General features: G+C 40.6%; 2 protein-coding genes across 3 annotated transcripts; both read left to right on the top strand.

The window, feature by feature from the left end:
* Positions 1 to 11,580: 11,580 nt before the first annotated feature.
* CARD6 (caspase recruitment domain family member 6) lies at positions 11,581 to 26,444 on the top strand. Of its 2 annotated transcripts, none has more exons than XM_061393643.1 (3): positions 11,581 to 11,903; positions 13,500 to 14,045; positions 23,245 to 26,444. In XM_061393643.1, the coding sequence occupies exons 1-3, from the start codon at positions 11,621 to 11,623 to the stop codon at positions 25,518 to 25,520; spliced, it is 3,105 nt and encodes a 1,034-aa protein (XP_061249627.1). In that variant the 5' UTR covers positions 11,581 to 11,620; the 3' UTR covers positions 25,521 to 26,444. The 2 variants fall into 2 exon arrangements, with proteins under 2 accessions (XP_061249627.1, XP_061249626.1); XM_061393642.1 differs by having other exon boundaries at positions 13,497 to 14,045.
* A 31,978-nt stretch (positions 26,445 to 58,422) lies between these two features.
* Positions 58,423 to 117,209, top strand: C7 (complement C7). The gene is made up of 18 exons (XM_061393641.1): positions 58,423 to 58,620; positions 64,603 to 64,658; positions 66,216 to 66,291; positions 69,027 to 69,168; positions 73,332 to 73,479; positions 74,464 to 74,602; positions 84,235 to 84,405; positions 85,672 to 85,915; positions 88,023 to 88,133; positions 91,720 to 91,886; positions 93,075 to 93,303; positions 96,152 to 96,323; positions 99,204 to 99,291; positions 101,337 to 101,469; positions 105,501 to 105,692; positions 110,539 to 110,629; positions 113,831 to 114,015; positions 116,019 to 117,209. Exons 1-18 carry the CDS (start codon positions 58,615 to 58,617, stop codon positions 116,198 to 116,200), a joined length of 2,532 nt encoding a protein of 843 aa, XP_061249625.1. The 5' UTR covers positions 58,423 to 58,614; the 3' UTR covers positions 116,201 to 117,209.
* The last annotated feature ends 7,062 nt before the right edge of the window (positions 117,210 to 124,271 follow it).

Here is a 124,271-nt window from a genome sequence, read left to right as displayed (position 1 = left end):
GTCCTTTGGTGTAAACTAGTATTTTCACAGGTTGTGGAGATTAGAACATAGTCATCTTTCGGGGAGAGCATTATTTTCCTTAGCACAGGTATTAAATGAGATCAGTTGAGACACACTGTTGAGCCCAAGTTAGTGTGCCAGAGGCATAGTGAGGCCAAAGGAACTGAAACTGGAGTTTAGAGCAGACAAAGGTTTTGCAAACACCAACCAAGGAGGTCAGCATAGCTCCTGCTCAGAAAACTGAACTGTCCGATGGTTTTCAGGGAAGAGGTTTTGTTACGTTTTGTTATGTTTTGGTTTTTAATTAATTTTTTGGCTGTTCCATGGGGCTTGTAGGATCTTAGTTTTTGGACCAGGATTGAATTGAACCTGGGCCTTCACCAGTGCAAGGACAGAGTCCCAGCCACTGGACCCTCGAGGAATTCCTTTAGGGAAGTCTTTAAAAACCAAGTAAGGGCTGTGGGGGCATGTGACTTCATTCTAGTTGGTGGTAAGGTAAAAGGGTGATGTTCCAAGAAACTTGTGCTCAGCCATCCTCCACCTGAGTGGAGGTGGGGGTTGGGTGGCAGGGAAGGAGCTTAGTTCCTATCAGTTAAGTTCAGTTCAGTCATTCAGTTGTGTCCGACTCTTTCCAACCCCATGAATCGCAGCACGCCAAGCCTCCCTATCCATCACCGACTCCCGGAGTTCACCCAAACTCATGTCCATCGAGTCAGTGATGCCATCCAGCCATCTCATCCTCTGTCATCCCCTTCTCCTGCCTCCAATCCCTCCCAGCATCAGGGTCTTTTCCAGTGAGTCAGCTCTTCACACGAGATGGCCAAAGTGTTGGAGTTTCAGCTTCAGCATCAGTCCTTCCAATGAACACCCAGGACTGATCTCCTTTAGGATGGACTGGTTGGATCTCCTTGCAGTCCAAGGGACTCTCAAGAGTCTTCTCCAACACCACAGTTCAAAAGCATCAATTCTTCGGCACTCAGCTTTCTTCACAGTCCAACTTACATCCATACATGACCACTGGAAAAGCCATAGCCTTGACTAGACTGACCTTTGTTGGCAAAGTAATATCTCTGCTTTTTAATATGCTGTCTAGCTTGGTCATAACTTTCCTTCCAAGTAGTAAGCGTCTCTTAATTTCATGGCTGCAATCACCGTCTGCAGTGATTTTGGAGCCCAAAAAATAAAGTCTGACACTGTTTCCACTGTTTCCCCATCTATTTCCCATGAAGTGATGGGACCAGATGCCATGATCTTCATTTTCTGAATGTTGAGCTTTAAGCCAACTTTTTCACTCTCCTCTTTCACTTTCATCAAGAGGCTCTTTAGTTCCTCTTCACTTTCTGCCATAAGGGTGGTGTCATCTGCATATCTGAGGTTATTGATATTTCTCCTGGCAATCTTGATTCCAGCTTGTGCTTCTTCCAGCCCAGCGTTTCTCATGATGTACTCAGCATACAAGTTAAATAAACAGGGTGACAATATACAGCCTTGACGTCCTCCTTTTCCTATTTGGAACCAGTCTGTTCCATGTCCAGTTCTAATTGTTGCTTCCTGACCTGCATATAGGTTTCTGAAGAGGCAGATCAGGTGGTCTGGTATTCCCATTTCTTTCAGAATTTTCCAGTTTCTTGTGATCCACACAAAGGCTTTGGCATAGTCAATAAAGCAGAAATAGATGTTTTTCTGGAACTCTCTTGCTTTTTTGATAACCAAACTCAAAGATTTGTATCAGATTATTATGTATACCCATTGGGGAGGAACTGGAGAGTTCCTTTATTGCTGTACTGTTGTTTCCTAACTTCTTTTCTTTTAAAACATTTTTTTTAAATTATTTTTGGCTATGCTGGGTCTTCGTTGCTGTGCGGGCTCTTCTCCAGTTTTGGCTCGCAGAGACTACTCACTGGTTGCTGTGTGCAGGCTTCTTATTGCAGTGGCTTCTCGTTGCAGAGCACGGCACATAGACTTCAGTAGTTGCAGCTCTTGGGCTCTAGAGAACAGGCTCAATAGTTGTGGAGCATGGGCTTAGTTGCTCCTTGGCATGTCGGATCTTCCAGGACCAGGGGAGATCTGTGTCTTCTGCACTGGCAGGCGGATTCTTTACCACTGAGCCACCAGGGAAGTCCCTTTACTGCCTTTCTTGTGTTTATGCCTTCCCTCACTTCCTTAACAAGTAACAGTTTGAACAGCTAACTGTTTCAATTGTCTGCCCTTTGGAACACAAGAAAGATCTTGAAGGCTGAAACCTTTTTCTTAAAAACAAGAGGGACGTGGATAGGCTTTTGTACCCGGGGGGCCCTACAGGGTCCTACTCAGTTTCAGAAATGGGACAGGTAGCAACCAGGGAGGAGTCGAACCGCGCAGCAGGCACTAGGTGACGGTCTCTTTTACCCCAGACGTTCCCCAAATTGTCAGGGTGAAAAATTTCTCCTCTCCCTTTTTGGTATGCTTGAAATCACACCATTCTAACCCTGGTCAGGGAGGCCCTTGGCCCTTTAGAGGTCTGTCAAGCCAATTTAGTACCCCCAGATTTTTATCCAGATGCCAAGTTCAGGTCAGGAGTAGACTGACTTCTGAAACAGATGACCTCTGCTGTTACCTGGGTATTTGCCCTACGGCATTTTGCCTTTTAGTAGAGAGTGATAGAGACATCAGAAGTCTTGCATCTGGTGTTCTGATGCAATTCAATTCTCTTAATTTGACCTGCTTTTTCCCCCTACAATAGGTGAAATTACTTTTGACTTTTATCTTTAAGAGTTCTTTGATGGCTCAGAAGGTAAAAAATCTGCCTGCAAAGCAGGAGACCTAGGTTCAATCCCTGGGTCGGGAAGATCCCCTGGAGAAGGAAATCGCAACCCACTCTAGTATTCTTGCCTGGAGAATTCCATGGACAGAGGAGCCAGGTGGGCTACAGTCCATGGGGTTGCAAAGAGGCAGACACAACTGAGCAACTAACTTCATCTTCAAAAAAAATCACATAACTTAAACTTCTAGCTGCAAACAAAAATTTTACTCCTGTTTCATTGTATTTAATTTGATGAATGTATTTTCAAATACGTCAAATACATACCCTTCCCCCAACTCACTTCCGTTCTCATTCTAAGCTTGTGCAGTGCACATTTCCTGTTACCAAGGAACTGAATTTAAACTGCCTTCCTTAAATAAATTTTACTGTGAAATATCCAACTTCAAAGAAACACTTTTTTTCCCATCATCTTTGAGAACTGGAGCAGGTTATTGTGGGAGAGGATGGTATTGGGGGACGAGTGAAGAGGAGATCCAGTTTGAGAAGCTGGTTATTAGAATACCTTACCAACCAACTTGAATAAAAAAGAAAAGGTGACAAATTTACTAAAATGGACAATCAGATTGTTAATATTTAGTAGGGTACATCTCTCGAAACCTATACTTTTGTGACACATTGTAAAATTCTTAACCTAAAGTTAATTTTTAATGTCATATAAGGCTTTTCTTATTCTTTTTCAACCTTAGGGTCCCTAAAATTTAATGATTCATTATCCTTGGTTTCTAATATTGAAACCGAGTGGAGCTCTGTGGGACTTCCAAGCATGGGATCTTTCTATCCCCTGTTTCTTGTAGGCAAGACTCCAGCCATTATTTTCCCTGAGTTCCAAAGGGCAGATTTGAACAATTCTAATCAAGGGCTTCTCTGGTGTCTCAGTTGGTAAAGAATCTGCCTACAATGCAGGAGACCTGGGTTCAATCCCTGAGTTGGAAAGATCCCCTGGAGAAGGAAATGGCAAGCCACTCCCACTTGCTTGCCTGGAAAATCAGATGGACAGAGGAGCCTGCTGGGCTACAGTCCATGGGTTCGAAAGGAGTAAAACACAACTTAGCTACTAAACCTCCACAATCAAAGGAGAGGCAGCCAAGAAACCACAGGAAGCAAGATTAAAGGGACCAGAGAAGCTCATCAAGATTAGGAGACTGACCATCTGAGATGAAATTAAGGTGGTGTAAACCCTACTTACACCCTACTCTTGTCAGAGACCCCACCTTTGAAACCCTCTCTTATAAAAACCCCTCATCAAGTTCTCTTGGGTAGAGACACACAGTTTTTTGATGCAGAAGTCCTCCTTTGCCTGGCAAAGTAATTCACCCAAAACTTTGTCTTGGGGATTTGAGGGATTTGAGTCGGCACTGGTGTCCAGAGAGGTGGCACTTTCAGTAAAACTACATGCTCAGCATTAGTCCAAGTGTTTGGAAGGAAGAGCCAGTTCTGACTCCATGATAGATCTGTTTCTTTGATTTTAACCTTTGTCTTTTTGTTGCTTTTGTTATTATTGTTCAGTCACTCAATCGTGTCCAACTCTTTGTGACCCTATGGACTACAGCACACCAGGCCTCCCTGTCCTTCACCATCTCCCGGAGTTTGCTCAAACTCATGTCTATTGATTCAGTGATGCCATCCAACCATCTCATCCTCTGTCATCCCCTTCTCCATGCCTTCAATCTTTCCCAGCATCAGGGTCTTTTCCAGTGAGTCAGTTCTTTGCATCAGATGGCCAAAGTATTGGAGCTTCAGCTTCAGCATCAGTCCTTACAATAAATATTCAGGGTTGACTTCCTCTAGGATTGACTGGCTTGTTATTATAACTATACATAATGGTCTGCCTCAGGGAACCCTGCCCCTTGTTCAGCTCACAGGGAGATAATCTGACCCTGCTTACCTGTGAATGGCTGCAAGAATGAAGAGATGAACAGATCCCCTCCCTGAGGTTGGCCATTCAAGAGAATTCAAGATAAAGGATTTTTTACTTCCTCAACTCCTAACCGTCTCTGGTCTATAAAAGAACCTGGCATCCAGACTCCAACAAGATCATTATTTTGAGACATTAGTCTGCCATCTTCTCTGTCAGCTGGCTTTCCAAATAAAGTTGTGTTCCTTGCCTCAACACTTCGTCTCTCAGATTCATTGGCCTGTCATGTGGCGAGCAGAGCAAGCTTGGACTCAGTAACACAAACATGGTATACTTTCAGTTATATGTTTAACTATTTATCTTTAATAATATAATAAACACCTATACACTCATCCCCAGATGATACCATATATCTAACTCAATAATTTCCCTGTCCCTCAATCCCATCCCATCCTCACCCAGCCTCCCCCAACTAAGGTAGCCATCCTTCTGAATTTCATTTCCTTCTCATTTCTTGTAATTATATCGATTCAGGTCAGTTCAGTTGCTCAGTCATGTCCAACTCTTTGTGACCCCATGGACTGCAGCACACGGCTTCCCTGTCCATCACCAACTCCTGGAGCTTACTCAAACCCATGTCGATTGAGTTAGTGATGCCATCCAACCATCTCATCCTCTCTCATTCCCTTCTCCTCATGCCTTCAATCTTTCCCAGCATCAGGGTCTTTTCAAATGAGTCAGTACTTTGCATCAGATGGCCAAAGTATTGGAGTTTCAGCTTCAGCATCAGTCCTTCCAATGAATATTCAAGACTGATTTCCTTTAGGATGGACTGGTTGGATCTCCTTGCAGTCCAAGGGACTCTCAAGAGTCTTCTCATATACCACAGTTCAAAAGCATCAAATTCTTCTGCGCTCAGCTTTCTTTATGGTCCAACTCTCACATCCACACATTACTACTGGAAAAACCATAGTTTTGACTAGACGGACCTTTGTTGTCAAACTAACGTCTCTTCTTTTTAATATGCTCTCTAGGTTGGTCATAGCTTTTCTTCCAAGGAGCAAGCGTCTTTTAATTTCATGGCTGCAGTCACCATCTGCAGTGATTTTGCTGCTGCTGCTGCTAAGTCGCTTCAGTCGTGTCCGACTCTGTGCAACCCCATAGACGGCAGCCCACCAGGCTCCCCCATCCCTGGGATTCTCCAGGCAAGAACACTGGAATGGGTTGCCATTTCCCTCTCCAATGCATGAAAGTGAAAAGTGAAAGTGAAGTTGCTCAGTCGCGTCTGACTCTTAGCAACCCCATAGACTGCAACCCACCAGGCTCCTCTGTCCATGAGACTTTCCAGGCAAGAGTACTGGTTTGGGGTGCAGTGATTTTGGAGCCCCCCAAATAAAGTCTGTCACTGTTTTCCTTGTTTCCCCATCTATTTGCCATGAAGTGATGGGACCAAATGCCATGATCTTAGTTTTCTGAATATTGAGTTTTAAGCCAACTTTTTCACTCTGCTCTTTCACTTTCATCAAGAGGCTTTTTAGTTCTTCACTTTCTGCCATAAGGGTGGTGTCATTTGCATATCTGAGGTTATTGATATTTCTCCCACTGATCTTGATCTCCAAGGAGCAAGTGTCTTTTAATTTCAAGGCTGCAGTCACCATCTGCAGTGATTTTGGAGCCCAAGAAAATAAAGTCTCTCACTGTTCCCATTGATTCCATGTGTATTCCTAAAATCTCTATGTGTCTGTATTTCCATTATTTTGAGCCTTTTAGGAGAGTGCTATGCTGCATATAATATTTGGGGACTTAAAATTTCCCCTTAATGCTATTATTATTTACCTATACTGTGGGTCACTGAAATTCATTCTTTTTGAATGCTGTCTTTTACATTATGTGAAATACTACAGTTTGCTCATCCAGTATTCTGTTGATATTTATACTGTTTTAAGGTTCTTGTGAACTATAACCGAAAATAAAAACCAACCAGATAACTTTTTAGAAAATTAAATTCTGTTGATAACAAAAAAGTGTTAAATAGAAATGTTTAAAGTAGAAGTTTGAATACTGCTGTTATATCACCAGGAGGCAGGAGACAGATAGGCCCCAGGCTAGGCATTTACAACTGGCCTCCCGTTTACATATCTCTGGGCAGGAAAAAAGTGGGCTTCAGGCTAGACACTTGCAGCTAGCCTCCTGTTTGCATTTCCTGAAACAGGACAGGTGGGCTCCAGGTTAGTTACTTACAGCCATCCTCCTGTGTGCCCTCCAAAAATGAAAGTAACAACAGATTCAGGGCAAGCAGTCAGGCTTTGTGTCCAGTGGACACCTTAAGACAACAATCATGGCAGCGACAGAGAAGGGCTAAACCTTGCTTAAGCAAAGAATCAGGAAGTCATATATTTCCCATCCTTGGGGCAAGGGAGACATTTCATGTGGCCAGAAAGGCTCCTTGGGGGTCAAAAAGGAGGGGATGCCAGCCCATAATATGTGATGCAAACATGATCCCATAGGCCTCTGGACTGGAATCCATCTTGGAAACAAGTTGCACATGCATGTCTGAGAGGGTCCAAGGGTGGGTCAGGGGTGGAAAAAGAAAAAGAACAATTGGCCAAGGGTGAAAAAAAGACCTGGAAGAAATGGCCTACATAAATGACTTAACTGCATCTTTATGAGCTCCTCCTCACTGGTGGGGAAGCTCACAAGCTTTCTCTCCAGGTATATCTCTTCCTTGCTTCTGTCTTAACAAACTGTTTCTCTGTGTGCTCTCCCATATGTTGTTGTGCTATGTATGTCTCTAATAATAAACTTTGTACCTGCATTTATAGTTTTTGCCTGCATGAGAAATGCTTTTTCACTGGGGCAAAAGCCAGGGAAAAATAGCTTCTAGCCTCTAGTCCTTGCTGGTCTGGTGGCTAGGAATCCTGATTTTCATCCAGGCTACCCAGGTTCAATTCCTGGGCGGGGAATTACGATCTCATTTTATACCACCACTCACTGCTGCCTCTCTGAGATCAACCAGAAATAACAGAGGTACATTTGTGTTATCTCTTTCCTGGCTGTCTTAAATATAATGTGTATCTATATATACAAAATAGTATACATACACTATACATATTAACTTTTTAAACAAAAAGGGGATCTATAACTTGCTATTTTCCTTAATAATATATCATTTCTATCACTACTTGTCAATATGTGTAGATTTACTTCATCCTTTTTAACTTCATTTTGATATTCCATTGGAACTGAGCAAAACTCAGCTTGGCCCATCCCATCCCAATCACCAAGGCCCCTCCATGTCTCCTGCCTCTTGTTTATAGGAAAACTGAAGTCTTCCAGGCTTCCCTGAGTCACAAAGGAGCAAACTCAAGCCATTAATGATTAGGACAGCAGAGTCACAGACTCAGTGTCTGATGCACATTCCTGAGTTGTTTTACAGATACTATAACTGCCACCAGTAGGAAAAAGCCATCTGCATGATGAGCTGACTGTAGCCATAACATAAACTGTTCCGTCTTGAGCAATACTGAACCTATGGCCAGTACAATTCCAAGAACTGGCCTTAAGAGAATGGGATTAACTCTATGGCTCATAATGAGGTAGAAGTTGTTAGGCAGTCAGTATAGAGTCAGAGCCTTGGTTCTTTTTAAAATTTCAGTTTTAATTCTCTCACATAAGCATTTTTCTCTGTTAGCCCAAAGCTGTATTTACTGCTCCAGTTTCTAGGCATTCCAAGGAATGCCTCCCTCATCCGGAGGGTCATAAAACATTCAGACCCAGGACAAGACAATCGTTAACTGCTGTCCAGTTTATCAAGGAGAAAAACTGCAGGTGGACCATTAGCTCCTAAACATACATCTGGTCTCTAAGTAATGGTCTGGGGTCTTGAGAAAGGGTCAAGAGATGGTGTCACAATGTCTAGAGAAACTGGAAACCAAAAAAAAAAAAAAAAAAAAACCCCATAAAAATGGCAAATTGGACACTGTAACATTTAAACTGATTGGTCAGAAATTACATGCTTTTGGCCCAGAGCCAACCAAAAACAAACAGATCAATTCTAATAAAGATATAAAAACTGCTGTTATTCCTGTCTTTGGGGTCTCTTCACCCCTTCTCAGTGTCTATGCTGAAGGCTTTGTATCTCTGTCCTTTAAAATAAACTTTGCCTGCATGAGTGTTTGCCAGTTTGTGAATTCCACTGTTTGTCTCTGTGAACAGAATTCGGTTCCCCGTTTCAATAATAATCTATATCTTGGTGGACATGAAATAATTGTAGGATGAAGTAAATCTACACATATTGACGAGTAGTGATATCCATGATATATTATTATGGAAAACAGCAAGTTATAGATCCCAGTTTTGTTTAAAATGTTAATATGTATAGTGTATGTATGTAATATGTATATGTAGATATACATTATATTTAAAAGAAAAATAATTGTAGCTTGTTCTGTCTGCATATGTAAGTGGGCAACTAAAACTGTAGGCAAAGAGATGCTACTAACCCATCTGACATCTTCCACTCTAAAAATACAGCACCCTCTGTCAGTATCAAGAAGTTACAAAAGACAGCCTTTGGCCCATAATCCCATAGAAACAGAATTGATAGGGACAGAGTTAATCCCACTAGAGGACTGTATGTAAAGAAACAAGTATGGGAGACCTCCATAAGTTAATGATCACTTAAGAAAACAGGTCAGCTTAACCACAAACCCAAGTGGATTGCTTAGCAACAAAATCATGCAGAAGCATGGGTCATGCCCTAAAACAATAAAACAATGCTGTTCTGCCCAGTGACGGCATATTCTCTACTTGCATGAAGAACAATAATTTATGAAAAGGTGACATTTCAAAGTAAAGACCCTCATTGTACTGAGACCCAAAATAATATTTCCATAGTGTCATGACAGTTCTGGTTTGACCATGTAGGGACAAGAAAACTGCCCAACCTAGAGGAGTTGATGATGGAAGCATGATGTCTACTCAAAAATGAGGAGGAAATTGGTCTTTTCCCCTTCCCCACTTTTCCTTTGATTATAAAACTATAGGATTTCCCTGGTGGTATAGTGGATAAGAATCTACCTACCAATGCAGGGGACATGGGTTCAATCCCTTGTCTGGAAAGATTCCACATACCTTGGAGCAACTAAGTCCATATGCCACAGCTACTGAGTCCCCACTCTAGAGCCTGTGAGCCGCAGCTACTAAACCAGTGTGCTTAGAGCCTGTGCTCTGCAACAAGAGAAGCCACCATAATGAGAAGCCCATGCACAACAACTAGGGAGTTGCCCCTCGTTCCTGCAACTAGAGAAAACCCGAATGCAGCAACAGAGACCCAAAGATAAACAAATAAATAAAACTATAGCCCACTAAGTCCTCAGAGCATGCAACCGCTGTCCTTTCCACTTGTAAGCCTCACAGGCATCCTTACCTAATAAGTCACTTGTTACCTATCACTTTGGTTCTCTCTGAATTCTTTCTCTGCTGGGACACCAAGGACTCCGGTACCAGAGCTCGTCAGAGCCCTCCAAAATGGTACCAAACAGATTCAGAATGATGTTCTGACAAGTGGAGATGTGTAAGCACCTTTTGGCAGGAAAGGGCTCTTTTTAGGAAAGAGCTCTCTGCAGGAGACCCCTTTTGCCTTGTCACTAGCCTTAAACCTGGCACCCCATGCTCTACATGTCTCTGGCCCTAGCATGCCTTTCAAATCCTGATCACCCCATACCTTGCCTAATCTATTGGTTCTTTCCATTCATCAAAGATGTTGAAATGAAGAATAAGTAGTTAACAGATGACCAGATCTCTTCGCTAGCTTCCTCTTTAGTATAACCTTGCAAATACACTGTGTGAACAAGATAGCCTCTAAAGAAAAATCTAAGAAGTTGACTGGTCTGCCCACACGTCTGCACACAGAGGGAGATGGCTACAACTCTGACGCCCTATTTCAATGGTTAACTGAGATTACTTCCCCTTTTCCTTATAAAAGTTTCGTGGCCAACCAGAATCCTCTGAGCTGTTTTTGGGAGGACACTGAGTCCACCATCTCCCCAGATTGCTGGCATTCTGATTAAAACAACTTTCCTTTCTATCAATATTTGTCTCTCCAACATTTGTCTCTCCAGTGCTCCCCTGGTGGCTCAGCTGGTAAAGAATCCTCCTTCAATGCTGGAGACCTGGGTTCAATCCCTGGGTTGAGAAGATACCCTGGAGAAGGGAACGGCTACCCACTCCAGTGTTCTGGCCTGGAAAATTCCATGAACTGTATAGTCCATGGAGTCGCAAAGAGTCAGACATGACTGAGCGACTTTCACTGAGTGATGAGCAGCCAGACCTTACTTGGTAACACCATTGTTGATGTATCAAATCTGTTCCATAAATCCTAATTTGTGGAAATTTGAGTTACTTTCATTTTTATGCTATTATAAAAATATGAAAGTGCAGATTCTTGCACATCCATCTTTGGTCATTTGTCTCATTATTTTTTAAGATAATTTCCTAGAAGTGGAATTGCTGCATTGAATGGTTTAATTTTTATTTTTATCTGTCACATTTATTTATTTATTGCTGCATATTGACAGATTTCTCTCCAAAAGGGTTAATCAATTCATAATCTTGATATTGCAGATAAGAGTTCAGAGCAAGGAATCTGAAGTTCAAGAGGCTCTTCTCAGAGAAAGAGTTCTTGGAGGCTAAACCATATGAGACTGAGACAAGTCATCAAAAAAAAAAAAAAAAAGGTAAATAATCTATAAGGATCTGTGGGGGCTCATGGCTGGATTCCCCCAAACTGTTTGGCTAGTTTTTATCCACTCTCTCCAACACTAAGGGTCACTGACATGGTTAATCTTTGCCAAAACGCATTACTCTGCCTTTAAAAAAAAAAAAAAAAGCAAAACCAAACTTGTGTTTCTGCATTGAAACAGTTTCATAGTTCATTTCCTGGTCTGCAGAAAACAGGAACAATGGCTGCTGGGAGTGTTCCGTCCCAGATCATAGAAAAAGAAAGAAAAAAGTTATTAGAAATCCTACAACAGGATCCTGATTGTATCTTAGATACGTTAACCTCTCGGAAGCTGATTTCTGAGGAAGAGTATGAGATTCTGGAGAATATTACAGATCCCCTGAAGAAAAGTCGGAAGCTGTTGATTTTGGTACAGAAAAAAGGAGAAGTGAGCTGTCAGCTTTTCCTCAACTGTTTGTTTAATACTTTTTCCCAGTCAGCTACCATTTGCAACTTAAATCAAGGTAGGTTAAATTTCTACACTTTTTGGGCTGAGAGGGAGGAGGCAGTTTTCCTGAAAAAAAAGAAAATGACTACCCTTTATTTTCATTTGTCATTCTCCTGGAGATAATTTTCAGTGAAATATGATAAAAGGGAAAAGTGTCCAAGATTTAAAAAGCAGGGAATGATGTATGTTATTGTTCTGGAGGATTTATAACTTTTTTGTTCAAACACAATCCAAAACCAGCAGTTGTTTTCTTGCTGGTATAAATGTCTTACTGTTCTGACAGTGACATCCAGAAATACTTATAATTGGAAAGAGACTACTGTTAGTGATACATTGGGACTTCTTTATCAAGTAAGTGAATTCATAGGTATTAACAACCTTAAGACCAAAAGCTGCATCTTTCACTTAGTATGGCCATTTTGAAAATAGAGGGAAAATAATTTTTGACACACATATGTGGTGTATTAGCAATTTCATTTTCTCTGTAAGAAGAATGTCAGCAGAATCCTCAATTTTTGGAGCAAGTCAAATGCTAATTTTTCAATGTTCAATGATAATTAGTGGCAAATAGGGAGCATTTAGGGCTTCCGTGGTAGCTCAGCTGGTAAAGAATCCGCCTGCAATGCAGGAGACCCTGGTTGATTCCTGGGTTGGAAAGATCCCCTGGAGAATGGATAGGCTACCCACTCCAGTATTCTTGGGTTTCCCTGGTGACTCAGATGATAAAGAATCTGCCTGCAGAGCAGGAGACCTGGGTTCTATCCCTGGGTTGAAAAGATCCCCTGGAGGACGGCATGGCAACCCACTCCAGTATTCTTAACCTGGAGGACCTCCATGGACAGAGGAGCCTGGTGGGCTACAGTCCATGTGGTTGCAAAAAGTCAGACACAACTGAGCAACTAAGCACAGCACAGAGAGGCAGAGGCTAAGATAAAAATATTAATGCTAATGGTTTTTAATGTAGTACAGGACCCATATGCTTAGAGATATAGGTCTTAGCATTTCCAGGATTTATTCTAAATAGGAGCTACTCACTTCTTCATTAGAAATTATTAGGGTCAAATTTCATTAGCAATGACCCTAGAAAGTCTGAGCTGGTGTTGAAAGTGTTATTCACTCAGTCATTTCCAGCTCTTTGCAACCTCATGGACTGCAGCACACCAGGCTCCTCTGTCCATGGGACTTTCCAGGCAGGAATACTGGAGTGGATTGCTGTTTCCTTCTCTAAAGGAACCTTGTAACCCAGGCTCGAGCTCAAATCTCCTGCATTGCAGGCAGATTCTTTACCATTTGAGCTACCAGGGAAGCCTGATTTTGGATTACAGTAAATCCACAAGTAAACAAAGGATTCAGGTTTTCTATTTCATCCACTTACCCTTTGAGTTTGCTGTGAAAGACTCAAACTTTTGAGCTTGGCAGGAGTGTGATCTGATATTTTTCAGTGGGAGAAAGAAAGTTCTGAGCTGACTTATTGCCATTTATGTATGTATTCCTATCATCTAATGAAATAGAGAGATGATGCTTTGAGGTCATGGAAACTCCCTAATATAACATCTGTTAATTTCGAGAGAGAAAATAAATATCTCTCAAACTTTCTTATTCTTTCCAGAAGTTTTGAAACATGAGTATATAGAGCCACCTCTACCGATAGGCGCAAGCAAAGAAGATGTTTTCCTTTCTGGAGAGAAACAGCCTGAGAACCCTGAGATCACCACGTCCTTTAAAGAGAAAGAATGCATGGATTTAGAAACCTCTGAGTCTTTCACAGACAAGAAAACTAGTTATCAGGAAACTGCTTGGTCCTCAAAGGAAAATGAGAAGGAAGATAACACATCAAAATTCACATCGCCACAGTCAGTTGAGATCGTTGAGTACGAATTTCCAGCAACAATTGAGTATTTACAGGATGGACAGAGATATGAGGATCCAGACGATTCTTTATACTTAGAACAAGAGGACTATCTAGAATCTGTGGGGTACTCTGAAGAGGCAAACATCACCTTGGAAGAGGAGGCTTACAGTGACCCAGGAGGCCTCTATGATGACAGAGAGGATTCTGTGTACCTTGAAACCACGGAGTTCTCTGATGAAGAACAGCATTATGAGGATCCAGAAACTGGCATGTCATTGGAGGAGGAAGAGGAGAAAAGTATGGAAGGTATGGGAATCGTGTGTGTAGAGTTACTTAGGCAAAAACTTAAATCTTGATTGCAGTATCATAACAAGGAGGGGACTGAGGAAGGGCACCACATGAAAGCAGAAAAGCAGCTCCTCAGAAATTCCTTGGACTTCTCTAACTTGGAGTTTCCTCAGAGGTGGGTGTTGACAGGGAGGAAAACCCAGGACCTAGAAATAGTGGACAGTATGTGCATATGTGTGAAGTTCCTTCAATCGTGTCCAGCTCTTTGCAACCCCATGGACTGTAGCCTGCCAGGCTCCTCTATCCATGGGGATTCTCCAGGTAAGAGTACTGGAGTGGGTTGCCATGCCCTTCTCCAAGTGGACAGTATAGATAAAGTAAGTATTGACTATGAACTTTTAGGCTTCTGCAGTCACCTCCATCACACATATAACAAGTTGCTAACCACTAATTTTAGCTGTTGCCTTCTGTACCTCAGATTAAGTCTGTTAAATTATTTTAGAACCTTTGTGACCAATAGAATATGGGGATTATAGACCTAAATATTAAAGCAGAAACAGGAGAGGAATTTGTGGTAAATGGATAAGGTCCCAAAATAATGCTTGTCTTGAGCTATCCAAATATTGCCATTTCAATGAGGAAGATTATACCAGTACCTTGAATTTGAATATTTCTTAATGAAAATTAAAAATAGGAGAAATGCTTAATTCAGAGAGATATTGTCTGGGAAAATAAACACCACCAAGTTCTGAATATAGAAGGGGAAGGTAACTACCAACTCACATTCAGCCCAAATCCATAATCCAATTATGGGTCAGAAAAGAGTAATTTCCTCCTCTGCACACCTTGACCTGGTTACTAGGATGCTGTAACAGAGTGGCACCACAAACTTGGTAGCTTAAACAATCAGTTCAGTTCAGTCATTCAGTCGTGTCTGACTCTTTGCAACCCCATGTACTGCTTCCTATCAGGCTTCCCTGTCCATCACCAACTCCCAGAGCTTGCTCAAACTCATGTCCATGATGCCATCCAACCATCTCATCCTCTGTTGTCCCTTTCTCCTCCTGCCTTTAATCTTTGCCAGCATCAGGGTCTTTTCCAGTGAGTCAGTTCTTCGCATCAGGTAGCCAAAGTATTGGAGCTTCAGCTTCAGCATCAGTCCTTCCAATGAATATTCAGGACTGATTTCCTTTTGGATTGACTGGTTGTTATTTCCTTGCAGTCCAAGGGACTCTCAAGAGTCTTCTCCAACACCACAGTTTAAAAGCATCAGTTCTTCAGCTCTCAGCTTTCTTTATGGTCCAACTGTCACATCCATACATGACCACTGGAAAAACCATAGCCTTGACTAGATGGACCTTTTTTGGCAAAGTAATGTCTCTGCTTTTTAATATGCTGTCTAGGTTGGTCATAACTTTTCTTCCAAGGAGCAAGCATCTTTTAATTTCATGGCTGCAAGAAAAAAAAACAATAGAAATATGTTGTCTCACAGTTTGCAGGCTGGAAGTCTGGAGGTGTATATAGTGTTGGTTCCTTCCGAAGGCTGTAGAAAGAATCTGTTCCTAGCTTCTGGTAGTTTGCTGGAAATCTTTAGAATTCTCTGGCTTGAGGAAGCACTCTACCTCCCATCCCCTACAATCTGCCTTTATCTTCACGTGGTTGTCTTCCTGGGTTCATGTCTCTGTGTTCACATTTCCCCTTTTTCTTTTGTTTTTTGGCCACAGCATGCAGTTTGCCGGGTCCTATTAATAGTTCCCTGTGCTGCAGTCCATGGGATCGCAAAGAGTTGGACATGACTGAATGACTGAACTGAACTGAACTGACCAGGGATGGAACCCAAGCCCCCTGCAGGAGAAACTCAAAATCCCAACCACTGGAACACCAAGGAATTCCCAAATTTTCTTATTTTATAAGGGTAACAGTCACAGGACCAGGGCTCACTGTAATGACCTCATCTTAACCAACTATATATCTACAATGACTCCATTTCTAAATACCACTACATTCTGAGATACTGGGTCTTAGAATTTCAACCTATGAATTTGAGGGGTATATAATTCAACCTATAACACAACTCTTGTCCTACTCCCTATACCTTCCCGATTCATAGTTGCTTTTAGACCTCATTCTTAATTTTTTAAATATATTACAATAGTTACATAGGGTTGAATTACTTTTTCATTGCATACCATCAGCATTATTTTGCAACCGCCTCCTTTTTTTAATCTATTTGACTTTTTTCTCTATTCCTTATGCACCTTCTTCCATAGGTAACATTCCAATATTATATGTTTCTTGCATGATACTGTTTTGTTTTTTGTTTTGCATGTTTTTTTCTGTATTATTTATTTGCCATAATAAATTAATAGGCACCTCAAAATTAGGGTCACTTAAATCAGTAAGAGTGTATAATTTTTATATGTCTATAGTTGGCAGGCATTCTTCTGGTCTTCTCTGGGTTTACTTCTGTATCGGTGGTCAGCAAGCTATTGGCTCATTTCTCATCTTCTAGCAAGCTGTGCATGCATGGTCAGTTGATTCAGTTGACTTTCTGCAACCCCATGGACTGTAGACCACCAGGCTCCTCTACCCATGGGGTTCTCCAGGCAAGAATATTGGAGTGGATTGCCATGCCCTCTAACAAGCTAGTCTGAGCTAACTCTCAGACTATGTCAGGCATATTCTTATAGTGAGACCAGAGGAGTCAGAGAGACAGAGACAGAGTCCTGAAGGCATTTTGAGGCTTAGACTCAGAACTATCATGCCATCTGTATGATAGGTTTCCTAGGGCCGCCACAGTAAGATAATACAAAAAGGTGGCTTAGAACAATGGGAAATATATTGTTTTACAGACATGGAGGTGGAGACTGAAACCAAGGTGTTGGCAGGGTTATACTCTTTTTGAAGACATTAGGGGAAGGACCTGTTCCAGTTCTCTCTCCCAGCTTCCAGTAGCCTCTGGAATTCTCTGCCTTGAAGACCATCTTCTCTCTGGTGTCTTCAAGTCATTTCCTTTGGTGCATGTGTATGTTTTCAAATTTCTTCTTTTAATTAGGACACTGATCAAATTGCATTAGGGCCCACCTTAATAACCTCATTTTAAGTTGATGACCTCTGTAATGACCCTATTCACAAGTAAGGCCACATTCTGAAGTACTGGGAGGATTAGCATCTTTTTGTAGGGGATACAATTCAATCCATAACACTGTTTGACTTCTGCCACATTCTGTTGGCAAAAGCAAGTCTCAAAGCTTTAAGGGTTGGGGAAGAATAGGCTGCATCTCTTGCAAAGTAATATTACAAAAGGTGTGGATACCAGAAAGTCATTGTGTCTTAGTCGCTCAGTCGTGTCCGACTCTTTGCAACCCCATGGACTGTAGCCTGCCAGGCTCCTCTGTCCATAGAATTCTCCAGGCAAGAATACTGGACTGGATTACCGTGCCCTCCTCCAGGGGGTATTCCTGACCCAGGGATCAAACCTGGTTTTCCTGCTTTGCAGGCAGATTCTTTACCATCTGAGCCACCAGGGAAACCCAGGAAAGCCATTACTTGGGGCTAGTTTTGCAACCAATCTAACACTTGTTGACTAAAGAAAGATGTGCAACATGAGAGTTGCAAGTTAAGTTTTATTTGAGTTAAAATGAGGACTGCAGTAGGGTAGACAGCACTTCAGATAGCTCTGAGAAACTGCTCCAAAGGAGTAGTGGGGGAAGGTCAATATATATGATTTTTGGTGAAGGAGGATATCACACAATCAAGCATTTATTTTACAAAAGGTTTTCTGCTAGCCACCAGGAGCTGATGTCACCATGAAGGGACTGAGTGCTTTTCTGGATATGAGAAAGTGTTAGGATTGGGATCATGAAATCAGTTCCTGAAAATATCTAACCATCTCAAGGCCTGTTCCACCAGTTTTCCTGCAGCAACAAAATGCCACATTCTCCACCCTGAACCGCCTTCAGGGCATGTTGAAGGTCAATAGCTGCAGCAGCACAGGACTCAGTCTCCAAAGAGGCAGATGGAAAATGCCCTTGGCAAGTGCCAATTTGTATTTGACATAGCCTTAGGAAAACAGGTCAAGAAAAGTTTCAATAATAATGCAGTTATGACTGTATATAATTCTAACAGTTTCCAATCCACTCTAGTTGACTGCAGGATAAAAAAAAATTTTTAATAAAAATTTATGGCTATGCTCTCTTTCCTCTGTAACATTTGTCTATGCAGCTGAGACCTGGACCGGGGGGAGGGGTGGGGTGGTGGAAATCAAATACATCTGATTCAAAAGAGAAGGATCGTAATGCTTTTTGTCATGTTAAATTTTAGGCCACTTTCTTCCCACCCCTCCCCACCCCATCACTGCATCTCAAATTGAAGTCTTAGGAAGACTTAAGGCAATGCCTGTGTACTCTGCAATGTATAGAGTCAATTCGGATATAGGTTATATAATCAACTCTCTTCCTGGTAGGCTACAGTCCATGGGGTCGCAAAGAGTCAGACACGACTGAGCAACTGCACTTTCACTTTCCCTTCTAGTTTATACTATTTGGGATCAGTCAATGATCAAACCCAGGTCTCTAATGTCTCCTGCATTGGCAGGTGGGTGCTTTACCACTAGCACCACCAGCGGAAGTCCAGGAACCCATAAATTTATCATTTTCTCTGCTCTTTCTTCTTCCTGAAGATTCAAGTTTTTGTTTGCTGTTATTCCCTGTTAGCCTGAAGAATTTTATTTATTTTTTGTTTATTGAAACATGTCTTCATTTTGCCTTCAATCCAGAAGAATACGTTTCCTGTAAGGAATTTTAGACTGGTGCCTTTTTGCCTTCAGAAATGATCGATTATCATTTCTGTCATTTGGCTTCCATTCTTTCTGATGCTCAGTTTCCTTCAATTCAGTTGCTCAGTTGTGTCTGAATCTTTGTGACCCAATGAACCGCAGTACGCCAGGCTTCCCTGTCCGTCACCAACTCCCGGAGTCCACCCAAACCCATGTCCATCGTGTTGGTGATGCCATCCAACCATCTCATCCTCTGTTGTCCCCTTCTCCTCCTGCCCTCAATCTTTCCCAGCATCAGGGTCTTTTCAAATGAGTCAGCTCTCCACATTAGGTGGCCAAAGTATCAGACTTTTGGCTTCAACATCAGTCCCTCCAATGAACACCCAGGACTGATCTCATTTAGGATGGACTGGTTGGATCTCCTTGCAGTCCAAGGGACTCTCAAGAGTCTTCTCCAACACCACGGTTCAAAGCATCAATTATTCTGCACTCAGCTTTCTTTATAGTCCAACTCTCACATCCGTACATGACTACTGGGAAAACCATAGCCTTGAGTAGACGGACTTTTGTTGGCAAAGTAATGTCTCTGCTTTTTAATATGCTGTCTAGATTGGTCATAACATTCCTTCCAAGGAGCAAATGTCTTTTAATTTCATGGCTGCAATCACCATCCACAGTGATTTTGGAGCTCCCAAAAATAAAGTCTGACACTGTTTCCACTGTTTCCCTATCTATTTCCCATGAAGTGATGGGACCAGATGCCATGATCTTCGTTTTCTGAATGTTGAACTTTAAGCCAACTTTTTCACTCTCTTCTTTCACTTTCATCAAGAGGCTCTTTAGTTCTTCTTCACTTTCTGCCATTAGGGTAGTGTCATCTGCATATCTGAGGTTATTGATATTTCTCCTGGCAATCTTGATTCCAGCTTGTGCTTCCTCCAGCCCAGCATTTCTCATGATGTACTCTGCATATAAGTTAAATAAGCAGGGTGACAAAATACAGCCTTGACGTACTCCTTTTCCTATTTGGAACCAGTCTGTTGTTCCATGTCCAGTTCTGTTGCTTCCTGACCTGTATACAGGTTTATCAAGAGGCAGATCAGGTGGTCTGGTATTCCCATCTCTTTCAGAATTTCCCATAGTTTATTGTGATGCATGCAGTCAAAGGCTTTGGCATAGTCAGTAAAGCAGAAATAGATGTTTTTCTGGAACTCTCTTTCTTTTTCGATGATCCAGCGGATGTTGGCAATTTGATCTCTGGTTCCTCTGCCTTTTCTAAAACCAGCTTGAACATCTGGAAGTTCATGGTTCATATATTGTTGAAGCCTGGCTTGGAGAATTTTGAGCATTACTTTACTAGCATGTGAGATGAGTGCAATTGTTGTCATTTTATCATTGTTCCCTCTTGCGTTGTGCTATTTTTCTTCTGGTTGATTTCAAGATGTTTTCCTTAAAATGTTTTCTGTGATTAACTCTGATGTGTCTAGGTGCGATTCTCTTTGTTTTCATCTTATGTAGGATTTATGTATCTCTAAATTTGGAATTTCCCCTCCCCCAAATTTGGAAAATTTTAAGCTGTTATTTATCCAAATATTTTTTGTCCCACTTGTTCCCCTTCTCTTTTTGAGATTCCAAGTACATGTATGTTAGAGTTTCTGACGTTTTTTCCAAGGTCCCTGAGGCTCTGTTCATTTTTTAAAAAGTATTTTTTATCCTTATTCTTTAGACTGGATCATTTCTATTACTATATCTCTAAGTACACTGAATTTTTCTTCTGTCATTTCCAGTCTTTTTAAAAGTCCATATACTTATTTTTGAAAAAATTCAGATATTACGCTTTTTAGTTCAAGAATTTAAATTTTTAAATGCTTTCTTCTTTTTTCCTGGTAATTTCTACTAAATTATTCATTATGGGTTTATATTATTGTAAATTCTTGAAAATAGTTAAGATAGCTACTTTTAAAATTCTTATTTTCTATGTCCAATATTTGGGTCATCTTGGAGTGGGTCTCCATTGATCAACTGGCAGCTAAAATCTCCAATCATTTCTTTTTGCCTTACCTGGGCTATTTTCATGAATTTTTAATTTGCAAAAATGGTACTGGGTTCTAGAAATGATTGCTTCTTAATTTTTCATTCATCTCTGTGCTTGTTAGACATGTCACTGTACTATTCCACAGTAGCCTGATATTACCTTGTCAAGATTTGGCATCTGGCTTGGGCTGTGTGGGTACCAATTTCTGTGCTGAAGAAACAGAGGATGGTTGTCCTAAGGAAAAGCAGGGGGTAGGCAGGGGAGAGGCAAGAGCAGAACTTATATGTTTTCTGCAATCCCTCTTCTTACTTCTCTCTGCCTCCTCTGGGGATCCTTCATGCTGGCCTCAACTCCTCCCTTACCTTCTTACCCATCAGATGCACCAGTTCAAGCAACTTTCAGACTGTTGAAGGATTTCTTAGAGTTCCTTTTGTTAATTCTTGAAACCTACACTTTCTCTCATGTCTACTGTTTCTTCTAGGCTATTTTTACAAGGGATCCAAGAAGCTTATGCTACGTTACTATCCATCAGGAGCAGAAAATGCTCTCTGATTTTCTTTCTCTACTTAGCACTATCTCTGTCCTCTCAATAAGCGGCTAGAATATAAATTGGAAAAGGACATCAGGAAAAATTATATAGAACATGTAAATTCTGAGAAGACAAAATCTTCCATTTCTCCAAAGTTTAGCAAAAGTTAACATTTAATAAATAAATCAGTATCTACCTGGTGAGTTCCTTATACATATGTATAAAGAAGAATTAACAGGTTTTTTCATTACTGCATATGAACGTAGCCAAAAATTTCGAAAACCTGAATGATCATCAGTAGACAATGGTTAAATAAATAGTGGTTCTTCCAAACCATTAAGTACAATGGATTCATAAAATGAATTAAGTAGTTCTCTGTATATACTTACTTGGAAGAATTTGCAAGGAATACCACTGAGTGAAAAGAAGTTGAAAAATCATTTGGTATAATATCATTTATAGAATAAAATAGCATCCATTATACCAAACTGTGTACTTCTACATATGCAAGTACATATACATATGTACGTCTACATATGTACTTCTGCATATGTATTGAAAAAGGAAGAGAAGGAAACATACCACACCATATAGACATATCTCTTGGAAAGTAGACTTGGCAGGGTGATGAAACAGTACTTTCACTTTACTTGTTTCATCTTTTTAAAAAATTCAAGTTGGAGGATAATTGCTTTACCATATTGTGTTGGTTTCTACCATACATCTACAGGAATGAGCCATACATGTACATATGTCCCCTCCCTTTTGAACCACCCTTCCATCTCCCACACCATTCCATCCCTCCTCCATCAACAGATTAATGAATAAAGAAGTTGTGGAACATATATATAATGGAATATTCAGTTTAGTTCAGTTCAGTCACTCAGTCGTGTCTGACTCTTTGCAACCCCATGAATCGCAGCATGCCAGGCCTCCCTGTCCATCACCAACTCCCGGAGTTTACCCAAACTCATGTCCATTGAGTCGGTGATGCCATCCAGCCATCTCATCCTCTGTCATCCCCTTCTCCTCCTGCCCCCAATCACTCCCAGCATCAGGGTCTTTTCCAATGAGTCAACTCTTTGCATGAGGTTGCCAAAATATTGGAGTTTCAGCTTCAGCATCAGTCCTTCCAATGAACACCCAGGACGGATCTCCTTTAGGATGGACTGGTTAGATCTCTTTGCAGTCCTAGGGACTCTCAAGAGTCTTCTCCAACACCACAGTTTAAAAGCATCAATTCTTTGGTGCTCAGCTTTCTTCACAGTCCAACTCTCACATCCACACATGACCATTGGAAAGACCACAGACTTGACTAGACAGACCTTTGTTGGCAAAGTAATGTCTCTGCTTTTGAATATGCTATCTAGGTTGGTCATGACTTTCCTTCCAAGGAGTAAGCGTCTTTTAATTTCATGGCTGCAATCACCATCTGCAGTGATTTTGGAGCCCCCCAAAATAAAGTCTGACACTGTTTCCACTGTTTCCCCATCTATTTCCCATGAAGTGATGGGACCAGATGCCATGATCTTAGTTTTCTGAATGTTGAGCTTTAAGCCAACTTTTTCACTCTCCTCTTTCACTTTCATCAAGAGGCTCTTTAGTTCTTCACTTTCTGGCATTAGAGTAGTGTCATCTTCATATTTGAGGTTATTGATATTTCTCCTGGCAATCTTGATTCCAGCTTGTGCTTCCTCCAGCCCAGCGTTTCTCATGATGTACTTTGCATATTACTCAACCACAAAAAGAACAGAAAGATGGTGGACCATCTTTTCTTTTTTCCAAAGAAAATATCAATTACTTAATTTTAAAAGTCAGTGAAGGAAGCTTAGATGCTGAGCATGACATTCACTGACTATATCTTTTCTTCCTACAGAAAGAAAAAATGTGTTTAAAGATGTCCTGTCCTGTTTGAACCTGGACACAAGCAGAAAGATTCTGCCAGACTTTGTGAAACAATTCTCCTTAGACCGAGGATGTACGTGGGTGCCTGAGACGCCAAGTGACTTGGCTTGGAACTTCCTGATGAAAGTTCAAGCACTGGATGTGACAGCCAGAGATTCAGTCCTCAGACCCAAGGTTCTGGGTGAAGAGAGCAAAGGGGAATTGCTGACTGGAGTAGAGAACTTGGAAATTAAAGAAACAGAAACCATTAATCCCCTGGATGTCCTTTGCGCCTCTTTGCTGTCTTCAGACAGCTCTTTGCAACGTGAAGTCATGTCAAACATGTATCATTGCCGGTTTGCTCTTCCCCTGCTACTGCCAGATGCAGAAAACAACAGAAGCATTTTAATGCTAGGGGCCATGAAGGACATTGTGAAGGAGCAGTCGACACAGTCTTCAGGAGGGCCTACAGGGGATACAGAAAAGTTTCTGACTCTCATGAAGATGCCTGTCATCTCTTTTGTGCGTCTAGGATACTGTAGCTTTTCCAAGTCCAGAATCCTCAATGCCCTGCTCAGCCCTGCCCATCTGAAGTCACACAAAATCTTTCTTCATCAGGACTTACCTGTTCAGGTGCTTCCCCGGCAGATCTCTGATGGCCTGGTTGAGATAACATGGTGTTTTCCTGATAGCAGCAGTTTAAGTGAAAGCCCCAGTTTCCCCCAGAAGCCTGTTGCTGTGGCCAACCTTCGTGGAGATCTAGAAAGTTTTTGGACACAGTTTGGTTTCTTAATGGAGGTTTCCTCAGCTGTGTTTTTTTTAACTGACTGCCTAGGTGAGAAGGAATGGGACTTGCTAATGTTTTTAGGAGAAGCTGCCATTGAAAGATGCTACTTTGTGCTCAGTCCCCAGGCCAGGGAGAGTGAAGAGGCTCAGGTTTTCCAGAGGGTCCTGAAGTTGAAGCCATCACAACTACTGTTTTGGGAGGAGGAGGAAGTAGGGCAGAGAGGAGGGAACATGGAGGGTCTTCAAGCTGCCCTCCAAGAAGTGATGTCCTCTTCACTCAAATGTGTGTCTGTGGAAGACATGGCCCCCCTGGCCAGAGAGTTAGGGATACAGGTAGACCAAGACTTTGAGAACATTCAGGGGATTCAAGTTTCCCCTAGTGAAAACTTGGCTGGAGCAGCTGAAGATGAGGGATCACAAAGACACAGTCAGCGAAAAAACTCATCTGAAAGCCCTGCTAAGATGTCTGAGACTAGTTGTCAGATCAACCAAAATCGTCAGAATTTCCATCTCACCCCAGTATTCATGCCTCCTCTGAGAAACTTCCATCCTTTACCAGCCAGAATTGGAGGTAACTTTAACCATGTTTCTTTGAAAGCCCCTTGGGCTATGGGCTCCCGCTTCTGGTTACAGCAGAGGCCTAAGAGGTTCCATCCTTTGCCCTTTCAGAATACAAGGGCACATAGTCCAGGCAAACGTTTTGGAATTCAATATTTCCAGCCCCAGAGATTTTATTCAGGTGAAACATTTATGAGATTTTCAGGAACTCCTTGGAGACATCACATGGGTAGAACTTTTGGGAGACCACCAAGACCCATGTCTCAGCATATACCGGCCTGGCCTCAGAGACCACAGACAATAGGAACCCTTGAAAGGTCTGGGAAAGAGGACTCCCAGGTAGGTCACCTCCATTCCCTGGGTTCATGGCCAGGAGGAGCAGTTGGGAAGCCTGGGCAAGTCAGTGCCAGGGGAACAAAGCCAACAGAGACAGTGAGAACATCCATGAGAACAAAACCCCATATTGAAAATCCTCATCATCAAGCCTTTCAAGCAGCAGGAGCCACACAAAAACCAAGAAGGACTGCCCCTCAGCAAGGAGCTAAGCTGAAGACACAAGGTGGGCCTTCAAATCCATCTTTCCAAATGGGATTCCATCCTATGTCCTACAGCATGTATTTGCCCAGCTCTCAATTCAGACCTAATCAGCACAAGTCACCCCAGGTCAAACAGTCCCAGCACAAACCCTCCCAACCTGTGCCCTTTCAACCCAAACCCACTCAAACCAAGCCCACTCAGCACCAGGCCCCCCGAGCTGAAAGTTCGCCATCCAAATCCACTCAGCCCAAGCCATGCCAGCCCCAGTCCTCCCAATCTAAACCTTTTCAGCCCAAACCCACTCAACCCAAGTCATCTCATACTGGTCCTTCACAGGCTAAGGCATATTGCCCAAGACCAGGGCCCAAGAGGGGAGGGAAGCATTAAAATGTTTACACTAGGGACCTATGCAATGTATCCTTTGCCCAGGCCTTTCCTATTGTATATAGGGTAGCCTGGAGGAGAGTGGCAGTGATGGTAAAAATGTACTATCATTAGCATGACACAGGAAACAAGATATACACAGCACAACTGGATATTATAAAAATATCTGTGAGAATTATGGCCCTACAGAAAAGGGAAAAATATGAAAAGAATAAAAAATAGAATCAAGCAGTAAATAATAAATTGAATACAATCTTGAATATTTGGTAATATATAACTTGAACCCCTGGTAGCTTAGCTGGTAAAGAATTCAGACCCTGGTTCAATTTCTGGGTCAGGAAGAGCCCCTGGAGAAGGGATAGGTACCTACTCTAGTATTCTTGGGCTTCCCTGGTGGCTTAGACGGTAAAGAATCTGCCTACAATGCAGGAGACCTGTGTTCAATCCCTGGGTTGGGAAGACCCCCTCGAGGACAGCATGGCAACCCACTCCAGAATTCCTGCCTGGAGAATCCCCATGGACAGAGGAGCCTGGCAGACTACAGTCCATGGGGTTGCAAAGAGTCAGACATGACTAAGCGATTAAGCACGCACAACTTAATCTAGGGCATAGAGGCTATAAAACTATTTCACTTGTTTTCACAAGTAAGGATGAAGCCTTTAATTTCAAGGTGATCATAAAATAGGGCTCAAATAGCCTCAGTGTTGCAGGAAAAATTTTCCTAGATGTTGGCTGCTCTAGGGATGTTTTGGTCAAAAATTTTATGTTTGATATCAGTCACTAAGCAGATAACCCTGTTTGTTTGGAATTTTTAAATCAACTTGCTTGCAGTAATAGCCCCAGATTGCTTGGATGATAAAGCTTATTTGCCCCTTATGTATAGAAATAACGAACTGACAACCAATAAAGTTAATTATTTTGCCTAAACTTTTGGAGTGATTGTGTATGTTTCATATTTTAAATATTTAATATCTGTCATAGTTAAGATAATTTGACTAATTTGAGGATCTGATATATTAGCCTCATGACTCCAACTTAAAATGTAAAACTGAATTTTTAATTTTAGAGTTGTGATTTTATTAAATTGAAAAGCTTAAGATAGGTTTACAAAGTCTGTAAAAAGCACTGAAATGTATAAGAGAACTTAAGAGTTGCAGAATTTTCAACTTTAATTTATTAGATTCATCATTGTCTAAACATTAAACATTGTCTTAACCTAAACATTAGGTTAAGTTCTACTAGTTAGAAGCATTAAGTAGAAGGAATATTAAATTTAAAATATTTAATTGCAGTGCCATGGATTGACCTAGAGATTGTCATACTGAGTGAAGTAAGGGCACAGAAAGACAAATATATGATTCCTGTTATATGTGAAATCTAAAAAAAGAGTACAAATGAACTTAGTTACAAAACAGTAAGAGTCACAGATGTAGAAAACAAAGTTAGTTATCAGGGGATGAGGGGGGAATAAATTGGGAAATTGGGATTGACATATACATATTACTATGTGTAAAATAAATAACTAACAAGAACCTGTTGTATAGTACAAGGAACTCTCAATACGCTGTAATAGTCTATATGGGAAAATAATCTAAAATAAGTGAATATATGTATATGTGTAACTGATCCACTTTGCTGCATGCCTGAAACTAACACAGCACTGTGGATTAACTATATCCTAATTAAAAATAAAATCTAAGCGAAGTTTAATTAACTTTATGAGTGACCCTAAATATTAATAAAATGCCACGTTAAAGGAAAATATTGAAATTCAGGAAATTAATTTTAAATCTTCAGTTCAGTTCAGTCGCTCAGTCGTGTCCGACTCTTTGCGACCCCATGAATCGCAGCACGCCAGGCCTCCCTGTCCATTACCAACTCCCGGAGTTCACCCAGACTCACGTCCATCGAGTCAGTGATGCCATCCAGCCATCTCATCCTCTGCTGTGCCCTTCTCCTTCTGCCCCCAATCCTTCCCAGCATCAGAGTCTTTTCCAACAAGTCAACTCTTCACATGAGGTGGCCAAAGTACTGGAGTTTCAGCTTTAGCATCATTCCTTCCAAAGAAATCCCAGGGCTGATCTTCAGAATGGACTGGTTGGATCTCCTGCAGTCCAAGGGACTGTCAAGAGTCTTCTCCAACACCACAGTTCAAAAGCATCAATTCTTCGGTGCTCAGCCTTCTTCACAGTCCAATTCTCACATCCATACATGACCACTGGAAAAACCATAGCCTTGACTAGATGGACCTTTGTCAGCAAAGTAATGTCTCTGCTTTTCAATATGCTATCTAGGTTGGACATAACTTTCCTTCCAAGGAGTAAGCGTCTTTTAATTTCATGGCTGCAGTCACCATCTGCAGTGATTTTGGAGCCCAGAAAAATAAAGTCTGCCACTGTTTCCACTGTTTCCCCATCTATTTCCTATGAAGTGATGGGACCGGATGCCATGATCTTCATTTTCTGAATGTTGAGCTTTAAGCCAACTTTTTCACTCTCCACTTTCACTTTCATCAAGAGGCTTTTTAACCTCTTCACTTTCTGCCATAAGGGTGGTGTCATCTTCATATCTGAGGTTATTGATATTTCTCCCGGCAATCTTGATTCCAGCTTGTGTTTCTTCCAGTGCAGCTTTTCTCATGATGTACTCTGCATATAAGTTAAATAAACAGGGTGGCAATATACAGCCTTGACGAACTCCTTTTCCTATTTGGAACCAGTCTGTTGTTCCATGTCCAGTTCTAACTGTTGCTTCCTGACCTGCATACAGATTTCTCAAAAGGCAGGTCAGGTGGTCTGGTATTCCCATCTCTTTCAGAATTTCCCATAGTTTATTGTGATCCACATAGTCAAAGGCTTTGGCATAGTCAATAAAACAGAAATAGATGTTTTTCTGGAACTCTCTTGCTTTTTCCGATCCAGTGGATGTTGGCAATTTGATCTCTGGTTCCTCTGCCTTTTCTAAATCCAGCTTGAACATCTGGAAGTTCACGGTTCATATATTGCTGAAGCCTGGCTTGGAGAATTTTGAGCATTACTTTACTAGCGTGTGAGATGAGTACAATTGTGCGGTAGTTTGAGCATTCTTTGGCATTGCCTTTCTTTGGGACTGGAATGAAAACTGACCTTTTCCAGTCTTGTGGCCACTGCTGAGTTTTCCAAATTTGCTGGCATATTGAGTGCAGCACTTTCACAGCATCATCTTTCAGGATCTGAAATAGCTCAACTGGAATTCCATCACCTCCACTAGCTTTGTTCGTAGTGATGCTTTCTAAGGCCCACTTGACTTCACATTCCAGGATGTCTGGCTCTAGGTCAGTGATCACACCATTGTGATTATCTGGGTCGTGAAGATCTTTTTGTACAGTTTTTCTGTGTATTCTTGCCACCTCTTCTGGATATCTTCTGCTTCTGTTAGGTCCATACCATTTCTGTCCTTTATCGAGCCCATCTTTGCATGAAATGTTCCCTTGGTATCTCTAATTTTCTTGAAGAGATCTCTAGTCTTTCCCATTCTGTTGTTTTCCTCTATTTCTTTGCATTGGTCGCTGAAGAAAGCTTTCGTATCTCTTTTTGCTATTCTTTGGAACTCTGCATTCAGATGCTTATATCTTTCCTTTTCTCCTTTGCTTTTCGCTTCTCTTCTTTTCACAGCTAGTTGTGAGGCCTCCTCAGACAGCCACTTTGCTTTTTTGCATTTCTTTTCCATGGGGATGGTCTTGATCCCTGTCTCCTGTACAATGTCACAAACCTCATTCCATAGTTCATCAGGCACTCTATCTATCAGATCTAGGCCCTTAAATCTATTTCTCACTTCCACTGTATAATCATAAGGGATTTGATTTAATTTTAATTTAATTTAATTTTAAATTTAATTTTAATTTAACTTAATTTAAATTTAATTTTAAATCTACTTAAATATAAATTATTTTTAAATCTACTTAATTAAACTTAGAAATAAAATAATGAGTTTTATAAGTTGAATTAAGAGCCCTGATTTTTGAATTTGTAACTTTTATAAAATTAATATTGGTTGTAAGTATTAAAATAGCCTCTTGTCTTTTCTGGGGGAAAAAACCCCAAAATTGTCTTCAAAGACACCTACAAAGAAATCCCACTAACAAACAGGTGAGAAATGATCTTTTGAAAGAAATAATCCCTGAGAACATTCTCATACTGCAATAGGCATCCTTCATTTGTTTGCACATGTATTAAATAATCAACATGGAGCATTTAGAGTGTGTTCAACCTCTCTCAAGATTTCTGCAAAGGTGAAGAAAGAAATAGAGGACAGTGCATATGAATTTTGGCAGGCAAAAAAGCGTAACTAGTTCATAACTACAAAATATTTGGTGTAAAAGTGAAGTTTCTCACTGAAAATAAATTTTTTGTTGTTTAAACATCTAAAATGAGCAGAAAAGTACTGTTTTTAAAAGCTTTTCTCCATATCCTTCAAGATTAATTCCTGTAGAATACAACTTGTTGGGTAATTGTCACCAACAGACTGTATCTATCTGGGGTTAATGATACGTATAGGGTACATTCAAACTGGACAATCTGAGGAGAGTTTAATAAAGGGACTATTTATAAAGGGTTAGGCCAGATGTAAAAACAGCGCAAAGGACTGGATCTAGTAAAAGCAAGACACATCATTACTCCAAGGTCTGAAGGGAAATGGGAGGGTGTGCTTTCCCCAGCAGAAGAGCTGTGTGGGAAGGGTCTTGGGTCTGGGTGGTTGCAGTGATCCATGGGGAGGTGTCTCAGGTGATGAGTATCTATTCCTACTTCTGATGTGCCAGTGTTCTCCCCCTTGACTGGCCTAACCAAAAAACAGAACAAGGAGCTCACCTAGGCTATTCATATAGGTCAGTCTTTTAGGGTTCAGAGCAGGGTGGAAGATGGATCAGATCAGATCAGTCGCTCAGTCGTGTCCAACTCTTTGCAACCCCATGAATCGCAGCACGCCAGGCCTCCCTGTCCATCAACAACTCCCGGAGTTCACTCAGACTCACGTCCATCGAGTCAGTGATGCCATCCAGCCATCTCATCCTCTGTCGTCCCCTTCTCCTCTTGCCTCCAATCCCTCCCAGCATCAGAGTCTTTTCCAATGAGTCAACTCTTTGCATGAGGTGGCCAAAGTACTGGAGTTTCAGCTTTAGCATCATTCCTTCCAAAGAAATGCCAGGGATGATCTCCTTCAGAATGGACTGGTTGGATCTCCTTGCAGTCCAAGGGACTCTCAAGAGTCTTCTCCAACACCACAGTTTAAAAGCATCAATTCTTCAGCACTCAGCCTTCTTCACAGTCCAACTCTCACATCCATACATGACCACAGGAAAAACCATAGCCTTGACTAGATGAACCTTTGTCGGCAAAGTAATGTCTCTGCTTTTGAAAATGTTATCTAGGTTGGTCATAACTTTCCTTCCAAGGAGTAAGCATCTATTAATTTGATGGCTGCAGTCACCATCTGTAGTGATTTTGGAGCCCAGAAAAATAAAGTCTGACATTGTTTCCACTGTTTCCCCATCTATTTCCCATTAAGTGATGGGACTGGATGCCATGATCTTCGTTTTCTGAATGTTGAGCTTTAAGCCAACTTCTTCACTCTCCACGTTCACTTTCATCAAGAGGCTTTTGAGTTCCTCTTCACTTTCTGCCATAAGGGTGGTATCATCTGCATATCTGAGGTTATTGATATTTCTCCTGGCAATCTTGATTCCAGCTTGTGTTTCTTCCAGTCCAGCGTTTCTCATGATGTACTCTGCATATAAGTTAAATAAACTGGGTGACAATATACAGCCTTGACGAACTCCTTTTCCTATTTGGAACCAGTCTGTTGTTCCATGTCTAATTCTAACTGTTGCTTCCTGACCTGCATACAGATTTCTCAAAAGGCAGGTCGGGTGGTCTGGTATTCCCATGTCTTTCAGAATTTTCCAGTTTATTGTGATCCACACAGTCAAAGGCTTTGGCATACAGAGGGGCAAATAGAAGGTACTCAAAAGATACCTTTCTCATTGCATTCTTCCTTTTTTCCTCTTGTTTACATTCTTCTATTTATTTATCAAAAATCTATTATCTGTGAGTCATTGGACTCAGAGCTGAGAAGACAGAAAACAGAATGAGAATTCTGCTATAGTTGTGAAATCCCATACATCTGTGTTTCCTCCCTATTGTGAAACGGTAAGTTCATTATACATGATTTTGAAACTTCAAAAACAAAGAAGAAAGGAACATAAAAGTAACCTGTAACCTCATGACTCAGAATAACTACTAGAACAGTCCTTTAACTCACTAATAATATTTTCATGTACTTTTCCTATGTCTGTGTATTTACAGGCAGCATTCTATTTCATTTTTGAGTCTGCACCAGGGTTGAGGTGGCAAAGTCAAACACAGTGTTAGGGGCAGGCAATGTAAACAGCATGAAATACTGGTTTTCCAGATGTCTTAAGAAAGTCTGCATTCAGGACATATAATATAGTTGAAGGGTATTATTGTATAATGCACAAGTCTGTTTTCAGTCAAACGCCAAAATTCAGAACCATTTGTTAATATGTGTAAAGTCAAGGGCCAGCAGCCCTCTGTGGGGACCCACTGTAGTGGTCCAGAAACCCCATTCTGGGCAGGTTGCTTGGAGCCAGGGACTCAGCACGTTAGGGGTTCAGAGCTGGGCCAGTCTTTCCCATGTGTGGGAGCCTCTGCCCTGCAATTGGCCTGGCTGAGACTTTCTCCCAGTTGCACTCTCGTCTGATGCTCTTCCTCCTCCGTCCCCCTTCCTTCTCTCTTTCCTCGAAGTGTGAGGCTCTCCCCGCCCCTTCCTGATCCCTTCTCCCTTTCTGTGTCACAGACTTCTCATGGACTTGAATTTCATCTTAGCATCTGCTTCCTGGACCTGAACTGACACAAGCTATGAAATATTTGTAAAAAAATATTTCCTTTTTTCCCCCAATGTTCAAGCTCTCTTGGACACCCCTCCTTCCCCCCTCTCCTTTTGTGAGGGAGCAGACCCAGGGAAACTTCTCTACAGTGCTTGAGAGTCTGCTTCAAAAGGGAAAAATGTTTTGACTCTTTTATCTCCTTTAGGACTTTACTGGACATTAATTTTGGATATGGAGAGATTTTAAAATATTTATTTTTTGAGAGATTTTTTAAAACAAGAACTTTGCATGCATATATGTTTCATCTGTTGCGAGGTGTCAGTAAGCACTCTTCCTAGCTTGATGACAAAACAGAATGGTTCATAATTTACTATTCTCCTTTGTAGTCAACAAGAAAGAAGAAAAAAAAAATTAAAGATATGTTGCATGCTGCAAAATTGCTTTAGTTTCCCAAGACCTCTTGCAACATCGGTCAAAGATCAGTAAGGTAAGAACTGAGACATGGCCCCTTGCATCGTGTGGTTATTGTCAGTACAGCTTTAGGGAGAAAAAGGCACAGAAGCCAGGCTGGGGAGGGTCAGATGTGAATGGAAAGCGAGGAAGTGGACTCTTCAAGAAATTTGATTGATAAGGAAAGTGCGGCATCTACAAGGTCAAGAAAATGTTTTCTTCCTCTATTCTTTCTCCCCTCCCCCCTTTCTTCTCTTCTCCCTTCTTTTCCCTTCTCCTCCTCATTCTTCTTCTAATTCACTTTTTTTTTAAGTCCAGGGTAATATAATATTTGGGCTTCCCTGATGGCTCAGTGTTAAAATAAACCTGTCTGCCAAAGCAGGAGACATGGGTTTGATCCTTGGGTCGGGAAGATCCCCTGGAGAAGGAAGTGGCAGCCACCCCAGTATTCTTGCCTGGGAAATCCCATGAACAGAGGAGCCTGGCAAGCTACATACAGTCCATAGGGTTGCAAAAGACTTAGTGACTAAACAACAGCAACGATGTAATATTTGGCAAAAAGTTCAAACATGTAGAAATGTATGATGTAGAAAGTCCCTTGTAATTCCACCCCCTGGATAGTAAGAGTTCTTAATATTGTCTGCACATTAGAATCACCAGGGGAGGTTTTAAAAACTTCTAATGCTGAGCCCATGTACATGTGTGCGCTTAGTCGCTCAGTCAAGTCAGACTCTTTGTGATCCCATGTATTACAGCCCGCCAGGCTCCTCTTTCCATGCATTGCCGGGGGATTCTTTACCAATTGAGCCACCAGGGAAGCCCAATGTTGAGCCCATATTCTGTGTCAAGGGTACCGAGATTTCTGGGAGTGGCACCCAGATACTAGCATTCTTTAAAGCTCTCTAGGTAACACTCTCAAGGTTGAGAACCACTGCTACAAGTGTGGTCTGTGAACTTGTGGCATCAGCCTTAGCATTCAGGAGAACCTCAGCTCTGCAGCCTCTCTACCTACTGAATGCTAATCTACATGCTAGCAATATCCCTTTATATTTCACATGCACAATTTTTTTTTTTTACATTATGGTAAATGTAAACAATATAGTTAATTTTTAAAAATTGAAGTTTAGTTGATTTACAATGTTGTGTCAGTTTTTGGTATACAGCAAAGTGATTCATATATATATGTGTGTGTGTGTGTGTGTGTGTGTGTGTGTGTGTATATATATATGTATATATATATATATATTCTTTTCCATTATAAGTTATTACAGAACATTGAGTATAGTTCCCTGTACTGTAAGAAGGTCCCTGTTGTTTATCTATTTTATATATAGCAGTGTGTGCATGTGTTAATCCCAACCTAATTTATCCCTTCCTCCCCTTTCCCCTTTGGTAACCATAAGTTTGTTTTCTATGCCTGCATATCTATTTCTGTTCTGTAAATACATTTATTTGTCTTTCATATGCACAATAAAAACTGAGCAGCACTTTTGAGAGAAAGATCACTAAAGGAAGACTTTTTTTTTAAAGGTGGTATGAACTCATGCTTACAGACTGAGAGGAAGAATCTGTGCAAGGGAAGAATAGAAGGTGCAAGACAAAATGTCGTAATTGGTAGGGCAATGTCCCAGAAGCAGAGAGAGAGAATTGGCAGGCTGTGGGTGAACAATGAACTTTGAAAAGGGAGTTTGTCTTCTTGGGATGCTGGAAGGAAGAGGGAATGGATGGCAGCGGTAGGTTTGAGTTGGGAGGGAAGCAGGAAGTTGTTACGTGTTGGCTCCCGAGGCCTTTGTTTCTGCTTTCCCCAGGGAAGTGAGAGGAGAGGCCATCTGTGAGAAACAAATGGGGCAAAAAGGGATAACGACTGTTGAAGCCCTGCTATGTGCCACAAGGGGTTGTTGTGGTTTAGTTGCTAAGTGGTTTACATACCAAAGCATATTTAGCCTGCCCTATGCCAGTCCTGTTGTTCCGTGTCCAGGCATCTCGTCCCATCACTTCATGGGAAACAGATGGGGAAACAGTGTCAGACTTTATTTTTCTGGGCTCCAAAATCACTGCAGATGGTGATTGCAGCCATGAAATTAAAAGACATTTACTCCTTGGAAGGAAAGTTATGACCAACCTAGATAGCATATTCAAAAGCAGAGACATTATTTTGCTAACAAAGGTCCATCTAGTCAAGTCTGGTTTTTCCAGTGGTCATGTATGGATGTGAAAGTTGAACTGTGAAGAAAGCTGAGCACCAAAGATTTACTGCTTTTGAACTGTGGTGTTGGAGAAGACTCTTGAGAGTCCCTTGGACTGCAAGGAGGTCCAACCAGTCCATTCTAAAGAAGATCAGTCCTGGGTGTTCTTTGGAAGGACTGATGCTAAAGCTGAAACTCCAATACTTTGGCCACCTCATGTGAAGAGTTGACTCATTGGAAAAGACCCTGATGCTGGGAGGGATTGGGGGCAGGAGGAGAAGGGGACGACAGAGGATGAGATGGCTGGATGGCATCACTGACTCGATGGATGTGAGTCTGAGTGAACTCCGGGAGTTGGTGATGGACAGGGAGGCCTGGCGTGCTGCGATTCATGGGGTCGCAAAGAGTCGGACACGACTGAGCAACGGAACTAAACTGATGCCAGTCCTGTTCTACAGAGGGCCCAACACTACTCTGCTGGCTTCTCCTTTGTTCAGTCTCTATACATCTATCCTGAGGTTACCTCTCTATTTCTTCACTCCTTTGTTGACATCACTTAGTCCCCTGACAGTAGATGATATCTAACAACTCTGTCTGTACACCCCACCACCTTTCTAGTCCTAACCTATATTGTGAACTACATCCAGTTGTTTATTCAACATTTCTATAACATGCCTGATAGAAATCTCAAACTTAGAACTCTTTCCAAATTGGCAGCCCCCACAGTCCCATCGCCCAATTGTAATAATGCCAAAACCTAGAACTTGTGGTACTTCATCTTCCCTCCACCCCAAATCACCCCTCCCCTCTCAAATCATCACCATAGTATTCTGAGCCCATCCAGTTTTCTAAGATCGCCATTCCCACCAGTCCTATCTAAGCCACCATCACCTCTATGTGGACTACTGCAGTATCATTCTGCCTGCCCTCTCTGCTTCTACTGCTGCTGCCCTGCAACCCAGTCTCTGCATTTCATCCAGAGTGATGCATGTGTGTATATACATGGCAATTTAAAACATATGCACAAACAGAGTAGCATCACCAACCCCCTTAATCTTACAGCAACTCCAAGAATTATCAATAACTTGCCAATTTGGCTTTATCTATCTCTCTACCTCAGTTTTTCTTTTTTAAATGAAGCATTTAAAAGTAAATTTAAGATGCCACATTATTTCAGGCATGCATATTTCAGTAGATATCTCTAACAGAGGAGGATTTTAAAAACTAAAACCAGAATGTTCATGATATTCTCAGGGCTGCACACATTTATACATTTTATTTTATTTAATCTTCATAACAGTCTTGCAGGGACGGCATTATTCATGATTTCACCTACAGATAAATGTAGATTTAGAGTATACTGGCCCAAAGGGCTGAAATCTGAAGCAAGAGTTCTCAAATTCCCTGTCCATCCACCACAACTTCTCTTTCCTAAGAGTGAGGGCCCCTCTACTGATTCCTTATTGCCTTACATCTCATGATCTTGCACCATTTTAAGAAAAAAGAAAACAGAAATGCGAACAACCTGCAGCTTCAGATTTTACCAGCTTAAATTTTTCTCTGGAATTTAAGAAAAACATCATTATACTGCCATCTTCTGGATCTTTTGAATGCTAACACATCTACGACAATACAGATACTTAAAACCAGGTCTGCCCAACTCTTTGTATTCTAGGGCTGACGTATTAAACTTTATATTATTAAAATTATTTCTTTAGCTAATTGGAAACTTTTTTAAAAAACTTAATACATAGTGAATATAGAAGCTAAAAAGCAGGTGTAGTAGAAGTAAGTTATTTTTGCTTGTAGAGGATGGAGGCAAAAGTACATAGTTAAAATTTACAAGTTACTCGACCTCCACCTTTGGGCATTAATTTCAACCTTTTCCAATAACAGTTTTTAAAATTAACATTAATAGAGGTATTGGATAGAAAAGCAACTCTGTTGCTGGTGACAGTATAAATTATCAGTCTTTCGGGAAGGCAATTTGATTGCATAGGTAAAAATGTCCATAACTTAAAAAAAAATTTGTTCATTTACTTTGACTTTGATTTTATTTATTTTTTAATTGAAGGATAATTTCTTTACGGAATTTTATCGTTCTATGCCAAATATCAACATTAAATTTATTTTAATTGAAGGATACTTGCTTTACAGTACTGTGTGGGTTTCTACCAAACATTAACATGAATCAGCCATAGGTTTACCCATGTCCCCTCCCACTTGAACATCTCTCCCACCTCCCTCTATCTGTAACTTTTGAACCAGTAAATTTACTTTGGGAGTTCATCCTAAAGCATATTCTTGTTAATATATGCAAAGATGTATACATCAGATCAGATCAGTCGCTCAGTCGTGTCCAACTCTTTGTGACCCCATGAATCGCAGCACACCAGGCCTCCCTGTCCATCACCAACTCCTGGAGTTCACTCAGACTCACATCCATCGAGTCAGTGATGCCATCCAGCCATCTCATCCTCTGTCGTCCCCTTCTCCTCTTGCCCCCAATCCCTCCCAGCATCAGAGTCTTTTCCAATGAGTCAACTCTTCGCATGAGGTGGCCAAAGTACTGGAGTTTCAGCTTTAGCATCATTCCTTCCAGAGGAATCCCAGGGCTGATCTCCTTCAGAATGGACTGGTTGGATCTCCTTGCAGTTCAAGGGACTCTCAAGAGTCTTCTCCAACACCACAGTTCAAAAGCATCAATTCTTTGGCCCGCAGCCTTCTTCACAGTCCAACTCTCACATCCATACATGACCACAGGAAAAACCATAGCCTTGACTAGACGAACCTTTGTTGGCAAAGTAATGTCTCTGCTTTTGAATATGCTATCTAGGTTGGACATAACTTTCCTTCCAAGGAGTAAGTGTCTTTTAATTTTATGGCTGCAGTCACCATCTGTAGTGATTTTGGAGCCCAGAAAAATAAAGTCTGCCACTGTTTCCACTGTTTCTCCATCTATTTCCCATGAAGTGATGGGACCAGATGCCATGATCTTCGTTTTCTGAATGTTGAGCTTTAAGCCAACTTTTTCACTCTCCGCCTTCACTTTCATCAAGAGGCTTTTGAGTTCCTCTTCACTTTCTGCCATAAGGGTGGTGTCATCTGCATATCTGAGGTTATTGATATTTCTCCCGGCAATCTTGATTCCAGCTTGTGTTTCTTCCAGTCCAGCATTTCTCATGATGTACTCTGAATATAAGTTAAATAAACTGGGTGACAATATACAGCCTTGACGTCCTCCTTTTCCTATTTGGAACCAGTCTGTTGTTCCATGTCCAGTTCTAACTGTTGCTTCCTGACCTGCATACAGATTTCTCAAAAGGCAGGTCAGGTGGTCTGGTATTCCCATCTCTTTCAGAATTTTCCACAGTTTATTGTGATCCACATAGTCAAAGGCTTTGGCATAGTCAATAAAACAGAAATAGATGTTTTTCTGGAACTCTCTTGCTTTTTCCATGATCCAGTGGATGTTGGCAATTTGATCTCTGGTTCCTCTGCCTTTTCTAAAACCAGCTTGAACATCAGGAAGTTCACGGTTCACATATTGCTGAAGCCTGGCTTGGAGAATTTTGAGCATTACTTTACTAGCGTGTGAGATGAGTACAATTGTGCGGTAGTTTGAGCATTCTTTGGCATTGCCTTTCTTTGGGACTGGAATGAAAACTGACCTTTTCCAGTCTTGTGGCCACTGCTGAGTTTTCCAAATTTGCTGGCATATTGAGTGCAGCACTTTCACAGCATCATCTTTCGGGATTTGGAATAGCTCAACTGGAATTCCATCACCTCCACTAGCTTTGTTAGTGATGCTTTCTAAGGCCCACTTGACTTCACATTCCAGGATGTCTGGCTCTAGGTCAGTGATCACACCATTGTGATTATCTGGGTCATGAAGATCTTTTTTGTACAGTTCTTCTGTGTATTCTTGCCATCTCTTCTTAATATCTTCTGCTTCTGTTAGGTCCATACCATTTCTGTCCTTTATCGAGCTCATCTTTGCATGAAATGTTCCTTTGGTGTCTCTCATTTTCTCGAAGAGATCCCTAGTCTTTCCCATTTTCTTGTTTTCCTCTATTTCTTTGCATTGATCGCTGAAGAAAGCTTTCTTATCTCTTCTTGCTATTCTTTGGAACTCTGCATTCAGATGTTTATATCTTTCCTTTTCTCCTTTGCTTTTCGCTTCTCTTCTTTTCACAGCTATTTGTAAGGCCTCCCCAGACAGCCATTTTGCTTTTTTGCATTTCTTTTCCATGGGAATGGTCTTGATCCCTGTCTCCTGTACAATGTCACGAACCTCATTCCATAGTTCATCAGGCACTCTATCTATCAGATCTAGGCCCTTAAATCTATTTCTCACTTCCATTGTATAATCATAAGGGATTTGATTTAGGTCATACCTGAATGGTCTAGTGGTTTTCCCTACTTTCTTCAATTTAAGTCTGAATTTGGCAATAAGGAGTTCATGGTCTGAGCCACAGTCAGCTCCTGGTCTTGTTTTTGCTGACTGTATAGAGCTTCTCCATCTTTGGCTGCAAAGAATATAATCAATCTGATTTTGGTGTTGATCATCTGGTGATGTCCATGTATAGAGTCTTCTCTTGTGTTGTGGGAAGAGGGTGTGGGTTATGACCAGTGCATTTTCTTGGCAAAACTCTATTAGTCTTTGCCCTGCTTCATTCCGTATTCCAAGGCCAAATTTGCCTGTTACTCCAGGTGTTTCTTGACTTCCTACTTTTGCATTCCAGTCTCCTATAATGAAAAGGACATCTTTTTTGGGTGTTAGTTCTAAAAGGTCTTGTAGGTCTTCATAGAACCGTTCAACTTCAGCTTCTTCAGCATTACTGGTTGGGGCATAGACTTGGATTACTGTGATACTGAATGGTTTGCCTTGGAAACAAACAGAGATCATTCTGTCATTTTTGAGATTGCATCCAAGTACTGCATTTCGGATTCTTTTGTTGACCATGATGCCCACTCCATTTCTTCTGAGGGATTCCTGCCCACAGTAGTAGATATAATGGTCATCTGAGTTAAATTCACCCATTCCAGTCCATTTCAGTTCGCTGATTCCTAGAATGTCGACATTCACTCTGCCATCTCTTGTTTGACCACTTCCAATTTGCCTTGATTCATGGACCTGACATTCCAGGTTCCTATGGAATATTGCTCTTTACAGCATCGGACCTTGCTTCTATCACCAGTCACATCCACAGCTGGGTATTCTTTTTGCTTTGGTTCCATCCCTTCATTCTTTCTGGAGTTATTTCTCCACTGATCTCTGGGCACCTACTGACCTAGGGAGTTTCTCTTTCAGTATCCTATCATTTTGCCTTTTCATACTGTTCATGGGGTTCTCAAGGCAAGAATACTGAAGTGGTTTGCCATTCCCTTCTCCAGTGGACCACATTCTGTCAAATCTCTCCACCATGACCTGCCCGTCTTGGGTTGCCCCACAGACATGGCTTAGTTTCACTGAGTTAGACAAGGCTGTGGTCCTAGTGTGATTAGATTGACTAGTTTTCTGTGAGTATGGTTTCAGTGCGTTTGCCCTCTGCTGCCCTCTTGCAACACCTACTGTCTTACTTGGGTTTCTCTTACTTTGGGTGTGGGGTATCTCTTCAGGGCTGCTCCAGCAAAGCGCAGCCATTGCTCCTTACCTTGGACGAGGGTTATCTCCTCACCGACGCCCTTCCTGACCTTAAATGTGGGATAGCTCCTCTAGGCCCTCCAGCGCCCGCTCGGCCACGGCTCCTTGGACGGCTCCCTGGCCTCGGTCTGCGGTTGCTCCTCCCCGCCGCCGCCCCTGGCCTCGGGCGTCGGGGCGTGGGGTAGCTCCTCCCAGCCGCCGCCCCTGACCTCCGACGTGGGGTAACTCCTCTCGTCGCCGCCCCTGTATACATCAGATGTATAAAATCTTGTTTATAAAGTACTAAAAAAAAAATAGTCTTTAAATGATTCTACTACACCTAGGCAATGTGGTTCTATGAAAGTGTTTAAAAATAATGGGGTAGCAGGACTTTCCTGGTGGTTCAGTGATTAAGACTCTTTGTTGCCAATGCAGGGGATGTGAGTTTGATCCCTGATGGGAGAACTAAGTTCCCATGTGCTGAGTGGTGTGGCCAAAAAGTAAAAACTAAAGAATAAACAATGGTGTCGTTCTAAATATACCAGTTATAATAACTGATATTATAAGAGGCTTGTAAAAAATATTTTGGCCTAGAACTGGAAGATTCAATGCAAATTTAGTACTCTTTTTTTAAACAGATGTGTATGTAGCAAACCAAACCAAAAATTACGTTTGGATTTCTGACCCTAGAAGAGTGATACACTCACCTTTTAAAAAATGGAACATGAAGCAATAAAGTCCTCAATATTAGTTTCATAATCTAGGGTACAATAAATAAGATAAAGATAATTTGAGTGTAAGTTATACTTTTGTGGTTTCTACCCCAAAATTTAAAGCAACAGAAAGGAAAACTTAGTGCTCTGTGAAGTCCATACCGTGAAGCTAAGTTTACAGGGTAATGTCTTTTTACTTATCTTTATTATTTAATAATAAAATATTCTCTAAGCATAGTACTCATGACTGGGATTTATCAAGTCTCTTCTATGTGCTAAGTGTCCTAAATGTTACCATGTGAGAAGTCAGTTTATTTTCTTCATGACTCTGGAAAGACAGTATACAGATAATATTTCTATTTAATGAAATCCAGAGTGAAGAAAGTTAAGTGAGTTAAGTTAAGCACTTGGTCAAATCAGGAATTGAGTCCAAATATTCTCAGTTGGCGGAGAAGGCAAAGGCAACCCACTCCAGGACTCTTGCCTGGAGAACCCCAAGGATGGAGGAGCCTGGTAGGCTATAGTCCATGGGGTCGCTAAGAGTCAGACAGGACTAAGCGACTTCACTTTCACTTTTCACTTTCATGCACTGGAGAAGGAAATGGCAACCCACTCCAGTGTTCTTGCCTGGAGAATCCCAGGGACCGGGGAGCCTCGTGGGCTGCTATCTATGGGATCGCACAGAGTCGGACACGACTGAAGCGACTTAGCAGCAGCAGCATTCTCAATTGGGCTGCAGTGTGCTCTGGGAAAACCTGATGAGTGGATGAAGAGTGAAGTGGCTACTGCTGTTTGACCAAGGACCACTTTGCTAGCAAAATGCCTCTGGTGCTGTGTGTACTTGTGTTCCTGCTAAGAAAACCCCTGCTTGCAGTTATCCCTAGGCAAGGTAAAGGGCTCAAGCATGGAAATATCTGTTGACACTTGTCATGCTGTCCTTGCAGAAGGAACGTATCTCCTTGAGAAGATAGAATATACAATCCCCTCTGCCTTTGTACAAGGAGTCAGCAGTAATCTGTCTGCTCGTGTGTTGTAGCTTCATTCACTTGATTGAACCACACTGCAGTCTTGAAGATCAGATGTGATGCTGCAGTCAAGAAAGTCCTGGTTTGTTTGTTTTAAAATATTTATTCATTTATTTGGCTGCACCAGGTCTTAGTTAATAGCATGTGGGATCTTAGATCTCTGTTAGGGCATGCAGGATCTTTGAGCATGTGAGGTCTAGTTCCCTGACTAGGGATTCAACCCGGGCCCCCTGCATTGGAAACATGGAGTCTTAATCTTTTTTTTTTTTTTTTGCCACACCACACATCACGCATGATCTTATTTCCCCCACCAGGGATTGAACCCTCACCCCCTGCAGTGGAAGCTTGAAGTCTTAACCACTGGACTGCCAGGGAAGTTCCAATTTTTAACCGTTTTTATTCAGACATAATTGATATAAGTTACTGTATAAATTTAAGATGTGAAGCATAATTGTTTGACTTATACCCATTATGAAATGATTATCACAAAAAATATAGTGAACACCATCATCTCCTACAGATACAAAATAAAATAATAAGAAAAAACATTTTCTTCTTGTAACCAAAACTCTTAAAATTTACTCTTTTAACAACCTTCATATATAATATACTGCTGCTACTGCTGCTAAGTCGCTTCAGTCGTGTCCAACTCTGTGCGACCCCATAGACGGCAGCCCACCAGGCTCCCCGTCCCTGGGATTCTCCAGGCAAGAACACTGGAGTGGGTTGCCATTTCCTTCTCCAATGCATGAAAGTGAAAAGTGAAAGGGAAGTCGCTCAGTCGTGTCCGACTCTAAGCGACCCCATGGACTGCAGCCTACCAGGCTCCTCTGTCCATGGGATTTTCCAGGCAAGAGTACTGGAGTGGGGTGCCATTGCCTTCTCCATCCCCTAACTCTGGTAACTACAAATTTGATCTCTTTTTCTATGAGTTCTCTTGTTGTTTGTTCTTGAAGTGTAATTTACCTTTGTTAGTTCCTGGTGTACAGCACGTGATCTGATATTCTATACATTTCAAAATCAATACCATGACAAGTTTAATTCCCATCTGTCCAACTGTCACTATACGAAGATAGTGAATGACCTGTTTAATCATGGCATCAGGGTGGGATGGAGGAGGAGGTAATGCCATAGTGGGAGCTTTGAGACACAGGATTGTTGGTATCACTGGCTCAATCCTGGCACAAACTGAAAGGCTAATATGCTGCTTCATTTCTTTTCCATATCTTTTTCTTTCCCTTCTTTTCTCTTGCCTTTAATATAGTCAGTATTCTTTTCAAGTAGGACTTTTAAATTGCCCAGATTAGGGGTGGATGGTTTGAAGCAAAGAATGGGTTGTTAAAGCCATAATTTCAGGTGTCATGAGAGATGAATATTGGGATTAAGGGTATATGGAAAATATGCCTGAAAATTGACATGGGGGAATTTTTTTTTGTTGAAAGAGAAGTGAAAAACAAAAAGGCAGAAGACAGAGGCTGGGGCACATGGAAAAGTCTAGGCAGTGACCTGCTGTTGCCACTAATTCACAAAAACACTGCTTTAATGCATTGAATCTATCTTTGAAGAATCAGGCTTAATAGCTCCTTTCAATGCCTGGGAGCTTACATCATCAGTGGCATTTTTTCCCATATATTTTTGAAAGATGCTCTCATATGGAATATAAAATGGTTTAGAAATTCAGTTTTATTTATGAGCAGCGTCATATTTTCTATACTCTTGCTGAAGAAACTTAGGGTAAATGGAGGGTCGAGTTAATCATTTTTTTTTTTTTAACCAAAAGTGCACATCACTCAGCAGAGCACTTAGTTGTTATGAGATTGAAAAAAAGTTCCTCCAGCATGAGGTGTGGGGAACTTGTTGGATTAGAAAGGATAGTAAGCTTTCTTCTTGAAATAGGCTTTATCAATCTACTTTATTATACTTTATTGGGGTCATTCATCAATAATGAATCAAACACTAGGCAAAACTTTTCCTGAGAGAGTTAGAAACTCTCTGGTTGGAGCTGAACCCTGGGATCTGGGGTTGTGTCTATGAATGCTATTTATTCTGCAAAATTCTCTGAGCACCTTCCATGGGCCCAAATGCAAAGCACTGCTGGGTCCTGAAAATGTACTTGTTTGGGGCCCATGTAAATATCTCTGCTGGAACAAGGGCCACATAATCACTCCACTATGCAGCACTTTATTGTAGAGGGAGTGGGGATGCGCTTTCACGGATTGCAGGATTTTTTCTAAGCAGAGTTTTTAAGACTAATGAAGGTTGGCTCCTCAGGTTCTAGCTGTGAGTGAACAAGTTGGAGTGTGGTTGACAGTTGGTGAAGGTGGCTTGGTTAGAAGCTTGCAGAGCTCACCTGTGGTAACAAAGGATCTCGAGACTATTTGGGCATGGATGCTGGTAAGTATGTGGATGCACAGTGGGAGTGTGTAGAAGTCCTTTTAAATGGTTTTTTTTTTTTTTCCAATGAAATAAGGAGGCCATTGATTAAGAACAGATGTGAGATAAGTATGAGGGTGAAAGTAAGGATGAAATACTTATCCATAAGTCTTCCAGTGGAAGAATTCTTGGATTCTTTCAGCCTAAGGCAATGGCACCCCACTCCAGTACTTTGCCTGGAAAATCCCATGGACCGAGGAGCCCGGTAGGCTGCAGTCCATGGGGTTGCTCAGAGTTGGACACGACTGAGCGACTTCACTTTCACTTTTCACCTTCATGCATTGGAGAAGGAAATGGCACCCACTCCAGTATTCTTGCCTGGAGAATCCCAGGGACGGGGGAGCCTGGTGGGCTGCCGTCTATGGGGTCACACAGAGTCGGACACGACTGAAGCGACTTAGCAGCAGCAGCAGCAGCAGCAGCAAGTTACACTTATCAGTTTTCCCCATTGTACCTCGTATCTATCTCTAGCATCCCAATGATCAATATTAGATAGAAATCAGTATAGAAGATTCAAGATAAGATGAACAAGAGATGAATGTCATAGGGAACTGACATGCAAGACAAACACTGGTCAAGCTCGGTATTGATTCTGCTAAGCTCTATGAAGCTAAGAGAGAGCTCTGTTTCTGCCACTTAAAATCTTGTTAGCATCAACTCACCAATCTTTACATCCATCCCAGTGCCCCTAGTTTCAGGGCTGAGGGTTGAGACAGAGGCTCTGTTCTTGTCTAGAATGCCTGCCTGAGAGTATTCTGAACTAATTTACTGTGATAGGCATCCAGGGATTCTGGAGATCAAAAAGACTCAGTATGGGTCCGAAGTTATTTTCTTTCTCTTCAGGGCTTCTAGTAGAGACATGTGAGGTAGAATTTCTAGGTACTGAATTAGGAGTATAAAGAAGCAGTATAGTATAACCAGAGAGAAAGCAGAGTACTTTGGTTCAGTGAGGGCATGTGGAAGTTTCTCTCGTGATTCAGTTGTCTCAGTGAGGTAAAGAAGAAAGATATGACCAGATACTGAGTTTGTGAAAAAAAAAAGTTTAGAAAAAGAAGTGTGAAATAGGGTGAATAGGACTAGGCAAAGTAGTGTGACTACCATTTAGCCCTGGAGGTTCATGGTCATCAATTTAAAGTAAGACCAGTCACAGGGTACAGGGGGAAAACAGGCAGAGTGAATTTAACAAGGGTTGTGATCTTGACGTATATTTCAGGGATAACTGATGGGGTGGGATGGCGGAGAATTGGCAAGGGTAGTTTTGATTGTAGGAATCCAAGAATTCTTACAGTGAAAGGTGGATAACTGTTCCTTCCGTCCAATCCTAAGAACATATAATTGTATTTCTTATATTTGCATAAAAGAAACATTGAAAGGACAGCCCAAGCAAATAGAAATTGTTACTTATACAAATGCTTACTAATAGGAGGGTAAGGAGACAGAGATGGAGTCTTTCCAATCCTTCACAAACTTTTCCCAAAAATAGAAAAGGAGGGAACATGTTCCTCTGTCTAGGAGGCCAGCATTACTCTGATATGAAAAACAGAGAGAGATATAATAAGAAAAGAAAGCTGCAGAGCTGTATCCCTTATCAGTATAGACACAAGTTTCCTCAAGAAAATACTAGTAACTGAATCTACCAAATATAAAAAGGATTATATACCATGGCCAAATGCGGGTTTATTCAGGAATGCAAGGTTAGTTCAACATATGAACATCAATCAAGGTAATAGATCATATTAAATGAATAAAGGACAGATAACCCACAATCTTCTCAACAGATGCAGAAAAAGCTTTTGAGGATGTGGAGAAATTAAAACTTTCATACATTGTTTGTGGGAATGTAAAATGACGCAGCTGTTTTTAAAAACCGTTTGGTAGTTCTTCAAAATGTTAAGCAAAGAGTTACCATATGACCCAGTAATTCTATACTTAGGAGTAGTCTCAAAAGACTTAGAGACATGTGTCCATATAAAACCTTCTATTGGAGTGTTCACAGCAGCATTATTTATAACAGCCTGAAAGTAAAACAACTCAAATGTCCATCAACTGATGAATGGATAAACAAAATACATCACAGCCATAGAATATTACTCATCCATAAAAAGGAATAAAGTACTGATACATACCATAACATGGGTGAATATTAAAAACATTATGCTAAGTGAAAAAGTGAGACACAAAAGCCACATATTGTATGATTCTATTTATGTAAAATATCAGAAAAGCAAATCCATGGAGGCAGAAAATATATTAGTGGTTTCCAGGAGCTAAAGGTTGTGGAAAATGGGAAGTGAATGCTAATGGTTACAGAACTTCTAAAACAGTGGTGATGGTTTCACACACAAGTGAATATTTTTTAAACCACTGAATTATACACTTTGAAAGGGTGAGTTGTAGTTCAGATGGTAAAGAATCTGCCTGCACCGCGGAGACTCGAGTTTGATCCTTGGTTCAGGAAGATCCCCTGGAGAAGGGAATGGCTACCCACTCCAGTATTTTTGCCTGGAGAATCCCATGTACAGAGGAGCCTGATGGGCTGCAGTCCATGGGGTCACAATGAGTCAGACATGACTAAGTGACTAACACTTTTAAGTAAGAATACTAGACAAGAATATGGAGTAAGAGAAATGGAGGGCTTAGCTATACATTAACAGTAGAAAAGAATGAAGGAATGTATAACTCAGAAGTACATTCTATAGAACTTGTTGACTAATTGGATGCGGGAGACAGAAGGAAGAGAAGAAAGTCTAGAATTATTCAGGGGTGCCTTATCACCTTGAATTGCACTGATATACTTATGTATTTCTCAAACTACTCTGCAGCTGCTAAGTCACTTCAGTTGTGTCCGACTCTGTGTGACCCCAGAGACGGCAGCCCACCAGGCTCCCCCGTCCCTGGGATTCTCCAGGCAAGAACACTGGAGTGGGTTGCCATTTCCTTCTCCACAAACTACTCTGGCACCCATTAAAATATGTGTTTCTCAAACTACTCTGGCCAAAAACACAGGGCCTATTCTGGGGAAGGAGAAGTAAAGGACACACTTTAGATAAAAATCAACTGTATGCCCATTTTCATGAGTCTGTTTTATACAGTTGAAGAGTGTTGCACAATTTCCCCAGTGAACTGAGAGGTTACTTTCTGTGTTGGCACAGTGTTGAAAGGCTACTTCTCAATTTGAGATTTCCCCACTTTAGTCTTTGGGCTTCCCTGGTAGCTCAGATGGTAAAGAATCTGCCTGAAATGCAGGAGACCTGGGTTTGATCCCTGGGTTGGGAAGATCCCCTGGAGGAGGGAATGGCAACCCACTCCAGCATTCTCACCTGGAGAATCCCTCGTACAAAGGAGCAGGCTATAGTCCATGGGGTTGCAAAGAGTTGGACACGACTGAGTAACACACACACACACACACACTTTATAGGCTTGATGGGAGAAGCCACTAACCTTTACTGACTTTATGTTAAGTGCTAAATGTTCTGTTGAGTTTTTCCTGATGTTTTCACATATGAGGTGCTCTCTTCATTTTGCCCTGCATTGAGCCACGTGTTTTGAAAATTCTTCTGGACAATAAAAACACTTACTAAAAGCACTTACTAACATAATTGGTTTCACTTTTTGCCTCATCAAAGTTATAATAATGCAACTGTCAGCTGGACTTTCTCGTTGGGTGAGCTGTGCCATCACTATCACAATGCTTGTTGCTTTAATTTCAACCTAAAGGAAAGGATCTCGATACTTGGTTAAGCCTGTACATTCTTATTTTAAATCATATCAACTTAGACCTGTAAAATAGCACTAGGTTCCCCAATGACTATTTTCACAGACCCATAAGAATCTAATGTCAGATAGCTGGTAGTCTCCCTGGAAATTGTTAGTCAGGTTCCTCTTGAACTGAGTTGATTTGATTGTTCTCAGGAAGTTTGGCACCCAAACTTAATATTATTGGAGGAATATCTTTGGATCAACTGTTTTGCTAAAATTTCTTTGGCTCACATGTGCTTATGCACATATTTAAGAAAAGAAAGTGTTAGTCCTGCAGTCATGTCCAACTCTTTGTGACTCCATCAACTGCAGTCCACCAGGCTCCTCTGTCCATGGAATTCTCCAGGTAAGAATTCTGGAGTAGGTTGCCATTTCCTTCTCCAGGGGATTTTCCCTACCCAGGGATCAAACCTGGGCCTCCTGCGCTGCAGGTGGATTCGTTACTATCTGAGCCACGAGGGAAGCCCCATATATATTTTAAAAAACTCACTTATTGCTCATCGCCTATGTGTGTTCAAGATGCTGCAGTGTGTATTTTATACATCCTGAATTTCATCGACCCTGCACTATCCTTTAAGTAAGAAAATTGAGGCTTAATAGAATAACACAGATAGCAAAGATAAAGCCTACATTTGAGACAAAATTTGACTGATACTCTTTCTGGCGAGCCACATTTTCTCCCAAGAAGCAGGCCCATACCAGTAGCTGAAAAACCAGCAGGAAGAGAGTGTAACTGATTTCTTTATGAATATGAGTAACTTATTATATATATATATGTGTGTGTGTGTGTGTGTGTGTGTGTGTGTGTGTGTAAGTGTATTTGTTTATCTGGCTGTGTTGGGTTTTAGTTGCAACCTGCAAACTCTTGGTTGTGGCTCTAGTTCCCAGAGCAAGGATTGAATCTGGGGCCCCTGCATTTCGAGCTCTTAGCCATTGGATCACCAGGAAAGTCCCTATATGTATATTTAAATACATACAATCATTGCCCTTCATGCATGTGCTCCCTGTTAAAGAGCATACACTGGAAACATGGTCACATAAATATCAAGGAAATATACCAGCAGTGCACTAAAGTGAAGATCTAGAAATCACTAGATCTGCCTTGGATCCAGATCATCCTTTTGGCCCTGGTGCCTGTGAACCATTTCAGTAAGATTCTTGTTTCTATCATGGCTGTGTGTATCCCCACCACATACCCCAGTTCCTTCAACCAAATGAATGAAGAAACAACCGTGGCACTGGTGATAAAGAACTTGCCTACCAATGCAGGAGACTTAAGAGACACGGCTTCAGTCTCTGGGTCAAGAAAGATCCCCTGAATGAGGGTGTGGCAACCCACTTCTGTGTTCTTCCCTGAAGAATCCCATGGACAAAGGAACTGGCGGGCTATGGTCCACGGGGATGCAAAGAGTTGGACACAACTGAAGTGACTTAGCATGCATGCATGATGAAAAAGTAATAGAAGCTAACAAAATAAAATGAAATAATTTAAAATTTCTTTTGTGAATAGGTAATGCATTCATCAACATATTAAAAATATATACTAATGTAAGGTATAAAGCCTTAGTCCCATCTCTTTTTCAGTGTAACCTGTTTCCATCTTTTTACTTTGTGGATGAAAAACGTTGCCTGCCGTATCAGTAAAACAAGATTCTGCAGCGAGAGGCCAGCAGCCCCTGCAGTCACCCCCAGCTGTGTACCCTGAGGGATTCAGGATGGAGAAAAGCAAGATACTGGCTCTAGATAGCTAGGTGTATATCAAAGGAATGATTTCAGTGAGCCCAGACTCTTGAATCTTCCCATACACAGAACAGTGCTAAATTCAATAACTTGAGATGTCTGGTTTTCTTTAACAGTAATCTTTTGATGTTCTAGCTACCTGGTTTATGTTGCAGAACTCCTGTATATCCTCCCCTACCTCTTTGGAGCAGTTCCTCAGAGCCATCTGAGAGGCTGCCTTCCAGGCTTAAGTCCTTAGAAAATCCTCTGAATAAAACATCATTCTCAAATTTTAGGTTTTGTATTTTTTTTTTCAGTTGACAACTCAGTCCCTGTTTCTATGCATCCCCGGTTAGATGATAATTTTTATTAGTTTCTTGTATATCCTTTCAGAGTTTCTTCATGCAAATACAAACATGTATGTAAATATATTCTTTTTTTTTAAAGAAAATATATTCTTTTAAAATTAATTAGTTGTTTAAAATGTCTTCTTTTTCTTCTGTTTTATCAAGAAATAATTGATATAAAGCACTATATAAGTTTAGGGCTTCCAGGTGGTAAAGAATGCTCAGTGGTAAAGAATCCGCCTGCCAATGCAAGGAGACACGGGTTCCATCTCTGGGTAGAGAAGATCCCCTGGAGGAGGAAATGGCAATCCACTCCAGTATTCTTGCCTGGAGAATGCCATGGACAGAGGAGCCTGGTGGGCTACAGTCCACGGGGTCGCAAAGAGTTGGACACGACTGAGCGACTGAGTGCACACACACAGTACAGGTTTAAGGAGTATAGCACATGATTTGATTTACATACATCATGAAATGATTATCACAATACATTTAGTGAACATCCCTCATCTCATATAGATAAAAAGTAAAGAAGTAGAAAATATATTTTTTTCCTAGTGGTGAGAACTCTTAGGATTTACTTTCTTAACAACTTTCACATATAGCAAGCAGCAGTGTTGATGATCGAAGGGGGTAACCACCCAAGGTGGATAAAAATCATCTGGGTATGCAGACTAAACTGAAGCACAGTCCACTTCCACAGTGGTGCAGAGCTCTGCTCCTGCCTCTCCCTGAGCACTCAGTGAGCCTCACACACCCAGAGAACAGCAGTGCCCTGGGGATGTGCAGAGACCCCCCCTTCCCAATATATTCTTATTCTCCTTCCTCCTTTTCACCCCAAAGTAACTTATTGTTCTGTATTGTTCTTTTTCTTCTTGTGCATTTTGTAGATCTTTCCATATCATTGCATAGGAAACTTCTTTAATAGCTCCAAATATTTCATTTAATATGTATGCTACGAGATATTTAACAAATCCACTGCTGGTGAACATTTGGCTTGTTTCTAATATTTTGTATACTAGCTTACGTTTATTTGGACTCAGTTTACTATATTCCAGATGCAGTGCTGATTGCTTTACTTGGATTCATTTAATATAGCAACCCTTTGAGTTAGATGATATTGTTTCCACTTTTTGGATAAGGAAGCAAGAGGATCAAGGAGGCTAAACAACTTGCTCAAGATTTGAACATAGACCGTCAGCACATACTTGTAGTGCTGCTGCTGAGTCACTTCAGTCGTGTCCGACTCTGTGCGACCCCATAGACGGCAGCCCACCAAGCTCCCCCGTCCCTGGGATTCTCCAGGCAAGAACACTGGAGTGGGTTGCCATTTCCTTCTCCAATGCATGAAAGTGAAAAGTGAAAGTGAAGACGCTCAGTCGTGTTCGACTCTTAGCGACCCCATGGACTGCAGCCCACCAGGCTCCTCCATCCATGGGATTTTCCAGGCAAGAGTACTGGAGTGGGGTGCCATTGCATTCTCCGATACTTGTACTAGTGAAACACAAATTAGTACCTTTTATTGCTTTCAGGAAAATTCCTACTTTTTGAGTCTCTAGTTATATGTTTATAACTGTTTTCCATTGGTTTCTAAGATTTTACTGCAAACATTTGAAAAATTTGTACAATTCAGGATTTTATTCCTTTTCATCACTCATCCTTTTATTCTTTCTTAATCTGTGGAGTATGTAATGATGACTCTGATATAAAATTATATCTTTTTAAAGACTATTTAAAGACCGTTTAAAGGACTTGCCTGATGGTCCAGTGGTTAAGACTCCATGCTTCCAATGTTTGATCCCTGGTCAGGGAACTAGATCCCACATCCAGCAGGCCACAACTAAGACTCATTCTATCCAGATAAATGAATAAATATTAAGAAAATAAAGACAGTTTAAGGAAGTAATGTTTAAAATTATGGGATAGACTGACATTTTCTGAAAGTGATTGACTTTCACTTTAGGGCATAATATGCTGAACTCTTGGTCTGAAAAAAAAAATCACCTTTTTTACTTGGGCACCACAAGTTTAAAGTGAAGATCAGAAAATGACCTTGCCTTTGATATTCACCCTTCCTCTGCAGGATTTTACATAGTAGAGCCATGGAAATCTTTTTCTTTTCTTTAAAAAAAATTTTTTTTGAAATTACTTTTATTGTTAAATGAAACGCATGTACAGAAAATCAACATATGACATAATACATTTTATGAGTTGTTACCCTATAACCTCCATCCAGGCAAAAAAACTCAGTCATCCAGTAGCCACTCCCTGTGTCCATCTCAGTCTTACCCGCCTCATCCTCCAATGCTACCTCCAACTGATTTCATGACAATCTCACCCGCATTTCTCTATAGCTTTATCACTTAAAGGGCATCCCTGGACGTTATGATTTAGTCTCATTCTTCCTGCATTGTATGATTAACAATCTATTAAAGGCCCTGGGTGTTTTTTTTTTAATTAATTAATTTTTTTATTGAAGGATAATTGCTTTACAGAATTTTGCTGTTTTCTGTCAAACCTCAACATGATTGAAACTCCCTCCCATCTCCCTTTTCTAGGTTGATATAACTTAGGTTGACACACCTCCCTAGGTTGATACAGTGGTTGTATGGCTCAGGAAACTCAAACAATCTCTGGGTCCTGGGTGTTTGACTTGTAGTTTTTCCTAGTCTGCATGTTGCTGTTTGCATACTGCGGTGCTGTTTTGCCTGCTTCTCTGTCCTCAGAGCTTTCTGCAAACTCATTGAGAGGCTTGATCAGATTCAGGTTTGGTCCCTCCGGCAGGAACGTGGATGGTGGTGGTATGTTCCTTCATTCAGAGGCACCTCATGCCTAATTTGTCATTCGTGATATTAGCATCTGTTGATTAGCTGTTGATCATGGAGATCTTTGCATTTCATATCATCTTTCTTAGCGCTGTTTGATTTAATTCAAATTTAAACCGAATGAAATGTTTTTTAGACTTACAGGCTCCTGCCACTTACTGCAGAGAACTGAAAACCCCAGGTGACTACTAGAAGTCAGAGAAATACAGGTCCTCTTCTAAATTCAGCAAGCGCTGAAAACCATCGTGACAAAATGTCTTATCACCTCCTGCAGTCATTGGGATCACCAGAGCAAAGATGTGTCCAGGGCTGTAGGGTCAGAACCTCTCTTCCAAAAGGGAGGTGTGAAGCCCTGTTCATACTCTTAATCTACTTAAACCTTAACATCCTTATGAAGGACTTGATACCAACAGAGGATATTTTCTAGCGACCTCACTTTTATGAACAAATCACAGTATCTAGGTGTAAGGATAAAGCATTTAACAGTAAATATTTTGCTGAAATCCTCCTCTAGCTAGGGCATTGACCAGCAATCATTTTCCATTCTCAAAGTATTCACATAGTGAAACTGTAATGGAAAAAGAGATTTTATTAGGCTTTATTAGATTTTATTAGGCTCCTATTAGGAGTACTTATTAGGCTTCACAAGCCCTTGACCTAGAGCCTAAGAAGATTCAGTTTCTCTTTCCCTCTGAATGGTTTAACTCCCAAGCCAAATGCTATTGTTCGATTCCAGGGACTGGAGCATGCTTGCCACTAGGGGGTGCTGTTGCTTCTTTATGCCCACTTCTGGCAGTTTCCATTCTGACCTTATCAGGCTTAACCAGAAGAAAAGGAGGCTTTTTTCTTCCCCAGTGAGTTTGTTCCCCAGAGTAAGTGGAATCTGTTGGAACAATTTAGAACAAAACAAAATGGCTAGTAAATGAAACACGCTTGTTAAAATGTTTTCCAGTTATCTCTCTGAGATGGAGCAGAACCGCTTCTTGATATCATCAATGGTCTAATAATTGTTTCATGAGGGTTTGGGGATAGTAACAGATTTTAAAGTGCCACCTCAGAAACTGGGGGCTAGTGGGGAACAGAACACAAGCTAACTCTTGTGTCTGGCAGGAGAAGAGGAGAGAAGTCTGCAAGTGTGGCTTTCAGTCTCTTCCACAGACTGGCAAAAATCTGCTTTGCCTTCTATCAATTCAGTGTTGGCTCAGACACAATTTTGCCAAAGCCTGTCACATTTACCAGCTTTGAGCATTGTTAGAAATACATGTTCTGTGGTCACATGAATTTGGGAAATTCTAGTTTGAAAAAGTTTTACTTGGTGTCAGACTTTCAGAACACTTAATTGACATTGCCCTGTGCCTGGCACTTATGAATCTAGGGCTGAGCATTCGCTAGGGGTAGACACTAACAGTGGTTCTCAGTAGAGGGTCGTGGTTTTGCCTCCTGGGGACATCTGACACTGTCTAGAGACATTTTTGATTGTCATAAATGGGGAAGGGTGTTATGGCCACTGAGTGGGAAGAGACCAGGTTAGCTGTTGTCTTCCAATGCACAAGACAGATCCCTCACCTCCCTCCACCAACAAAGAATGATCAAGCTCCAAAGGTTAGCAATTTAGAGATTGAGAAGCCATGCTCCATAATAGACACGTGAGTGACAAGTTGTGTTAGTCGTGTCTGACTCTGTGTGACTCTATGGACTGCAGACTGCCAGGCTCCTCTGCCCATGAAATTCTTCAGGCAAGAATACTGGAGTGGGTTGCCATTCCCTACTCCAGGCGATCTTCCCCACCCAGGGATGAAACCCATGTCTCTTACATTTAACTTGCGTTGGCAGGTGGTTTCTTTACCACTAGCGCCACCCGGGAAGCCCATAATATACACGGCTTGTTACATTCAGCTGCAAAATTACTTTTTCTGAATATGTTTTGTAGCACTAGAGTGGAAAATGTGTGGGGAAACTCTGCCTTCAGTTTATCCACAATGTTTACATTATGTTTTAATTGCTGGGCGGTGTGGTCTTCCCTTAATATTCCCTCTCTTTCGCCTCCATATGGCACTTGTCTTCATTGGCTGTCCTGGCCTTGAAATCTCCCTCAGCTGGCTTGACAATGAATTGTTTGGTTTTCCTTCTCCTTCTGTAACCTCGCTCCCTCTGTTTTTGGCTTTTCCCCTCTTCCTGCTCCAGAATAGGGGCATTTCTTGTGCTTTTAGACTTCATTGTGATGAGCATCCTATGACTTTAGTTATGTATCCTCTGCCAAGATACTTTTTTCCCCGAAGACATCTACATTTCCAGTTCTGTGTTGGATACTTTCTCCAAAATAAAAAATGTCCCTTTTCTAAAACCACTGTTTTCTCTTCAGTTTCCTATTTCCTTCCTTCATTAATTTGTTCTTAAATTCTTCCAATTTTCTCAGTCAATCAGACACGAGATTACTTTCAATCACTAAACCCTATGAAACCTCTGATCCTTTGTCTTTCTCTTCTCAAAAGAGGCCTCGATTACCCCTTGTCTGATTACTGAAATAAATTCCAAATCACACTTTCTGATTCCCCTCCTTATTCTTTCCATTTAGCCTGCACACTACCAGTGTTTAAATCATCCTAAAACATCACTTTGATTCTTTCCTTAAAACTTGCAAAGGGTGAGTTCCCATTATCCTTTGAATAAAGTCCACACAGCTTTTGCTGGTAATCAAATCTCCCACAGTGTGGCTTCCACCTATACTTGAAAATTTTGTTCCAATGGCTCTCCATTGAAATTCTAGAAAGAAAAAACACTGTTCATAAGACCGCAAAGCTGTGGAAATGGGTGAGTGCAAAGCCCTTGGTGAAAGGAAGTTTTTGTAAAGTTTTTAGATTTAATTTCTGCAGTATGGTCTCTGGAAGCTGAACAATGCAAATTCTAAATTATTGCAGTTGCATTTGTATTTATGACTCATCCTCTGTACTAAGGATATGCTATGAAGATAAAGAAGGATGTTACTCAAGGCTTCCATCTGTCAAAGCCCCCAGCCTATCATATTATGCACCCTTTGTAAATATTTGTTGAATTTAGAATAAACAAATGAATGAATGCATGAGCGAATGAATGGAAACACTACTTTGGCAGGTGCTGTTGATATTCTGCAAATACCAGAAAATACTGAAAATACCTGAAATTTTCTACTGGAAGTCTTTTTTTTTTTTTTCCTGGCTATAGATGTATGTTCAACCTACACTTAGTTCAAACTGGAAGTGTCAGAGATTCAGTGAGTCCAGGAGCCACCCTTAACCATTGATGAACAGGGTGTTGGTACATATAGCCTAACCCCTTCGTTGGAATAACTTAAATGAGCTCTTCAGTGTTTCCCGGATTTCCTCACTGGAACTGAGCTGTAACTGTCTCAGGATCTTGCATGCTGGGCTTCCCAGTTGGCACTAGTGATAAAGAACCCGCCTGCCAATACGGGAGACAGAAGAGATGTGGATTCAATCCCTGGGGAGGGAAGACCCCTGCATGGCAACCCACTCCAGTACACGTGCCTGGAGAATCCCATGGACAGAGGAACTTGGTGGCTATAGTTCATAGGGTCACACAGAGTTGGACATGACTGACGTGACTTAGCACACACATTCATCTTGCATGCTAAAATACCTTTTATTGACTTCCTTTCCTTCTCAGTCTCACTTCCTCATCCTTCAGCAGTGCTTTCTAGGATCGCTTCATTTCATAAAACAAAACAACTCCCCCAAACACAACAAAACCCCCAAAGCAGAAAAACCCCCAAGTCCCTTGCAATTGAATTCTTGTCTCAGAATCTGCTTCTGGGGAAACTCAAACTAAGATAGCCACTGAACTTGGAAATGCACACTGCGTGCTTAAGGAGAGTCTACAACATTTGGAATTCGTGCACTTGGAGCTGAACTAAAAAAAGATCTTTCAGGAATCAGCATCCGGTTCTCAGTGGCAAAAATTTGTTTCCACACAAATCACTAATGGCTTGAACAAAAGATGGGAAAGTTTTGTCTCTGGAAGATCACCATTAATTTATAAAGGGAGAGTGTGTGTGTGGGGGTCATTCTTTATTATTCAGACATTTTAGATATAAAAAGAAAAAATATTAAAACTGGAAAATAGTCACTAATGGAATGTTTAGTTATAAAATTACTCTAAATTCAATTTTCCTTTCCCACTTCATGCTTATGTCTCTAACAGCAAGTATCAGAATATTTGGCCAAATCATGCAAATAAAACTGTAGTTCAACTTCAATAGAAAATCTGAAATCTTGCAAAAGTGCAGCCTTTCGTGAAATCTGTGAAAATGATGTTGGAGAACTGCTCGAATCAATGCAAAGCCATGGAAAGTGAGGATCTGGCACAATAAGACAAGGCAGCTGAAGAAGACAAAGTAGACATAAATGATGATTGTGACAAGAACTTTCCAAAGGAGTGATCTGAATATCATAGGGTTAAGGGAGATTCTTGGGGGTAATTAGTGATGCCTTTAAATATGTTTGCAAAACACAATGCTCTTTTTGATCATTCTTCACATGAAGAAATGTATATTATATTGTGTTAGGCCACACACACACACATGATTCCATTCCAGAATTTCCATTTCCATTTTGAGTGACCGAATGGCATGTAAGTTTTTTCTTCCACAGCGCCTAATCTCAAAGTCTGCTGTATAACCCCCTTTTAGAGAATCATGAACACATCTGCTTTGTGTGATAAATTGAAACAGGAAGGACGCTTATGCTCGTCTCACACAGAGTCTCCTTTGGTTGAAAACCACTTAAACATTTAAGTGAGAATATTTTCTGCTTTTCTTGATTTACAGATGTTTCCTCAGAGCTATGCTTCCAAACAGTCCCAGCTGACTGTAGCTAAGGCCTGTGCAAATTGATAAGATGCATCTGGTTTCAAGACACAGACTAAGTACAGGGCAGGTTCTCAGTGTCCCCAGAGAACCCAGCTGGGGTCGGAGCAAAGTCTCGGAACTGCTTGCTCTATATATGAATGCCAAGTGAATCCCCAGCAGAGAGAGACAGGCGGGGAGTAGACTGCTGGCCTCTTCCCGCTGTTGAAAATTCACTGGGCACTGGAGGAGGACATTTTCCTTCTCTCTGCTGCCCTGAATGTTTTCCCAAACATGAAGGTAAGATAATAACTTCATTACTTTTGTGAACAGAGCTAACTCTAAAGGGAGTAAGGTTTACTTAGGTAACAAATAAATTAAAAAAAAAAAAAAGAAAATACATGGGAAAATAGAAAAGAGAAAGTTCTGAGGGTGACTTATAAGAAATCCTTAATTAAATATATTTAACAATTCAGCTGAAGTGAATTTCTTTTTCTTTTCTTGTAGTTTATTTTATTGGTTTAGAGGTCTGGGAATCAGAGATTGGAAGCAGTGTTTATGAAAGTCCCAAGAAAGCTGTTAAGAAATACAATAACACAACTGTTATTTCTTAGGGAAAAATTCTCTCCAATGTATTTTGTTTGTTTGATTTGGAGTCATGCAATGAATCCCTGTGATTTGACTTATAACTCCAGGAGATGGTGATGGACAGGGAGGCCTGGCGTGCTGCGATTCATGGGGTTGCAAAGAGTCAGACACAACTGAGCAACTGAACTGAACTGAACAGCTTTATAGAAGAGTGAATTTGGAAATTTGGAACTTTAGAATTTGGAATCTGGATGAAAGGATCAGGATTGTAAAAGCAGAAGATACAGATAAATGGAATGAAGCTAAAGAGTTACCAAAAACACATATTGGCCTAATGCAAATGGCTGAATGTTAAGAAAAAAAAAATTTAGGACCAAAGATAGATATAACTATCATAAACTATATTTCTGGGATGTAAACATAAGCTGAACCTACTACTGCAATTTTATTATTGCAAAGTTTTGTATTTAAACTTTTAAAATTTTACATTCTAATGCTGGAGCAGTAATTTCTCAGCCCTGTCAGCTGCTAGATTGCTTTTGCTGTCACTATGCTGCCTAACTACAATACTGAATCTGTGCTCACTTTCCAGGGGGATGGAGGAGGATGGAAACATGGGTCTTGAGTATTTATGTGCAAAATTGCATTTAATTAAGTCATTGAAAATTAAACACAAATCACAAAGTTGATTTGTCTAATGTTAGAATGCCAAGTAACCATACAAAGTTAGAATTATGATATAATCTAATCTCTATCAGTCTGTTTTGTATTTTTATTTAAAAATTTAGAACATTTGATAACTTAGAACAGGATGCCTTTCCTAGAGTCATCTAGCTAGTATACTTTCTCCTAATATTTGTATTAACTATCAGTCAATTTCCTTATTTATTTTATGATGAGATATTGTTTTGTATAATAATTGTTTTGTATTTTGTATTTTGTATAAATAATTGTTTTGTATTTAAAGATGGGTTCATAGTCATTGATTATTATGATATTTTTCTACCGGGTTAATATATTTACTTTTATCTTTCAGTTCGTTGATAAAATATCAACAAATAAATGATTTCTTTGTGAACTGCATTCAGAGTTCTCACCTATATTTGAGAGTAGAGACTCATATTTTTACAGTAAATCTGAAGGGTATGCTTTTGTGATACACTATGGTTTCCAAGTCTGGCCTTTAAGAAGGACTATTCTTTTGTCTTTTCCCCAATTCATGTGAACTGAATTCAGAGAGGTGGTCCCAGGTGGTACTCTTTGTATCCCTTGGATAGGATATAATTGGTTCTGAAGTGTTTCAGGACTTTAGAGCAAAAAGGGCTTCGCTTTGATCTAACTGTGGTCCAGACCTTCACTCTCTCATCCCTGGACTGAGATGGACCTGGGGTTTGTAAACCTGAAGCATGATTCTCACGCGGCTGGGATGAAGTCAAGCACAATGACGTCTCAGATGATGGTCTCTCTGCTTCCTCGCCACACCCAGAGCTGACCTGACGTCATCACCCATCTTATACCAATTATACTGTGATGGCCTTTGTGTCTTTTAAAAATGTCCCTTGCCAGATTATAGCACTACCATCTTGGTAATTAAGTTCAAAAAGAAGATAATATCTATTATTTCTCCACTTGGAGATAGCCACTGTCAACATTTTAATCTATTTCTTTTCAGACTTTAAAATGAATATGTATAAGATATATTTTATGACATTTTTATCAATCTAGATCTGAATCTTTTTACTCATTATATCATAAGCATGTTCTTCTGTCATTGATAAAGCTATAACATGCTTCGAATGGCTACTAAGTACTCAATCATATTATTATGTCATTTTGCATTTCTTTATTGCTAGTGTTACAAATTGATGTTAATTTCTAACAAAGATGAAATAAGATTTATTTAAGAATCTAACCCCTTCTTCTTCTATATGGTACCCTATGTTCTAAATTTACTGATCAACATATTAATTAGGGTATGCTAAGAAATTAGATTGAATTTTTCCATAGTTTTTTTCCTCTGGAATTTGGACATTTGGAACCCAGTGCATGCTACAGAAATTAGTGTTTTATTTTTACCCTGAATGGGCTCATGGTTTGACAGACAAATGTAAAAGGCCAGATGTGGAGAAATTAGAAGCATAGAGACAGTGGTGTAGCTGGAAAATGTTAGAGGAAGGAAGCAGACCTAATGCTTATTCAGTCATAAAGAAGAAGAGAAGAGAATTCTGGGAAATGTGGCCCCAGCTTAGCTACATTACACACTGCCAAGATACCATATCTTTTTTGTTTTTTTCAAATTTTATTTATTTATTTATGGCTGTGCTGGGTCTTCGTTGTTGTGTGAGGGCTTTCTCTAATTGCGGTGCACCGGCTTAACTGCCCGTTAGCATGTGGGATCCTTCCCAGAGCAGGGATCGAACTCATGTCCCCTGCTTTGGCAGGCGGATTCTTAACCACTGGACCACCAGGGAAGTCCTCTATCTTTTCAACTAAGGGATTCTTTTATAGAGTTAACTCAGATGTATGTCTATTTCTGTCATTAATTTGTTTATTAATTTGTAATTGTTTTGTCATTTGATGAGATACTCCTTCCAAAGGCAAGGAATGGTAACGGCTTCATTTTCAGGTGCCCAGCTAGCCAATTTTCAAGAAATTCTTTTGGATAAAGATTCAGCTTGTATAACTCATGAACTAGTGATAAGCAGATCTTCATGGGTTATAATATGTATACGAGGAAATGAGTTTCCGTGGTGGTTCAGTTGGTAAAGAATCTGTCTTCAGTGTGGGAGAACTGGGTTTGATCCCTGGGCTGGGAAGATCCCCCGGAGGAGGGCATGGCAACCCACTCCAGTATTCTTGCCTGGAGAATCCCCGTGGACAGAAGAGCCTGGCAGGCTGCAGACCATGGGGTCACAAAGAGTCAGACATGCCAGAGCACATAGCACATGTGGAAAATAGTGGCAAAATTAGTTCTGGTGAAAGTGAATACCCTAAAACTTCGTTGACATTAAAAAAAAATACATGGTAGAATGTAAAGATGGATTTTTTTCATGACGCCTGTTTTGGCTGAGAGTCAAAGGCCAAGAATAAGAGATGCTCAGTAGCCTCACATTTTAAAGTGAAATATTGCACATTCAATGCAGTGTTACCAAAAAGTAGCCCTAAATTTGTTTGGTGACCCTTTGGCCATCTCCATCCTCAAGAGTAGGCAAGTTTATGTTCATTGGAGGAGGGGGATGTACACCCTACTCGCATTTGAGAAAATCTAAAAGAACAGACTGGTTGACTGCCCTGCGTTTAGCAAAATCAACATAGCAGTATCAGTTACATCCTGACAGGACAAGAAGATATGCAGGTATCCCATGGATCAGATGTGGACTTTTGGAGAAGGGCTTGGCTTGGGTTGTCAGGGACTCCCTGAGAGACACTTGCAGGATGAAGCAACCCCAATAGGTAGCATCAGTAAGCAGACAATGGTGAGAGTCAAGAGAGATGAACAAAGGGATGAATCATTTGTGGCAGAGGGCAGTGGTTGTAGATGTCCAAAGGAGTGATATTCAAAGAATGATGAAAACACTGTGAGGGACAGACAGCTGGCATTCAAACATCCAGGACAGTCTGATTTACCGTCAGCAGACTCCGGCTGCATCGATCGAGCAAGAGCCTTTTTGCTCTTGCCCTCTTACTCCTGCTGCTCTGACTCTGAAGAAGACAGAGGCATCCTGGGGAGGTGGGGAAGGGAAGCAGGAGAATAAAAGGGAGGGATTTTTTGAAGTGGACGCCACCCTTCCCACAAGAACTGGGGAATAGGAGAGATATTTAAAATTGGATGATAAATTGAAATTGTACTATTAGATTGTTTCAGAATTTTTATTTTCTGAAAATGTGATAACATTAAAGACTGAAAGTGTTAGTTGCTTGGTTGTGTCTGACTCTTTGCTACCCCACCAGGCTCCTCTGTCCATGGAATTCTCCAGGCAACAATACTGGAGTGTGTAGCCATTCCCTTCTCCAGAGGACCTTCCTGACTCAGGGATCAAACTCGGGTCTCCTGCATTGCAGGCAGATTCTTTGCTGTCTGAACCACCAGGGAAGCCCCTATTAGGGACTGGGAGTGACTAATAAAGTTGTGAGATAGACTCGCCCAAGGGCAGGAAAAATGAGTTGACACAGCACAAGTAAAGACATAGTGTTGAAAAATAAAAAAAAGGTATAGTTTAAAATTAAGAACAAAAGAACCTTTTAAAGTTGTTGCTTTACATTATGTGCTTCACATATCTGTTGAAAAATCAGAAAATATCTGTAGCCTCTCCCACCGTTGTTCGCATTTCTGGGGTGCTCACGGCTATGTTACTTCTCAGCCCTTATGGTTAAGCTAATCAGAATATAAGCTAAAATGTTTGTAGGACTATAAAAGGCAGAATAGGCAACTAGGATTTTATAACTGAAAGGAAGAGACCTACTAAGAGGATGAGTGATTTAAGAAGGTGAGTGGAAGGGTCTGGAAGAAAAGATGAGAAGCCATTCCACAACTACTGAGAGAAAAGAGGTTTGGAGAGGTCAAGAGAAGAGAAAGAATACTGGTCTGTTAAAATGTGGGGTGAGATGATTTAAGGACTGTTATCCCAGGATATGGACCTCCCCAGTGGCTCAAGGGTAAAGAATCCGCCTGCAATGCAGGAGACGTGGGTTTGATCCTTGGGTTGGGAAGATCCCTTGGAGGAGGGTGTGGCAACCCACTCCAGTATTATTGCTTGGAGAATTCCATGGACAGAGGAGCCTGGCGGGCTACAGTTCGTTGGGTCGCAAAGAGTTAGACACAACAGAAGCAACTGAGCACAGCACAGCACATATTAGGTTATGAACTGAAGGCATTTAATATTCTTAGAGTCTCTAGTACAAATTTGAATTGTATTCCCTTACCCTTTCAGTTGTCAAAGTAGGAATATACATAAAAGTAAAAATAAGGTAATGAAAGTCACCTATAATTTCACAACCAGAAATAAACTATTTTCCTTTATTATGTTTCTTTCTAGATTTGTTTTTAAGACACATTTGATTTTCGAATGAAATATAAATTACATTTTGCATACAATTTTGTAGCCTGTCAGATGCTCAGTGTTTAGGCTGCCCTATCACATAAAGATGATTATAAAAGGCCTCTGTTGTGTTTGGGTACCACCTATAGAACTAGGGATTGTGATGAGTATCTTGGTTCCTCTGGCTAGCTATGCACCTCCACTTTTGATTTTTCCATTTAGGAAACTGGTTCCTTTTTACCTCCTCAACCCTTGGGACTGCTGTTTCTAGGCTTTCTCTATTCCGGCGTTCTCATGGTACCAAAGTTAGAAAGGAGTGTGGATTAAGGAATAAAAGATGATTGGACCCTAGAAAAATGTTTGTGAATATTTAACTTTTAGGGAGTCTTTCCAATTTATTTGTCTATAATATCATCTAGTGCCTAGTAGTCTTTACAGAAATGAACAGTGGGAGGTGAGCTCAAGATAATTGTATTAAACTTTTATTTAAAATGAAAAATTGTTAAGATGAGCAGAATCATCAAGCTTCTCCATGATTCTTTCACTCTTTTTATTCCCAACTCACAACTATTGATTTGTACAAATGTATTCACTTTTGACTCATTAAAGCAATGCAAGCTCAAATATTGCTTTATTGTTTTTTTTTCCCTCCTAGGCAATAACTTTATTCTTCTTGGTGGGATTTATAGGAGAGTTTCAAGTTTTTTCAAGGTGAGAATTTTTTTGGATTGTGTGTGGAAATCATTAAGAGTTATTTCATTTATTTTGAGGAAACTATGGTCTGATTTTTACATTGCAGTGTGAGCATGTTTTTCCCTCACACACTTTGTTTCTTTCCACATTTTCAGAAAAGACAATGATAGAATAAGCATGTTTTATTCTTATTCTTACTTTACTTTATTTTATTCCTTGTGAGGAAGAAACCTAAAGATTAAAAACACCACAAGATTTTCTGCATTGTAAGCATTGTGAGTCAGCTCACCATTTTCCACGTGTATTTTATCTGAGTGGAATTATTTGAGTTCAACTTGCCCCTATTGTACTTGGGTGTGCGCTTGAGAAAGTGGCCTCAATAAACAGGGGGAGCGTGTAGCTACGTTCTCATCCATTTAGCCTTTGCCAGATTTTGGTTTCCTACCTCTCATGTGGTCATTTTACAGCTTACTGTCTCTCAGTTAAATTTCTGTATAACTCTTCATCATCCAGAATCACTTAAAGGCTGTAACACCTTCCTTCCCTATGTTCTCACTTATACCCCTCCTCTGGACATTCTCTTATCTGTATTTCCACAACACATCATAATGTACACAATTCTGTTAGTAAATTTATCTAATTAGCTATATTGCATTGTGATCATGGGGCTTCCCTGGTGGCTCTGTGGTAAAGAGTCCATCTGTCAAGGCAGGAGACCCGGGTTCGATCCCTGGGTTGGGGAGATTCCCTGGAGAAGGAAATGGTAACCCACTCAGGTATTCCTGACTGAGAAATCCCATGGACAGAGAAGCCTGGCAGGCTGTAGTCCATGAGGTGGCAAAGAGTGGGACATGACTTAGTGACTGAGAATGTGCTGGTCACAGTCACATTGTGATCATATTATTGTGTTATAATTATTTGTTTATACATCTACATCTTCTTCCTTTCCTCAATCAATGATCAGTATACTATTTCACTGTAAAACATTATTTATTTATTTATTTTATTTTTGTCTGCTCTGGGTCTTCATTGCTGCACACAGGCTTTCTCTAGGGGTGAGCAGGAGCTACTCTTTGTTGGCGTGCTTAGGCTTCTCATTTTGGTGGCTTCTCTTGTTTCTGAGCACAGGCTCTAGGCGCTCGGGCTTTGGTAGTTGCAACACTTGGGCTCAGTTAGTTGTGGCCTGTGGGCTCAGCAGTTACCTCTTGCAGGCTTAGTTGCTCAGAGGCAAATGGAATCTTCCCGGACCAGCGGTGGAAGCTGCTTCCCCTGCATGAGCAGGTGGGTTCTTATCCACTGTACCATCAGGGATGTCCTAGCCTATCTCTTTTATGTCTGTAGCTCTAGGATCTAAATAGTGCCTGGAACATTCTAGATATCTTATAAATGATATTTAATAAATCTCGGAAAAAGTGAGCCCTTCCTAGATATTTTTAAATGTATTTTGAGATCCTTTTGGTGAAGCAAAAATTGCTTCACAATTTTTGACTGCTTTTGACTATTCTTGACTATTGTTTATGTCTTCTCTCTTACCTTTCTATCGGCTTTATAATGGACAATTCAACACTATGACAGTGCCTCCTCGCCAATCAACTGCCAATGGGGTTCTTATGCTCCTTGGTCAGAATGCAATGGTTGTACCAAGACTCAGGTAGGACCATGTGAAAACTTTGTATTTTTTATTCATATGCCAAAATAGCTTAGGTATGAACAAAATGACATTAACTTTTGAATATTACTTTGTATGGTTTTTGAAAATGTAATTAGTAATTCTGAAGGGGAAAAGTATGATTTATTTAATAATTAATGTTATCGTAAAATTTTTTTGCATTCTCATTTTTCTTGAAGAACTTTTCTAAATCTTACATTTGAGCCTAGAAATATACACGGGAGAAAAGCTAAAAGCTACTCACTTATTCTTTCATTATCAGAGAAATAGAATAGCTTGAAATGAAGTCAGTAAATAATTCAAAATTTCGTATTTCCTGGATTCAACTTTTCATTTGAAACAAACACTAAGAGTAGCAAAATCGTTGCTTCATTTTATCTAACAAATAGTGAATGACCATGAAAAGTCAAACATTTTTTAATGTTTTAAAGTTTAGTACAAAAGTAATATAAATAAAAAACCTGACTTGACTTGGAGCTTATAGAGCACCCTTAAAATGTCTACTTTTTCCTTATTATAAATTATTCATTGGAGAGAACATAGAAGAGTATAAAGAAAATGCTACTCATAATTCTACCATTTAGAAGAAATCAATATACTAGCATTTTAGTATTTATTCTTTCTGTGTGCTAATGATTTTTAAAATAGGGTCATTTGTTCATGATTTTGTATTCTACTATTTTAACTTAATATTATGCTATCAGTATGCATTCAGCTGTATTATATTCCATTATATGAATATACCAATCTTCTTTATCCATTTTCTTATTGTTTGAGATTTAGTTTACTTACATGTTTTGTAATTATGAATGAAACTTTAATGAACATTTTTGTATATAGATATGTCTTTTTTCTGATAATCATCTTAGGACAATTTAAAAAATATAATGCTGTTTCAAAGGTTCTGAACATTTGAATGACTAAATTTTTTTTACTGAGATACAGTGACATGTAACATTAATTTCAGGTATACAACATGATTTGATATTTGTAAAGCATTTTAAAAGTGGTTCAGTTTAGATAAAAATGTGTGTTTAAAAATCATTTAGAAGTACTAAAAGAACCATATTATGGAAGATAATTTATGTTTGGAAGCATCATCATTATCACAATTTTCAAGCATTTATTTAGTATCTACATGATAGGTATTTACAAAATAAATTACACAAGTGTAGAATTTGGTTTCTGGCAAATATAATAGATGACAACTCTGATTACAGGCAAATAGGTACATGAATAACAAGACAAAATTCAAACAAACACCAACCTCAGGAAACACTTTTAGAATTTAAAAACAAGTTAAGAAAGAACATTAAATAGAGGTAGATAGAAGGTACTTTTCATATGAGTAATTGTTTTGAGGGAAGGTCATCATGCTCAGATTATAAAAACAGAATTTTCACCCAGGAGACAAGTGAAAATGAAAATGAGGTCATGAGATCAGAATTTGACAGGTGAGAATGAGACGCTGAGAGTAGGCAGCCATCAAGGTCATGCTGCTGTCTGTGGAGCAGGAAAACATTGCTTGCACACCAACACAATCTGTGCTCTGGAACTTCAGAAAAGCACACAGTTCTAAGCCACGTATAAGAGATGTCTTCTACTAAATACAGAAACTAAAAACGTAGCTGAGAAACTGTACTGAGCTCCATTCCTCACTCATTCCTCCATGACTTCTCTGCTTAGGTGCAATGAAATGGGCCAGAACCAGGCCCAGGCTGACGCAGACCTGCTCAAAGTTCAAATTACATGTCATCTCAATTTAGGATGAATGAATAGGTGCAACCTTGGTTTATATACATATAGTCTTCCCTATTGGTCTTTGCTCAAGGTTTAAACTTCCTGAAATCTCAGATTTTGCCCATTTTTATTAATGGGTAAGATTAATAAATGGATAAGAGGCTTAAAAGATGTGCCTTTGATTGCCTTTGGAGAGGAAAAGGATTTTGTAGATCTTTCTTTTTGTTTAAACACTAGATAAATGTCTTCATATTGAGTAAATGAAGTTTAGGATGAATTAGTTTTCACATTTGGCTTAGTGATTTCCCCTAATTTTTTTTACCCCCACCCCCAGCATGTGCATTTGATATATTTCTAATTTCACAGATCAGTGATTTTGGATTTCCAGTGAAGTTTCATTGTAGATGTACCTTCATCTGTGGACCACTTAGGCTTCTGTTTTGTAAACTTGACTTTCATGGTAGCCTATATCTATCTTTCTCTGGACTGTTTTGCCTTCCTGAAGAAGGCTTAAGGTTCAGCTCAAATCAATTTCCAGCACTTTTCTAAAGGTTTGCCTAACGCCACTTCATCTTAGCCCCCCTTTCCAGTACCCTTACTTTTCCTCTAGCCAAACTCACTTCACCTTCTCTAGCTAACCCTTGGTACATTGCTTTGGTGAAAAATGAATCATTCTGTATTGTGATCTCTTTGCTTATAGTTCTATCCAGAATTTTTTCTTAAAGATTCACTATTTTTTTTCCCACTCAACCCTAAGCATAAATATAAACTGGGAGTGCTCTAGAAATAATAACCCATGTCACCAGACTCAAAGACAAGTGGGTTTCTGGATTCATTGATTTTGGACATTTTACTTCTGTAGTACACCAGAAAAATTTTATAAATGTCATGTCTCCAAATGTATTAATTTATCTCAGATTTTATTTCTCAGATAAAGGAACCTGGAGATAATGGAAATGTGTTTGTTTTGTATTTAGACTCGCAGGCGGTCAATTGCTGTTTATGGACAATACGGCGGCCATTCCTGTGTGGGAAGTGCTTTTGAAACACAACCGTGTCAACCTACTCGAGGATGTCCAACAGAAGAGGGATGTGGAGAACGTTTCAGGTGTTTCTCAGGTATTTGCTTCTCATAGGCTCAGCACGCAGAGGGTAAATTCAAATGTTATTTGTTTAACTTGCTCAGTATATACTTGTTGAGTTGTACTGCATTTATATTAGCCTATACCAGTTTTCCCCCGAATCAGCTGGATTTTTATTGGCATATTATTTGCATACTCAACTATCATTCTTTCAAATGCATGGGTGGCATCCAGTAATAAAGATGGGGATACTCTTTGAAAAGAAACATGGCTGTTGACAGACCCAAACAGTTCCTGACATTGCATTTTTGGTTAAGATGTAGAAGGAGACTGGAATAAAGACAAGTCAGGCAAAAACACTATTACTGCCCAAATTATTTTTATGTTTACAAGAAAAGCAACTCTAATTAGTTAATTAAGGAGTGATACAGGTCATGGCTATGCATAGGGGACTGAACACAGCTTTGGATTAGATATTATTTGGCCTCTTGTCTTGGGCTTCCTAGGTGACACTAGTGGTAAAGAACCGTCCTGCATCTCCTGCAGGAGATGAAGGAGACATGGGTTCCACCCCTGATTTGGAAAGATTCCCTGGAGGAGGGGGCATGGCAACCCACCCCAGTATTCTTGCTTGGAGAATCCTGTTGACAGAGGAGCCTGGTGGACTGCGGTCCATAGAGTCACAGAGAGCTGGACACAACTGAAGCAGCTTAGCAGGCATGCATTGTGTTGCACTTGTGCAGACAGGTTAATTCAACAACTTTTAGCAAGCATTTATTATTCTTGTTATGTTCAGATACAGAAATGAGGGTTACGGATGTAGAATGAAACAGCCTCTTCCCTCAAAAGTCTTAGTTTTATGGGCAGAATAGTACATAAAAACTTCCTGTGTTAGAAGTGTTTCTCAACAATACCTCTCTAACTCCTATTTTAATTTCAAAACCCGAGTCAGACGATGCCTCCTTAGGGAAACCTTCCCTAAACACCCAACTAATAAAGCTACTTAACAAACTACTTTCCGTGTTTTCCATGTGTGTTGTATCATCTGTAATCTGAAGTATATGTTGCCCTGGGTGTCTCTTGGTAGACTGTGAATTCCTTGAAGATGTGGATTTTATTTCTTTTATTTTTTTCATCTGGAGTGTGTACTACATAGTAGACTCTCAACAAATGTTTGTTGCATTGGATCAAAAGCATAGGGGGATGGGCTGGCAGGACAGTTTTGTGCCATGCTTGCTATTAGGACACAAATGAAGGCCATACATCATAGTTTGTGGGGGAGGGGTGGTTTTTGAAAGAAGATAATATACAATCTGATTTTTGAACGACAAGTAGGCGAGAAGTAGAGAAACCCCTTTGAGGTTGAGAAAACTATCTGCAAAGTCTGTGGAGATGGCAAAAAGATTGACCTTTGATTTAGGTAAGTGATCCAGTATGACTAGGGCATAAGCAGCTGGTAAGAGAATGGCTGGAGATGATACTGGGGAGGGAGGCAGGGGCTAGATCATCTGGTACCTCTAGTGTTTCCTCTCTTGCTTCTGGTACTCTCAGCTTGTATCTATCATGACAGTTATGGCTGGATGGCATCACTGACTCGATGGATGTGAGTCTGAGTGAACTCCAGGAGTTGGTGATGGACAGGGAGGCCTGGCGTACTGCGATTCATGGGGTCGCAAAGAGTCGGATACGACTGAGCGACTGAACTGAACTAAACTGATACTGCTGAATTGCAATGATCTATCTTCACACTCTTTCCTATTAGATTGTAAAGTGTATGAAAAGCCTGGTGAATTCCTTTTTACTTGCATCCCAACACCCAGGAGTGTCTAGAACAAAGAAGGTATTAAATAAATGTTGAATTTTATTTTTTTATTATTATTTTTTTTACTTTACAATATTTATTGGTTTGGCCATACATCAACATGCATCCGCCACGGGTGTACACGTGTTCCCCATCCTGAAGCCCCCTCCCACCTCCCTCCCCATACCATCCCTCTGGGTCATCCCAGTGCACCAGCCCCAAGCTTCCTGTATCTTGCATCGAACCTGGACTGGCGATTCGTTTCTTATATGATATTATACATGTTTTAATGCCATTCTCCCAAATCATCCCACCCTCTCCCTCTCCCACAGAGTCCAAAAGACTGTTCTATACATTTGTGTCTCCTTTGCTGTCTCGAATACAGGGTTGTTGTTGCCATCTTTCTAAATTCCATATATATGCATTAGTATACTGTATTGGTGTTTTTCTTTCTGGCTTACTTCACTCTGTATAATAGGCTCCAGATTCATCCACCTCATTAGAACTGATTCAAATGTATTCTTTTTAATGGCTGAGTAATACTCCATTGTGTATATGTACCACAGCTTTCTTATCCATTCATCTGCTGATGGACATCTAGGTTGCTTCCATGTCCTGGCTATTATAAACAGTGCTGTGATGAACACTGGGGTACACGTGTCTCTTTCAATTCTGGTTTCCTCAGTGTGTATGCCCAGCAGTGGGATTGCTGCGTCGTATGGCAGTTCTATTTCCAGTTTTTTAAGGACTCTCCACACTGTTCTCCATAGTGGCTGTACTAGTTTGTATTCCCACTAACAGTGTAAGAGGGTTCCATTTTCTCCACACCCTCTCCAGCATGTATTGCTTGTAGACTTTTGGATCGCAGCCTTTCTGACTGGTGTGAAATGGTACCTCATAGTGGTTTTGATTTGCATTTCTCTGATAATGAGTGATGTTGAGCATCTTTTCATGTGTTTGTTAGCCATCTGTATGTCTTCTTTGGAGGAATGTCTATTTAGTTCTTTGGCCCATTTTTTGATTGGGTTGTTTATTTTTCTGGAGTTGAGCTGTAGGAGTTGCTTGTATATTTTTGAGATTAGTTGTTTGTCAGTTGCTTCATTTGCTATTATTTTCTCCCATTCTGAAGGCTGTCTTTTCACCTTGCTTATAACTGGAGGAATCAACCTGCCTGACTTCAGGCTCTATTACAAAGCCACAGTCATCAAGACAGTATGGTACTGGCACAAAGACAGAAATATAGATCAATGGAACAAAATAGAAAGCAAAGCCCAGAGATAAACCCACGCATCTATGGACACTTTATCTTTGACAAAGGAGGCAAGAATATAGAATGGAGAAAAGACAATCTCTTTAACAAGTGGTGCTGGGAAAACTGGTCAACCACTTGTAAAAGAATGAAACTAGAACACTTTCTAACACCATACACAAAAATAAACTCAAAATGGATTAAAGATCTAAACGTAAGACCAGAAACTATAAAACTCTTAGAGGAGAACATAGGCAAAACACTCTCTGACATACATCACAGCAGGATCCTCTATGACCCACCTCCCAGAATATTGGAAATAAAAGCAAAAATAAACAAATGGGATCTAATTAAAATTTAAAAGCTTCTGCACTGCAAAAGAAAGTATAAGCAAGGTGAAAAGACAGCCTTCAGAATGAATTTTATTTTTTTAATCCAGTCCCCATGCTCTCAAAGCATATATATTTAAAATACCAAGAAAGGCAGGACTTCGGCATCTTCATCAGTGATTTCAGAAAAGAAATCAAAAGTTGAAGAGCAGGAAGTCAATCTGTCTTCCCAATGGTTGACCTTGTATGATTTTGGAGACCAAAATGCTTGATGGTTATGGATAAGAGCCTGGAATTTGAATTTGGGTTCTGTTTTCAATTTTATTGTTCATGCAAGGTCAGAGGCAATGGCACCCCACTCCAGTACTCTTGCCTGGAAAATCCCATGGGCGGAGGAGCCTGGTGGGCTGCAGTCCATGGGGTCGCTAAGAGTCGGACATGACTGAGTGACTTCACTTTCTCTTTTCACCTTCATGCATTGGAGAAGGAAATGGCAACCCACTCCAGTGTTCTTGTCTGGAGAATCCCAGGGACGGGGGAGCCTGGTGGGCTGCCATCTCTGGGGTCGCACAGAGTCGGACACAACTGAAGCGACTTAGCAGCAGCAGCAGCAGCAGCAGCAAGGTCAGAATCAATTTTGCATGTTGCAAAATGAGGACCAAAATAATCAGCGTTCATTCCTTGGGCAGTGAGGGTTTATCTTAAATTCACACTAGAGTATCAGTACTGTGTTGGGAGCCCAGGCTGAAACCTTTTGACCCCACGTAGTGTTTTCCTTTTTTCCTCTAATATTTTTGTGTGGTGGATGGTCTTGTGTTCAGGTCAGTGCATCAGCAAATCTTTAGTTTGCAATGGGGATTCTGACTGTGAAGAGGACGGTGCTGATGAAGACAGATGCGAGGATGCAGAAAGCAGACCTGCCTGTGACAAGGATAAACCTCCTCCAAACATAGAGCTTACCGGACGTGGGTAAGGTGCTGAGTGGCTTCCTGTATACATCTACGAGCTGTAGTTTTCATTTTGTTGTGTTTTAGTCTGTGGTTTGGTAAATCTAAGAGCAAATCAACTAATAGTCAACCTTTACTTAGATCTCTTTGACACATCCTGAAACATTAAAAAAATCCCTACATATACACCTGTAAGCATATGCGGTAAAGCATGGAAGGACCAGTTGTCCCTGCAGCGTCCTGGGTTTAGCGCTGAGAATCCTGCATCCAAGGAAACCCTCAGACCTGGGAAAACCTGGCCAGTCAGTCACCCTATGGGAGAGGGAGATGGGGAGGAGAACTAATTCAATGATGTGGGGCTATTTAAGGGAATTGAGAGACCACAGAAGGAGAGCAGTGGAAGAAAAGAGAAATTGTGTTGGGACCTTCGGGATGAAAAGTAATTGTCTCAGCTAGCTGGGAACTTTCAAGTGAAGTTAGAGTGATCCTCTTTGCCTTTTCAAAAAGAATTCTGAAAAACTTTTAAAGGTCAGGCTCAAGTTAAGGTTTCAAGGTTTTAAGATAATCTCTGAGACTGATAGATGTGAAATGTGTTAACAGAAAAGTGGTAAAATTACTCCAAAGAGTATACCAGTTAGCATGCTAAGGGGCCAATTAGTTGAAATTCATTTGTAGAGAGTTCTATCTCCTCAAGAGTAATCTTAATTGTATTGGTTTTATCTAAAGATGCAATTCAAAACCAGCTGTTGCCATAGATACAAAAGAGCTGTTCTTAGGGCTAAAAAGATCTTGGGTTTCCCCATTCATTAGTGTTAGCCATTATACCAATCAGGGGGAGTTGGTAATGTATGGTGTGCTTTAGGAGGATTTTATTTGAGATCGCCCAGAGATGCTTAACTGTAATATGTTTCAAGAACATCCAGAGTTCACTAATGATGCCTGTTTCAGCAACTGCTATTTCTGGTTTTTAACAGCCTTCTCTTCTTTTTTTTTTTTTTTTTAACAGTTACAATGCACTAACGGGCCAGTTTAGAAACCAAGTCCTCAATACCAAAAGTTTTGGTGGTCAATGCAGAAAGGTGTATAGTGGGGATGGGAGAGATTTCTACAGACTGAGTGGAAATATCCTCTCCTACACATTCCAGGTACTTAATTATGGATTTAATGTCTTTCTAGTCTGTAAACTGTTGCCAGAGATCATTATTTATGATATTGAGCTTTTTGATATTTTGTTGAGTTTACTTGTAGCCTCATGTGCGATCAGTTCTTATAAATGTCTTATATGAGCTTAAAAAGAATACATTTTCTTTTTAAAAATGTTTTATTTATTTGTAAACATTTAAAAAATTTTATTCAGTTTTTAAAGGTTACTTTCCATTTACAGTTGTTAAAAAAATCCTGGCTATATTCCCGGTGTTTTACAATTCATCCTTGAGCCTGTCTTACACCTCCTGCTAGTTAGTGCCTCCTCCTCTCCCCTCCGGTGTTGCCCCCTCTCCCCACCCCCTCCACTGGTAACCCTTTAGTTTGTTTCCCTTATCTGTGAGTCTACTTCTTTTATGTTATATTCTCTAGTTTGTTAAGAACACATATTCTTTAACTCTGGGGTACAGGGCAATAATACTTTTAATTTGTGTCATTCATGCTGAAATATCTATTGTCTCATTTTCAATTCCACGCTCCCAGAACCTAATGGTCTGTCCCTGTGTGGGTGTTAAAACTCAAGACTCTGGTCATAACTGATTGTGATAATTTCCTAACCACTGCCATGGTTAAAAATGCATTTATTTTTAATTTTTTTTTTACACAGATGTTCATAGCAGCTTTATTTGTGATAGCTAAAATCTGACAACAATCCAATTATAGATCAAAAGTGAGTAGATATTACATCCATACAATACAATACTACCCAGCGATGCAAAGGAATGAGCTACTTATACACACTACAACATGGATGAATTGCAAGTTATGCTGAATTAAAGTAGCCCACAAGTACATCCTGTATGATACCACTTATATAACATTACTTAAAAATGAAAAATAAGGAATTCTCTGATGGTCCAGTGGTTGGGACTCCATGCTTTCACTGTGGAGGTTGGGGGGAGATCAATCCTTGGTGGGGGAATTATCTTTAGCTGCAGGGAACTATCTTTAGCTCTGATATGGCAGATTCCAAATTACTTCTGTATCTGCAGCCTCCATTTGGCCACCAGGGTAATGATGTCACCCAGTGGATTCTCTTCCACTGTTCAGAGTGCCAGGAGCACATTCCCTGTAATATTCAGGATATTCCCTCCAAAACAGAGCACACGCTCCAGGATGTCACTAATGTAATAACTCCGGAAGACCATCGGGTCAGGAAGCAGCACTGCCAACGGGGCCTCTGCTGGCCACAGAGTCTCCCCCTGGTGGCAGCAATTATGAAATATTTCATATGTACAGAAGCATGTGAATAACATATACTTGCAGTTTGGAGAAAACTAATAAGATCAAACCAGTCAATACTAAAGGAAATCAATCTTGAATATTCATTGGAAGGACTGATACTGAGGCTCCAATACTTTGGCCACCTAATGCGAGGAGCTGACTCATTGGAAAAGAACCTGATACTGGGAAAGATTGAAGGCAGGAGAAGAAGGGGACAACAGAGGATTAGATGGTTGGATCACCAACTCAACGGACATGAGTTAGAGCAAACTCCAGGAGATAGTGAAGGACAGGGAAGCTTGGCGTGCTGCAGTCCATGGGGTTCCAAAGAGTTGGATAAGATTTAGCAACTGGACAACAAAACAATTACACAAATAGGACTCACGTATGCCTAGCACCCACCTTAAGAAATAGAGTATTGCTGGTGACTTAAAAACTCCCGTCTGCCCCTCTCTGTTGCATCCTCTCCACCTGTACAGCCCGTGTAAATGCTATCTTACATTTTGTGTTGATATTAATCACTTCCTTGTTTTCCTGTATATGTTTATCCCGTATGCTTATTCTTTGCCACTTACACAGATAAATCATATAGTATGTTTTCTTCTGTGAATCGTTCTTTCACTCAAGGTTAGTTTTGAAATTTATTCATGCTGATATAGATGGCATTTTTACTACTATTTCCTTTTTTTTTTTTTCTTATGAAAATGCCTTGAATGTTCTTGTGCATGAGTTGTTCCATGCCAGTGAGCTAGAGTTTCTCTAGGGCAAACACCTGGAACTCGAATGGCTGCCTTGTAGGTTATGTATAGGTTATATTTGTCTAAAGTTTCCAAAATGATATATATATATATATGGTCCATCTATACCCCACCAGCAGTGTGGAAGAGTGACCTGTGCTCCACATCATTGCCAGCATCTGTATTCCAGGCTTTTAAACTTCATTTATGGTCTTGAGGTCTCCTCTGCTTCTTGCGGGCTGTTTCTGTCATACACACTACCTAATCTCATCCTGTTCCTTGATTTCCACACAAAATCTACTCAGACAAAAGCGTAATGGCTTTAGGGTAAATTCCTGAAGATTTAAAGGGAACATAGAGATTGTCTGCTGTAGCAATGCCAACTCATTCAACAAAAACAGTTGCGATCTTCCATCTTAAATTGTCTGTCCTTCCGCAACCTCAACAAAAAGAAGTTTCTGGTCTCATCCTGTTTTAACCTGTTTCTTGCTCTTCTTTTCCAAGGTTTCCTCTCTCATGCCTTTCCTTTCATCTTCCAAGAACTCAAAATTTTCCAGTTCAACCCTCCTTACTGATTACTCCCAAATTTGTAAAGCAAAACTATTAGAATGTTCAGAGGGAAGGGCCTTTAGTTTACCAAAATTAGCCATCTTCAGAAAGCAGTTCTGATTATAAGGAGCAAACCCACAAACCTCCAACTTATAATGGAATTAAGTTACATTTAAAAATTATTGAATCATGAAAATGAAAAGTGGAACAGATCTGAAAAATGATCATGGCTACCAAGTTTTGAATATCTCTGGTGGCATCCGCACTATTTTAAGAAATTTGTATAATTTTAATCACAATATCTTCACAATATCTATGGAAGGTAAGTAATATTTTACTGTTTTGTATAAGTAGAAATCAAGGCTCAGAGGACTTCAACTGACTTGCTCTAAGTCACTAAATTAATAAGTAGTAAGGCTTAGGGCTCAGTTCCAGCACGCCCCAGGTGGTGCTAGTGGTAAAGAATCGGCCTGCTAATACAGGAGATCTAAGGGACATGGGTTTGCTCTCTGGGTTGGGAAGATCCCATGGGGGAGGGTATGGCAACCTACTCCAGTATTCTTGCCTGGAGAATCCCTTGGACAGAGGAGACTGTCGGGCTCCAGCCCATAGGGTCGCACAGAGTTGGACATGGCTGAAGTGATTTAGTACACACGCCAGTATGTCAGACTTCACAGCCCTTCATTTTTCTAGTATATTTTACTCTCCCTGTGCTGTGCTTAGTTGCTCTTTGTGACCTCATGCACTGTAGCCCACGAGGCTCCTCTGTCCATGGGGATTCTCCAGGCAAGAATACTGGAGTGGGGTGCCATGCCCTCCTCCAGGGGATCTTTCCAACCAGGGATCGAACACAGGTCTCCCACACTGCAGATTCGTTACCATCTGAGCCACCAGGGAAGCCCAAGAATACTGGAGTGGGTAGCCTATCCATTCTCCAGAGGATCTTCCCAACCCAGGAATTGAACTGGGGTCTCCTGCATTGCAGGTATATTCTTTACCAGCTGATCTACCAGGGAAGCCCAGTTTACTCTCCCAATGTATTGTATTAAATGCTTTTTCAACTCTAGATTCTAACATGGTGAAAAACATGTATTGTAATTTATCCTTTGGCCTAAAGGGAGAATGTGAGTAGGTATATGCAGAGACATTTTTCTCCTCTTATTCCTAGGTTAATGTGTTGATAATTCTTTCATTATTATAAGGGGGAGAAGTGTGTGTGTGTGTGTGTGTGTGTGTGCGTGTGTGTATACATACACATATAGAACAGAAGAAATAATAAGGGAGAGGACTTTTGACATGGTTGGAAGGAAGACATGTTGGAAGCCTGCCACTTCTGAAGAAGAAAAATAATTTAATAACAGTGTAATCCTGCCATTCATTTTTCACAGCGTGGCTTGGTTTTTGGATTGACATCTGAAATGCCTTTCCAGTCACTGAATTTGAAGGAATGTTTGTCAGAGGTAGAGGGAAATTACAGCCTGTTACTGAGTGAAGAGTAGAGATGTTTTGAGAATCCAGCCCGAGGGAAGTGAGGTGGAAGTAGCAGGCAGTGAGTCAGTCAGGCAAGCGCGAAACCCAGGTGCCAATACAGAGGTGGTCGACGTTCTCCTCAGTTCAGACAGACTGGGGGCCACTGCAGATTCAGCCCTCTTCAGGTAGAACATGACTTTTGGCTTGTTGGAGCATAAACATTAGTAAATAAACAGAAAACAGAATTGGTCAATCTCTCTTCTACGCTCTGTTTTGGAAATCAGCTTGATAGCGTACCCAGGACAAGCCCCGTTTCTTACCGAGGAGTCCACTTAGCGTACCCAGGACAAAGCCCGTTTCTCACCGAGGAGTCCACTTACTTTGAAGCTATGCTTGTTCTCTGTTTGCTCGTGTTTTTCATACTGCAAGGAAGCCTTTGAAATTCAAGCACATTCCTGCTCCATGGTCACTTTGGGAAGGTGCCACCCTGCTTAGTTCAGCTTGGGAGATGCTGAAAGACAGTCTTGTTTATTCTCAGCATGTAATGAGTTGCAGATGGCAGTGAGCAAAGATCAGGGTGGAAAAAACAACTTTCTGGATCCTCCTGCTTTGGTCTTGGATGTACTTCATAATATTAAAATTTTTATTGAAATATAACTGATTTGAAACGTGTTTTTGGTGTATAGCAAAGTGAGTCTTTAAATATATATATATGTATATATATTCTTTTCAGATTCTTTTCCATTATAGTTTATTACAAAATATTGAATATAGTTCTCTCTGCTATACAGTTGGACTTTGATGTTTATCTATCTTAATATTTAGTAGCTGATATCCGCCAATCCCCAATTAATTTATCGTTCCTCTCCTTTCCTTTGGTAGCCATAAGTTTTGTTTTCTATGTCTGTGAGTCTGTTTCTGTCTTGTAAACAAGTTCATTTGCGTCATTTTTTTAGATTTCACATATAAGTGATATGTGATATTTGTCTTTGATTTACCTCACTTTGTTATTTAGAGATCAAATATGTCTGTCAAATTAATAGCGAAAACATATTCTAAAGGAAATTTTAATTAATGCTTAATTATCTGATCCTCTGCATCCTCTGAAGGTATGAGTCTAGTTGTCCAAGATTTCTAAATCTACTTTGTTAACAAAAAAATAATTTGAATAATGATAAAAATAGCTCACATATATTAAGAGCCCTCTGTATACTAAGCACTGTTTCAAGTGCTTTAAATGTACCTTATTTTTTCTTTATAATAACCTAAGTAGGTAGGTTGTATCATCTACTATTTTAGCAGATGACAACTATAGGGTGTGAAGGCCAGGAGTGTGACTTTGGAGTCATTGTAGTGCCTTTTACTTTGGCAGGATTAGAGAGTGTGTGTGTGTGTGCGCGCTAAGTCACTTCAGTTGTGTCCAATTCTTTGCAACCCCACGGACTGTCGTCTGCCAGGCTCCTCTGTACATGGGATTCTCCAGGCAAGAATACCGCAGAGGGTTGCCCTGCCTTCCTCCAGGGGATCTTCCCAACCCAGGGATCTAACTCATGCCTCTTACATCTCCTGTACTGGCAGGCAAGATTTTTACCACTAGCACCACCTGGGAAGCCCCAGAATATGTGTAAGTGTTAATAGAAATGAACCAGTAGAGAAAGAAAACTTGAAGCTGTAAGACAGGGAGTAATCGATTTAATTGGTCCTTTGGAGAGGTGGGAAGAAATGCAGTATAGAAAGAGGTCAGAGAAATTAGCCTTAGATAGGAAGAGGAACACGTGTGCAGAAAGGAAGTGAAGGTGTTCATAAGTTTGTAGATTTGTTAGCCAGAAGTACGAGTAGTCTCTTGTCTGACAGAGGGAATATTTGTAAAGAAAGAGATTAAGGTTATCTTCTAAGAGTGAAAGAAATGGCTGTAAGAGTGAGGGGTTGAGATGGATGCAGAGCTTTTGAAACTGATACTGTAGGGAATGGGAGAAAGAATTGGCTAGAGATTTAGGATTGCTGGCATGTATTGAGGGTTCCCCTGAAATTAGAAATCATGAATGAACTTATCATACCACCAATGGATAGTTGTGTGATTTTTCTGTAGTAGTGCTAAGCTGCTTGGCTGTGAGGATTGAACTAGAATTGAGTTTCTGCCTGGCAAATATGGTGGCAGGACATACCTAGACAAGGCTCACTGGCAAGAGTTAGGTTCATTGGCATGAGAATGGTTGAAGTCATGAACCATGAAGCTTACCCACAACAGGAAGGAAGTGAAAAAATGAAGGTGCTGATAGGGATAGAGAAGGGAAAGTAACTTGCAGAGCTTCTTTCTATGAAGTTGAATAATAAGCCATGGCAATAGTAGAATGAGAGTTGAAAGAGTAAAAAAGTCAGAGTGTAGGATGTTTGAATTGTGATTTCAGAGGAAGACTCAGTCTGGGGGAATTCAGGATCTTAGCCAGAGTGAAGAGGGTATTAATTGAAGCAAATTTAAGATCACACTACAGGGAGGGATGAGGGAGGAGGGTTCAGGATGGGGAACATGTGTATACCTGTGGCGGATTCATGTTGGTATATGGCAAAACCAATACAATATTGTAAAGTTAAAAAATAAAATAAAAAAAAATAAAAAGTTAAAAAAAAAGAAGGAGATTTAAGGGTGTATCAATTAATATTAAGAATTGATATAATTGATATTATATAATTCTTATTATATAATTGATATAATTCTTAATATAATCAGATATAAGGTCTGATTTACCCTTGTTTACAAAAAAGAGGGTGTTTTCTATAAAATAAAATTATGTGTACATTTTAACATATACACAAAATAAAGACAATGAACTAATGAAAAAAAAAAATCACACTACCTTGAGAAAAGATTCCTGTGGCAATGTGGAGAGTTCACAGGAGTGAGGAGATGCTGAATTCATGTTCTGAAGAGGCTTATGTGCATAAATCATGAATCAAGTATTTGAATTGTGCATTTGAAGATAAGAAAAAATAGACTATTTTTTTTTTTTTTTTGCTTTAACAGGAAGGTAGATAACTTTTCTTTCTTAAGAAAGGAAAAACTAACTTCTGTGTCTATCCAAGACCAAATATGACTGAGACACTATCTAATGGCTCAAGAAATCTCTAATACGTTTTTAATAATGTCCTTTTTGAGACTTGCCTGGCGATTCAGTTGTTAAGATTCTGAGTGCTTCCACTTTGGGGGGCTTAGGTTCCATCCCTGGCTGGGGAACTAAGATCTCACATGCCAATGGTGCAGCCAAAAACAATAATGTCCTCTTTGTAGTCAAGAATAAAAATAATAATATCCTCTTTGTAGTCAAGAATAATAGTGTATTCTTCATTTTGACTTGAGCTGAATTTTTGCACTTGAATTTTAAGCAAGTCAATTGCATAATATATTGAAAATAATGCTGAAATAAAAGGTATAGCTAAATCCATTTTTTCTTCTCTTCTGGCATGTTTTTAGAAGGCACGCCTAATTTTTAACTTGGGTAGTGACACCCCACTCCAGTACTCTTGCCTGGAGAATCCCATGGATGGAGGAGCCTGGTGGGCTGCAGTCCATGGGTTTGCTGGGAGTAGGACACGACTGAGCGACTTCCCTTTCACTTTTCACTTTCATGCATTGGAGAAGGAAATGGCAACCCACTCCAGTGTTCTTGCCTGGAGAATCCCAGGGACGGGGGAGCCTGGTGGGCTGCCATCTATGGGGTCGCACAGAGTTGGACACGACTGAAGCGACTTAGCAGCAGCAGCAGTAACAAAAGTATTATAATATTTCCTGGCATTCTGCTGTTGAATTTCTTTCTAGTCTTTTTCTTTTTTTTTGACTGGGCATACACTTGCATATTTGTAGTTAATAGGATTTCAAAATATCACATTTATACTTGCTTTTTCATTTAACATGAATAGTTTGTCCTCACAAGCATCATTTACGATGGCTGCATAATATTGTATTTTGTTTTTAGCTTTATTTTAAAAATGTATCAGGAAAAGTGAAAGTGAAGTAGCTCAGTCGTGTCTGACTCTTTGCGACCCCATGGACCGTAGCCTGCCAGGCTCCTCCATCCATGGGATTTTCCAGGCAAGCATACTGGAGTGGGTTGCCATTTCCTCCTCCAAAAGATGTATCATATTCATCATTTAGGTTTTTTATGTATTTTTTATACCTTGATTTTAAATACAGAGGTATATAAACATATAATAAATGACAAATACTTGTGAAAGGAGAGTTACTGATTTGAATATTCATACAGAACAGACTGACAGTCATATTGCATGTTTTGTTTTATTCTCCTGGTGACTCACATTTTTAGCAAGTTAGTTGCCTATGATTTAAAAAATTAAAGTTTTTCTCATGAAGATTTAGATAGATATATATATATATATTTTTTTTTTTTTCCTGAAACATCAGATATCTGTCAATGCTAGAACTTGTAGTAACATACAAGACTGCCTGATGGGTTTGAATGTTTAGACCCTCTTAGATGGGATGTATGCTCACTTCTTCATTACCTTACCTTCCACTGGATGCTTCCAACATTTATATTACTTGACAGGCCTCATTTGACACTTGATCTAGGACAAAATAAAGGATAAAGAAGTGATAGCCTTCTCCATGAATGCTGGAGCTGTCCCTTCTCAGCCACATGTGACTATCCTGTTGTCTGTTTTAAAATTCTTCTGGGATGGCTTTTTCTTCTACCATCTAGCAAAGGAAAAACAATTCCAACCCTAGCATTTATTTAAGTCTAACAGAATTAGAAATTTAAATCCACTACAGATCATATAGAGTATTTCAAAAACAAAGCCCCAGAGATCTAACTAGTTCATATCACCTGTTTGCATCTCTGTGTCCCTCTACTGGATGAAAAGTCAAGAGCCAGCTGCTTTGTAGGTCTCTGTTAGTGTAACTCTGGTGATTTGCTCACTTCTGGGCTAAATGCTGGCATTAAAGGAAAGTGCAAGATGTTTGTACACAAACATATTTTGTGAATCACATGGGATTGCTGTTATTAGTACTATGTCTCCTGGTTGACAAGGAGTAATTCTAATAATGCACTAATTGTTATAATAATGGACTAAGTAATTATTATAATGAACTCTATTCTTTACAGTCATATAGGCCTGGTCTTAGTAAGAATCACTGTTGTTTTACATTAATGAAGAGCTTTGTCTTTTGGAGAAGATCATGTGAAGAAAGTATCCATGTTAAGGGATCCATGATGAAAGACTCTTGGTTCCATCTAAGGCCTTAATTTGATCATAGCAAAATTTTTCATTTTCTTTATGATACATATTTAAGGTGTGGTGGTTGTAGTTTAGTCACTAAGTCATGTCTGACTTTTACAACCCCAGGAGTGTAGCCTGCCAAGTTCCTCTGTCCATGAAATTTCCTAGGCCAGAGTACTAGAGTGGATTGTCATTTCCTTCTCCAGGGGATCTTCCCAATCCAGGAATCAAACCCAGGTCTCCTGCATTGCAAGAAAATTCTTTACCCTCTGTGCCACCAGGGAAGCCATGACAAATTATTCTTGGTTACATCTAAGACCTTAATTTGCTCACAGCAAAAATTTTCATTTTCTTTATAGGTGAAAATAAATAATGATTTTAATAATGAATTTTATAATAGTACCTGGGCTTATGTAAAAGAGACATCAACAGAACATTCATCATCTAGTAAAGGACGTTTCCTCTTTTTTAGTTCTTCATCTTCTTCACACGGTTACTCTTCAAATATGAATATACTCGCTAAGAAAAAGGTTAGTGTGAAATATTCATTAACTTTTCCATATTTTGCTGGTTTAAGTATTTCTAACATTAACAAAAGTGTATTTACCAAAATAATCAGCCATCATTTTTTAATTAGGGCATAGTATCTTCTTCAAAGAGATAATCCAATATACTTCTTTAAAAGGTATAGCTTTTGTCTTGTTAATTCTCTTTCATATTGTATTTATTTACACTTTTTATTTTCTCATTATTTGTTCTTATTTAAAAATCCAAAAACTACTTATAACTTTAAAATCTTCTAGTTAAAACTAGCCTAAATTTCTAATTCATGATTACTGATGGTACTATAGGTGTTATATACTATTTCAAAAATCCAATGAAGATGTGCTTCTGAAACACTAATACTAGAGTTTTTCAAATAAGCTGTATTACAATAAAAGATGTTAAAATACCTTATTACTTTGGAGAGACCAACATTTTCATCTGAGGAGTTAAAAGACTTAACTTTAGATATTCTGTTGTTTTGAGATACTAAGACTTTCATCACGGGCAACCTGAAGAGTTGGGATGAATTATACTAATTGATACATACTTAGTGGTGAAGTATTTTTCAGGCTGATTATCATTCATTATATGCATAATTCATCTCATTCTTAAAGTCAGTAACTTGATAAATAAATCACATAAGTAAGGTATAAAGGAATATAGATATTATTTGTTTTATGACTAAGTGGAAATATGAGTGTAAAAACATTTATCATATTCATATTATATTATTCATATAAGTGAGAATTTAGTGTAAGTTAACTCTGTCTTGGATATCATGAAAAGATGCCTAGGAAGGGTTTAAAAGATCTCATTATTAAGTGGCTTACCCTGTAAATACCCCAGTATGAAAGATAAATTAGATCACCCTACTGATAAGTCATTGTCAAGATGTGGACTCTAAGGACATTATATCCCTATTTGTGAGATTATTTAGTAGTTAATGATGCTGATTCCTTTTTGCTAGTTGAGGAGGGCATAACAATTTTGTCTTGGGGTTTTAAAAGTTAGCTATAAAACAAGTTATGAAGTCATCACTCAGATGTTATTCCTGTTTGAGATTCCAAAAATTCCTTAGATTGCTTCAAGTGGGTGGGCTCAGAAGAGACCTCGTTATGCATCAAAAAAAAAAATTCATAAAGTCTGCATTAATGTAGGTGACTGTTGATGGAGACATTGGACCAGAAACTATTTCTGTTGTCTTTTAATCTTCAACCTAAAATGCCTTTTACTCTTTCTTATTCCTATAGAGTTATCAATTGTTGGTTCTTCAGAACACTGTTGAAGTGGCTCAGTTTATCAATAACAATCCGGAATTTTTACAACTGGCTGAGTCATTCTGGAAGGAACTCTCTTACCTTCCCTCTCTGTATGACTACAGTGCCTACCGAAGATTGATTGACCAGTATGGGACACATTATCTTCAGTCTGGGTCCTTAGGAGGAGAATACAAAGTTATCTTTCATATGGACTCAGAAAAAGTCAAAAAATTTGGTAATTAAAAACATTGCTATATATAAGCATTGCAAGGATTTTAATGGGGGAATAACCTGTAGTTAAACTTTAGAGCTTTAAAATATGACAAATAGAGGTTAATTGCAAAGGAATCCAAAATTGTATGAATCCATTATACTCTACACAGAATCTTCCAGGCCTTAAGAAAAAGCTTGCCTACTCTTTTGGATAGTATCCTGAAATGAAAGTTAAGTCATTAGAGATAACTAGAGGGTGTTGATTAGATTTTTATAATACTTTTTGATCTCCCCATTTCTCAGATTAAGTAATATTCCTTGAGGAAAACAGATGAGGATTTTACTAATATTGCAGAAATCAAAATGTTTCAATGAAGTATTTTTTTTTATTTGCCTCTGTTCTTTACCACTCCCATGCCTTTAAAAACAAATCTGCTCTGAATATCACGTTTGCTTACTACCTAAGACTTGTAACAGTAGCTTAAATTTATTGATTCCTTCTCAACAGGTGAGTTGTCTATGTCAGCAATGATCCTCACTGTTACCCAGTGATATGCCCATTATGGCTCCTGCCTCACAGACTGAGAAATGCAGACTCAGTGCTGTGAAGAGACCCATCTCAAGGCATACAGATTGTAAGGAGGTCTAGCTGGCTCCAGCATCAGCTTAGCTTTATCCTTATGTTATGTTGCTGCTGGGATTGCCTGATTCTTGTTAGAAACTGGGCACGCTACTGAGTTCATGTTGGTTGATTCCACGGTGAGAGGATGTTCCCCACCAGCTACTGCCATGTTGGAGGAGCATGTGAGTCTTAGGATCCACTCTTCCTCTCCAAAGACCTTTCGGCCCTGGCTTATTTATGGGCCAAGTCCAAACTTCTTCCCAGTTTTGTCCTGAAGCTCACGGCCACCCTTGCTTCTCTATCCCAGTTCACCTCTTCAGTCAAGACTTTCTTACCACTTTGGAGGAGAGTAAGACTTTTCAGATGAGATTCAGAGGAGGAATATAGCCTTCTCTTGTGGGTAAACCACAATATTTTCTGTTTCCATTGACTATTTTCCCCCCTTGGGCTTAATTTTTTTTTTTTTTTTTACCAATTATGGTTCAATTAGAATGTGAACGTTTCCAACCTCAATAGGTTGGAAATGAATGCACAAGTATAGGTTTTTGTAGCAACAACAGAGGCAATATTTCTTTGGGAAATTAATCCAGAAAACGGCTTGATCTAAACTCAGTTTCATGATCATGTTTTTTTTCTTTAAATCTTAAAAGAAATGAAGAGGATTTTTAAAAAAGACTTCTGAGTTCGTAAAAATTTTGAGTAAAAATTTTACTTGAGCAGTTTCTGTTCTTCCCCAAAGTTTTAATTGAAATTAATCAAGGCTCCTGGGATATGATACATACAAGTGTTCTTTAAGAAATATTGAGTTTATTATAATATTGTTAGTAAAATTATATTAAAATGTATTTCTACTCTTTATTATTTTCTATCCTCTTTTTTAAAATTACACTGGCAAAATTCCAATTGATAATGAGTAGAAATTATAACCAACTAAGATGTCATTGGAAGAAAATGTAGAAACCAGAGCTGTTAAAGATGGAGAGACTGAGGCACTAGAACTAGGGTTTTAGGAATTAATTACTATAGAACCAGAACCCAGTTTTTGGTGTCTCCAGTAGGTGGGCTGGAGGCCATTGCATATTAACTTTTACTTATTTGCCTTGTGCCTGAGAAGCTGACTGTGGTTGGGTGAAAGATATCAAACTTTGGGGTGTTCAATTTTAGTTCCCTCCACTGTTTCATATAGAAATCATCCATGTAACCCCACCCTCTGGTTAAAGATATTAGAAGCCAATATCAGCTGAATCATTTGAAAGTGAGACAGACACTTGATGCTTTATCCCTAAATATATGCATGTATCTTATTTTGTTTATAACAAAGATCAAATATTGCTTTTTCTGACCTTTGATCCTTCTAGAGCACTTGAAAATATACACATCATAACATTTTTGATTATATGGCCACAGTGGTAGGAAACAATCTCTTCTCCCACTCTCACACCTGGCATCTCAAAGAAGATTTTCAGCAAATGTGGAAACTAAGCACGTTTAAAATTTTTCCCTCCAGATTTCCATTCAGAGGACAAGAGGAAATGTGCTTCCTCACATTTCCAGTTTTTGTTTACATCATCAAAACAAAAATGCACAACGATGGAAGAGGTCTTAAAATCGGTTTCAGGTAAATGAGAAGGGGGTAATTTTCATTACAAGTTTATCCCCTTATGGTTAATTCGTGGTCTCCAAGGGACTTTGACATTTCAGCAGGCGTTCTATTTTGCGTTTTTCAAATACTTGGCTATTTTACCTGTGATCTCTCCGTCGGATGTCATGGACATCCATCTGCATCCATGCATCCATCCATCGTGCAGAGCAGAAGGTTCACTGGGTATGTCCTGTGCTCTGTAACTATGTCCTCCATGTACACCACCACTGTCTCCTGTGAGGATGGTTGGCAAACCAGTCTAGAAAAAGGACACCAAGAGGGGAAGCTTCAGTTTCACTCTCTAACATGGATGCTCAGTGCAGGCAAAGATTTTGGTGCATGGTGGTGGTGGTGATGGTGATGGTAGAGTAGGGGAGGTGGTGTGTTAGTCTTTGAGTGATTGAGAAAGGAACTGGAAGGGTAAGCTGATTTAGACTGTCTAGACACTGTGTCAGGGAGTTTGGGTTTCATCCTGATGGTGAGGGATGCTGTTAAAGGATTCAGTACAGGGAGCGAATAAATGAAAGATGACAAATATAAAGTTGTAGTGAAACAAGAGGGATTGAAAGGGAATAATCTGACAGGATAAAAACCAGAAGAGACGAGTAAAATGGAAGGTAGAGGAGAAGAAGCTGATAGTGAGAAGTGCTAGAGTGAAGTTAAGTAAGAACGTCTGAAGATTCTTTATTGGATTTGGTGATTAAGACTTAATTGCCTAAGGTGAAGAGATTTTTAGTGTGTAGGGATGTAAATGAGACTGTGCCGTGAAATGTGTAAGGCCATGGAGTGATACTGGGGCTCAAGTTCTCTTGGGATGATGGCAGAAATTGGGATGAAGGAGAAGACTGATGCAGGTGCTAAGGTCCTCATCAGGGAAGTGAGGATTCTTTAGCGGATAAATGCAAGGAGCAGGGAGACACTGTTAAGCCAGGCTTTAATTCTTCATTTACTTACTGTATTCATCAACTATTTATGGAACCTATAGTGTCTGAAGAAATTGTTCGAGGCACTAGTGAGGTAGCAGTGAACACGCTAGAAAAGAGCCTGTCTTCTTAGAGCTGACGGGACAAAGGAGAAGGACAAGTAGTTGAATAATGTGGAAATCCAATGATCTGGAAATAGAAATGGAAGTGGAGCTTTGAAAAGGTGTTGACATCAGCTATCAGCTGGGTTGGTGATTAGAAGTGGCTCATCAATGTTATTTTGTGTTATTTTTTCTTTCGGGCTTAACAAACAGGTAGCATTTACAATGTGCCCAGCACCATTTTAAGTGATTTACAAGAATTAGCCAATATACTCCCACCTAACAGCTGGTTATTATTCCATATTTCCATTTTACCGACAAGGGCACTGAGCCACAGAGAGGGTACCTAAGACTGCAGTTGGTGTCAGGCTTGAGATTCCAATGTCTGGCTTCATAGTCTGGATCCTTCGCTGTTGTCCTGGGCTGTTGTCTAGGGGAAGAGGGCCAGCTGAGCAGAAAGCTTACTGAGGCGTAGAGAGAGAGGCTACAGGCTTAAAAATAAATATGAAAGCTGGTTTCTCAGACTCTGTATTTTGTAAACAAGCTTATCAGTTAAGGTGGTAATTCGCAGACTTTGGTGTGCATGAGGATTACCTGGTTAGCCTGTTCAGCTGCTCAGTCCACGGCTTTTATCCCAGCTATTTTCTTCTAGAAATCCATCTGATATCAGAAATCTGCAGTCGTTCAGGTGATTCTGGGAGTTCAGGGACTGAACTTAGCAATACACTGCTTTAAAAGTGGTTCTATTTGCATATTAAAGATGTAACTAACAAGATGAGGACACACTTGGGTATTTTTATTAAAATTATGAGACTTAATATTTCTTAATATTCTGATTATAAAAATGTAATTTTTAAATTTGTAAAATTGGATGAAATTATAAAATTTGATTAAAAAAAGGAAATGAAAATCAAGCTCTGATTAGCAAGTTAGGAATTTCCAGTCATGATCAGTGTAGAATCAGCTACACATGGAGATGAAAATATTTCTGAAATTATAAGGCACAGATATGAAAAAAAAGGGATTTGATTAGTATTTGAGTTTTTAAAAACACTTTTTATGTGTTAATGTATGCCTGTTAATTAAAAGCATTTTGTTTACTATAGTAGTCCAGATGCAATGAACTTTCCCTCCTGACATTTTCTTGTGAAAAATTTCTAACATACAGAAATGTTGAAAGAAAATAGTAATAAATACCCATGTACCCATCCCTTATATGTAATAATTATTATTTTGATATATTTACATATATATCTACATATAGTATTTATAATGTTGACTGTTTAGCAATACAAAAATATGTATTTAAAATATTTGTAATATTTGCTGAATCACTTGGAAGTTTCAAACAGCATAATGTTTCATCCCTAAGTATATACATGTATTTTCTAAGAAGCAAGACAGTCGCCTGTATAACAAATATTCTTTTTTAAAAAAATATGCTAATTTATTTATTATTTTTTAGAATTTATTTATTTTAATTAGAGGCTAATTACTTTATAATACTGTATTGGTTTTGCCATACATCAACATGAATCCGCCACGGGTGTACACGTGTTCCCAATCCTGAACCCCCTCCCACCTCCCTCTCCATACCATCCCTCTGGGTCATCCCAGTGCACCAGCCCCAAACATCCTGTATCCTGCATCAAACCTGGACTGGCGATTCGTTTCTTATATGATATTATACATGTTTCAATGCCATTCTCCCAAATCATCCCCCACCTCCCTCTCCCAAATATTCTTATTACACTAAGAACATTAAGAATATGAGTAATAATCTCTTAATAATCATCTACTGTTAGGTAATGATTGTGTCTGTTTTATTTTCTCTCTTAATAGATACTGTTTTTAGAGTAATTTTAGGTTCACTAAGTGATTGAGCAAAAAGTACAGAGAATCCCTATATCCCCAACCACGGGCACAGCCTCCTCCACTATCAAGATCCAGGCCACAGTGGTCCATTTGTTACAATTGATGAACCCATACTGACACAGAATAATCACTCAGAGTCCATAGTTTACATGAGGGTTCTGTGTATTCAGTGGGTTCGGACAAATACATAATGACATGTAAACATTATAGTGGGCTTCCCTGATGACTCAGTGGTAAACAATCTGCCGGCCAATGCAGGAGATATAGGTTCCAACCCTGGATTGGGAAGATCCCCTGGAGTAGGAAATGGCAACCCACTTCAGTATATTTGCCTGGGAAATCCCATGAACAGAGGAGACTGACGGGCTGCAGTCCATGGGATCGAAAGAGTCAGACACGACTTAGCAACTCAACAACAATCCATTATAGTTTCATATACAGCAATTTCACTGCTCTAGAAGTCCCTTAAAGATCTTAAAAATCCACTAAAAATCCCTCCTACTTGGCAACCACAGGTATTTTTACTGTCTCCATAGTTTTTCCTTTCCCAGAACGTCATACAATTAAATGGATTGTGTTAAAATACTTGATAGACTTTCAATTTCATTTTCTCATTCTCATTTCATTTGTACATCTGAACTTATTTGATTTTTCCTTGAGTAGAAAATGAGGGCAATTTGTTGCGAGGGGTCCCATTTGTCAGAGGAGGACATTCTGGCTTCTTGGCTGGCCTTAGTTACCTGGAACTGAACAATCCTGCTGGAAACAAACGGCGATATTCTCAGTGGGCAGGATCTGTACCTGATCTTCCTGAAGTCATAAAACAAAAGGTATGTGATGTTCAGCGCTAGGTGGCGGCCTGGATTGGAGGGACTCCAATTGGGGGAGAATGGAAACATGTTTATATATGGCTGAGTCCCTTTGCTGTGCATCTGAAACTGTTACAACATTGTTAATCAGCTGTACTCCAATAAAAAACATTAAAAAAAAAAAAAAAAGGAAGAAGAAAGCACCAGAAAGCAGTCATGTTTATTTGCACTGGGAAAGTGAGATTAAATCAAGGTGCTTAAACAGAGAAGGCTGTAATTAGCATTTTCTGTATCCCAATTATGGTTTGTATAGTGAAATGAATGCATACATAATAGGAAACAGAAGGTTCATTGTCTTGTATGTCCATATTTCAGTTGTAAAGGTTAAATGTCCTGTAAATCCCAAGAGAAATTAATGCTAACATTTGCATTTCTAGCATTTGACCTAAATTGGGTTATGCCTTCCTGGTCCCTGATTCAGAGGAGTTATAGATTCTTTCAATAGGAAGGTACTTAGGCTTGTCTAGTATTACATTTGTCAGATCATTTTTCTTCCTGTGCCCACGGTTTATCGGTTCCTGGAGTCATGCAGGTTAATTCTAAAAAGATAGAATCAATTTGGCTGGCAGAATTTTAGGATGTTTTATTGGTACAGTCAGTTCTTGTATAACACAACATATGTGTTCCTAAAAATCAGAGAGTTAGGCAAAACTGTGCAATAAAGACCACAGGGCTTATGGGGAAAATGGTGTTAGGAACACAACACACAAAAACTTGATCTGTGACACTCATTAAAAAAAAAAAAGACAGGCACCAGTAAAAACAGCTTCAGATTTATGCATGTTAACTTGTTAAGAAATGCATAGTCTACAACATATGTGGCACATTGCCTTGAAGAGAACCTGAATCTTGCAAGGGTGGAAATGTGTGGTCTTCAAAATTATGTTTTAATAACTAGAAAATGAAGGTCCTATTGGTTTTAAAAAATTTTATGCATTCACACAAAATGCAAATAATATTCCTAGTTTTCCCTAGATTTGTCTTGTAAAGAAAGTGGGTTGCTTTCTTTTTTTATTTGAAAAAGAAATAGTTGGAATGAAGATGAGTGGCTTTTGATTTTATTTTAATGGGGTTGAGCCAAAATGCTGAAAGGAAAATATTCTTACTAGAACTCTGATTACTGACCATGTGATGTCTTTATCTGTGTAGCTAACGCCTTTGTATGAACTGGTCAAGGAAGTACCCTGTGCCTCTGTGAAAAAGCTCTACCTGAAACGGGCCATCGAGGAGTACCTGGATGAATTTGACCCCTGCCATTGCCGGCCTTGTCACAATGGTGGCATGGCCACTGTTCAGGGAAGTCAGTGTCAGTGCTACTGCAAACCGAAAACGTCTGGTGTGGCGTGTGAGCAAGGCGTCCTCTTAGGGGACCAAGCAGGTCAGTGTGCTGCATTTATGGTGGCCACTTTCCCTCTGGCCTCTGAGACTGTGCTTCTTCATGTATGGATATAGGGCAAAGTCTCATCAGGCTTTGAATCTGACTCTCCCTCTCTACTCCACCTCCAGACTGTAGCTGCGGGGGTCAGGGCCCTTCGCTGTCTCCCTGATTTCCCCATCTGAACTAACAGAAAGTGTCAGTTGCTTCAGTTGTGTCTGATTCTTTGTGATCCCGTGGACTGTAGCCTGCCGGGCTCCTCTGTCCATGGGATTCTCCAGGCAAGAATACTGGAGTGGCTTGCCAATTCCCTTCTCCAGGGGATCTTCCTGACCCAGGGAATGAACCCGGGTCTTCTGCATTGCAGGCGGATTCTTTACCATCTGAGCCACCAGGGAAGCCACTGAAATAACAGACCTGCCTCCAGTCCTCCACTCTCCATTAGAATAGATTTATTGCCTGAAACATGTTCCATCCTTCCATGGTCATCTCAGTAAAGTTTTGTCTTAACTTAGGTCTACAGAGCTTTAGTCTGCACTGACCAACCTTTCTGGTGGCAAGCCTTTGGAAACACTACTGTTTTTATTTTCCATTATGTCCCATCAATTAATCATTCATTCACAAATATTTGTTGAACAACAGCTGTGTACTCAACAGAGCTTTTGGTGCTTTAAGTATTTAGCACATGAAGTTGACTTTATGAGTAGGCAAAGTATGAGACGATTTGTGTATATTTGTTTTTATATTTATTTATGTGGCTCTTTCATCTCGAAACTCATTTCTTAAGGTCAGAACTGTTTGCTTCCTTTATTCCTGGAGCCTGACATAGGGCTTGATTCATTAAGTGACTTAATAAATAAATGTTTGATAAATGAATGAATAGATGACTAAACTATGGTTGCTTATAGACAAACATCAAGAAAGCATCTTTGCCTCCTAATATCTTCCCAAGTGACCAGTCCTGATAAATTAAAATACCACCTCTGTGATTCATTCCTTTGAAAGGTTGATTTACAGCTGTTTGCTAAACTGGACCACTCCAGTACTCTTGCCTGGAAAATCCCGTGGATGGAGGAGCCTAGAAGGCTGCAGTCCATGGGGTCGCTGAGGGTCGGACACGACTGAGCGACTTCACTTTGACTTTTCACTTTCATGCATTGGAGAAGGAAATGGCAACCCACTCCAGTGTTATTGCCTGGAGAATACCAGGGACGGGGGAGCCTGGTGGGCTGCTGTCCATGGGGTTGCACAGAGTCGGACACGACTGAAGTGACTTAGCAGCAGCAGCAGCTAAACTGGAAGCTCCGCCTGCTGGTGAGGAATGGAGTAGCAATCATAAAACATCAAGCTCTTATTACCTACTATTAATACTGATGGCTCAGATGGTAAACAATCTGCCTGGAATGCGGAAGACTGGGCTCGATCTCTGGGTTGAGAAGATCCCCTGGATGAGGGCATGGCAACCGACTCCAGTATTCTTGCCTGCAGAATCCCCATGGACTGAGGAGACTGGTGGGCTACAGCCCATGGGGTCACAAAGAGTCGGACATGACTGAGTGACTAAGCACACACATACACACAACTCAATTTCTAATTGTGGAAGAAAGAGTAAGGAAGATTGGGTAAAATTATTATACAAATTATTTTAGTTTCGGTGTGCACAATACTGAGGAGTGAGTGTTGGGGAAGAGAGGGGAAGAAGAGGGATGTAGGTCACGCAGCAGAAATAGCTGCTCCTGCTGCTGCTGCACAGTCCAATTCTGTGCGACCCCATAGACGGCAGCCCACCAGGCTCCCCTGTCCCTGGGACTCTCCAGGCAAGAACACTGGAGTGGGTTTCCATCTCCTTCTCCAATGCATGAAAGTGAAAAGTGAAAGTGAAGTCGCTCAGTCGTGTCCGACTCCCAGCGACCCCATGGACTGCAGCCCACCAGGCTCCTCCATCCATGGGATCCTCCAGGCAAAAGAGTTCTGGAGTGGGGTGTCATTGCCTTCTCCAGTAGAAATAGCTAAGGAGCAGTAAACACCCTCTTCTATTAGCAGAAAAAAATGCTTTGAGGGAGTGGTTCCTGAGATTAGTTTCTAACTTGGAAAGCAAATTTCTTAGTATATGTTTCAAATTCTCTCTTACCTGCCCCAAGGAACATGATGGGAAAAATACTAAAAACTATGAGACAGGAACCAGCCCTGAGGTGGAAGGTGGCCAGGGTGAGTGAGGAGGTACCTGCAGTTTAAGAAGGATGCTGACAGGAGGTAGACACATTTCTCCTACTTGCATATTTCCTCATGTTATACAGCTCCAACCCTGGATACCCAATAGACTATGTTCTTCTGAGGCCCAATCACTGTTTTAACAATAGGACCTTGTGTGCCTTTATTGAGAGACTGTGAGGTGATAAAAAAAAAGAGCCTGGATTCAGCTGTAAGACCGAGTTACAGTCAGGATGTGGCACTCGGCTGACAGTACAGCACTGGACATAGCATTTAACCATTTGGTTTTGGGTTCCATGCCTATCAAATGAAAATTTTAACAGACCTCTTGGCCACCTCCATTAATTCTTGTGAGAACTAAATGAATGAAAAAATGCATGTGGAAGTGCTTTGAAAATGTAAAATAATACTCAAATTTAAGATATTTTTGCAAGAAAGTTGTTAATGCAGTCTTAATATGGACAATCCTAGTCAGTGTGCAGGGACAGTCTGGCCATTGTGCAAGACCTCAGTGAACAGAGTGAAGGGAGTGCACTCCGGATTGTCCCCTCCCTCAATCACCACTTAGCAGAAAGCTTAGTATTAAGCACAGAAATCTTTCTCTCCAAGTGCTCTCCAAAAAATCTCTCTGTATTTGCAGGAGGGGTGGATGGAGGGTGGAACTGCTGGTCCTCTTGGGGTCCCTGTGTTCAAGGGAAGAAAACAAGAAGCCGACAATGCAATAACCCATCTCCCAGTGCGGGTGGGAAATCCTGCATTGGCGAAACCTCAGAAACCAGGCAATGCGAAGACGAGGAGCTGGAGCATTTGCGGTAATGGAGTCCAGACCTCCTGGCAATTACATAAAACTCAATGCCCTCTGCAGACGCATGGAATACATTATGGCTGCTATTGAAACATTTAAACCCTATGTAATGATTTTATCAGGGAGTGCTTGGTTTTTAGCACTGGGGTCAGCTGAATGGGAGAGGCATGTGGCAAGTAAGAATCACTGAGAGTGCCTTGACTCTAGATGACATTCCTCTGTTCTTTGATCTAGACGTGCTAAAGTCGCTCAGTTGTGTCTGACTCTTTGCAACCTTATGGACTGTAGCCCTCTGTCCATGGGGATTCTCCAGGAAAAATACTGGAGTGGGTTGTATTTCCTACTCCAGGGGATCGTCCAGACCCAGGGACTGAACCTGTATCTCTTGCTTCTCCTGCATTGGTAGTTGGGCTCTTTACCACTAACATCACCTGGGAAGCCCTCGTGTGTGCTTCAGGTTTTCCTGAAGCAGCTGTTACAAAAGGCTGGGGAACTGGGAGGTGGTCTGGCTCAGTGGATGCGAGCAGCAGCTTTGGCATCAAGCAGATCTGCCACCTGCCTGCTCTGAGACCTTGAGTAAGTTAACTGCACACCCCTAAAATCAGGATAAAAATAGTAGATACAGTGATAACAGAAAGTTGTCAGAATTAAATGAGGTTAAGAACACAAAGTAATGAGTACAGTGCCAGGCACAAAGTAGGCTGTCAATAACAGTTGTATTATTTTCAGATTTACCACCCCTCTTCTTTATTTTCTTTGGACAAAGCATCAGGCACGTATTTGAGATGGTTAACATCTTCACTGATTAACCCAGTTGTCTGATACCGACTTCCTATTGGTCAGGATCTCGCAAAAGCTATCTTTAAAAATACTTCATTGCTGAATTGTTCCCCTGGGTTGGAATTCTTTATGGCACACCCCATTCTTTAACACCGTCCTTATTAACCTTTTCTGATCAGGGATTAGCAAACATTCTACAAAGATAATTTGAAGGTCACGTGAGTTGACGAAATGTAAGATGCTTGGGTGTGTGGTATTAGCATAGGGAGATGGGATGCCTTATTCCTAGGTCTTGGGTGCCTCCAGCAAGAATACTGGAGTGTGTGGCCATGTCCTCCTCCAGGGGATCTTCCCGACCCAGGGATTGAACCTGCACCTCTTACATCTCCTGCATTGGCAGGCGGGTTCTTTACCACTAGTGCCACCTGGGAAGTCAGCTGGCAAACATGAAATCTGGAAGGAGGAGAAAGCTGCATTCAGGGCACAGATTTCTGGGAAGACGAGGGTCTCTGAGGGAGCCTTGGCCCCAGCGGGTGTATTTCCTCACCCGCAGACAGAAAGCTGGATGGACAGGAGCCTCCTAAGGAAGCTCTGAGAGAATTCTCTCTTCTTGGTGCTCAGAAGAGAGAAAATATCCTCTTCCTCCTTAGTACAAAAAGGAAAACTATGCTTACTGAGTCACATTTCTGAGTTTCCTCAGTTGTTGCAAGAATATAAGGAACTCAGCTCAGAAGGAGGTGACATTCAGAGGCTATTTGTAAGGCTTCCCTTCAGATTTCATGTTCCTGGAGTGGAGTTAATATTGGTGAAAGAGTGACCTCAGAGGCACCACTGATAATCATTGCCTAATGATGGATGTCACCGTTACCATGATCATGATGCCGAAAGCTTGGCCTCTCTGTGCCAGTGCTGAATTAAATCTTGCAGACAGTGTTTTGGGTGAAGTAGAAAAGGATAGCTTTATTACTGTGCCAGGCAAAGGAGGACATATCAGGCTCCTGTCTCAAGAAACTATGCGTCCCAAGCCCAGAGGATCTGCTGAGGGGGTTTTATAACAAACCTCCAAGGGTGGGGTCTCTGACAAGATCAGGGTGTGTACTTGGCTTGCACTCTCTTCATCTCAGGTGATGGGTCTCCTTAGTCTTACCTCAGCTGTTTTCTTGGTTGCTTCTCCCTTGATGAGCAACTATTTAAATCTGCCCTTAGGGAAGGTCATGGAGGCTGGAGTCTTGCCTATAAGAATCAGGGGACAAAAATAGGCCTCCCTGCCTGGGAGCCCCACAGGGACCAGCTTGAATTCAATTATTTTGAGCCCCGCTAGAGATTGCCTTGTGAGAGGTAGAAAGAGCATAAGTTTAAGGAGCCTACAGAGGCTGAGGGGGGTGCATGGCATCAATGGGCATGAGTTTGAGCAAACCTCGGGAGATGGTGAAGGACAGGGAAGCCTGGCATGCTACAGTCCGTGGGGTTGCAGAGAGTCTGACATGACTGAGCGATTGAACAACAGCAACTGACTAGATTTGAATCTAGTCCTAGTATTTTTTCCTCTATAACCTTGGACAAGTTACTCAGACTTTCTGAGACTTTTCCCACATATCTCAGGGGGTGACTGTGCATGTGAATTGAGCTGAGGCACATTTGTAGAGCATCTGCCATGGTGCTTAGCACATAGTGAGCGCTCAGTCAAAAGTGCTTATTTTGTGTTATCTCTCTTCCAGGATCACAAACTTGAATTACCTTATTTTCAATACAGAATTAATTCTGTGTGTAAAGCATTTTAGAGACAGACAGTAGGATAAAAAGTAGTATTAGATGGATGTTCTCTAGAAGTCATATAAGGATGTGTGTTATCCAAACACTTTTATTTCTTTTTCTTTTCTTTATGCTTATTTTCTGCACTACTGACCTGGTTGTTATCTTTTGGAAGCTCAAGTTTGTGTTTGTGTCATGGATGTGATCAGATGTTTGGTTCTGAGAATGGCAAAAACATCACATCACATGATGGAGTCCCTTCAGATGCAAATGAAAAATTCACTGTAGTGTAAAATTTTTATTAACAGTAGCAAATCCATCACATTAATTATGTTTTATTTCCTTTTCTTTTCAGATTGCTCGAGCCACATTGTTTTCCCTTGTCTTTGGTTCCAACAAAATTCTGTTCATCACCTCCTGCCTTGAAAGACGGATTTGTTCAAGTTGGTTATGAAAGAGATTTTTTTCTTTACATATCCTCTTTGCTCTGAGTTCTAGCTCTCTACTGATGTTCATAATCTACTTCCTCCTCCTGTGATGAAGCAGTGCTAAAAAGCATTTTATGTGTGCATTTCAGTTTTTAATCAGGTTTTAGTTTGTGATTTTTCTTCTTTGGCCCAAAGTGATTAGAATTCTGCAGAAGGCAATGTATCTCCTATGGTAAGGGAAATCAATATCACCACCCAATGAATTAGAAATGTAATCATGCCAGAGGGCTGCTAAACATTTCCATTCTGAACATGAAAGTAGGAATCTATAAGCAAGGTTTTCAATATAGAGAACGTTCCGTATTTTTTCCATTGAAAGGAGTCACTTAAACTTTTTCATGACTACCAGGGCTGGGGTGAAGCATTCTATTTATTCTAGGAGCCAGTGAGACATTTAGCCAGTGTGACATTTAGCCAGTGTCTGGCGAGATATGGGTCATGGTACTTTGAGCAATTTTCTTGTTCAGGAAGGAACACGAGTCATCTGCCACTGTCATTCGGGAGAACTTTCTTGCCTTTGGGACCATATTAATTCATGCTCTTCTCACTCCTTGTTATGATGAAACTTTGGCTCCAAACCCCAGTAAGTGTCTCTGTGCTCACATAGGAGTTGCTGTTCATCAGGATTTTCTCAACGCCACCAGCCATGGTTGGTCCATGGCAGTTTCTGTCTCTCAAATGCCAGGCCCTTGAACATATACTCACTGAGTGTCTGCTGAAATGTCCCCAGACGTAGGTACTATTCAGAGGTGTGTGCTGTCTTCAGCTGCAGTGCATGGGTGACCTGTAAAGAATTGGAGGTTCTAAACACTGTCCTGTGGACTGGCTACCTCACAGGCACCCAGGGAACTGAACAATAGATTATTACTTGACCTTTCTTCTCCCCCCAACACCCCTCATTTTGTAAGTTCGGGGTAGAGCCTGAGAATCTTTTTTCTTTGTTTTAAAATTGCTGCTAGTGATTCTGACAGAGATGGCCAGGTTTAGACACTGTTGAGTTAGACTTTCTCATACAGAGGTCCCTTCTGCAAGAAAGAGGAAGGGGCTAGAACCAAAGCAGATTAAATATATTTCCCCATTTTCTGCAAATCTCAATGCCAATCTGGGTGCTGTGTTTCCTATCAACTCCCGTAATGGAGCCAGAATGGATCAGGATGAGCAGGACTTTGAGAAGCAGGCTCCATAGAATTTTGTTCTAATGCCCACAGCAGAGCTGTTCCAGCTGCAAGTCCTCTTCCAGGCCGATTTTCTTCACCACCCCCTTGAGTAGCAGAGAACTAAAAGGATAAAGAAAGGCACCAATAGAGAAACCAAACAAGCATGATGACTCCCTCAAGGCTCAGACTTCAGATTCTTCCTTGCTTCACCATGAAATCTTACCTCTTGGCATTATGGGCTAATGACATGTCCTCAAATCTGACTCAGCTCCAGCAACATGACGGGGCACGGGAGGGTGGTGGGCAAAGAGCAACATTATGCTTCTCTTAAAAGTCATCAGTGGGAAACGCAGACTTCCATGAACATGTTGATACGATGTAAACATTTCTCCGTGTTTATAATAGCTTTTGTTGGGTGTGATTGCCAGTGGACAGCCCATAACACCTCACTAGGAAGAGTTGACTGACAAAGACATTTCTGAAATCTGATAACAGACTTTCCTGAAAGTATAAGAGAAGTTACTTGGGCAGTATCCCAAGTAATAATCCCTAAAATAATTTTGATAAAATGCTTAGTACAGTGCTTCATTTGGGGAGCAGTCAATAAATTATAGTACAGTGGCATTAATATCTTTATTTCAATTAATGATGGTATCAGTGTTGTTAATTAGGACTGTACAGGAAAAAATGATTTTATGGACAGTTTTCAAAGTGAGCTATTTGAATGTAGGTTGCCTAATGATTACAGAAGTCATGGTTTTTAGGCTGAATATATCTAAAGAAACAATTTATTAATGCAAAAGAGATGTATTCTTCCTCTCTCCATCTTTTATTTCTATTTAGGATGAAGGTGCCACATTTCCTGTTGGGAAAAACATAATGTATACTTGCAAAGAAGGATACTCTCTGGTTGGAGACCCTGCTGCCAGATGTGGAGAAGATTTGCAGTGGCTTGTTGGGAATATGCATTGTCAGAGTGAGTGGCCTTGGTTGTGGTATTTCATTTAAGATGAGTGGGAGGGAATAAATCAGAATAAATAGCTACTCATCATATGCTCCTGTCTTGATCTCTTTTTTTTTCTGAAAGGCTCATATGATCCCAATCAGGTTTCAGGAGAACCTTGAAAAAATCCTCAGCTTTCTGTAGTTGCTAGTGGTCCTGTTAGACGAGGCACATTTTACTATGTTTTTATTCCTTTTTTTCTTTTTTTTTTTTTTACTCTTTTTTGGCTGCACCACATGGCACGTGGGATCTAATCCAGTATCCCTTGCATTGGCAGCATGTGACTAATGGAATTTTAATTACTGGACCACCAGGGAAATCCTAATTGCAATTTTAAAGTTTCTGGGGTAAATCAGAATAGGTCAGGGAGCTCAGTTCTAGCCAAGTTCTAGCCAGTTCTCAGTTCTAGTCAAGACATTCTTCGGAGTTCAGTTAGCAGGGATGTACTACAGTCTACTTCCTCAAGTGCTTTGGAGCCTAGTCTGTTTAGATCCAGGCCTCTGAGTAAGTGCTTCTGTGTGTCGTATCACCCTATCACTGTTCTCGGGTTTCCCTCTCAGCTGTTCTACAATGTAAGATTCTGCAGCAGATGGATAGACAGCACTACTGGGATGTATTTTTGCTATATTGATTGTTCTGTGCTGTGTGAGGAAAGTCTGCATGCACATACATTTTACTCTCTTGGGTACATACCTATTAGTGAAATATCTGAGTTATCAGGCACACACACGTTTAGATTTGGCATGCTACCGATTTTGGTGAAGAATCCACTTGCAGGGCAGGAGACCACTTGCAATGTAGGCGATGTGGGTTCAATCCCTGGGTCAGAAAGATCCCCTGGAGAAGGAAACAGCAACCCACTCCAGTATTCTTGCCTGGGAAATCCTGTGGATACAGGATCTTGGCGGACTACAGTCCATGGGGTTGCAAGAGTCGGACATTACTTAGGGACTAAACCACCACACCAGTTTTCCAAGTGGTTGTACCAATTTACATCTTGGACAGAATCCAAAAAGTCAAGATTGCTCTGTATCCTCACCTACACTTGATAACATCTATCTTTAAAATTTTTTTTTAGCCATAGTGGTGAGTGTGTAGCAGTATCTTGTTTTTTAATTTGTATTTCTTCTGATGACTAATGTTGTTAAGCCTGTTTTCATATAGTTATTGCCATTTGGATACTTTTTTATGATGAAATGGCTGTCTAGTCTTTTGGGCATTTTTTTCTGGTGGTTTTTTAGTCTTTTTCTCAATGACTTGGAAATTCTCCTGTTTCCTTTGTCTCTGTCTCTCTGTCTCTCCACCCTTGAGTCTTTCAGAAGAAATAGGATATCAATATTACTGAATAGAATGTATTAATAAATATTCCCTAGCTAGGAGTAATAAAGCTAAAAGTCGGTTCTTTGAAAAGATTACTTTGCTTTAAGAGCTTCTTTTTCTTTATTGTGTATCTACTGGTGAGGAATTGTCCCACTCTTTGTTCATCTGAAACATTCTTGTTTTATCTTTACTTTTGAAAGATAATTTTACTGGGTAAGGAATTATTGTCTTTCAGCCCTTTAAAGATTTTTTTACATTGCCTTCTGACTTCATTATTTTCTAGTGAGAAGTCAACTTTTAGGTTTACTGTTTCTCCTTTGGAAATCATATACTGTTTTGATCTAGATGTTTCTAAGAATTTTTTTTTTTTTTTTTAGAAGCAACTCTACTCTGATGTGCCTAAGCGTGATTTTCTTTGTCCTAGTTGATCTTCAAAGCATTTTTTAACCTATCCTTTAATGTCTTTTGTCAATTTAAAAAAATTATTTACCTTTTTCCTTAAATATTGCTCTCTAATTCTTTCCCACCTCTGCTCATGAGACATCGATGAGACATTTTTTACAAAGTGTACACATATACATACGTGTATATATATATGTGTGTGTGTGTGTGTGTGTGTGCTACATTTCTTTCTTTTTATGTTTGTTTTGGGATCTTAGTTACTTGAAAGTGAAAATGTTAGTCACTCAGTTGTGTCTGACTCTTTGCGACCCTATAGACTGTAGCCCGCCAGGCTCCTATGTCCATGGGATTTTCCAGGCAAGAATATTGGAGTGGGTTGCCATTCCCTTCTCCAGGGGATCTTCCTGACCCGTGGATCAAACCTGGATCTCCCGCATTGCAGGCAGATTCTTTACCATCTGAAACATCAGGGAAGCCAAAGCTCCTTAGTTCCTTGACCAGGGATCAAATCCAGGCCCGCAGCAATGAAAGTGCTGAGTCTCAACCACTGGACCACGAGGGAATGCCCTATATTTCTTTGCTTTACATCAATTTTTCTCTTTCTGTTTCATTCTAAGTATGTTCTGTTGATCTATATTCTAGTTTTTTAATTCTCGGTACTCTTGTTATAATCTGCTTTCAAGAACTCTACTGAATTCTTAATTTCATTTTCCAATTCCAGATAAACCATTTGTCCACTTTTCTATACTTTCTAATTCTCTGTGGAAACTCTCCCTCTTCTAATTTAATTTTTTCCAACATACTAATCATAGTTATTTCATGGCTCGTGTCTGTTAGCCCCATCGTCTGGATCTGCTGTAGATCTGTTTCTGTTGTATTTTTGAATATTAGATTAGTTTTGATTGAATGCCAGACTTTATTTGTAAAAAAATAAATAATTTGAGACTTTGCATGATGTTATCCTTCTCTAGAAAAAAGATTAGATTTGTTTCTGGCAAGAACAAAGCTGATTTATATCCAGTTTACCTTTATCCTAGGTCATAACCATTAAAGGATCATAAGGGAAAGTATTGGATTTCTACTGAGGCTGCTTTTTTGTAACAGGACTGGATTTTAATTTTTGATCTCCTAGCCCTGCGAGACTGCTAAAAACTCTCTGTAGCTATTCAGCTTCAGAGCTGCAGCTTTCTCCTTAGTTTAGCAGCCCTTCAGCACATTAAAAAAATTTTTTTTTTTGTTTTAAATTTACAAATAGCCTCAAGGACAAAAACATTATCAAATGTTGTAATCACTGCTTTAGACTTTCCTTTTTCTAGAGTCTTATACCTTGGGATTTCCACTGCTCTGATTGTTCTCTGATGCTCTCTGATCTCTGATGCTCTCAGAAATAGTTTTTCTTATAACATACAGCTTTCCTATATGTCTTAGTGGGAGCATTAGTGTGAAACCAGCAAATATATCATGGCCAGAAATAAACAGTCCTGATGCTAGATTATTAGCTATTTGAAGGCGGAGTATGTGAGCAATATTTTGTGTCCATAGCAGCATTCAACACACTTGGCCAAGTGTAGGCCCTCAGTAAATGCTGGTTTTGAATGAATGAATGGATTTTCTGATAAAAATGGTGCAGAAATAGAGCAGGACTTTGTAGAATATTGTCCAAAATCCCACTAGAAAGATTTTTTTTAAAGTCATTAATTCTGACTTGCTTTCTACCATTATGCATGTTTTTCATTTTTTTTTTTAAGTAGAAGATATGAACTAATGACTGTAATGGAATAAGGAAAGATAGAAATGGGAAACCAAGAAAGATTTAGCACTTTTATGGTTGCAAGGTTAAAGGTGGTTCTTTAAAAATTTCAGATAGCAAAATATCTAATTGGACATATGCAATGATATGCAAATGAATACAGCTCTTGGGAAAATTTTGGTGAAACTTCACCAGATGAGAGAGAGAAGTGGCAGCTGTGAAAAGTCCAGTTTTGACAGCAGACTGGACTTGGGGACCTTATAGTGCTTATTCATTTTAAATTGTCATATGACTGTGAGGACAGGGGTGAGAGGGTGGGAACTGTCTTGGTTTTCAGTCGTTTACATCACTACATGACAAGCATGGTGGGACATGTCTTTCAGGGCCTTCTAAGAGTGAACTCACCTTTTCTACCTTGTCCTCTAATTTGAAAAAGCAGAACAAGTGTATCAGCACCATTCAGGGCTGTCATTTTTAAAAAGATGGTCTAGGAAAGCAAGGAACCTTGTATTCTGCTCTCTTTTCTCTTTAGAAATTGCCTGCGTTCTGCCTGCACTGATGGATGGCATACAGAGTCATCCCCACAAACCTTTCTACACCATTGGCGAGAAGGTGACCATTTCCTGTTCAGGCGGCAGATCCTTAGAAGGTCCCTCGACATTTCTCTGTAGTTCCAGCCTTAAGTGGAGCCCTGAGGTAAAGGATGTCCAGTGTGTGCAGAGAGGTGAGTGGCTCCTGGGTCTGTCCACGGACACATGGACTCTGGGAGTGAGAGTCCCTGTGGCCGTCCTGAACTGCTGTAACGGAATCATTCCCTCCATCCAGACCCCACCATGAGAAGGAGGTCTAGACTGGGTAACTAGATTTTTTTGCACATAACACATAGACGCGCAGAATTCAAGGAAAGGCAAGAATAGCCCAGGTGATTCTCAGATTTTAACTTAAATCCTTCATATCCAAGATTAGTTTTATATTTGTAGGATACCAAAAAAACAAAGAATTTCTAAAAGCTGATTTCTGGCTTCCTCCTGATTTTTTAAAAAGGTACTTTTATGAAATACAGAGTTGAGATCACAATTTATATAAAATCCTGCCTATTTCATTTTTGGATTTATTAGTACTTATTAGTTTATTAGTATTTATTACTTTATTAGTGTTATTGAAATTGAATATTTAAAAGCATTTACATTTAAGCCTACAAAGCAGAAGTTATGAAAGGAAAAGTATTGTGGTTTGTGAAATTATTCTTAATAGTAGAAATCCAAATATCCAGTATTTTGAACACATGGCAAATTTAAATGGCCTTTTAAAATGTTTTCAATTTTTATTGGAGTATAGTTGATTTACAGTGTTGTGTTAGTTTTAGGTGTACAATGAAGTGAATCAGTTATACGTACACATGTATCCACTCTTTTTTAGATTCTTTGCCCATGTTGGCCTTTATAGAGTATTGAGTGGAGTTTCTGTACTATACAGTAAGTCCTTATTAGTACCTATTTTATATATTGTAATGTGTTTATGTCCATCCCAACCTCCCAATTTAACTCTTCCCCTCTTCCCTTCTGGTCACCAAAAGTTTGTTTTCTACAACTGTGATTCCATTTCTGTTTTGTGAATAAGTCCACTTGTATAACATGGTCCAAACTATTTCTGTTCAGAAATACTTAAGATTTGTTTTCAAAATAAACTATTTCTTTTTTGCTTACATTTTTTAATAAATGGACTTCCTTGGTAGCTCAGCTGGTAAAGAATCCGCTTGCAATGCGGGTGACCTGGATTCGATCTCTGGGTTAGAAAAATTCCCTGGAGAAGGAAATGGCTATCCACTCCAATATTCTGGCCTGGAGAATTCCATGGACTGTATTGTCCATGGGGTTGCAAAGAGTCGGACGTGACTGAGTGACTTTCACTTTAATAAATGGAAAATATTATGCTTGCAACAGTTAAAAACAAGGAAGAAGTCATACTTGCATTCTATTTGATATTCTTATTTCTTGAGTATATGATTTAAAAAAATTTTTAATTGGAGGATAATTGCTTTACAATGTTGTATTGGTTTTTGCCGTACATGAGTATATGATTTTTAATTCAGTGTTGAAGTGTGTCTTCTATGGCAAAGATGAAGTAGTTGATTCTATAAGTAATAATAATATTCCCTGGTGACTCAAATGATAAAGAATCCGCCTGGCAATGCAGGAGTCTCTGTTCAATCCCTGGATTGGGAAAATCCCCTGAAGAAGGGAATGGCAATTCACTCCAGTCTTCTTGCTTGGAGAATCCCATGGACAGAAGAGCCTGGTGGGCTACAGTCCATGGGGTTGCAAAGAGTCTGACACGACTGAGCAACTTTCACTTTGAAGTTTGTCATCTACGGTGAAGATGAAGTAGTTGATTCCATGAGTGATAATATTGGGTAGATTAGATGTGCACCACTGAAAAGAGAGTAGGTTGCCTGGAGGGTTCTGTGATGGGAGACCTGGGCTGTGGTATTAAATAGACCATAGAGGACAATGAGAGGGCAGCTTGTTCAATGGAATGGCCTCCGTGCCCATCCCACGTGCTCTGTGGCTGTCAGAGGACCACAGCAGAGATGATAGCTTTGTTTTCCACACGCACCAAAGCATCACTGTGAGTTTATTTGGATTAAAGTAAGGGACCTGTACCAATATTGCTAAAATTAAAGAGAACAATGTACAGTTGATGAGGTTTCTCTTTTCCTCTAAATGAAATTATATACTTTTTTTTTTTCTGAAATGTCTTTTTCAGTCACTTAATAGCACAATTTGGTATGAATTTTCTCCCCCTCAGCAAATTCTATTAAGGCTCTAATTAAGGATGTTTTCCAAACCTGTGTATTTTTTGAAAGACATGGATAACAATAATAACTACCCTTAAAATAAGCCTATAACAAACAAAAAAAGGCCAGGTTTGTTAGCCTCCAGAGTTTTACAATATCTGCTGTTTAAGTAGTCTTTTTGTTTTTTAATTGTAGTAAAATACACACAACATTTATCATTTTAACCATTTAAATATGTGCAATTCAATAGCATTAAATACATTCCCATTATTGTTCAACCCTCACTGTCATCCAACATTCCATCTTCCCAAACTGAAACTCTACCCATTAAACACTTGTCTCTCATTTATCTCCACCCCCAGTGGTATTTAGCCTTGATGTGAAGATATTTGATTTTAAAATAGTGAAGGTACATTCTGTAGGTGGGCTCTAAGAGTGGGTTTACTTGGTTAATTAAGCTATGAAGATGACAAAGCCATGTTCTTTCTACATGCAAGTCTCTTGTCTAGGTAATTCCACAAGCGATTTTTCACAGAGCAATTACGAGAACTTTTAGAAAATATGTAAAATCTAAAATTCTATCCTTAAGAATTATTAGCAAAAAACTGCTAATAATAATGCAGAATTCATTTATACAGCTTAATCATTGAACTTCAGCTTGGGTACATTTAGATCAGACTTTCTCAACCCCGACACTATTGGAATTTTGGAACCTGATAATTCTTTGTTGTGCGAGCCTGTCCTATGTATTGTAACATGCTTGGCAGAATCCTTGGCCCCTGCTATCTCACAGGAGTGACAACTGAAAATGTCCTTTGGCATTGCCTAATGTCCCCTGTGGAGCAAAACTGTCCCTGGTTGAGAAGCATTGATCTAAATAATCCCATTAAAGTATTTTATTTTGGAATCATTTAAGATTTCAGAAAAGTTGCCAAGTATAGTTTCCATATACCCTTTACCCATCTTCCCATACTATTAACACCTCACATACCTCGACATAATTTAGTTGGTCAAAACCAAGGCATTAATATTAATTAGTACAACACTGTCAACTAAACTACAGACTCTTCATTCATCACGTTTTTCCACGGATGTCGTGTTCATGGTCTAGGATCCAATTCAGGATACTACATCGCATTTAAGATAACACCATCTTAAAGAAAAATGCTTGAAGAATAAATACTTGCTACAGACAATGCTGGACACGACAGACACACTTCACCTTGCCACCATTTTTACAAGTTTATGCCTTCCTTGTTCATGAGATTTTCCTGTCATGTCTAAAGCTCTTAAGTTTTCCAAAAGGAAGGAAGCATTCTACAGTTTGTGCATCCATAAAAACATGACCTTCAGACAAATGACCTTTATAGGTATATCTAACAGGTAACTCAGAGAAGGCAATGGCACCCCACTCCAGTACTCTTGCCTGGAATATCCCATGGACGGAGGAGCCTGGTAGGCTGCAGTCCATGGGGTCACGAAGAGTCGGACACTCACTGAGCGACTTCACTTTCACTTTTCACTTTCACGCATTGGAGAAGGAAATGGCAACCCACTCCAGTGTTCTTGCCAGGAGAATCCCAGGGACGGTGGAGCCTGGTGGGCTGCCGTCTATGGTGTTGCACAGAGTCAGACACGACTGAAGCGTCTTAGCAGCAGCAGCAACAGGTAACTGGTTTGATGATGAAAAAGTATATGCCACGGAATTCCATTGTAATGAAGCTGCCAGGAAGTGGAAATGGCAAGGCAAGTGGAAATGGCAAAATGAACACTGTTCACTTTGTAGTCAGGTCCAGCTGTGGCCATGGCAAATTAAGCTCTTTGCAAGTCGGACCAAGGTGTTTCCCTGACAAAACTGGAATGATAATTGGCTTTCTATCAGTTTGTAGAAAACATGAAGGAAAGGATTTTATCTATGTAAATACCTCCAGACATTTACTCACTGTTGAGGGGAGACCACTTGGACATTTACATGTAAGAGATTATTATAGTTGTCCTTGAGATACTAAGAGTTCTCCTTCTATAGGTCAGCTTATGGTATGCTTTCTGTCTCGTGATAGGTGTAGTGAGCAAAATGTACCCAAATAACACATGGTTTTTAAACCCCACCTTCTTTTTAAAAATTTTTAATTGGAGGGTAATTGCTTTACAATGTGTTGGTTTCTGCCATACAAAAATGTGAATCAGCCATAAGTATGTATGTGTCCCCTCCTCTTGAACCTCCCTCCCATTCCCCACACCATCCCATACCTCTGGGTTGTCGCAGCGCACCGGGTTGAGCTCCCTGCATCAATCGTCCAATTCCCACTAGCTATCTCTTTTACATGTGTAATGTTTATGTTTCAGTGCTACTCTCTTAATATGATATTTTAAACTCCACCTTTTTGAAGAAAGGGAGCCTACACCACGCGGCTTCAATTCAGACAAACATAGACTTAAATCCTGGCTTGGACAATTTGTTAACTAGCATGAATTTCTTGACTTTTCTGACTCTTAGTTTCCTCATCTCTTAAATGGCTATTTATTAAGAAGAATTAAATATCATATAAAAAGGGCAGGATCAAGAGTCCATGCTCAAGAAATGGTGGCTATTATGACCAAAGACGTTATTTGTTGGGTCTGTGACGCTGTACCTCCTATAAAATGCTTTATAGCTTTATTAATTTATTGATTATAAGAATTTATTGCCTGGTTCAACAATTGAAATAATCCTTGTTTACTACAAAGAAGCTCTTCTCCTAATGGTCACATCTCCATTATTCTTTTCTTTTAGAAGCACCTTTGACACCGAAAGTGCTTAAATGTCAGCCCTGGGAGAAACTGCAGAATTCAAGATGTGTTTGTAAAATGCCCTATGAATGTGGGTAAGCTCTGTTTTATTCTCTGTTTTGTTTTATTCTCTGTTTTATTTTATTCAAAATAGATTGAATGATTTCTTAGATGCTAGTCTCTGTTGGATCAAAGGTGTTACTGACCAAGGATCAAGGTCCTTCACATTTCAATCCAGTCCATCTGCTGCCTGTTTTTGCCTGGATCACCAGGGCTGACCATTGGTGGTGTTGGGCAGTGTTCTAGTCTGGCTGGTGAGAAAGGCTGAAGGATTACTTAAGGCTGCTTGTTTTCTGTATAAAATGGGACAAAATAACAAAACCTGAGGATTTAGAGTTTGAGGAGATTAGGGCTGAAATTCCCTTGAGACATAAACTTTTTTTTTTAATCGTTTGTTTATTTTGGGCTGTGCTGGGTCTTCGTTGCTGCAAGCAGAGGCTACTCTCTGTCGTGGTGTACGCATTTCTCTTTGCCATGGCTTCTCTTGTCGCAGAGCACGACCTTTAGGGCACGCAGGCTCAGTAGTGTCGGCTCCCAGGCTCTAGAGCACAAGCTCAGTAGTTGTGGCGCATGGGCTTAGTTATGCATAGCATGTGGGATCTTCCTGGATTGGAGATTGAACCAGTCTCTCTTGCATTGGCAGGCTGATTCTTTACCACTGAGCTACCAGGGAAGCCCCAGAGACATAAACTCTTAAAGCAATACCGACAGAGAAAAAAGCAGCTGTTTTTCTAATTCTTGAAATATGTTTCTAGATTTGCATTCCAAGAACACCATCCCAGTTGAAATCACTCCTTTGTAGAAATATAGCTGAAGTAATTACTTCAGTGTTGGGTACAGATGGCATGATTAAATTAGGACCAGAGGAGCTTTATTGGTGGGACTATTTACAGAAATGTGGGTCGAGTAAAGAAAACTGCACACGACAGAGCAGTATTCCTGAATTGGTAGAAGCTGAACTGAACTGGTTTACATTTTTTTCCATGCCTAAGTCAGAAGTTGTGAGAGAGGAGCATTTATGAAAACCTTGTTGACAGAGGGTTAGTTGAGGAGGAGTTGAGTCTCTCATTCTAGGGGCTTCAGAGATGCCTAGGAGTGAGCCAGGGGAATAAACACCCCAACTGTACTCTCTTTCCTCCCTCCTTTTCTGCCAGAACCCCACAATGATCAAACACTCCTGAAGCTAGAGGACAAGGAAGTCTATTGATGTGGTCCGTATGCTTCAGCTTCCCAGGCAGGGTGAAGAAGAGAGGAGGGTGAATCTGGAGAGGCAAATAGGAAACATCCAGTCCCTAGGACTTACTGACCACCTCTAAGGTTAACAATCAAAACACAAATTTATTGGCCAGTTACTTGGCTTTCAGTTAGTATGGTCATCAAAACACATATCCAACTCCTTGAATACCTACATTGTGTAGTGATGACTAAGGGGTATCCTATAAGAAGTAAATTTTTGTGTGAAGGAGAATATATAGCTGAATAACATAAATGGAAATTGTAAAAAAAAAAAAAAAAAAAAAAAGGAAAGAAAAGATAAAGGAGAAAAAGGAAACAAACACACAAAAAAGTTCAGCCCAGAATCTTCTGACTGTGCTGTTATTCTCTGTTAATCATTGTTTACTTTGATTCACCTTCATCTTCCTTTCAACTTCTTTGTTTCATTGAGCTGATCTGCAGCCTGTTGTTTATACACATGGGAAGAGTTTTAATGTCTGATATGGGCTTCCCAGATGGCCCAAGTGGTAATGAATCCACCTGCCAATGCAGGAGACGCAAGAGACATGGGTTTGGTCCCTGGGTGGGGAAGATCGCCTGCAGTAGGAAATGGCAATCTGCTCAAGTATTCTTGCCTGGAAAATTCCATGGACAGATGAGCCTGTCCTCTGGGCTCCTCCATGGAGCCACAGTTCATGGGGTTGCAAAGAGTCATGTTTAAGCTGTTCTAAGTACTTCTATTTAAAGTTTAAATAAACAGATTAAAAAAAAGATACAAGGATTTGTTTCCATTATGTATTTCTGTATTTCTTTGTCCAAACAAATTTAGCTCTTGGTTAGCGAAGAAAACATTAGAGCTAAATATATGTAAGTAAATATAGATTCTGTCTGTTATTCAAAAATGCCTTTTGTTGTCTAAGGTTTCACTACGGTAATGGCATCCTTACCCATCAGTATTCAGATAAGTGGTTGTTTTTATTAGTGACATTTCAAATACTGGCACTTTTTTAGCACCAATGCATAAGGAAAAAAATTAACACATTTCATGGAAATATTTCTAAACTATTTTGTAAACATAGATACTCTAAAAATAGCATTGAAAGATAGAGTTTATCTTTCCTTGAGAATTCAGTCATCAGCTGTGGATAATGCTATCATGTGGACATGAACTCTCAGGGTTGCTGGGCTGGGAAGAGCTGCTTTCTTCTACAGTTAGTGGTCCCATTTTTTCAAAATTTATCTATTTTTTAATTGAAGGATAATTGCTTTACAGAATTTAGTTGTTTTCTGTCAAACCTCAACATGAATCAGCCATAGGTATCAGTTTAGTTCAGTTCAGTCGCTTAGTTGTGTCCGACTCTTTGTGACCCCATGAACCACAGCATGCCAGGCCTACCTGTCCATCACCAACTCCTGGAGTCCACCCAGACCCATGTCCATTGAGTCGGTGATGCCATCCAGCCATCTCATCCTCTGTCGTCCTCTTCTCCTGCCCTCAATCACATGGTCGTATTTGACTTTGGTCCCTCCGAGTGCGTGTGTGTGTGCTAAGTCACTTCAGTTGTGTCTGACTCTTTGCAACCCTATGGACTGCAGCCCACCAGGTTCCTCTGCCTATGGAATTCTCCAGGCAAGAATACTGGAGTGGGTTGCCATGCCCTCCTCCGGTGATCTCTGGTAATTTTCTGTCTCCTCCTTTGTCATCAATCTACCTGTTGCTAACAGACCATTGCCTTCTCTTTTAATTTGCTGTATCTGATCTGTTCTAAATGAAACTAGACCGACACCAGATATCTAAGATTATAAAACTTGTGAACAAATAAAGAGCAAAATATGTTCATTTTGAAGACTGGAGGGGATTGGGCCCTAGAAATGTGGGGGATTTGAGTTTCTGTCCCCTCATTTGGCTGTGGGAGACAACATCTGAGGCACTGAGCCCAGAGCTTCACCTTTCACTTTTCATTCTCAGCTTTGAGGAAAGAAAATTTTGTAAAGGAAGTAATTTAAAAATGTTGTTTCAGGTCCTCATTGGGTGTATGTGCTCGAGATGAGAGAAGCAAAAGGATACTGCCTCTGACCGTTTGCAAGATGCACGTTCTCCAGTGCCAGGGTAGAAATTACACCGTGGCTGGTAGGGAGAGTTGCACTCTGCCTGCCTTGGCTGAAAAAGCTTGCGGTGTGTGTCCACTATGGGAAAAATGTGATGGTAAGGGACATTTCATATTTGTGACTATAAAAATACTTCAGTAGTAGGAGTGAAGTTTTCAAACATGTAGTGTGCTATTTTAGCAACAGATGAAAGCACATCCCTAAGTATGTCAAAGACTCAGACTGGTCTGAGTTTGAAGCCTGGCATCAGGCTCAGAACATGCTTACTCTGGAGTGAAATGCCTCCCTTGCCTGGTCCTGTATACTGGAGCAGGTAGACATTCCTTTCTCCAGGGCATCTTCCTGACCCAGAGATTGAACCCCAGTCTCCTGCTATCCCCACTATCCTCCCCCATTGCCTTCCCTGGGGAGGCGAAGTGGTGGATGAAGAATCCTCCCTGGTGGTCTGAACTTGTTGGGTCACTCAGTCGTGTCTGACTCTTTGAGACCCAGTGGATAGTAGCCTGACAGGTTTCTCTGTCCATGGAATTCTCCAGGCAAGAATGCTGGAGTGGGTTGCCATTTCCTTCTCCAGGGGATCTTCCTGACCCAGAGATTGGACCCAGGTTGACTGCATTGCAGGTGGATTTGTTACTGTCTGAGCCAGCAGGGAAGATCTGATGGCCTGAATGTCCTCCCAAATATCACATTCCACCTTCATGATTTTTGCTCTGTTCTTGTATTATCCATATTATGTATTCATTAAAAAAGAAACAGCCTCACATAAAAATAACAAATTTTAAAAGAGGAAACTTTATAGCACATCTTTAATAGGAAATATCCCTTACCATAAATATTAGGTAACCATAAAAATGTCTTCCCAGGTGGCTCAGTGGTAAAGAATCTGCCTGCCAAGCAGGAGACAAGGGTTTGATCCCTGGGTTGGGGAGATCCCCCGGAAGAGGGCATGGCACCTCACTCCAGTATTCTTGCCTGGAGAATCCCATGGACAGAGGACCCTGGTGGGTTACGGTCCATGGGGTCACAAAGAGTCAGACACGACCTAGCGACTTAGCAACAACAAAGGGGGCATGTTGGAAGCACACCAGTGCCAGGCTGACACTTTCTCCTAGAAGCAATCAGAAGGATGTGATGGAAAAGGAGGTACTACTTGCTGGTCTCCTGTCCTGGCGTCCTGGTGGCACTTAACAGTGATCTTGACAACCACACCAGGGGCCCCACCTCTGAGGGGGAAGAGCTGAGTTGTCCAAGCCAGGCCTCGGTCCTCAATTTCCCCATCTATAAATCTGGGAGCCTGATGGTGCTTTCTGGATCTGTAAGGTCTCTACCAGCTCCTCAGGGCCTCCCGCTCCTGGCTGGTACCCCCTGGGCATCTTTCCCCTCACCCCTGTCCCATTTGTAGCAGAGGCAGTGACACATAAAACTCTATGGCCATCCGTGTCTGCGACACTTTCGGTTTGGCAGTCATCACAGTCTGCTGGCTGATCTGGTTACCCTCCTTCAGGGGATGCCTGGCCGGTGTATTCCAGCATCACCCCTTCAGCGCCCACACAGCTTTCCTTCCCACTCGTTTCTGTTTGGTCTTTATGCAGTATGAGGCCTTTTGGGTTTCACGTCCTCTCTCTCAAAGCAAGTTAATTCTCCTTTACTTTGTCTCCCTCTGAGGCTTGCCGCCCGGCTCTTTGCTGAGGTCTCCGCCTTCGGTCTGGGCGTTGAGGGATCACATCATGTTTGGGGCGCCCCTGGGCAGCACCTGAAGGAGAGAACCGCCCCATGGGCGTCCAGTCGACAGGAAGCCTGGCACCAGCCTCAGAACTTGCTTACTCTGGAGCAAAATGCCTCCCTTTACTGGAGCAGGTTGCCATTCCCTGCACCAGGGGATCTTCCTGACCCAGGGATTGAACCCGGGTCTCCTGCATTACAGGCAGATTATTTACCGTCTGAACCACCAGGGAAGCCCACACTTAGGGTGGGGCAGGTAATGGGTGACAGGGACACCGGTAGCTCTCCAGTCACCACTTGCATAACTTTGGATGGGATGCGCCTGGCCTCCCTCATCTCCACCAGGTGCCGTTAAGCCTCTCTCGTTTCTTTTTCCAGCCGAGGGCAGCGAATGTGTCTGCAGAGCCGCCTCGGAGTGCGAGGAAGCAGGATTTAGCGTCTGCGTAGAGGTGAACGGCAGGGAGCAGACGATGACCGAGTGCGAGGCCGGCGTCCTGAGATGCAGAGGACTGAGCATCTCCGTCACAGGCATCCGGCCCTGCGCCGCCGAGGCCGCGTAGTTGCCGGCGCCTAAGGTCCGGCTCGCGTTCCCGCAGGCGCTGTGGCTGAACTAAAGCTCTGCACAGCCAGCCCTGTAGACGGCTTCCCAGCACGCAGGCCCATTCTTTCTCCTTCCCCTCCGTGTCCCCTTCCCCTAACTCGAACCCCTGCATAATCCCACAGCTCTTTGTCCTCCCAAACCCGAATTCAGATCTTCTTTCTCTTCTCTTTCTAAAAAATGTCAGTCTGAAGGATATTGGTGAACCTTTGCAGATGTTTTGTACTTCTCTGGACCTTGCCTTTTTTTTTTAATCTGAAAATTAGAGGGTTAGACTAGAGAAATTTCAATGCTCTATGATTGTTTTAAGTATGATTGACTCCACTCATGAGCCAGAATACATTCTACAAATTGATTAGGAAAACAGAAAGATTAGAGAGGCTGGCTTCACTCAGTGAAACCGAATACAAGGGGACCTGGAATGGAGGAAGACAGATAAAATTATTCCATTCCAAATGGTAATCCTTCACCCTGTTGACCCAGGCAGGACACCTGGAGATCCCTAATCTTATCAGGAGGTTGAATCACCCGTCATCAAAGTGGAATCCGTTATGTGATGGCTACCTTCTTGTCTGAGAACAAATACAATTCAGGCTTCTCTCTGGAGCTTTTCTTTAGTATGTGCCAAATTCAAGACCTGTAATTTGCCTTCCTCTTCTCTCTCTCTCTCTCTTTTTTTTTTTTTTTGGTAGGAAGCATCATTTATGCTTGAGCTATTGAGTGATTGCATATTTGGGTGAAGAGTGTTCTTTAATACGGATACACACCTAGATTTTTCCGGGGACTCTACAGGTAGATCCGTTTGAAGCATTAGCTTTCTATTTATCCCCTATTCATCTTTCATCAAAACAAAATAGCAGCTGTAGGAGGTTAAATGAGTGGGCTTCAATGGGATTTAAAATGTGTGTTTATATATGAATAATATCTGTATTTTCTGATTCATTTTAATAAAACTTTAGTTTAAATCACAATGATTTTAAAACTCATTAAAGATACCATTCTTTGACATTAAAAAAAAATCTGTGTTATGTTTAATTTTAAAGAATCTTGCCATGAAGGATGGCTAATGTGCTTTTTTTTACATTTAAAGCATTTTAAATTACTTTGTTGAGATATGATTGACATGTAAAGAGCTGTACATGCGTCTGGGGATAAGTATACATCTGTGAGAAACTTCCCAGGTGGTGCTAGTGGTAAAGAACCAACCTGCCAATGCAGGGGACATAAGAGATGTGGGTTCGATCCCTGGGTAGGGAAGATCCCTGGGAGGAGGGCATGGCAACCCACTCCAGTATTCTTGCCTGGAGAATCCCATGGACAGAGGAGCCTGGTGGGCTACAGTCCAAAGAGTCAGACATGACTGAAGTGACCTAGCATGCACACATGCATACATGTGTGAAAATATCACCACCATCAAGACCACAAATGTATCTATCACCTCCCAAAGTTCCCTCCTACCCCCATTGTAATTATTATTATTATCATAAGAACAGAAAGAACACTTAACATAAGATCTTTCCTCTTAGAAAAATTTAAATATACATTACAGCATTGTTAGCTATACACACCGTGTTGTATAGGAGATCTCTAGAACTCCTTTATCTTGTATAACTGAAACTTGATATCCTTTGACCATCACCTCCCCATTTTCCCTGCCCTTAGCCCTAGGCAACCACCATTGTACTCTCTGCTTCCATGAGTTTGACTGTTTTAGATACCTTGTATAAGTGAGATCATGCTGTATTTATATTTTTGTGTCTGGCTTATTTCATTTAGCATAATATCCTCCAGGTTCTATCCTGGATGAGTGAATAATTGGTGGCTAAACAGGGACCAGTGAATGAGATTGGACAGAGATGCTGTCTTGAAATACTAAATTTCATGCCTTTTTTTTTTTTCTTTCTTTTCTGAACATCCTTATCCTTGGCTTTTTCTCAGCCCACCAGGCTCCCCGTCCCTGAGATTCTCCAGGCAAGAACACTGCAGTGGGTTGCCATTTCCTTCTCCAATGCATGAAAGTGAAAAGTGAAAGTGAAGTCGCTCAGTTGTGTCCAACTCTTAGCGACCCCATGGATTGCAGCCTAACAGGCTCCTCCGTCCACGGGATTTTCCAAGCAAGAGTACTGGAGTGGGGTGCCATTGCCTCCTCCGCTAGTTGGACAGAGACATTCACAATTCTCTATGAGAGAATTAGGATCATGGCAGCAGGGCTACAGAAAGATAGTAACTTACAACATTAAAAATCTTTTGAGATTTCTAAAATGAGTTCCTGAACATCTAAGGAGAAGGTTTTAGGAAAGCTGGAAGGACTGTTTATGTCATGAAAACTGACGCAATGAGAACAGAGGCAATGGGAGAATACCCTCGTCTGCCCCTCCCTCTGCCTCAGACCAGGCGAGGGGCACCTGGCTGGGATCTAGCCTTGGAGGAGAAGGCAGAAAATGCTCAAGTGAAAGTTGTCTGGACCTACTGGGGGACAGAGGGAGAGGAGGGAATTGGCTCAGGCATTAACTAGCTGCAGGGAGCTCCATGGGAGCCCAGTCATGTCCTACCAGCCATCACTCACAATTTCAGTGGACCCTGTGAGTCACCTGGGCAGAGAAGCTGCTTTGGAAGTTTTCCTAATTGCACTGGACTGTGTCTTCTTGCGACACTCCACACATTTCCTAACAATTGACCAACAGAAGTGCTGTTTATCAATGCCCTGAGATTTAATGAGCCCCACCCTAACTGCTCTGTTTGGAACTTCCCTCCCAGCAGCAACAGTCCAGGATGGTTGTAATCCCCCTGAAACAGAGGGAAGGTTCTTGGTATTCAGGTGGGGTATGGTGGGGATGTAGAATGGCAAGGGGGATGTCTGACAAATGTCCCCTGGAACTCTGAGTTTCCTAACAACAAGCCAGGTGACTGGCTCATTTGATTGAGGGCACCCCCTTTCAGCTGAGCAGGTCATGGCTAATCTCAGCTTCACATGGGACTTGCAAGACCACCTGTTGGTGAGTACCTGTTCAGAGCTGCAGGTGCTGAGCAGCTGGTTTTCTCAGTGTTCCCTGAAACAGCTGCACCATAGGCTGTTAATTACTTTTGCTTTTGGTTAAGGTATGTATATTTATCAATATTTTTTGACCAACCCCACAGTTTATCATTTGCTCTATATTTTTTTCTGTACTACCAATATTTCTTACACCCTCATACCTGCACATATACTGACCTACCACAGGCATCTGGATTATTTGTAAGATGGGTGTAATAGCTAGTGAAGGTGGTCATCATAAACTTGAAGATAAATGAAGGTCCTATATACTTAGGGCATTCAAGTGTATCTATGACTCTTTCTTTGTCTTAGATAGGATAGGAGGAGGAGATACAAGAGGAGAGAAGAGAAATGAAAAGGAGAGGGAGAGAAAGAGGGAGGGAGAGATGGGGGAGAGAGAGAGAGAGAGAGAGAGAAAAAAAGATTGGAGCATCCTTAGCACAGGAGTAGCAGAACTGAGGCGCAACATTAACCCTGCTACCTACCAGTGTACCAGGACTTTTCTTCCTTGATGGACTAAAGTGGATTCAATACTTTAGCTAGAAACGGAATGACCTGTTCTCTTTCAGAACACTGAGCCAGAAAGCAACTGCAGTAGGAGGCAATTTCCTCCTAATATCTGAGAAACCCGAGGTATATGCATGCTTTTCAATTACCTTGGTCTTTCAGGCAGTTCACACATTTGGGGACAAGAAAGCTGATGGCATGATAGGAGTCCCTGCTGTGACAACCAAAGCACTTGCAATTTGTCTTTTTATTTATTCCTGTCATGCAAAGCTCCAGATTGATTCTCAAAACATCAATCACGTAAAAAAAAAATTTGCTTTTTTAGCCAAGGGTTAACAAGACTAGATGAGAAGACTGTTGTTTCAGAGAGGGAGGGCTGAAGGTGAAAGAGTGGGCAGGAGAAAGAACAATAAAGTGCTTTTTGATTTACAGGCTGAGGACAATTTCCTGAGAAAGGACAAACATTAAGTACTTTTCTGTTATCACTATTATTTCTGTGCATCCCTACAAGAGGGGGCTGGTACTGAATCCCAGGGGAGGGGCCTCAGGTACACAACAGATCAATGATGCTCACAACAGAGAAGCACTGACCAAATAAATCAGATGTGCTGTTGAATAACTGTGTGTTATGCAAGAATCTGCTGACCAAGTGGGCTGGGAATACAGACAGGTCAAAGGACTTTTCTATAATGGTGGAGAGAATTTTCTTATTAAGGGAAAGTTTTACCAGACATTCTCAGGAGAAAGTGATTAAGGTGGAGGTCCCAGGATTGGTGTATTACTAGACCACTTGCAACCCAAGTGTGAACCAAGATGGTGGTTCATAAAGGGCTCCCATTGAACTCCAGAAACTTCTCTGTACAGATACTGAGCACCATGGGGCGGGGGGAGGGGGAGGTGGCATGAGTCTTGAAGTCAGGTGTGGTGTAAACATGGACACGCTCACCAAGGGGATCACTGTGGCCCATAGGATTAAATACTTCGGTAGGAAGATGAGAAGCTTTCCAGAGTATCTCGAGCCTCTTACAAATGCAATGATTGGCTGTTTACCAAGGACATGGTGCACAGATTCATTAGATGTGAGGGGAAGTCACATTTGGAGAGATCTTATCTCCAAGTCTCCTCTGGACTGGTGAGAGTAGGAACTTGACGATATGGTTCTGTGCCCCCTGTGGCTCAGGACCCTGGCTGTATATGCTCAATAACACTGCCATTTTACAGTTACTTTCCATTGTCACATAGCTAGTCAGCAGACCTAGTCTGGAAATGGCTCTTATGCTTCCCAGAGTGGTACTCATCCATTTCTATATAGTGCTGGTGCCTTGACTGTCCTGTGAACCCATGTTTGAGTTGGGTCTTGCCAGGCAGGGGAGGTTCATGTGCTATGTGAGAGTGTTCTCTTATGATACCCACAGGGCAGGCATTCTGAATACTTGGATTTAAGTAGATACGCTTTGTCTTTTTGTGCTGTGAAAGTGTGGGCCTCCTAATTCTCTCCCTTCTTTTTTTGGAATATTGTTAGGAAATTTTGAATTATGTCCCCTGTTGGAGGACTGACTGAGGGTGAGGATGTTTGCACTTGAGAACGGCGGTACAGAATGAGGCAGAGAATTTAAGGAGGAAGCAGAAATTCCTGAGATCTAAATGATATTGACAGGACCTCTCTGGTGGTCAGTGGTTAAGAGTCCACCTCGCAATGCGAGGGACACGGATTTGATCTCTGGTCGAGGAACTAAAGATGCCACGTGCCCCTTGCACCATGACTGAGCCAGTGTGTGGCAAGGAAAGATCCCGCATGACAAAATGAAGATCCTGCATGCTGTAAGAAAGACCTGACACAGTCAAATAAATGCATATTAAAAAAAAGTTATTGACAAAAAGCCTAAGTTCTGGAAAAGTTGATCTTGGGATGCTGGCTTATTAGGAGACTGTTGATCCTGCTTCTGAGAGTGGAAGTGGCTGCAGCTGACAGTCCCCTGGGATGCAGACTGGGACTTCTAATCTGTGATGAACAGTCCTTTTTTCCCATTTTAGTGGGTAAAAGAGCAAGATGTCTTAGTTCTGGCTGCTGTAACATACTACCATAGACTGGAAGGCTTAAACAGTCCTGGAGGCTGGACAGTCCAAGATCAAGTTCCCAGCAGATTGGGCCTCCGGTGAGGGCCCTCCTCCTGGTTTGCAGACAACTGCTTTCTTATTGTGTCCTCACATGGTGGACGGGGAGCTCTGGTCTCCTCCTCTTCTTATAAAGTCACCAAACCCCCATGGGGTTCTGCCCTTATGACTTCTGACCTCATTTAAACCTAATTACTCCCAAAGGTTCCATCTCCAAATACCATCACCTTGGGGATTAAGGCTTCAACATATGGATTTTGATGAGACACATTTAGTCCATAGAAGAGACCATAAACTGCTATGATTTATTGGTCAAACCTGATGCTTCTTCCAGTGGGTTGGTGAGGAATCTTATCTTACGAGCTTGCCCTTTGGCAATCTTGGCAAACAATGTAAATAGCGCAGAGCAAATTTATGGAAACTGACACATCCTCTCTGCATATTCTTGGAGACATTTTTCTCTCACATTATAAAGCCAGTGTTTTGAATGTCTAATACAGGTCCCAAGGAACTCAGGCTGGGATATACCATCTCTTCTGAAAAGCAACACTGGAACTCAGTCTTGGGCTGTGGAATATAAAAACCTGAATGCAGGAAAGGAGCAACATTAATATTAAAACCTAAACCTGCTGGGAGCACTTTATATATATTAGCTCATTTAATCAGTTTAATGACACTGTGAATAACTACTATTATTATTCTCATTTTACAAATGAGGAAATGGAGGCATAGAGAAACTAAGTGATTTACCCAACTTACACAGATAACAATTAGAGGAAACAGAATTCAAATTCAAGCCCTTTTGTTTGGTAGATTACACTCTTAACCACTATTTTGATATATTGTAGGTAGGCAGTAGTTATCGCAATAGGTAGCAATAGCATGAGAATAGCATTTCTTGTTGATTCAAGGGCTTCCCTGTTGGCTCAGTGGTAAAGAATCCACCTGCCAATGCAGAAGACATGGGTTCAATCCCTGTGTTGGGAAGATCCCCTGGAGAAGGAAACGGCAACCCTCTCCTGTATTCTTGCCTGGGAAATTCTATGAACAGAGGAGCCTGGCAGGCTACAGTCTATGGGGTTGCAAAGAGTCAGACATGACTTGGCAACTAAACAACAACAACTGGTTCTAAAATTTTTGTTATACTTGGTCTTATTAAAAAAATAAACCAACATTCAAGATAAGATTTGGTCACTGGAATGAAAACACAGGAATTTCCATAGCGCTTTTAAAAAGATTCAGCTGTGTAAATATGATGACTTCCTCAAACTGATCTTTTAAAATGGATTGAAATAAATGTTTTTCTAATGCTCCATGAATCTGCTGTGTGTGTTTGAATGCATCTATGGTTATACCTGGCTTCCCAAGTGGTACAGTGGTAAGTAATATGCCTCCCAAATGCAGGAGATGCACGAGACAGGTTCTATGCCTGGGTTGGGAAGATCTCCTGAAATAGGGAATAGGAACCCACTCCAGTATTCTTTCCTGGAAAATTCCATAGACAGAGGAGCCTGGTTGAGTCCATGGGGTTGTTCCAGGAAAGGGGGACCCTTTCCAGGGCCCAAAACTAGGCTCTTATCTAACACTCGGAAATGAATTGTCTGAGGAGACGTGTGCTGTCAAAGCAAGAGATTTTATGGGGAAAGGTCACCCAGGCAGAGAGCAGTAGGGTAAGGAAACCCAGGAGAACTGCTGTGCCACATGGCCACAGTCTTGGGTCTTATGGTGATGGGATTAGTTTCTGGGTTGTCTTTAGCCAATCATTCTGACTCAGAGTCCTTCCTGGTGGTGCACACCTTGTTCAGCCAAGATGCATGCCAGCGAGGATTCTGGGAGGTGGTCAGACATGTGGTGTCTCCTTTTGACCTTTCCCAAACTCTTCCAGTTGGTGGTGGCTTATTAGCTCCATGTTCCTTACCAGGACCTCCTGTCCCTGCCCCACCCCAAATGAAGCTGTGACTTCAAACCAATACACAGTTCCATTTGATTTCATCTTGAATACGTGTATGCATACCTGAAATATTTAAGAGGCAAGTTTTGATTAATGAAAATTTGATATTTCTGAAGGTTTTAGATAAACAGCAATAAAAAATATTGTGCATAGAATGCCAAAAAAAAGGATAAGAACATTCATTCAGTCTCCTGACCTTCCCTGAGTCCCAAAGACCAGATTCAAATGATTTCTATTCAGGGAAGGGAGGGGATACAGAAACAGAGGAGGAACAATCAAATGGTGGTACAGCCTTGAGACAGGGTCCTGGTTCCTACTCAAGAAATATGCATAACAAAGTCTTTGAGTTCTTCTGCAGAACTGGGGCCCCCACCGAGGTGGAGGATGGTAACTTCAGGCTGAACAGAAGAGTCTTGGAGCACCACT

This window comes from Bos javanicus, chromosome 20 (assembly GCF_032452875.1).
Source record: "Bos javanicus breed banteng chromosome 20, ARS-OSU_banteng_1.0, whole genome shotgun sequence".
Lineage (NCBI taxonomy): Eukaryota > Metazoa > Chordata > Mammalia > Artiodactyla > Bovidae > Bos > Bos javanicus.
Note: the sequence above shows the minus strand (reverse complement) of the source record. Positions and strands in the feature narration are given on the sequence as shown.

Excerpts from the sequence above, each read along its gene's own strand:
- CARD6 (XM_061393642.1), top strand. The coding sequence starts at position 11,621 with ATGGCTGCTGGGAGTGTTCCGTCCCAGATCATAGAAAAAGAAAGAAAA. Across the intron at positions 11,904-13,496 it reads CATTTGCAACTTAAATCAAG|AAGTTTTGAAACATGAGTAT; the intron begins GTAGGTTAAATT and ends TATTCTTTCCAG. Across the intron at positions 14,046-23,244 it reads AGAGGAGAAAAGTATGGAAG|AAAGAAAAAATGTGTTTAAA; the intron begins GTATGGGAATCG and ends TTCTTCCTACAG.
- C7 (XM_061393641.1), top strand. Across the intron at positions 64,659-66,215 it reads GAGTTTCAAGTTTTTTCAAG|TGCCTCCTCGCCAATCAACT; the intron begins GTGAGAATTTTT and ends ACACTATGACAG. Across the intron at positions 74,603-84,234 it reads TCCTCTCCTACACATTCCAG|GTGAAAATAAATAATGATTT; the intron begins GTACTTAATTAT and ends TTTTCTTTATAG.